Source organism: Peromyscus eremicus, chromosome 1 (genome assembly GCF_949786415.1).
Source record: "Peromyscus eremicus chromosome 1, PerEre_H2_v1, whole genome shotgun sequence".
Classification (NCBI taxonomy): Eukaryota; Metazoa; Chordata; class Mammalia; order Rodentia; family Cricetidae; genus Peromyscus; species Peromyscus eremicus.
This window is the reverse complement of record NC_081416.1, coordinates 58,818,725-58,929,203: the sequence shown is the minus strand read 5'-3', so window position 1 is coordinate 58,929,203 and position 110,479 is coordinate 58,818,725. Positions and strand designations below refer to the sequence as shown.

General features: G+C 51.0%; 5 protein-coding genes across 6 annotated transcripts; 1 reads left to right on the top strand and 4 right to left on the bottom strand.

Moving 5' to 3' along the window:
• Positions 1-17,209: 17,209 nt before the first annotated feature.
• Mrgprg (MAS related GPR family member G) lies at positions 17,210-18,082 on the bottom strand. Its single transcript, XM_059249560.1, has one exon. It carries the CDS (start codon positions 18,080-18,082, stop codon positions 17,210-17,212), a length of 873 nt encoding a protein of 290 aa, XP_059105543.1.
• Positions 18,083-26,958: 8,876 nt separating this feature from the next.
• Positions 26,959-27,360, bottom strand: LOC131898400 (small ribosomal subunit protein uS13-like). The gene has a single exon (XM_059249548.1). It carries the CDS (start codon positions 27,358-27,360, stop codon positions 26,959-26,961), a length of 402 nt encoding a protein of 133 aa, XP_059105531.1.
• A 9,004-nt stretch (positions 27,361-36,364) lies between these two features.
• On the bottom strand, positions 36,365-37,294 carry Mrgpre (MAS related GPR family member E). Its single transcript, XM_059249536.1, has one exon. The coding sequence runs from the start codon at positions 37,292-37,294 to the stop codon at positions 36,365-36,367; it is 930 nt and encodes a 309-aa protein (XP_059105519.1).
• Positions 37,295-51,511: 14,217 nt separating this feature from the next.
• Positions 51,512-81,534, bottom strand: Nadsyn1 (NAD synthetase 1). The gene is made up of 21 exons (XM_059264090.1): positions 81,372-81,534; positions 79,482-79,542; positions 77,638-77,754; positions 75,339-75,392; positions 74,761-74,850; positions 71,081-71,132; positions 70,424-70,512; positions 70,143-70,260; positions 68,785-68,916; positions 67,243-67,317; positions 66,550-66,674; positions 66,002-66,050; positions 65,480-65,582; positions 63,553-63,721; positions 62,014-62,149; positions 61,137-61,243; positions 57,024-57,155; positions 55,627-55,696; positions 55,021-55,149; positions 53,789-53,965; positions 51,512-51,976 (listed from the first exon to the last, which is right to left on the bottom strand). Exons 1-21 carry the CDS (start codon positions 81,454-81,456, stop codon positions 51,878-51,880), a joined length of 2,169 nt encoding a protein of 722 aa, XP_059120073.1. The 5' UTR covers positions 81,457-81,534; the 3' UTR covers positions 51,512-51,877.
• A 6,810-nt stretch (positions 81,535-88,344) lies between these two features.
• Dhcr7 (7-dehydrocholesterol reductase) lies at positions 88,345-107,103 on the top strand. 2 transcript variants are annotated; one of them, XM_059264068.1, is made up of 9 exons: positions 88,345-88,449; positions 92,208-92,368; positions 94,573-94,664; positions 95,742-95,964; positions 98,738-98,828; positions 99,533-99,746; positions 101,481-101,685; positions 103,646-103,777; positions 105,744-107,103. In XM_059264068.1, exons 3-9 carry the CDS (start codon positions 94,579-94,581, stop codon positions 106,206-106,208), a joined length of 1,416 nt encoding a protein of 471 aa, XP_059120051.1. In that variant the 5' UTR covers positions 88,345-88,449; positions 92,208-92,368; positions 94,573-94,578; the 3' UTR covers positions 106,209-107,103. The 2 variants fall into 2 exon arrangements, with proteins under 2 accessions (XP_059120051.1, XP_059120060.1); XM_059264077.1 differs by having other exon boundaries at positions 88,399-88,449; positions 92,240-92,368.
• Positions 107,104-110,479: the final 3,376 nt, after the last annotated feature.

Genomic DNA, 110,479 nt, shown 5'->3' with positions numbered 1-110,479 from the left:
CCAGAGAGGAAGGGACACAAGGTGGCCTGGAGTGATGTGGATGGGACTGTGAGACTCAGAAGTAGGATGGGGAGTGATAAAGGCCCTCTGTGTGCCCATCGCTCTGGGGAAGGACCCACTTCATTCCTGAGGGTAGAGGGGACAAGTGGATACCTGTGAGAAGACCATTTATGAGGCAGAGGACAGAGCAAAAATGGGGTAAGCATTTCCTTCCTGGCTGCAAGCAGGTCTGGATGGGGACCCGATCCTCCAGCTGTTTCCAATGGGATGTTTGTCCCCTTTCTATCCCCTTGTTCCGTGTGTGTGTGTGTGTGTGTGTGTGTGTGTGTGTGTGTGTGTGTCCATCTGAGATCACCCTCAAGTGTTCCTCAGGCATTGTTCACTTTGTTTTTTCAAGTCCCTTTCTGGCCTAGAACTTTCCAATTAGGCTAGGCTAGCCTGGCTCACCCCTGAGTCCCAGGGATCCACTTGTCTCCACCTCGCCAGCACTGGGATGATAAGTGTGGCCCACCATGTGCAGCTTTTCAAAGTTAGGTTCTGGGACTCAAACCCAGGTCCTCATGCTTTCACAGCAAGGACTTTACAAATTGAGCTACCCCGCCCCTCAGCCCAGAACTTGGGGGTTCTTATTATACCTTTGGCCTCCTACAACTCCTACCAAAAAGGTATTATATAACAGATATTTCCAAAATGATGAAAATATTCTATAAGCAAAGTGGCCCGGTGTGGCTGCCACCAGTCACACATGAATACAGACTGAGGGTATAGTAAGCAACCCAGGAATTCACTTCAGTAAATTTTGTTTTTGTTTTTGTTTTTTTGTTTTGGTTTTTCGAGACAGGGTTTCTCTGTGTAGCTTTGTCCCTTTCCTGGATCTCGCTCTGTAGACCAGGCTGGCCTCGAACTCTCAAAGATCTGCCTGCCTCTGCCTCCCGAATGCTGGGATTAAAGGCGTGCACCACCACTGCCTAGCATTTCAGTAAATTTAAATGTCAGTTTAAAGAGCCTCAGGTGGCCTGTGGCTGCCAAGGCACACTTTGCTTTGTGGCTGGGACACTGGGCTCACGCGGGATGTAGGTGGGAATGTTCCAGAGTTGCTCCTGAAGATGTCCCATTTCCCAAAGCTACATGCCAATTTGATGGATCCCTGTTAAGATGCATGAATTTTCCCAGAACTAGAAGAAGCCACCCTAGTACCCGGGTAGAATCTGCTGGCACACAGATGCATGCGACACCAGCCCTGGCCAGCACGGTCAATTGACTTTTGATAATGGTGTCAAAAATGTCTCCAGGAGTGAAGCAATCTCCTCCTAGATAGAGAGGAACAGTGGCTGGCCACATGCTGAGCAGTGGCCCCCACACATAAATAAAAATAAAATAAATCTAAATAAGTTTAAATGAACTGTCCCCGGCGCTGAGTGTGATGGGGTGGGGGTGGCCCACAGCCACCCTGCAGCTGACAGCCCTTCTTGGATTGCTCTGTGGAAAGAGCAATCCAAGAAGCGGCGTCTGTCACTGAGCAGGGCTGCTGACTTCCAGGCCCACTGGGCTTTGAGATCACCAGGAAACACATATGTGGCGTGTTTGTGTGGACTGACTGCGAACATAGTCCTTGGGCTCTGGCCGGGAACTCACAGTGCCTGGTGAGGAGTGAGCGCAGAACATCCCGACACCGGTCACAGGGCTTTGTTACCGGGTTGGGGACTGTCCTGTCGTTGTCCTCCCCTCCCGTCTCCTTACAGCGGTGGGGAGGGCTATAACTTAAGCCAGCTAGACAGGCCCCACCTGTGCTGGAGGCCTGTGTGTCCTTGCTTTTTCCCACACACTTGACAAGGACAGCTGAGGTGAGGTACGGTGCTGAGAGCCACGGGGCGCCAGTATCAAGGACAAGTCCCAGGTCTGGAGAAATGCAGTGTTTACCTGTCAGAACCTTTGGCTCCGAAGCCCAGGGAGGCCAGTTCAGTGCCCAGATGGGCAGTGAACAGCAGCCTCCTCACAGCTGGCTAGCGCCCAGGTGTGACACCTACCCGGCCAGGGCCAGGCACTGTGTGTCCCTGGGGGACCTACCCGGTGGTGAGTGAGGCTGAGTCCCATCTTCCAGACTGCTGCCTTGAGGAGCAGATGGTTAAACACAGAGAGATGGATGGGCAGCCTGCCTAGAGATCCCTCCTTGCAGCCCCTCCCTGGCTATTATCTCTCCAACAGCTGCAGTACCTCTGTGTCCCACCTCTTGTGATACCAGCGAGCCCCAGCCTGAGGTTGTCCTGGACGGTCCCTGGGCCTGGGGACAGAGCCAGAAAAGATGTGGCAGCCGCCCACTCCTAGAGCAGCAGGGTCTGGAGAAAGACACTCGTGTGACAAGGACACATGATGGGCCAGCCAAGACTGCTGTCCTCAAAAGGACAGCTCCTGACTCAGCCAAGATGTGACTCTCACCAGATGGAGGTGAAAGATGGAGACAGAGTCGCAGGTCACCCTGGCACTGGGTGCCCTGCCGGTCTCTCCGGCTGGCAGGCCTTGAGTGTCCTTGTGCCTGCTCCAGCTTCTCCCTGGAGGATGTGAGGATGAGGTGGGCTGGAGTAACCTGTCTTGTCCGACTCATGCAATGGGGGCTCAGAGGCAGTGAGACTTCAAGTGGACTGTGCAGGCTTGGGGTGCATGAGGCCTGGGGGTGGGGCTCTGGCCGAAGAGAAGCAACAGCCCAGTATTGGGAGGTTGGGATTGTCAAGCCCTCCCTGGCCCTCCCCAGCAGCCACCAACCCAACCACACCTCCTATAGTCATCCCTGCTCCTGGCTTCTGTGGCTCATAGATGCTCTCCCCCAACCATGACCATGGCCTCCGGGTTGGCCCTCATCAGCCAGGGGCAGCAGGTATATCTTCTCAATTGAGCACCTGCTGGCCCCACTTCTCACCCTGCTGTTTCTCTCTCCTCCTTGGCTGGAAACACACAAGTTCTAGAGGCTTTTCTCAGCCCAATTGCTATTCTCGTCCTCACCTCTTCCTGCCCGCCAAGGCCAGGAGCTGGCCAGAGACTAAGAGGATGTCGAGGAACTGGGAGCCGAGATCCCTGAGGGACAGTGCACGGAGCCCAGCCTCCCAGGCACCAACAGTTGTCTGGATGGGGCCCAGCCTGGGGTCAGAGGCTCAGACCCAGGCCTAGTATCTACAGAGCACAGAAGGTCCCACCTCCCAGGGACAGCAGCCCCTGAGGCAGAGCCTAGCACACAGGTTCTACAGGTGCCTTCATGCAGCCCTTGTTTGTGAGGTACTTTCTTATAGGGGGATTGGCCCTGCTGGGGCCCAAAGCTAAAGGACATTTTGCTAGTGGGGCCTGTGGGCACTGCACCTGGGGTCTATATGCTGTGTTAAAAGTACCAAAACTGAGTCCTCAGCTGGGGGTGGGGATGCATGCCTGTAGTCCCAGAAACTGGGAGATTGAGGCAAGGGGATCAGGAGTTCAAAGTCAGCCTAGGCTATACACAGGCATTTTGAGACACAAAACACCTATCTCACTCCACACCTAGCAAACAACCTGTAAGCATTCAGTTCTCCGGAACACAGTGGACGCCTGCTGTCACTGGTATAGTTCCCAGACAGGAACAGCAAGCGGAGAAGGCTGCAAGTGCTCACCCCAGTGTAGGAGCATCAAGACTGGCATCTGAGCCTATGGCTTGAGAACAGGACCTCACCCCACACCCTGCCCAGAGTCTGTTGCCACCTGGCTGACCCTGCCTTGGTCCTCCCTGCCACCTACTCTACATTGTTGTTTGATGGGCTTCATGCAGGGTCAATGACAAGGGTCAGAATAGCCTCTATGGAAAACTCGAGACCTCTCATGTCTCAGTCTTCACTTCCCTGGGCTGACCCCTGCTACATCCCAGCTACTGATCTCAGGACAAGCTCAGCTCATAGAATTGAGTGCTTCACTTTGGGGGCCTCTCCCTAGGGCTTCCTTGAGTCCTGGGCTGGTCACCAGGTGTCAAGCCAGCTCAGGGTTGCTAGGACAGAGGGGTCTGCATTGCCCTGACTGGTCAGCAGATGTCTTCGAAGTCCTGGGACACTCTGAAAGCTCACTATCTAATAGATCTGGGAACAGGGTGAAGGCAGGACCTACAAGCCACAAGGGCCCACTGGAGAGGCCATCTGGCAGGTGCACTCACTAGACCACTGGCCACAGTACACATGGAGACCTGGACCTGCCCTCTTGTCACCTGGGAATGTGGCTTGCTACCTGGGGCACCCAATGAGGGGCAAAGAGGCAGGCAGGGAGGGGTAGGGACAGACAAGGGGGGCAAAGCAGCTGTCTCCTCAGCTCCCACTGCCCCGCAATGGCCCTGCAGGGCCTCCTGTCTTGCTTGTGTGTCCTCAGAAGAATGGATAGAGCAGCAGCTAGTGGAGTTGACTTGTTGCTGTCCTATCCGGGGGTTGGGAGGATATAGCAAGGACAGCCTAGCTAGTAGATTCTGCCCCAGGTACAGAGAGGGTCACAGAATTGGGAAACAGTAATGACTCCATCAGCTGGACAGGAGTTACCCAGAGGGGCACTGCAGAGGAAAAGGGGCACTGTGGTATAAGGAGGGCCATAGCACCCCAAATCCTGCTAAGACCTTCAGAGCACTAGACAGCTAGGACTCACAGGACCCCGTGGTCCCAACTTCAGACTCTTGACCATTCCTAACTCACCTAGCCCCAACAGTTCTTCTGTCTTCCTAGGATGAATGGCAGTCCTGGGCCCTGGACTATGTCATGGGAATTGCCCTGCAGGTGACTTGGCGCTGTGAGCTCTGCAAGGCACAGTGCTCAAACCTTTACTGGGAGCCTACTGTCCTGCCTGTGCATGTTCGATGCAGACGCTTTTCTCACTTGCAGATGGGGAGACTGAGGCTCAGAATGGCTTTGTGGTCCTCAAGGCCACAGAGTCAGGACTATCTCTGTGGTTCAGGTTCCCCACCTCAGATGCTCAGCCGCCATATTTGCCTAGAAACGGGGCTGGGGTGGGTTGGGGCTGTTCTGTCACGATGCTCCAAAGACTCCAGAGCACAGCAGTTGCTTATGGATGGGACCCTTGGCTGGAAATGATGATGAGGGTGGAAAGCCGGGTGAGCCTGAAGAGCCTCCAGGAGCCAGGGCTCCCTGGTAGACAGGCAAGCGGTCTGTGGCTGCCTCTTACAAGGGGTGTTACATAAAGGTTGGCAGAGAGCAAGCAGCAGCCATCACCCTCGTTCCTCCTGGGCTTTGGCCATGGAGAGCAGTAACTCCGACTTCACTAGTACCTGGGGAGCATGAGACCCTGAAGGCTCCATCACTGCCTCAATCCTCTTTAACCAGTACCCCCCCCCCAGAGCTCAGAGCCCCCTTGAATCTAGAACTGCAGAGAAGTCCTGTTTCTTTGCAGCTGCAGTGAGGAGCAGGAGTCACAGGCACTCTCATGTGACCCCAGCCTCCCCACGTTGACCGGCGCAGAGGGTCTCGGGCGAGCCTTGCTCTGCACAATGTGCTCTTGGAAACATCTAGAGCCAGGACAGAGCACCTCCTTTGTCAGGACCCATTCCCGTACACTGATGGACACTTAGACATCATATGGGCAATGGGGAGCAGTGTGTCCCTTCATATTAGCCGCAAAGCCAACTTCCCTTTAGGGCAATGGTTCTCAACCTTTCTAATGCTGCGACCTTTTTTATATACAGTTCCTCATGTTGTGGTGACCCCCCCACACACCATAAAATCATTTCATTGCTACTTCATAACTGTAATTTTGCTACTGTTATGAATATCTGATATACAGGACATTTGATATGTGATCCCAAGGGGTTGCACAGGTTGAGAACCTCTGCTCTAGGGAGCCTGCACCAACCAGTGTTCTGAGAGCCCAGCTATGCTCAAAGGCCCCAGCTAGCCTCAGCCAGGGAAAGTCAGCCTGCTGACTCCCAGTTAGCCCCAGGACCCTGTCTCTACCCAGCATGGGTCTAAGCCAAGTTCTTGTCCATTCCTGCCACGGGGAGAGATGTCCAAAGAGCACCTCAATATTGTTCCAAATGTCGCCAATGCAATATTAACCTAGGAATTTATAAACAGCCCCTTTCTTCTTAAAGAGTGAGCTAAGCTGGAAATCTCAGACAGCCTGGGAGAGGGCTCCGCAGAAGGAGGCATAGAGTGTGAGGTCTGCTGGCAAGCGTCTGGCCAGCCTGTTGGGCTTCCCTACCCAGGAAGGGTATGCGATCCCCTCACCACTCTTGGCAGTAGTGCAGGCAGTAGGTGGTGGCAGGAGCCACCCTGACAAGGGAGCAGGGCCCTGTGTGTGGGTGCAATGCAGCATCCCTGCCCAAGGCACCTCAGGGCTGCTGGAACCAGCTGCCTGCTCCCATCACGCCTGCTATCGGCCCGTGAGGCTGACAACTGCTGGGGTACAGCAGACCTGAGCAGAGGTGCCCCTACGACGTCTGGTTCCGCTGACCAGGTGCAACTCCAGGAAACTTTGAAGTCAGCAGAAAACCCTACAGGGTCCCCAGCCTCCTCCCCGTAGAGCTCCAGACCCTCAGATTCCTAGCGCATCTCAGCAGTGTAGCCTCAGAGATGGGACAAGGCTGCGCGGGGTGGGGTGGGGTGGGGTGGGGTGTGTTGCACACTCACCGTGCAGCATGGCATGAGGGCACGGGGCAGATTTCTCTCTCCTCCAGGCTGGTCCTCAGTTCTCCACGCTCAGCTCTGCTATCTCCAGTGGGTTAGGTCCCCAAGTGGGCTAGTCCCGCCTCCAACTAGCCGCTCAGAGCCAATGGCAAGCCGGACCCGACTGCCCCGCCTCCCGTGAAGGCTCTTCCTGGCGGGATGGCAGCAGCTACAGGCAAGTGTGGATCTGTGCAGCAGGCGCGTGAGGCACGCGACCTACGGCTGAGGGGCTCACTGCTGGGATGTACCTCAGAGACTTGCAAATAGTGACCCACAATGGCCTGGTGTGTGATGTTCGGGGACAGCTGTCCCCTCCAGCATGGTCCTCTGCAGCCTTCCTCTGGGCATCCAGCCCGACTTGGATGCAGCAGGAGACGCACTTACCTAACACCAGGGCTGTCTCTTCTGCGGCTGATTTGGGCAGGGGCTGCAGGAGGAGAAATTACTCTAGAACAAACACCTAAGACCCCACTGACAGACTCCCTAACCCTTCTATGGTCTTTCTCTTCCAGGGACAAAGCACAGAGGCGGTATGTGGCACCTCTTCTGTATCTAGAGAGGTGGGCGCCAGCTTCTCCCAGCACCATTGCCCAACCTTTCCCTCCTCTTCCCGGTCCCTCATTCTCCTCCCCTGTCCAGCTGTCCTTCCTCCCTGGTAGCTCCCAGGAGGCCTCTGTGGGGAGAAGCACCATGCCTGCTCCGGAAGGACTCCTCAGGGGTGGTTGTGAGGGTGGGGGGCAATTGTATAGACAGTGTTAGTGTCTCTCTACTGTACTTAGGATGTCAGCAAAACTGTCCCTGGCTCTGCACTTGTGAGTATCTGCCTCTGTGTGTTGGTATGTGGCAAGGACCAGCTTGCTTACACTTAGCTCTGCTCCTGGCATGAACTCCTGGGGTAGTGAACCTCAGCATGCAGGGGAGAGTGGTCAGGGCCACAGGATTTGGGCAGCAGAGGTTGCTCAGAGTGGCAGTCTGGCAGGCCACCCTGCCCTGTACACTTCAAAGAGGAAACAGGAGGTCTTAGAGGCCACCTGCTGGCAGAATCTGGCTCTCTCTGTGCCTCCGTTTACCCACCTCATAAGGGTCAAGCGAAGTGACCTTTGTAAAGAGATGAGTGGAGTTTACGGTACATGAGTGCTCAGCAAACACATGAGGATGGGCTCTTCTCTCACCTGACTCTCAGATGCTCCTCCTGGAAGCTGTCCTGTTGCCCAGAGCATAGATGTGGGCACTGACTCTCTCAGAGGCTCCCTGGCTTGTCCTGGCCACTGTGGGGCGGGGATTCAGGAGATAGGGAGCTTAGTATCCCGTGTCTACTTGGGGGGCACTATGGCAGAAGGAGGCTGCTTTATGGACAGGCAGGACAAGAGGAGTATGTGTGAGATGTTCACTTTGTCCATCCTGGGTGCTCTTAGCTTCCTAGGGCATCCTGAACGGAGCAGCTGGGGCTGGGGTTCCTAGCATTTACCAAGAGGACACTGCAGATCCCCGCCTGTCCTCTGTAAAGGTGTGTTACACTGTTTATGCTGCATCTGTTTAACTATGTACAGATGTGTTGCATTTGTTCTACCCTGCCTGCCTCCTAAGTACCTGATTGGTCAAATAAAAAGCTGAATGGCCAGTAGCTAGGCCGTAGAAGGACAGGCAGGGCTGGAGGGCAGGAGAATAAGTAGGAGGAGGAATCTAGGCTCAGGAGGAGAAAGAAGAGAGAATGAGGGAGAAAGAGAGGGAGACACCCTGGGTCAGACAGACAGACACAGAGGAAACCAGGAGGTAGGACAAACAGAATGAAAAAAGGGTTAAAAGCCCCATGGCAAAACACAGGTGAAGAGAAACAGGTTCAATTAAGTTATAAGAGCTAGCAAGAAACGAGCGTAGGCTAAGGCCGAGCACTCATAACTAAGAATAAGTCTCCGTGTCTTTATTTGGGTGTTGTTTGGCAGCCCAAAGAGAAAGGCTGCTGTAGTCCTCTTTGTCTGACATCTCTCTCTGTTTCCTCTCCCATCCCTTCCCTCCCCTCCATCCCTCTCTGATTTCCCACTTTCATCTCCCCCTACTTCTTCCTTTCCCTCTTCCTTACTTATCTTCTCTACTTCCTTCCTTCCTCTCTTCACTACCTCCCTTCCCTTCCTTCCCTCTCCTCCTCTCCCCTCCCCTCCCCTCTCCTCCCCTCTCCTCTCCTCCATTCAGTATCGACTGGGCACCTAGCAGGCTTGTGTCCAATAGTGACAGCATCAAGTCAGAGACATGGCTCCTGACCCCATGATCACTTGAACCGGCATTTGTCCTTGGCAGACAGTGTGGCTGCCTTAGGGGAGGAGTGGTGATGATGTTGACGAAGGAAGCGATTGTGGTGATGGTAGTGATGTGGATGATGGTAGTGATGATGGCAATGGTGGTGATGAAGAAGGCAATGATGATGGTGATGATGTTGATAGCGGTGATGGTTGATGATGGTGATGTGCTGCTGCTGCTGCTCAGGGTGAGGATAGTGATGATGACCTTGATGTTAGCGGTGATGGTGACAGTGACGAAGGTTGTGTAGTGGCAGTGATGATATGTAGTAAATGGCTGCACCTTGTATGAGGCCACATCCAGTTCCAGAGCTCTCCTGGATGCTCAGGACCTCCACATTTCCCACCACAGTGTCTGGGTGACAGTGTTGCTCTTCTGCCTCTTGCTTGTGGCCAGAGCTAGTCCAGCCCTTATGTGAGAAAAGATCTCCCGTGTCGCTTTCCTTTCCTATTTTGGTGGGTCAGTTTATCTAACTTTACCCCCACTAACGTGTAGCACCAATAGGATTTTGGAGCCTGTGAGAGCAAAGAGTCAATATTTGGGGTGGGGAATAGCTCCCCAACTCTACTCCCGAGTGGCTGTCCTAGGCTGAGAAGTTGGCCCCTTTCCCCGTGCATATTCTCAGCAGCCCCCTTCATATAATAGGCACTAATGAAGACGGCACCCTGCCAGGCCCTGCTGGTTCCCATCTGTCTGCTTGGCTATCCTGCCTTTGGTGAAGCTGGGTCCACCTACCTCCCCACAGGAAGCTGCCAGACATCCTCACTCAGCGTCTCTTAGGCATCCCCTGCAGCCAGCCTCTTCCAGACCATTAACTCTGCCTAGCCACCTGCCACCCTTGCTGGAGGGACTATATGCTTGTTTGGAGGAGCTGGGGCTGTCCCAACCTGAGAGCAGGTTCTCAGCAGGACCAAGGCTCTGAACTTGGCAGAAGCCTTAGCGGAGGCCCTGGCTCCATCACTACTGAGTATCAGTTGCATCAGTTACCCTAGCTGGGCCTCAGACTTTCTTCTCCTGCCCAGCTATGAGGCCAGGATGAGGTAGATTCCTAATTTGGCAGGGAATTCCTTTTGTTATACATTAATCATGAAGGACAAGGGTGTGGTGAGGCATGCCTGTTATCCCACACTTTGGAGGCTGAGACAGGAGGATTGCCACAAGTTAGAGGCTACTCTGATCTACATGGAGAATTCAAGGCTAACTAGGGCTACACGGCAGGACTGTATTTGTTGCTATGCAGTGGCCTGTAAAGCTTTCATCAAGGACAAACCTAAATTCGAGGACAACGTGTGACTAATCTTCTCCTTGGCGTTCACAGGTCTATGGACTACTGCAGGGCAATCTGATAGCCAGGAGGAAATGCCTTGGGGAAATATGTTCACAGGTAGCTCTGAGCCCTAGTGACCTCCTAAGCTCTACATAAGGCCTGATGATCCCAGTAACCTGGTAACCCCATTGAGCTCTTTAATATTCAAACCGTAAAATAATGTTCTCTTTTCCACATAAAGGAACCCAGAGAGTCTGTGTATCTATGCATCATTGCTCTCCCCTCCCAGGAACTCCAAGCTTTAGCATTTGCTGCACTGGCTGCAGCATATATTTTTTACAAAGGCAAATACAGGAGCTGAGTAATTAAGAACACTCGCTGCTCAGTCATGAGGATGAGAATCTGGAACCCAGCACCCATATTGGGTTCACAAACACCTGTAAGGGATCTGATGTCCTCTCCTGTCCCTTTGGGTGCTGTACACTGGTGCGTGTACACACACACACACACATAGAAGCACACACACATATAAATCAAATCAAATCAATCTTCTTTTAAATTATTTTTTTTCAAGACAGGGTCTTACTATGTAGTTCTGACTGTCCTGGAACTTGCTCTGTAGAGCAGGCTGGTCTTTAACTCACAGAGATCCTCCTGCCTCTGCCTCCCCAAGTGCTGGGATTAAAGGCGTGCAACACTACACCCAGCTAAAATGAATTAAAAGAGAAAAAAGAAACAGGAAAAAAAGAAATAGAGGCTGTACTTTAAAGCCCTCTCGTGAGCACTTCCCTGGTGAGAAGAACTGGTTTCCTACAAATTCATGGTGAAGGGAGGAAGAGCAAGGCTGACACGCTAACTTCTCCAAGGACTTTACCAGGAGAGAGCATCCTGGAGCACTGACCTCAGAGAAGGGTCCTGGAGCACTGACCACTGAGAAGGGTCCTGGAGCACTGACCTCAGAGAAGGGTCCTGGAGCACTGACCTCAGAGAAGGGTCCTGGAGCACTGACCACCAAGAAGGGTCCTGGAGCACTGACCACCGAGAAGGGTCTGGAGCACTGACCTCAGAGAAGGGTCCTGGAGCACTGATCTCCAAGAAGGGTCCTGGAGCACTGACCTCAGAGAAGGGTCCTGGAGCACTGACCACCAAGAAGGGTCCTGGAGCACTGATCTCTGAGAAGGGTCCCGAAGCACTGACCACCAAGAAGGGTCCTGGAGCACTGACCTCAGAGAAGGGTCCTGGAGCACTGACCACCAAGAAGGGTCCTGGAGCACTGATCTCTGAGAAGGGTCCTGGAGCATTGATCTCTGGGAAGGGTCCTGGAGCACTGCCCACCAAGAAGGGTCCTGGAGCACTGATCTCTGAGAAGGGTCCCGGAGCACTGACCACCAAGAAGGGTACTGGAGCACTGATCTCCAAGAAGGGTCCTGGAGCACTGACCACCAAGAAGGGTCCTGGAGCACTGTCTTCCAAGAAGGGTCCTGGAGCACTGACCACCAAGAAGGGTCCTGGAGCACTGACCACCGAGAAGGGTCCTGGAGCACTGATCTCCGAGCATGATAGTGTTACATCTTCATCAGAGCAGCTGTGATGACCTACAAGAGACTCAAGATGCAGCCTGCAGACGCTCCCATAGAAGGAGGGGTGAGTAGGGATGGCCACAGACCCTCCCCTGAGATTCCAGCCACTCCTACCAGCACCTCCCTCTTAGCTGTATGAAATTCTGTCCCAGCTGCATGTGGTCTCAGCAGGCATTAGGATACAGAGTAAAAGTTAATGAAGGTGGGAGCCTCCATCTATGTCGCCATGGGGAAGTAATCATCTACGCTGTGGTGGGCCTTTTCAGTGATGCAGCTGTTTTGGGGAGTGATCGTCCACACTCCCGGAAATAACTCCAATAAGCTCATTGGTTCACAAGGCTGGATGTGGTGAAACTATTAGTCTATCAATGCATTATCTGAGGTGAGTAGATGTTTGTTCATGACTCCCCAGGAACAGTTCACACAACAGTGGACAGGTGCCAGCTCTCCTTTGTGAACATACATGCAAACGTCCTGATCAGAACATGAGCAGGATCAACCCATGCATCTGCCAGACAGATAACAGATGACAATCAAGTGAGGGTTACCCAAGAACGTCAAGGCCAGTGTTGGGAGATGAATCAGTGTCATTTGGGCTGTGGTGGGACTCGTTAGAGTGCCTACCTGGCATGAGCAAAGGCCTGGGTTTGATCCTTAGCATTGCAAAAAATTCAGTGCAGGGGCTGGAGAGATGGTTCAGCAGATGAAAGCATGTGCTAGTCATGCAGAAGGTCAGTTTGGTTCCCAGCAGCCACGTCAGGGGATCACAGCTGCTTGTAACACCAGCTCCAGGGGATCTGATTTCCTTTTGGGGCCTCTGTGAGCAGCTGCATTCTCATGTGTACACCTCTGTCCCATACACACAATTAAAAATAACAAAAAGTATTTTTTTTTAAAAAAATCACTGTAGCTGGGTGGTGGTGGCACACACCTTTGATTCCAGCACTTGGGAAGCAGAGGCAGACAGATCTTTGAGTTCGAGGCCAGCCTGGTCTACACAGAGAAACAAAACAAAACTAAACTAAACTAAAGAAAATCAATGTAAATCACCCCCTTCATAGACAAAGTGGAAATACTGTATGATCATTTTGAAGATTTATTTATTTATTATGTATACAATGTTTGCCTGCAGGCCAGAAGAGGGCACCAGATCTCATTATAGATGGTTGTGAGCCACCATGTGGTTGCTGGGAATTGAACTCAGGACCTTTGGAAGAGCAGCCAATGCTCTTAACCCCTGAGCCATCTCTCCAGCCCCTGTGTGATCATTTTAACAGTGGAAGGAAAGCACCAGTTGACAATATCCAATATTCATGTATGTTTGTAATGTTCTTGGAAAACTGGGAGAATGTGGAACTTACCAGCATGGCAGGAATATGCAAATAAGCAATATGCCTGCAGCTGAATCAGTTTTTTAAATATTTATTTTTATTTTATATCTATATATGAGAGTTTGCTTGCAAGTGTGTATAATCACTACGCGCATGCACATACATGCAGTACTCACATATGCCAGAAGAGGGAGCCAGACACTCTGAAACTGGAGCGACAGGTATTTGTGAGCTGCCCTGTGGGTGTGAGGAACCAAATCCTGGTCCTTTGCAAAAGCAGCAAGTGATCTTAATGGCTGATGCCTGAATTGTGTGTAGTGGTGAAGGAAAAGCATTTTCCCTGTAAGACTGGGGATAAGACAGCGATGCCTATCTTTGTGGTTCTGTCCTAAAGACGGCCTTTGTGATGACGCTATAGGATAGAATGAAAGGCAGAGATAGAGAGAACATGATTATTTGCAAATCTCAGATGTTTCCGAAAAGGTCCTGGAAGATGTCAGCAAATGCAGCAGATTGAAAGGATAGCCATTAGACAGAATCAAATCTGTGCTAACAGCTGGAGAGCAAGAATGAAGAGATCGTGTGTACACGGCACGCAGAAACCACAAATACAAGATATGTGCCAAGACACTTGTATGGAAAGCCACAAAGGAGAAGCCATAGAAGCACAGAGCTACGGAGAGGCGGAGGGCTAGATCTCATTCATAGGTCATAAAATACCACTGTTGAAATGTCAGTTTTGGGGCTGCGGAAGTAATTCTGTCAACAGAGAGCTTGTTATGCAGCATAAGGACCTGAGTTTGGATCCTCAGCACCCACATAAGAAGCCGAGTGTGGTGACGCTGTAACCCAGGCACTGGGTAAGTGGACACAGAAGGATCCCTGAAGCTCGTTGGTCAGCTAGTTTAGCCAAACCAGTGAGCTCCAGGGTTAAGAATAAGATGGAGGGTAATGTAGAAAGAAACTCTTCGGGCCAGGAGCCATTGTGACAGGTCCACACCCTCAGCACCACACCCAGGGCCCAGAATAGAGTTGTTGGAATCAGGGAGCCCTGGGAATCTGGCTCTGTACTGAGCAAACCTGAGCCTGAGTCTGGTGTCTGTGATCAGGTTGAGCTGGCTGGGAAGATTCCAGAATTCATAGCCAGCACAGTCAGCGTCCATCAATTGTATCATTTATTCATTTGACCTTATTCTCCACTGAGCACCTACCAGTCCCTCCCTTCATTGGATCCATGTTCCCTGGCTCCTCCTCCCATCCAGGGACAGCGTGACTGCTGCTTGCTGACTCTGAGCCCTGAGGAGCACACCTGCTCGTGAGAGATGCAGAACCAAGCAGGTCAGGTTTGCCGTGGTGGTGTGTATGTGTGGTACCCAGACAGGTAAGAAGCGCTGAGAACAGATTCCTGCTGCCAGGAGCCACAGCACCACAGTCAACAGACAACACCCTGGGCAGGACAAAGGCAAGCAGCAAGGCGGAGGAGGTGTGACGTCATAAGGGCAGGGTGCACAGGGCGTCTCCGTCTGCCATGAGAGGTGATGGCTTTGGCTTTGAAGGTTAGGGCAGAATATCTGCTGCTAAAGCCTGGCTCAGCTGTCCTGGCAAACTTCTGCCTCCTCTGCAGACCTGGTTTGGAGCTGCCAGGTGACCCCCTAGAGGTCATCCAGCTACAGAGGTGCCAGAAGGGAGGAGCCTAGCCACCCTGTGATGGAGTCAGGTCTGTCCTGCATCTGCCTCAATTTAAGCCATCCCAAGAGCAGCCTTGACACTCTATGTGAGCCCCACTAGGCTTAGGATAGACATGGGTGCTGCTGCCTCTGGGCTTAACTAGCATCCTCATACCCAGCAATGGCCTGGGGAGCAAAGGTCCCGTGTCCCCCCCATCTGTCTATATCAACTCATTTATCACATGCTCCAGGGCTGTCAGCTGCTGTGATATTCACCTGTCACCCCTGGCACACAGATGGACACCCTACAGGGCCCTGCATCTGTGTCCTTAGGCAAAGAGGGTACAGCTGACCTCAGATTTATTTCACCTTTATCTCAGTGGCATGCCTTCTGGGAAGGGACCACTCTGTTCCTTGGGGTCTGGTGTGAAATGCATGAAATAGGCAGCTCTTTCCCAATCTGCCTCCCCAAAGTGGCCTCATCCACTGGGTCCTCAACTCATCCTTCCTGAGTCCATGCTGGCCTTCAGTCTAAGGGTCTCACATCTACCAGATTCCCTGTTGGAGCCTCTCCAGTTCTGACGGCTCATGTCCTGGGGAGGAATACACCCTACAGAGGTAGTTCCTTTTGGCTGGGGCTACAAGCAGGGGTTTCTTTCCATTCTAAGAACATTCTCCAAAGTCCCCAGAGTGAGTAGCATATTACCTTTCAAATGGGGGAAACACAGCTTTATCTAGCAGTCAGGTCACCGTACTGGGGCTCACAGAGCATGGAAAAGAGCATCTTTACTTTGAATTAAAATATCAATATAAACAGCTCAGTTGGCAAAGTGTGTGCTGTGTTAGCCTAAGGACCTGAATCGGGTCCCCAGAGCCCATGTAAAGCCCAGGTGTGGTGATGCATGCTTGGAATTCCAGCGCTGAGGAGATGGAGGCAGGTGGATCCTAGGAACTTGCTGACCAACTAACCTAGCTTAGTCAGCAAGCCCCAGGGCCCAGTGAGAGACTCTGTCTAAAAGGTGCAAATGATTACTATAGACAACCCAAGGCTGGCCTCTGGCCTCCATGCACATGCATGTATACCTACACTCACACCCTCATGGGCACATATACATACGCCCTTCCCTTATACACACAAAAGGGAGGAGTTTTCTGAGGGTGTCTGTCCGAAAGATACATGGGTAGAATGTTCTTTTTCATACCAGATGTTTCCATCTGGCTGGAAAGTGTGTTGTTGACTTATTTCCCTGGTGTTCTTGGTAAGGTTTGAATGTTGTTGTTTACATTTTTATGTTATGTGTCTGGGTGTTATGTCTGTGTACTATGTGCGGGTAGTGCCTATAGAGGCCATAAGAGGATGCCAGATCCTCTGGAACAGGTAGTTGTGAGTTACCATGTGGGGCTTGGGAACTGAACCCAGGTCCTTGGGAGGAGCAGCCAGTGCTCTCAACGGTCGAGCCATCTCTCCAGGCCCAGGGCTTGAATGCTTTAAGAATGACAATGAAAGCAGTTTTGTTTGTTTTGTTTTAGTTCTTAAAGAACCATCATAAAACATACAGAAACAGTGTGCACTTGGGAAGCTTGGCTCCCTGCCCCTTTTCTCTAACTGTAGGTGAAGCTGGCTGGCAGGCCAGGGTGGAGCCTGCAGAAACTGCTTGGCTGAGCACAATCTTGGAGAAGCCGAGGGAAAGCGATGGGATCTGGATGGGAGCCAGGGGTGCCCTGCTGGGACTGTGAAGGTTCTTTGGGGGCACCTGAGAGCCAGAAGTAACCAGGATACAACTACTTGGGGTGGCCCTGGAGCCAGGACAGACTGCGTCTGTTTAGTGGTAAAACAGCACCACCTTGTGGCCTTCACGAGTGACACCAGGCTGGAGAATTGGGGAGGCAGCAGCCACCTGGACTGTGAACGTTTTGTGGGGAATGCTGGGATGAGGGAGGGAGAAACAGCAGTTTAGACGAAGCCTTGTAGTGAATGCATCCAACATAAGGCCTCTGTGGACAGAGCTGAAGGGCCAGTGCCCCCCAAGAGCAGCGAATGCCCCCCAGGAGCTGATGCTGAGCCTCCAGTCACCTGGCCCATCTACCGCAGGAGGCAAAGCTCCCGTCGCCAGGCCCACTGGGGCTGAAGGGCAGTTTTCTTGGGTTGGAAGCCACAGGGGCAGAAGGATACAGGACACATGCCCTCACTGTAGCTCTGGGGTCCTCCTTTTGCCCCTGCCCCTCTGTCTGTTCCTGTCCTTACCATGTCCTTTGCATGTGCAACATGCAACCTGGCCTCTTTCCCTTCTCCCCTGCTTATGAGAGGGCAGAGCTGGGACATGGCAAGAGTTTGAGCAAGACTGGGGGTCCCCTGGCAGCTATGAGGGCAGGGCAGGTGGGCATAGGATGGCCGGCCACTCTACACTTGCCTCATAGGCAGGGATAGTCCCCCAAGGCTTGACTGGGACTCCTCCCCTAAAGCCCTGTTTAGGACTACCTGCAGCGGCTCCTTCTTCCTGAGCTGCCGGCCCTTCATGTAGTACAAGAGGGGCTTTGCGCTGCTGTCGATGCAGGCTAAGAGGGTGGCCAATGGCAAGAAGAAGGGGAGCAGGAATGTTATGACCGGCCGCAGGCTCCAGTAGACAACCATGGGCAGGCGGCAGAAGAACAGCAGGATCCCGGAGCACTGGGCCACTTTGCAGAACTTGGGGAGCGGCTGCACAGAGCAGCAGTTCCCACAGATTAAGAGAATCTTGCTCGCCCCACAGGCCATGACCGCCAGCACCACTAGCCAGACAACACTGGCCCAGTGGTACCTGAGGCAGACCAGGAAGCTCATTCCCTTGTACAGCAGTCCACAGGCATTGGCCGGCAGTAGCACAGCCGGCATGGTCAGTGCCCAGATCAGGAGACAGAGCACAGCTGAGGTGTACCTGGGGCGGCAGCTGGGGCCGCAACAGGAGGGGAACACGTAGGTGAGGCAGCAGTCCACCGCGAAGGCAGCCAGCAGCCAGAGCCCCACAGCAAACCACAAGAAGATGATCGGGAAGTGGAGTGTGTCCTCATAGCCCAGGGCGATGTTGGCAATAGAGAAGCCCACCTGGCAGGCGAGGAAGAGGAAATCGGCGGCGGCCAGGTGCAGCAGGTAGATGTTGAAGGGGCCCTTCTTGATGTGCAGACCAAGGTGCCAGAGCAGCAGAGCGTTGCCCCCCAGCCCTGCCAGGCTGACAAGGAGGCTGAGGTAGAAGAGTACATTGTTGAACGTGCCCCAGATGTTGAATATGGAGAACATCCTGGCTGGCTTCCGTGGGTGATCTGGGAGGCCCCTGCAAAGGGTGACAGTGCTCACTACCCAGATGCTGTGCTCTGAGTGTGGAAGGTAAGACATCAGGAGTCTCCAGCTTCTGGAGTTAGTGTGGTCTTGGCCCCTCCCCAACACCTGCTGTGCTCTGAGGCAGCGTTCTCTGCCCTCATCCTGGCTGGCCAACCCTTCCTGTGTGAGGTGCTTCCTTGCGGAGACCTACCAGTTTCAGGCAAAGGGGCCACAGGTGGAGGGACTCCCCTTTCTTTCCCATCACGTACTAGTGTGAGGGCTCCAAGTCACTGACCACACCCACCCAAGGGTCTCTGATGGTGCCTGGTATGACTGCAGGACACTCTTCAGTGCTGGATGAGGCTTTAGGGGACTTGCCCACACAGTCCATCTGGAGCAGGACATTAAACCCTCGGGGTCCCGAAGGACTGTGGCTACTCACTTCAGTGATGGGTTTCAGGGCCCTGAGTCTTCTGGGGGAGTGGTTAGCAGCAGGAGAGTTCCTGGTGCTCTCAGTGTGTGTGTGTGTGTGTGTGTGTGTGTGTGGGTCATCTCAGAGCAGTACCTCTCTTTTTATAAGGCCCATGGTGGTTCTTGTCCTAGCTCAGGGGATGTTCCAGGTATGAGGACCCAGACCCAGGTTCTGGGGACAGGGCCTGCTAGGGAGGAACAGCTATAAGAAAGGATAGATGGGGGGGGGGGTAGAGGGAGTGGGAGAGGGAGGGAGACATAGACAAGGAGACAAGGACGGAGTGGCAGGGGACAAGGTCAGAGATGGAGAGAGAGGTGGGAGACAGAGACAGAGAACACTGTGTGCTTTGTGTTTTACCCTCATTCCCGGCTTGGGATGTGTCCCCTGCCAGGAGACCACCTTAGCTATCTCTCCACTCACAGAGGCTCACATCCATTAGCCCCTGCTTCCTCTCGGGGTCCCAAAACTTCTGCAGTGTCCTGGTAAGTGTCACCTCCCGGCTCATCACCAAGGATCCTTCCTGGCACCTCCTACAAGCCCAGCTGTCAGGGTCAGAGTGCAGGTCCTCAGGACCTTAAAATTAGGGACTTTTCCTAGACGCCTGTGCATCATTGGTAACAGAGGCAGGACCCTTCCCCTCTGTGGGCCTCAGTACACCAAGGGTGTTTAATCCAGACTCCTACTCCTGTGTGGATTCCCGCTGGTGGAGGCAAGGCTAGTTTTGAAAGGGGATGCGGAAGGTGGGTCGGGGCATCTTCCTCATCCTTGTTCTCCAATGGACCCAGAGCTGTGAATTCCAAGCCTGCAGCCTCAGCCTCCAAGGTTCCCTTCCCTTACCCAGGGAAGGTCCCTTTCGGAGGACATCCTCAGAGCCACTAGCGCCCCTCTGAAAGCCAGGCAGGGAGCAGGATGCTGTAGAGGGTAAGAGAAGGGGTGTTCCTTGCTTGGGGGAGCAGGTAGAGGGGCAGACTAACCTTCTCACCTGCTGATCGCCTGCTGACAGTGGCTGTCCCCAGCTCGCTCAGGCCACACTTGTCTTGAGCGCCTCCTGGCCCCTAAATCCCCTCCTGTCCTCTGGGGCTGGCTCCTGCCAGTTCCCTAGAAGTGAGAGGGTGTGCCACCTTTTCAGGGGAACCGAAGGAATGAGCTCAAACAGAGCTGTTTGTGTGGGTGGCGCCTCCCTCTCATTTGGGAGAAGAAACCAGAGAACCTTCACACCACCTCTTCTGGAGTAATCCCTGGCCCTAGGTGCTCAGGACCAAAGGCAGAGACGCCACTGTAGAGACGGCTCAGTCAGGAAATGCTATGCAAGCATGAGGAGCTGAGTCTGGATCCCCAGCCCCTGGGATAAAAGCTGGGCATGATGGGTGCAAGCTTGTAACCCCACTACTCGGAGTTGGAGACCAGAGGACCCCTGGGACTTGATATCCAGCTGGCCATGCCAGCCAGGTTTTTGGTGCAAGATCTTATCTTCGAAAAATAAGGTATTGGGCCAGTGAGAAGTCTCAGTGGGTAAAGGTGCTCGCCACCAAGCCTGATTCAATTCCAGGGATCCACATAGAAGGAGAGGATTTATTTCTAAAAGTGTTCCTCTGATCTGGACACCCGTGGTGGCACATTTGTGCACACACACACATAAACTTTAAATGTATTTAAGCTGGGTGTGGTGCCCCACTCCTTCAATCTGAGCATTTGGGGAGCAGGGGGAGACTCTCGGTGAGTCTACAAAGAGAGTTCCAGGCCAGCCAGGGCAGCATAGTGAGATGTTGTCTCAAAACAGCAGCAAATGTCATTTTAAATGTTTTTTTTTTTTAAGTGGGGAGTAATTGAAGAAGACACCCCATGTGGACCACTAGACTCCGAATGCACCAGCACAGACGGACACATAAACACACACACGACCGTGGGGAGAAGGAGAGGGAGAGAGGCAGACAGAGCTAGGACTGCACAGTGAGATATATTGGCAAACTTACCGGCAGAGGAAGGTTCTGGGGAGCTGGGCGGCTAAGCACTGAGTGGGTCCCTGCGTTTGGGACAGAAGACAGTGTCATTATGGGTTAGGACAAAAGCGTGCTCTCAGGCCAGAATGTCTCTGGTTTATCTTCAGATTCCATCAAGAGTCAGGCACGTCCCTCCGAGTCATGCAGTGCACATGTGCTTTCACAGTTCTGTGTTATGGTTTCCTCGCAAACTCTGTAGGAAAACCCAACTGTGGTGCCTCAGTCACAGCAGCTGTAGCTCAAAATGGCTGCCATCATGTCAAGCCATATCCGTACTGTCTCTCCCCTGTGCGAGATGGACCCTTAGGATGCACCTAAGCACTGTGCAGCCTCAGGTCTCTCCAATATTTCCTTGTTTTGGTGGGGTTTTAGTCAGTATTGCCCTCGAGGATTGACATAATCCACATGGTGTGCTGGTGCTGGGAGGCGAGCTGCCTGGCTCTTTAGAGGAGTCCGCAGCAGCAGGAGAGCCTGTGCACAAACGAAATAGAGAGCAGAGTCGGACCGAGGACTTAGCGCCTCTCCTACGCAAGTGTGGGATGGGAGAGGGCATTGATCTGGGTTTTCACGTGTGACAAGGGATGGTGTCTGGATATGGAATTGATACTCTGTTTTGATGGGGTATGCCCTGTGGGCTGTCACTAACAGCTGCTGTGTGAATGTGACCAAAAGTGTAATGTGTGATTTAACACCTTGAGCCCCAGGCTAGACAGATGGCCCAGAAATTAAAAGCAGCCATTGTTCTTCTGCAGGACCCGAGCCCAATTCCCAGCGCTGAAGTTCAGTGATTGTACCGATCAAAGGGCGAGCAGACTCATCTTGGGTGGTAGTGTGGGGACAGTCTTCCCTTGCATCCGTGTGAACCCCAATGTGTCCTATCCCAAGTATTCTGAAGTCACCAGGCCACCAGTTTATTCCAGGAGACCATTGGATCCTGTTTGGCATGAGTGGCAAACTGCCAAGCCTCTGAGACCATACAGGAGGTCCCTAAGCGCCAATTGGTCCAAAGAAACTAAGGTCAGTGTCCTCATGTGATTAAGCCAGATTCCCCAACTCCCAGCCCTGTCACAGTACTGCCTACTGACAAGGGTACCCATACCCAGAGTCATCCACAGGTCATCCGTCCCAAATCTATTTTTCCTTCTCCCCCCCACCTCAGTTTTAAATTACATTTATTTACTTATATGTGTGCGAATATCGAGGTCAGTTCTCAGCTTCCACCATATGGGTTCCAGGGATTGAACTCAGGTGGTCAGGCTTGGTGGCAAGCTCCTATACCCACTGAGCCATATTATCAGCCCCTGTTGAATAGCAAGCACTATCCTCCCATCCTTTGAGCCAACTGCTGCCATCTTCATGAGCTCCACTGTATCTGCTTGACAAAGATCATCCCAGAGGGACCTGATGACTTTAGAGGCTTGCTCATAGAAAGAGGGGCCGGGGAGGGTCATGGGAATCTTACCTGAATATCCAGCCCCCTCCCCCCAGCCATTTGTATGCATTTCTGCTCAAGCTGCAGTCTTCAGGGTCCAGAGTGGAGTATATAATTGGGGAAGGCTCAGGGGAAGGGTTTCCACCTCCACAGCTATTATCCATGCTGGGTGCAGACCTTCCAGCTTGGCTTCCCTTAGGGTCACCTATGCAGTACATAAGCCAAATAAACTCATTGGTTCCCCGTTGAACTTGGCTGTCATTGAGACATTAGAAGGATGGGAGTCGATGTTTCTTTTTTTTTTTTTAAATTTTATTTATTTTTATTTCATGTGCACTGGTGTTTTTGCCTGCATGTATGTCTGTATGTATGAGGGTGTCAGGTCCTCTGGAACTGAAGTTACAGACAGTTGTGAGCTGTCATGTGGGTGCTGGGAATCGAACCTGGGTCCTCTGGAACAGCAACCAGTGATCTTAACTGCTGAGACATCTCTCCAGCACCCAAGGTAGATGTTTCTTAGTCCCTTCCATGAGCAGAAAAATTTTGATGCTGCCCCAAATCTCTCCAATTTTTCCATTGTCCCAGTCAGTCCTGGTGAGCTTTTCCTTGCTATTGTTGTCATTTTGTTGTTTATTTCAATTCAATGTCATCATGTGGCTTGTTACCCAGGGACTGATGATCTGTGGCTGGCCTTGTCATTGACATTGGGTAATACTGTGGGAAATGTAAACAAAATGTACTGTGTATGTCTATCAAAGGGTTACATGAGACAACATTTCCTTTAAAAAACCATAAAGAAACCACTGGTCAGAACTTCACGTTCTTCTGCCATCAGCGCTTCTTGAACTCAAGGTTGCACTCTGCTCAAAACTTCTTTCTGCTCCTCACCCCGGTTACTCCAGTCCAATCATATAAGAATGACAGGCTGAATGCTGACCAGTGACGATGAGCAACAGGACCCTTTATTAGGAACAAAAATACCGGGGCCCCCAACTGGGTGTGCTAGCCCCCCTCAACAGGAGTAAAGCTTTTGTCTTGCTGAAACGCTTTAGATGGGGTGGTCATTTCCTTGGGACCCCAGACCTAGTGCTAACAATACCGATGTTAGATTTCTGAAGCAACTTAAAGAGTCGGGAGGCAGAAAAGAGACCAGTTTGACCTCAGCAGACAGGAGTGTTTATCTCAAACATCAAGGGGCAGACACAATGGGAGAGGGGTGTCTGCTAAAGGGGAAGCGGGTACTTGGGGTTCATATAGGAGGTTTGGGGAATGCAACGTCTGGGGCTACGTGCAAGCCTGCAGTTTTCCCCTCCTGGAGCTGTTTGTCCAGACAAGGTTGTTATACCTTTAGAAACTGCCTTGTCCTGGCTAGCAGGTTTCGAGTTACAGTCACAGTGGGCAACTGAGTTTGGCAATGACAGTGAGGAGGCAGGAGCTGGAGTTTCAACACAGGGCTTTCCTCGGTCAGGGTCTGGCAGTTTGTTCAAAGTTGATTCTAATGTATTTCAACACTTAAGCAATAAGGAATGGGCCACAGAGGATAGGGGTTCCAGGAATAGGGCTGGAATAGAGTTTTGTGGGGAATCTGTAGGCACGGTCTAGTTCAGAGCCCGTGGTAGAGGGGGGTCCTCTGTCACTTAGCAGGAGGAGGGTTTTAACTTGATCAGCTGTAATAGGTCATGTGGTTGTCGCCATGCCTTCTGGGAGAAACTTTTGAGAAATCAGTAGAGAGCTGAAAACAGATGATTGGGTTATAGAGTAAAACTGACAGATTGCCCAGGGAGGTAGAGGAAGGGGGAGGGGGAGAGGCGGGTAAGCCGGGGAGAGGAAGTGGGTACAGAGTGACTGGGACTTGTCCCACTGCCAGGAGCACTGCTGTGCCAAAGGGAGTGAGCAGAAGCAGTAGGGAGCCACAGAGTAACAAAGGAGGAAATAGGGACTAATGGAAAGGATCATCTGGCCTGGAGTCAAAGGTATGATGGTTCTTTGCAATTAGAGTTTCTTCATAGCATCTAGAAGGTCTTTTTGCAGATATATCAACATCAGAGGGAGCTGGTGTAGGAGAGGCCCATTAAGAGACTTATATGGGACATTCTGTTTGAGTAGAAGGTGACGTTCAGTAAGTAAGCTTTTAAAAGACAGGGTGAAAACGTAAGTATGGGGATAGTAAGGAGCACAGAAGTGACCAACGGGAGGAGCCAGAGAGGGAGGAACCCAAAGCCCGTATGTACATAGTTGGAGGCTTGTGGTTGCATTTTTTGTCTGGTCCCTGTTGAGCAACAGCCTTGGGTCATGAGGAATTGAGTCAGGCCATACTGGGCAATAGCCCCTAGCCATAAGTAATGACTTAGCCTTTAGTCTGACCATTCTGCTCCACCTGCAGAAATAATATGCCGGGTATCAGAAACAACCCACCCTGCTCCCAGCCAAACCACAGAAAAACAGCTGTAACTTCCTGGTAGCTATCCGCATATGTGTGTATGTGCATGTACATGTCCCCTTGCTTCCCCTAAACGCACTCAACCTTCAACTGTTAGGAAGGTCGGGGCCCCTTGCCGTTCCAGTAAAGCAGTCTTAGTCTGTTGAGATCGAGTCTGTGTGCTTCTCTGCCTCAGTTTCCCCACAGTCCCTGTGTCTTTGGGGCCCGTCTCAAACCAGCTAGGGTTTATTGGGACAGACGCAGCATCGTTTATAGAGGAGGGCACAGACCCCATCCCCAGCGGTGGTCCAGTCTAGTCTCAGAGCAGTGCTGTATCTGGAGACTCCAGTTGGTCCTGAAGGAGGTTAAGATGTTCTGAAAATTGTCTGCGGTTTTTGAGAGCTGGTGAGACAGAGAGGTTAATTGATGTAGAAAAAGCTTCAGCCCAGCCATTTTCGTTCTGAGTCCCCAAAACAATCCCTAGAGTGGCAAGAGGGATAGGTTGGATGGTCCATGGCCCACTAGGCCCCCTTTCAGAGGTAGCCGAACTGCTTTCAGGGGTTTGGGGGTGCTGATCTCTCTGTAACTGCTTCCAGCTTACAAAACGGGCTGTGTAGAAGGGGCAGCAGTTAAGAGTGCCTCAGAGGAGGGTCAGTCCAAGAGGCCACAATAAAACTTGGCAGATGGCAAAAATCTGGAACAAGAAACAGCCATTGGGTGATAATGTGTATTCTGGAGTATGCTTTGTGAGGGAAATAGTATGTGTAACACATAAAAAGTGAGATTGGTCGGGCAGCAGTGGTACACGCCTTTAATCCCAGTACTCAGGAGGCAGAGCCAGGTGGATCTTTGTGAGTTCAAGGCCAGCCTGGTCTACAGAGCAAGTTCCAGGACAGGCTCCAAAACTACATGGAGAAACCCTGTGTCAAAAAACCAAAATAAATAAATAAATAAACAGATAGATAAATAGATAAATAAATAAATAATTTTAAAAAAAGAAAAAAGGAAAGAAAAGAAAAAAAGTGAGACTGGCCAGGTAGTGGTGACACACGCCTTTAATCCCAGCACTTGGGAGGCAGAGGCAGACCAGTGAGTTTGAGGTCTACAAGGGTGAGTTCCAGGACAGTCAGGGCTGCACAAAGAAACTTTGTCTCAAAAAATAAAACAAAACAAAACCCAAAAAAAAGTGAGACTGTTAATACTATTATGATTTTTATGGGGGAGGGGTTTGAGATGGTTCAGTGGTAACTGAGTGAAAAAAAGAAATAAAAAAGGACATGAATGCTCCTAGGTATGGTGAAGCAGGTTTATTGTAGATAAAAGGGAGAGCATAGCCAGAGGCAGGGACATCTGAGAGAGTCCAGAGTGAACACAGCCAGACTGAGCTGGGCCATGTGAGGAGATGGGGAGAGGGAAGAGGGGAGAACTGGAGAGGAGCTTCCAACCAAGATGGGTGGCCTGGGCCAAGAGAGTAAAAGGGAGACCCAAAGGGCCAGGGAACCAAAATGGCTAGATTATACAGGGAATATATAATCTCTGGGCTGGAGAACTCCAGGGTAGGGGGCAGGGTATGCTAGCCAGGAGGACCCTGTAACAGGTAAAGACTGAGGAATGCCTGGAGAACCTGGTGGCCAGCATCCACTTTGATATGGTAAATAGACCCCTGTTTGTCCCAGGTTTGAGACCTAACATCCCAGCCTTTCTGTTGATAAAAAGTAAAAGATAAGGGGAGACACAATCCTTTCTATGACTACTTCCTGCTGACACTGAAGCATCAATCATTGTTGGGGGACCCCCAAAAAGCTGGAATGTTGGCCAAGGCTGGGCAAAGTAGGCTGTTTCACTCACGGTTGGAGGCTTTGCAGGACCATCTGGGACTGGGGAAGTGCAGGCCGCTTCAGAGCAGTTTGTGAGGCTGGACCACCTGGGACTAGCTGCTTTGAAGCTATCTGAGATGCAGAGGCCCGGTCTCCTAGGACATTCCCTTAGCAGTGGCTAGTGAGTTTGGAGCAATTTGCAGTCTTTAGTTCATTGGAAATCTGCTGGAACAGATATATATTAGGGGCAGAAGGTAAAGTTAAGGAGTTTAGGGGAAATTTTTTTATTCAGCGTGTACATTTTAAACTTCCAGACCCACAGTCCTGGTAGCTGAGGAAGGGGAGTCTTAAGATCAGGGAAGAGAGAACTCCCACCCTTGGGAATAGGCAGGTTAGTAAACAGGCTGTTGATGGACAGTACTATTTGGAGTCCATTTGACCTGTGAGAGGTAGATCTAAGTTGACTCCCTGAAGCTTACATGGATTTCTTTTTTCTTTTTTCAAGACAAAGTTTCTCTGTGTAGTTTTGGTACCTGTCCTGGATCTCACTCTGTAGACCAGGCTGGCCTCGAACTCACAAAGATCCACCTGCCTCTGCCTCCCTGAGTGCTGAGATCAAAGGCGTATGTCACTGCCACCCAGCTTCCTGATCCTTTTTTAATGTGCTTTTACAAAATATCATAGCACAGCCCCAGCGGCCAGTGGTCTTGGAGTGCTAACCTTGGACATGAAGGCCCCAAGGGTGGTGCGGCCCCCTATGGGCTCTCATCTTCTTCAGTCGCTCCAGGTTCTCATGTAGCTTGTTGTCTAGACTGTTGGCCAGAGCCTGACTGTACTTTCTGTCCTTCACATCCTTCTGTCTGTTCAAGAACCAGTCTGTTATCTTATACTGTTGTGGATTCTGCTTGATGGTGATCACACATTCCACTTCATCCTCCATGAGTTCTCTAGCCCTTTTGGTGAGGTCAATGTCTGCTTTCCTCAACACCACATGAGCATATCTCCACCCCACACCCTTAATGGCTGTGATGGCAAAGACTATTTTCTGCCACCCATCAATATTGGTGTTGAGTACTCTCAAAATGTACTGGAACATCTCGGGGATCACTAGTGACATGGCGGCAGCACAATTGGTGCTGTGGAGGCCTCCTGTGGAAGCGAGTCCTTACATCTTGATCCACAGGCATCAGAAGAAACTGTGTCTCACACTGAGTATAGCTTGAGTAAAGGAGACCTCAAAGCCCACCCCCACAGGGATGCGCTTCCTCCAACAAGGCCACACCTACTCCAACAAGGCCACACCTCCTAATAGCCCTATGGGGGCCATTTTCTTCCAAACCACCACAGAGGCTGCTGAACAAGTGTGGCTGGTCTGAGGTCTCCCAATGGAACTTTTTAAGATTAGCCTGCAAACAGGTGTGTCCTTTGACAAAGACAATTTGGAACTCACGGTGGATGTGGAAACAAGGTAAAAATAGGGACTAGATCCAGCCACTTGGAGCATCCCTCAAGTATTGGATTGCCGAAATGTGCCTGGAAGGCAAGAGGGGCATCCCCAAACTTGTTACCTTCCAGGAGTCAAGGGCCAGTGGAAAGCACTTAGAACTTTTCCCTGAGATGAGCCTTGCTGGCCTGTGCAGAGGTCCCAGGACTCTTGACTGAGCAAGACTCATGGGGGCCACAGAAAGCTCCTGGAACTTTCAACCAAGGGAGTCTCGAGACAAGACGGAAGGAGGCTTCCATGAGCCCCCAAGACCTAACTTAGGTGCCTCTCTGAGTTAGGTTGAGTGGGTTACCTTGTCCCAGTGTTTTGGCTGTGTGTTGGATGTGTGGTCTGGTCAAATGGAGAATTGTCTCTTATCTGGAGGTCAGACTAAGTAAAAATGAAACAGAGACATGGGAGGAGAGAAATGTTTGATTTTTATGAGGAAAGGAGAGATGATGGAGGAGAGAAGTTCTTGAGAGTGATGGACAGGCAGATTTACCTGTCAGGTGGGCTAGAACAGACTCAGCAAAGGTGCCAGATGATCATGGTCACCAGAGCCCGAGCTGCCAGTGGCCTTCAGGAACTCAGGGTCACTAGGAAGAGCCCAAGGTCTCAACAAGATGGAGAAAGGTGGGAGGAGAGAGAAAGGTTAGGTGATAGAATGACTTCTAGGAAGAAGTAGGTGGTCTTGCCAGGTTGACTTGAGGCCCCAAGCTGGCTTTACATAGAACACCAATAGAACCTCCAGTACCAGAGGCCAATCAATGGGACTTACACTGCTCATGGAGGCAGAGGCCACTAAGACCAGAGGTCCCAGGTAGACTGGTGGCTGTTTAGCTTACATAGTGAGTTTGGCAGGCATCTGTGCTCCCAAGAGAACAGTTCCCAGGAGTAGGCAAGGGCAGGAAGAAAGTCAAAAGGTCCTAGAAAGAGGGCTTGGGGGTCCCCAGGTGTTCTCCTGGGCTTCAGCCCCAAATGTTGAATATACGAGGCAGAAGGAAAGAGACCAATTTGACCTCAGCAGACAGGAGTGTTTATCTCAAACATCGAGGGGCAGACACAATGGGAGAGGGGTGTCTGCTAAAGGGGAAGCGGGTACTTGGGGTTCATATAGGAGGCTTGGGGAATGCAACGGCTGGGGCTACGTGCAAGCCTGCAGTTCCTCCCTCCTGGAGCTGTTTGTCCAGACAAGGCTGTTATACCTTTAGAAACTGCCTTGTCCTGGCTATCAGGATGAGGGTCATAGTGAGTGACTGAGTTTGGAATGGCAATAAGAGGGAAGGAGTTGGAGTTTCAACATAGGGCCTTGGTCAGAGTCTGGCAGAGTTTGTTCAAGGTTTATTCCAACAATGACATCAGCCTTAATGCTTGGAGTGTTTTGTTTCTACAGAGCTTTGGACACATATTTATTTATCTCAAATTTTCCAATCTTGTCCTCAGAGAGGAGACATCCAATAAGGTGGTTCAGACTTTTGGAAAGAAGGAGCCATCCGCACACTCAGTGTGCAGAGATGTGAGCACTTCAGGGAATGCAGGTACTATAGACAGCCTTCAGGGAAGGAGATGGCGGGATCAACAGGCATGCCAGACTACAGGTGTTAAGACACATTCAGGACTAGCCAGGGCAAGTCAGCACCCTCTGAAGACGACACTGGTGACAGTGTCCCTGCAGGACAGTAGAGCGACTGCAGGTAGGCCGCCATGATGGAGCATGCTGCATGTGCTAGCCAGTGGAACATGTCTGTGAATGAGTCCTAAGATCAGTGATGAAGTGCATGCCAGGCCAGCAGGCTACTGCAGAATCCTGTCATTGCTGTGTTATGTACGTGCACTGTGCGTGTGTGCCATGTGGGTGTGCGTACACGTGCATAGGAAAGCCAGAGGGCGATGTTGGGTGTCTTCCTCAATCACTCCACCTTACTCTTTTGAGACAGATCACCGACTGAGCTTGGAGTTCACTGCTTTGGCTAGATGGTCTGGCAGAGGCCACGCTCAAGGCCATGATGATCCAGTCGATGAGGGCCCGAATTCTTCAGATCTGATGGGTGGAATGGATCAGATGTGTCCAGCCTTTTGACACTGCAACACGAGGCTGCCACCTACAAAGTTCATGAATCCTTCACCTGAGATACTAAAGAATGCCAATAAATAAATAAAAACAAACAAACAGAGCACAAATCATCAAGGGCCAGCAGTGAGCAGTGACTTTCCACATTCCCTGGTGCTCTGTTTCCCGCTAGAGAGATGCCACTCACGTTACTCCCTGGACCTCACATTCACAGGGCTCGCCCCTTGATTATGGTCTTGAACCACCTGACAGCACTTGGGTCTTGAGCAGCCTCCTTTGTAGAGTGTCCCCCACCCCCACCCCGGAGTCTGCTTCCCATGGTGTAAGCGTGGAGGGAGGAGTGTGGCTCACAGGCTGCTGCCCTTCCACTGTGTCTTCAGTCTCCAGGTTGCCTTTCTACCCTCTTCCCAGGTTTCCAGATCACTGCATCCCTTTCCACCCCCCAAACTAATGGCTGGCACCTGTCTTACCTTCCCATCCTCCGCCTCTAAAGCTGCAAACTCGGGTTGTTAACTTGGAGCTATGGTTCCCCCTTAAGCAGCTTCAAGGACAAGAGGGACATAAAGATGCTTTTCTGTTTCAAGCTTCTATAACTCCTTTAGTTCTTCACCCTCGTCCTTAGACAGCTGGGCATTGATGGCCAACTGAACTGCTGACAGCAATGGCCGCCCCACTTCTGAGACTTCTTGCTTTCCTTACTGCCAGGGGGTGAGTGGCATTCAAATCGCTGCCCACACCTGGTAATTTCAGGGCGTCCACACAGCAGGCTGGAAGCATTTAGCATGGAGCCCAGCTTTCCCTGCTTGGCATTAGATGGCCAGCTGGGGGCTTTGCCCACTCTGCTTCCATCCCCCTGGCTACTTCCTCAGCCTCCTTGCTGGTTCTCTTTTGTGGACCAACCCAATCCTAATGTCTGAGGACCTGCCTGAGATGCTGTGAGACACCAGAAGGAGAGGCAGATAGACCACACTGCACACAGTTTCTTGGGAGAGTTGTTGAAAGTGAGGGCCTGCAAGCGCTGTAGCCAGACCAGTTGGATCCCTATGCTTTGGGTAAACCTGGAGGTGCTCTATATCCAGCAAGGGCTGGACCATACCTCCCAGCTGCTGCATGGGTGTGGGAGGCTCCTGGTGTCCTTGGGAGTGCTAGAGAGATACACATGAGTCTGGAGTTTCCCTGCACAAGCCAGGAAGGGGCTGCTGGTCAGAGCGCCTTCTGGCTGTGTGACCTTGAGAAAGTGACCCAACCTTTCTGCTCAGCTCATTGGACTGACCTCACATGGACAGCTCTGTCCTCAGTGGACTTGGCTTTCTTTTTTAAAAAAATTATTTCGCTGGGCGGCAGTGGCGCACGCCTTTAATCTCAGCACTCAGGAGGCAGAGCCAGGTGGATCTCTGTGAGTTTGGGGCCAGCCTGATCTACAGAGCGAGATCCAGGACAGGCACCACAACTACATAGAGAAAGCCTGTCTTGAAAAACCAAAAAAAAAAAAAATTCATTTTATGTATGTTTTGCTTGCATGTGTGTCTGTATACCATGTGCCTTCATAGCCCAGAAGAAAGTAGATCCCCTGGGACTGGAGTTATAGATGGTTGTAAGCTATCATGTGGGTATCTAGAAGAGCAATCAGTACTCTTTAACCACTGAGACTTGTACTTGACTTTCAAATGCAAAGTGTGTGTGGCTTGGATCTCAGGCAGCCCTGTGACACCCTAGTCCACTCCAGTGGCCTACCATTGTCCTGGTGGCTATACCTAGCGCGAGCAGATGCCTCTAGACTTTATCCCATCAGCCTGTGTGTGATGCCCTCTCTGGGCCACTTATCCTGTCTCTGGCCAGTGGGGTGTCTGATGCCTCCAGGCTATCTCAGGACCTTAGAAACTGCAGCTTCAGCTCTAACCTTAGTTAGCACTCCAGAGCGAGTCAGGGAGCAGAAGATGTAAGTGGAAAGTGTGGATGAGAGACGAATTTTGATCTTCCTGGGAAAGAATGGGCCTAGCTGAGCAATGTCAGGGCCCTGGATATGAGGGCTGTCTCTGATTGGTTGGCTCCTGCCCTGGGGGCTGAGGGAAGAGGTGGTCACAGGAGAATACGAACCCTATAAAGAAGGAGGGGTGTGGGCTCTGCATCCAGCCCTGCACTTGGAACCATGAACCAGTACGTGATAGTCTCTAGAAGTTAGCTTGCTCTGGGAGGAGTGTCTTTCAGCATCAGAGAAACCCCAGATACCAGGGCAGCATGAAAACAGAACAGGACCAGGGACACAGGGACACGAGGTGGCTGGGGCAGAGGTCTCCCTGTTCTTCCTTCTTTCCCTGAGCTGGGACCCCGCATGGCATGCTGAGAGGGGCCCCCTACTTCTCACCACCAGGTGCACAGTCCCCTGTGATAGATTCACAACACGCCCTCACGGTTGGGCAATCCCGGCGCACCTAGACACTTCCGCCTAGCCAGTTCCGGGTCAAAATAGCCAGTTCCAGATCAAAATAGCCATTTCTGGGTCAAAACATCTCACGTGACCAGGACCCCATGGCTTTGCATGGTTGCGTAAAGCGCACAATGCAACCATGTGATCTACACGCATGCGTGGAGTAGCCACATGAACCTGTGTACGCATGCGTGACCCAGCCTTTATAAGCCGGCGCCATATTCCCGGCTTCCTTCTTTATGCACATGTCCTTTCAACAGGCCTAAGCACACCTGTCTCTCTCTCTTATCTTAATAAAACTCTCGTTAGTGGATTCTGTCGTGTTTCATGACGTTTCCTCGCAGGGTAAGAGCGCCACCAAATAACTAACACCCTGTGGCTCCTATTTGGTCCTCTCCACCTCTGGAATCCCATGAAGGTTATGTGACATCACACCTGTCCCCATGTGATCCCTAGTCCCACGTAGACTCCACACCTGAGGATGTCACTAATGGACCCCAAATTTTAACACTAACTCTTTAATAGAGCCAGGCCTGATGTGTCTTAGTGACCACGCCTTAAGTGATAATGGGAGCATGAAGGCAAGTGGGACCCCACCATCTCAGGTGCTCACGTGGCCTCTCTGGAGCTGGCCTTACAGGCACCAGAGGGGCTGGACACTAGAACCCAGGATCAGAGCAGTAAGGAGCTTTGAAATACACAACCCTGGAAACAACAGGAGACAAGAGGCCAGGGCAAGCCTGGGGTTTCATGGCACTTTCTGACCTCTGAGATGAAGAGGTAAGTGAGACGTGGGCTATCAAGGCCCTCACAGGTCTTGGGAGAAACACTGTTTTTTATCAGCATGCAGCAGAGTGGAGTGGGCAATAGGGTGTTATCTGAGGCCGTTGACTCAGATGGTACTACTGGGCTGCTGTTCCTGCTCAATCTATGCTCTTGATATATAGGCTGGGCTCCTCCATGCTCCCTGGGGGCCATGGGAGGGGCCAGGCTTACAATGACTCCCAAGAATGTCTGGCTGACCTGGTGGTGACATCACAGTGACATTCTGTTCCTGAGAAATCTGTATTTCCAAGCAGCTCCTGTGTTCCCAGGTCCTGAGATGGATAGGCCATGGTGGATGCTCGCTTGGGCCCCCCGGCCAGTTCTCCTAGAAACTGGGCCTCTCAAGGTCTGACTTTGCCTAGAGACCCAGGGAAGGGGAACTTGGAGAACCTGGCTTCAGGGTCAAACTAGGTGGGGGTGGTATTAAAGATGGCTGGGGGTCCTTTGTGAGGCCTTTGTTCCTCTGAGGGCAAAAGGAGAGATTTGGTCAGGATGAGGGCTGGCTGCTAAGACAGGATGGTCTTTTGGAAGAAGACTGAACAGGCAGACCTGAACCCAGGGAACAACCAATCAGTCCAGGCCATTGGGACACACACACACACACACACACACACACACAGACACACACACGCACACACACACACACACACACACAAACACACACACACACACACACACACACACACACACACACACACACACACACACACACCCCAGGAGTGGTAGAGTGGACTATTTCCATGGTGACCTCAGAGAGGATGCATATGCATTTGGGGATCTTTGGGAAGAGAGTCCTCTACTCATGAAATCTAGTGGAGAAGAATTTTGAGGAGTCCCAAACCCATCTAGGAGGAAGGGTGTATGCTGAGGGCCCCTGATCTGTCTTTACCCTAGGGTGGCTAAGGGGTCTGAATAAGAAGTGTGGGCCCCTAGAGTGGGCTATGACACTTCAGCCAGCCCTGGCCCAGCAAGGCAGAAGATATATGTACTAGTTGGCTTTCTATTGCTGTGATAAACACCATGACCAAAAACCATTTGGGGAGGAAAAGGTTTATTCAGCTTATACATCCAGGTCACGGTCCATCGGTGAGGGCAGTCAGAGCAGGAACTCAAGCAGGAGCAGAGGCAGGAATCATGAAGCTTAATAAACTGACTTGCCCCTAGCCTCATGCTTAGCTAGCTTTTTATATAGCCCAGGCCCACTTGCCTAGGGGAGGTACTGCTCACAGTGGGCTGAGCCCTCCCACATCTATTAGCAATCAAGAAAATGCCCACAGGCCAACCTGATCAAAACATTTCCCTGAGACAACCTCGGATAACTCTGGACTGCGTCGTGCTGATAGCTGAAGCTAGCTCAGAGAGTAGTGGAGGGTCTGGGCCATGTTCAGGGTTGTCTCAAACAGACACAGACCACTCTGAGCCTCAGGGTCTTACTGTACTGTGGAAGGGCCTTCCAGCATCACTGACAGGGCTCTGAGCTAATGCACAGTTGGATGGATACCTGCAAGGCTGGCTTGGACGTTCCCCCTGGGGAGAAGTGGGTGTCCAGAGGCCGAAAGTTGGACTTTTGGACAGGCTACTTCCCTTCATGCTCTCGGTTCCTCAGCATGAAGTTGAGAATCCTGTCCTGGAGGCAGACAGACAACCACATTGCTCCTAAGCTCCAATGTGGAGGAGGGAAGGCCCTCATGGGGGATGGAAGGGACTCCTCTAGAAGAGGAGGACCAGCCTCCCCCCACCCCCAAGCTCCTAGACTCCTGGGGTCCCTGCATCTAGACTTGCCAGAGAATCAGAAGTGGAGGCATCATGCCACAGGATGCATCCCAACGCAACCTGCGTGGGGTGGGGCAGGAGAGTTGTCAATTCCAGGATGCCAGGCCGTGATCTGCTGTCCTTGTCCAGACTCAGGTACAAGTTTAATCATGACAGAGACCAAATATCCTTTGATCTGTGGGCCTGGTCCAAATCAGAATTACACCCACACAGATCTCAAAGGAGGCCAGCACATCTTGGATGTGGACCTGGAATGCTGATGATAGAATAAAACCCTTTGGGACTTGCTGGACACAACTCCACTGTGTATGTGTAAGTCAACTGACTGTATTCCATGAGGGAGTAGAAACGTAAGGGTAGAATTAGTGCAGGGACACGTGGGTGGTGGCAAGCCCTGGTTCTTAACCACCTGTGCCTGGATAGGTGGGCTCCAGGCAGGAGCTCAGCCACCTGCTGTGGGGTGCAGCCAGACGACTTCTTCAGAGGAACCCTGCTAGATAGATCCTGCCCAGGACAGACAGGGAGGCAGGAGCTGTGCGGATGCTGAAGCTCTGGGCTCCATCCTGCTAGGTAGGGGTGCTATGGGTGTGGGCGGAGCTGAGAGGGGCCTTGCTGCCCATGCGGAGATTGAGACGCAGGAGTCACCAGCTTTTCTGCAATGTTGGGTGAGGTTTGCATCATCCAGTGCTCTCTCTTCTGCACACCACCCCCCTGCTTTGTTTTCTGCAATGGGTCCCCTATAGCTTAAACTGACCTTGAACTCTGTATTCATTGTGCGCACACTCCTGTGTGTGTGTGTGTGTGTGTGTGTGTGTGTGTGCGCGTGCGTGCGTGCGTGCGTGCGTGCGTGTGTGTGTGTGTGTGTGTGTGTGTGTGTGTGTGTGTACCACATGCATGCTTTGACTGCAAAAGCCAAAAGAGGGAGACAGATACCCTGAAACTAGAGTTACAGATGTAGCTCAGGCAGGACTTGGTTTACAACCCACCTGCCATAGCTTGCCAGGCAACGGTGCCAGCTCTGCTCTTGGTCCCTGACAGAAGCCAGGCAGGCTTTGCTCTCTGGCTGTGTTATGGGGTCAGGAGGATACCTCCGGCTATAGTGCAGCCACTGAGGACTCCCAAGCCACTTATTCTCCCATACCTAACTGAGTGTCCAATTTCAGTGTCATTTATTCCACACTAAAGGGAGGAACGTGGAGCACAGATAAAAAAATCACCCCACTCTCTATAGCTAGGAGGGTGCTGATAGTGGGGGGACCGTTGCCTGCCCCCTCTCCTTGCTATAGCTGTTGGGGAAGGGTAGCTGTGGAAACAGCTGTCATGAGGTGGTCCTGGAGCTCTTGCCTAATATGCACAATCCTAGGCCCTCTGCAGAAACATCACTCTGTCTGCCCCTCCCAGGGGACACACGACACACGACCCTGGAGGACAAAGATGTTCCTCCAGGGTCTTTCTGGTAGAGCTCTGATCCTGGCTTTTAGCTCTATCAGGCAGTTCCCCTGGCCCCCATGGGCTGGAGCTACAGTTGTGGCCCACTGGGTTTAGACAGTCATGTCCACAAGTCCCCCTTGGGAAGCCTCCCTCACAGCCCCCAGCTCAGCCTCATCCCCAAGAGCCCGCTGGAGCACCAGCCGGAGGGGTTCCTGCAGCCTCTGGCCAGGTGTGCTGCCCAAGAAAAAGTAGATGGCAGGCTTGGCTGCACTGTGCACACTGGCCATGAAGAAGCTGAAATGGTAGAAGTAGAGGGGGGTGTGCCAGGACAGGTTCTTGGACAGCCAGAAAATGCCGAAGGGCAGGCCACAGAAGAGGAAAAGGAGGATGACCAGCAAGACCAGGGTGGGGAAGCCCCGGGGCTGGTGCCTCTCTGGACCACGCTCCACCCGCAGCAACAGGAGCAGGCTGGTCACACACATGGCACAACACAAGGCAGCTAGGAGCACTGCCACCACCAGCCACAGCATCCCACACAGGTGGTAGCTGGGTGATCCAAAGAACTGGGTGCAGGCCCCGCTCAGCAGCAAGTCCAACAGCAGGCAGAGCACCCAGATGAGCGCACACACACAGGTGGTCAGGTATCGTGGGCGGCGGCACAGGTACCAGGCGGGGAAGAGAGTGGCCAGGCACTGCTCCGTGCTGATGGCCGCCAGGAGGCTCAGCCCCACAATGTAGCAGAAGAATCGCAGCATGAGCAGGCTGATATGTACGAATCCTGGGAAGCTCAGCTGGTCCGGCAGCAGCTCAGGGATGATGGCCACCATGTGGCAGCAGAGGAAGATGAGGTCAGCACAGGCCACATCCAAGAGATAGATGGAGAAGGGGTTCCGGTAGACGTTCTGGTTGAGCAGCCAGAGGGCCACCCCATTGCCCAGCAGCCCACCCAGGCTTAGGAGCTCGGTGAGGGACAGGATGGTCAGGTTGAATGCCATGTCTTCCTGGGTTCTGGGATACTGCGGGTACAATCTCAGCGACATTGTGGGGTGAAGGCGATGGCAGCAGAGGCTGCAGAAGTCTGTGTTGCGTTTTCTCTCTCCAGACGCCCCTGCAACCATAATGACACCAGCTCAGGCACCTGAGCCTGCCCCTGCCAGTAGGTGACAGAAATGGTGACAGCCACTGGGGGAGGGGCCCACCTCCCATTTCCTTCTCATCATGGGGCCTAACCCTCCCTCTCTGTCTGAGGCACAAGGTGGGAATGTGTCTGTCAGTCTTTCAAAGAGCCTCATCCCAGAAGCCTACTAACACTGCCCGCTCTGTACTTTCCTTGGAGAGGCTGGATGGTCTGGAACACAGGGAGAGGAAGAGAGGCCCAGACCTGATGGCTCCCTTTGTACGGAGAGACGGGGACCTGGAGGCCCCCTTGTGTTTGTCATCAGTATAAAAAGCTCTCAAGTCTTCTAGACCTTTCTGGAGCATTCCATGAGGGTGTGTTGCCAACAGGCTCTGGACCCTCTAGCTGACCGCCATACCTTGTAGGTAAAGTAGACCCAGCAACTGTCCCTCTCTCCTTAGCCATGTGCCCACAGCCTGTGACAGTACCCCAGCCCCTTAGGGACTAGGGAGGCCCCTCCTTTTCACATGCCACTCACTCGTCCCTCTCCTTCCCTGTTTGAAGGTGATGCTAGGCAGGGTCCTCACCTGCCTTCCTTGCCTGAGACAGTGGTTCACTGAATGCCGGAGGGCGGGGCCGGAGAGGCAGCACAACCCTGACCCTGTGTCATAGCTGGGGCTGTGACACAGAGGCAACTAAACTCCAGACCTCAGCAAAACCCCCACATCCTACCAGCATGGTTTCCAGGCCCCCCATCCCCTACATCCTACCAGCATGGTTCCCAGGCCCCCCCATCCCCCACATCCTACCAGCATGGTTCCCAGGCCCCCCCATCCCCCACGTCCTACCAGCATGGTTCCCAGCACCCCCCCCCAACACCTCCAGTTTCCTGTCTTATCCCAGCACCTGTGGTCATCTGTCCCATCCTTCCACCTGCAGTCATCTGTCCCCATCACTATCTTCAACTTTTCCTTGTGCTTTGGAGAGATAGGGCAGGGCCTTGCCTCTCCCCCAGAGACTGGCTGGAGTCTTCCTCCTGCCTTGGTGTGGCTGGCCCTCTGTTCTCCTTTGGGGAGGGGGTGTCAATCCTGGGTGGAGATTTAGGGCTCCATTTCTGGCTATGTGTTCCATCTTAGCTCCCAAGACATTGGGATGACTGAGGGGCAATGGGCAGGAATATGGGGGGTCCTGTGGGGTGGGTGGAGTCTAGGTGGTGAAGCTGGATGGCCCCTGAGCCCACACTCCACAGGGAAAAACACTGTGCAAGGTCCTGGGCATCCCTGCTCTTACTGATGGGGTGAGCCAGTGTTTCCACACCTAGGAAGCCTGGACAGGTTGCCATGGTCAAGGGGAAACACTCAGAGGTGAGACCCCTGACACACAAGACCCCTCTCAACTACATGAGACCCACACAGTCATGCACGGAGGGAACCTCCAGGACCCCAGGGAGGCTCTGGATTTGAAGGAGCAAGGTGGTCTTCTTCAGCCTTGAGCTTCTCACATATGGCTTTGCAGCCTCCCTCCTCTCTTTCTCTGGGCTGCCTTCCTTCCTTACTTCTGGACCTGAAGGGGCCTGTCTGTACCAAGGACCTCAGTGCCAGCTACAGACAGGGGCTAGGGAAGACACAGCCCTGCAGACCCCAGGGAAAGCCTGGAAAGGAGGGAAGAGGAGAGAGCACATGGTAAGTGAGGTGGTAGGGAGGGGAGGGGGAGAGGTAAACTGAGAATAAAAGCTATAGCCACAGCAGGAGAATGATAACGACAGCGATGATTCAGGGGTGATAGACAGGGCAAGGCTTAGCCAGCCTGGCCAGTGTCCCTCTCCCACTAGAACCCCGTGTGGGGGCTTTGTGTGGGGTCACCTGCCCAACTGGAGGTTGGGGCAGGGGGCCGGCTCAGGATTGGGTAGCAGGAAGAACTAGATTGCATGCTATGGGTGGAAAGGAGGAGATGGAGGGGGAGGACAATGGAGGAGAAATGGGGAGGTTCCCCTTGGAAACACAGAAGGCTGGGATAGGACATAGGCGTGGCTCTGCCTTCTATAGCTTGGCATCGGGCACTCCCCGCCCTGGCTCTGCTCTTGCTGGGGAAGTCAGGATTGAGGAACAGTACCCACGTGACTGTCCCCTAAATCTCCTGTACTCTCCATGGAGTAAGACCCATCTTCCTCTCCCTCAAGGGACACAATAGCACACACGAGGGACCTGATGGGACAGGAGCCTCACCACAGGTGGGGGAAGTGCTGCCCTTCTGGAGTGGCCCAGGGCTGCCTGCAAGCCAGATGGCTCAGCCCAAGACAGAGGATGGAGGACAGGCCAGCCAGTCTCATGTAGCCGCCCCTCCCCCACCCGCCCAGCCACCGCCCCCCACCGCCCAGAAGACACCCAGCTACTAGACTGCCCCAGAGCTCCTCCTTGACCAGTGTCCCCTGGGTGCTCACCGTTCTGGTCCTCCCTGCTCCACCCTGGCCTTGGAGGGAACTGTCTTGGCCAGACCAAGCCTCTAGCGGCTGCCGGCTGCCGGAGCTACCAAGCTGCAGGCAGACTGGCGCTCAGACTCAGCGTCAGCCGGCTGGCTCTTCAGTGTCACATGGTAATGGAGGGGATAGGGCCAGTCAGGAAAGAGCCTCTCTGGGGACCTTGTTCCTAAGCTAGACTCAGTTATTGCCCAGGTATGGACAGCAAGAGAAAGCCAGCTCCTCCTTGCAGCCTTCCTGGCAAGCCTGGCACTTAAGAGGAAATCAGGACAGCTCAGGGAAGCCTGCTGAGCATCGATACGCTCAGCAATGACCTCATAGGCTCTCCAGTCTAGACTCAGACACCCAGGGGCCTTTTAGAGACCACTTCTCCCTACTGACGACACAGAGGGGCCGCCATGTGTCAGGCAAGGTCTAATAAGCTGTCTCTAGCAAGCAGAGTATGGAGGCTGCTGGCCCTGGCAACTTTAGGCATCAGGGCTGTGGGAGCCCAGGTTGTGGCAGAGGCAGAGGTGCTGAGCTAGGGTACAGTCTCCAGCAGAGAGGAAACCAGAGACAGCCTCCTAAGGGCGGACCTTACTAATTCAGGGTTCTTGATTATCTTAAAACCACAGGTCACTGATCACAGCTGGTGTTCAATGCAGAAGGGCAAGTGCATGTTTTAGTTCCAGGACCTCCGAGTGACTCTCTTCCTCACCTTAGTATTGGGGGAAAGCCTTAGACTTACGGGAGAGGCTCAAGAGGAACCCCAAATTCACCAAGTGTAAACGGTTCCCGTGGCATTGGCACCTGTGGTCCTATCCTTTGTGGAGCCAAGCTGGAACAAGTTTCTGTCTGTGACAGCGTCCTTTCAGAAACCTGGGCTGCATACCTGAGCATCATCCTTCATGACCACCCTTCATGACTACAGGGTGACAGTCACATTTAGGAAATCATGGTGTCTAATGACTGCTGGAGTCTGAGTCCCAAGGGCACCACCTGTTGGGATGTCTCCAGGCTCCATTCCCACCTGCTTATCTGGTGCTGGGATGTTTTACCACATCTCTGCAAGCTCCCTCTGGCTGTGCTGGACAGTCGCTGGGAGGCCGTGCCAGCAGGGTGTGCTAGAGAGGTCCAGGGCAGGACAGAAGGGTCCTACTCAGTTTCGTGAGCACGGATCTTTTGTGTGTTTGAAAGTCTCAGGCCAACTTGGCCTTGAACTCTTTATGTGGCCAAGGATGACCTGGAACCTCTGATCCTTGTGACTCCATCTGCTAAGTGCTGAAATTACAAACCAAGGTTAGAGGTATATGCTACCACACCCTGCTTATATGGTTCTGGGGATGGAACCAGGGCTTTGGTCATGCCAGGCTAATATGCTGCCACCTGAGCTCCATCCCAGCCCCACCTCACGTTCTGAACCCTCTCTTGCTTTTGCTTCTGGTTTCAGTCCACACTGCTCACCAATTTTCCCAGCCTGTAGCAGCAGTTGATTTCAGTTTATGGTCTTTGTACAACTTGAAAAACCCACTCCTTGAGAGACACCAGCCACTAGCTGGCTGGCTGTCCTCCTCAAAAGTCTGAGGAGGCTTTGAATGGATGTTAGCAATGGCACCTCCTTTGAGTTCCCAGGCCTGGGTGTGGAAGGTTCTAGCAGCTGCTGTCTCCCACAGTAACTTCCTGCAGTTCCTACTCCTGCAGTTCCTACTTCTTAGGGCTCCCTCTTCATGGTTGTGTTCTTTAGTGACATGCAGCTCTTGCCTCCTGACTGTCCTTGCTTGTGTTGGTATTGTTCCAGGAGTCCCCCACAAACGTGCCATTTGGCTGGATCAGGCAGTGTTGTTGGAGGTGGTTAAGAGGAACATTAGCAGTCGAGGGTATGTATGGCCTCAGGGTTAATCAGAGGAGTACTTGTGATGGGCTGTGGATAAAGCAATGGGCACTGGGTGTGGCAGTGCCCTATGGCAGCCATGAGTACTGCAAAGACCACAGCCTGGGGTGACATCTTCTGAGGGCCTGGAACCAGTGCTGGCTTCCATTCCCAGTTATAAGGGAAGAATACCTGCTGGAATCGCTACCCCATCATAGAACCAGAAACTCGGTAGTGCTGTTGAAGGACTTGGGCACCAGGCAGTGCAGGGCAGGGCTCCCCAAGAGAATGCCGCATCTGGATGAGGCATGCCCTTTGCTCACTGTGACTGTCTGGAAGAGGTCTCCAGCTGTGGCCTGGGAGGAGGCACCACAGGGGCTCACCAGGGGAACCCCAGTAAGGAAACTTCAGAAAATTGTGAAGACAGAAAGTCAACTTAAAAACCCCAGAAAATGGACCGGAAATTTAAAAAAAAATCAGTAAAATAAAAACAGTATGAAAGATTGATAGATTTCTAGCTAGGCATGGTGGTACACACCTTTAATCCCAGCACTCAGGAAGCAGAGGCAGGCAGATCTCTGTGAGTTCAAGGCTAGCCCGGTCTACAAAGCGAGTTCCAGGACAGCCAGGGCTGTTTGTTACACAGAGAAATCCTGTCTTCAAAAACAAAACAAAAGATTGATAGAATTGAAGAATTTTATGTAGACTAACTTAGAAAACAAATAATACAAATTATTAAGATGGGGTGCCTCTCCAGTTTCTCTTTGAAACAGACTTGTAATCCAGTCATGGCACTTGCTATGTAGTTAAAGCTGGCACTGAAGACAAAGTGATCCTCCTTCCTCAGCCTCCCAGTCAGCCCTGTCCAGCTCCAACAGTGTTGGGGCTGGACCCTGGGCCTTGTACTTCTCTACCACGCAACTATATGCCCCGCCCTTCCCCATCACATGTGATGGCCGAGAGGCAGCTCCCACAAAGCCCAGATACTCAGAGGTTGTGGGGTACACCTAACACAAGTTGTGTGCAGATACATGTGACAGGGTTGAGGACATGGTATGACTCCTTCAAAGATGCAAATGAAAACAAGAGCTCTGGAACTCAGAGATGTGCCTTACTCTGATTCCCGGGTGCTGGAATTAAAGGTGTGTGCTACCACCATCCAGCTAGAAATTAAGATTCTAATTGAACACTTCTTCCTCAAATAATTCTCCATCCCAGTGGTACAGCTGCTAAGTCCATGGGTCCTTAAGGCTGTTAGGAAATGAGTCATTTTGGGTTGGGGAGACATCTCCATCTGCAAGTGCTGCTGTGCAGGTCTGAGACCCTGAATTTGTTGTCCGTAACCCCAATTGCTGGGGGGGAAGGGCACTCAGAGGCAGGTCCTGGGGCTGGCTGGCTGGCCAGTCCAGACCATTGTTGAGCTCTATCTCAAAAAATAAGATGGAAAGCAACCATGGAAGACATTTAACGTTAGACTTCTGTCCTCCACACACTTGTACCTACACGGACATGTGTACACACAGGAACTTGCACATACGCGCGCGCGCGCGCGCGCGCGCGCACACACACACACACACACACACACACACACACACAGAAAGATAAGGAGGGGACCATTTAAACCTTACAAAACTCTTTAGAAAATAGTTGAAGGAAACATTTCTATCCATTTTTAGAGGCAATAGTGTTCTGATATCCAAGCTGGTAACATACATTATGAACACAGAAAACTTGGGACCCACATCCTCTTTGTATACACCCCGACCACTGCTGCCCACTGGCCTCTCTGAGGCTGGCCCTGTGGTACTGGCGGTTTGGACACTGAGACCACGGTCAGATTGGGGGGGAGTTAGGCTATAAAAGATACAACCCTGGAAACAAGGGCTGGGGTTTGGCTATACTTTTCCAGCCAGTGAGGTAAGGGAGCATTTGAGGAATAAGCAAGGCCTCCCCAGGACAGGTCTCAGGAGAGGCACAGTTTTTACACAGGCATGGAGCCAGGTGGAATAGGCAGTGGGGGTGCCAATCCAGCCAGCACAGGATGGGCTGGCTCTACAGTGCTGCCCGTAGGCCCTGGGCGGCACCAGGATTACAGCATCCCCGGAATGCTGGTTGCTCCAGCTGTGATGTTCTGGTGTGATGTTCCTGTTCCTGAGAATTCTGTGTTGCCAGAACAGCCCCATGATCTCAGGTCGTAAGTGGGCAGACCAGGGTGGATACATCCTCCTGGGATCTGAGTTTCCACAGGTCTGGCTTTGCCTGAAGGACTGAGAAGGGGCAGCTGGCCTCAGGGACACATAGGGAAGGGCTGCCACCAAGGCTGGCTGGTGGGGATAGGGGGTCTCTTTGTGGGGGTCCAGTGGCTCTGGAGTCAGAAGATAAGGTCCAGCTGGGCTAGTCGGAGAGGAGATGTGGCTGGTGTGGGGTAGACTGGGGAGTCACGGCCAGGCCTGGAAGCTCAGCTCCCTACTCAACCTGAGGCTCTAGCTTGAAGGAGTGTCCTCCCTGGTTCCAGAGTCCTCTGGAAATAAAAACCAGTAAACACGAGCTTCTGTGTAGGACCCAGCAGCCTGAGCCCCAATTTAGAGGTTATTATAAGATTTGAGCTTAGCCTGAATGACAGGGATTTGGAGTATGGCCGGGGGAGGCGCAGGCAAGGGAATGGGGGCCGGACATGGAGAGCACCATAGACACACAACATGGACATGGCTCACAAGCCTAGATGGGACCAGAGATCGGAGTGGAGGTCCTTGCAGACTTTTCAGGGGCCCCAGGAAACAGGATGAGATTGTTTAAGGAAGATGGAGGGAGAGCACAGCCCACCACGCTCAGGAGGGGACGTGGTAGAGAGGACAAGAGCGGAAGGCTGGAGGTCTGTGTGCAGTGGAGGAGCGCTCTGCTGTGGAGAGCCTCTGCTCTCAAGCCCTGGATACTGAAGAGACTTTGTGGGAGTGAGTGTTCCAAGGCACTGTGGAGGGGTCAGTGCACCTTTGGGCCCTAAAGAATGGGTGACTGGAGCCCATGAATACAGATTTCTAATTATCCTCTGGTGGATGGTTCAGAGGCTCCTCAGAAGGTTCTGAATAGACTCAGGTTCAATTTCCCACTGCAGAGGCTGACTTCTTGTGTGGTCAACTTGGTTTGATCCTCCTGGTCCTTCAGTTCTGCATCCTGGGATGGGCTTCTAGGCAACCATTACCTCTCAAATCCTTGTTACAGTCTGCTTCCAGGAGATGCTTGGGCTGAGACAACATCCCACCACATGGTTGGTTCTGGGGTGGGTAGTGGGGACCCCTAAGAGGCTCAACATGGCAGGTTTCTTGGTCTAGAGGGCCCTTGTCCCCCTCTGGATGCAGGGATACAGCATCCATGGAATTCTGGGTATGGCTTGCTTTGGTTTCCCCTCATCTCTCAGCCCTATCTTGTTTCAGCATGCCAAAGAAAATGGGAGGTACAGCTTGGCTCGTGGCTGTGACCTAAGATGGCATGTGCCTCTGGTCTGCCATAAACAAGAGGTGAGAGCTTGCTGCAGATAGCTTCATGAGGAATGTTTGGGAATGCTGGGGTGGCCTTGTTTGTACTTCTGGATGATAGTGTACTGCATATGTTGGGACAGATCTACCTCTAAGATATCAGAAAATTCTTGGTACAAACATCACGTGTCTTTTGACTTGGCTATGTTCCCTGCAACATGGGGGAAATCCCAAGGAATCCGTGGCCCCAGGGGTGGTTGCTCCAACAGCACTGGATGTGAGCACAGAACCTCAGCATGAAGCTGGGACTGTGGCTGGCTTCCCAAAGTGAAGAGCCTTTGTGTGTCGGTGCAGGGAGTGGCACTGAGATGCCTCTTCTCCAGGGTGCTCAATCACACGGCATTGTCACACAGAAGACTGAGTTTTAATTTTTTTTTTAAATGTGTATAGGTGTTGCATCTGCATGTATATATGTGTATCACCTGCCTTCATGCAATGCCCTTGGAGGCTAGAAGAGGACATTGGATCTCCTGGGACTAAAGTTACAGATGGTTGTGACCCATTATGTAGGTGCTGGGAATTGAACAATGATCCTCTGGGAGAGCAGTCAGTACATTTAACCACTGAACCATCTCTCAAGCCCCTGATTTTGCTGGTGGCCTTGTCAGAGGAGCAGCAGGTGGCAATTGAAGTTCAAGGTGTCAGCCTACTTTGGAGGCCCCCTGATGGGTGAATCTCAGATAGGCAAGGCCCCGAGACCCAAGACCCCAGACTGTCATTTGCTTCTGCTGCACCTTCACATGTTTGCTGCTGCATCTTTCTCTGGGATCTGGCATGGTGTGAATGGGTCTGGGGAGATCCCCATTGCCTGTAATGAAGTGTGTGTATCTCATGGAAACATCCCGTTCTACTGGGCATTTTTACCTGTGGATTAGTATGAAGAGGATTCCTCCCTAAGCTGTACTATCTAATTGATAATAATAATGTTAGCTTATACAGAGTTTTGATGAATAAAAATAAATACAAGGAAATGTTACACAGCTAGAACACATGAGTTTCTACTAAGGAGCCATATAGACTGTGGCTTAGGTTAATGATTAAGAAAAACAATTGAGTCTCAGTAGCCTAGCTAGCTTAAATTCTTTTAAGCTTGATGTTGGGAGATGTGTTCATAGGTTTTGGAGTGCATGATAGCTGAAGCAAAGCTTTGAAAATAAAGTCGGACTAAGATATTTTCATCAAATAGCTTTGAGGTTAAAAAACCCAAGAAGACAATGTAAAGTTTTAGAAAGCCACATAGTTGAATGAGGAACTCGTTAAGGTCAGGGAACAAGAACAAAGCAGCCCAATTATCATTAGTTGATGTGCTTTTCTTGCTAGGATTGGTTGATGACCAAAGGTGATGATTAATTCCTTATACCCATTTTTGCCCTCAATGTCTCTCTCTCTGTCTCTCTTTTGGTTTTTTCAAGACAGGGTTTCTCTGTGTAACACTCCTGGCTGTCCTAGAACTTGCTTTGTAGACCAGGCTGGCCTCAAACTCACAGAGAGCCGGCTGCCTCTGCCTCCCAAGTGCTGGGATAAAAAAAGGCGTGCATCACTACCACCTGGCTAATCTCTTGATATAAAAAAACTCTGATGAGTGGGTACGTACCCTAAAGATTTAAAGTAGAGCTGACTGATTCTTTTTCATGTATAAAAGTTTAGGTTTGTGATTCCTTTAAAATTCCTCATAAGATTACCTTTCAAGACAAGTAATAAAGTAATTGGCCCTTTCTTTGTAACTGCAAAATGCAGCCTGCCAGTAAAAGACCTGACTGAGAAGAATATCTTGCCTGCCTACATGGTTAATCTGTAACAAGCTGCTTGGGTATGAATGTACATGGGTTCTTGGGATAATTTGTTTTTCACCTGTAATACATAGTGTTTAATTGTGCAAGGGATATGGAAAACAAGTTTTTTACTTGTATTCATTGTAATCATTCACTTGAAAACTAGAATGTAACCACATTGTAATTTTTATATTGCCTGAAAGACTTTGCTGGGGAACATAAGCTGTAAGGGAAAGAATAGAGTTAAAATGAGTTAGAAGGAAAACATGAAGAATGAGAGAATTAAGAGATCATCAAGAGAGCTTGAAGAAGGAGAACATCAAGAGAGACAGAAGGAACATTTCTGGAGAGAGATAAGAAAAGAAAATATAGAACACAGAAGAGTAAAGAAGGAAAACATCAAGAGACAGTGTGTCTTTTTCCCTATGCCCGAGATAAAAAAAAGTCCTAGTACGTGCCGAGTCTGTGGATTCGCTTTGAGCCCTGTGTTGCTGGGGGTTGAACCTGCAGGCAGCAAAATGATCTCAGTTTTTTTACATTTATTTCTTTGTTTTTTTGTGTGGGCAGGCTTGTGCCATGGTGTGCACCTGGAGATCAGGGGACAATTCTTGACAGTTAGTTCTCTTTTTCCACCATATGGAATCCAAATATGGAACTCAGGTGGCAATGTTTGATGGCAAGCACTTTTACCAGATTTTTTAAAATATAAAAATACAAAAATATTTTTTAAAAAATTACATGTAAGCCAGATGGTGGTGGCGCACACCTTTAATCCTGGCATCTGGGAGGCAAAGGCAAGTGGATCTCTGAGTTTGAGGCCAGCCTGGTCTACAGAATGAGTTCCAGGAAAGCCTGGGCTACACAGACAAACCCTGCCTTTAAAAACCAAAATAAATAAATAAATTACATGTATGCCTGTGTATTTGTGTTGAGTTGTACATGCACATGAGTGCAGCTGCCCACGGAGGCCTGAAGAGGGCGCTGGATTACATAGAGTTGGACTTGGCAGGTGACTGTGAGCTGCTTGACATAGGTAATAAGGAGCTGAATGTAGGTTCTCTGCAAGAGTAGTACATGCTCTTAATCACTGAACCAATTCTCCTGTCCCAAAATATTTTATTTTTAAATTGCTTGGCATGGTGATACACCTTTAATCCCAGACTTGAGAGGCAGAAACAGGTGGATCTTTGTGAGTTCGAGGTTAGCCTGGTCTACATACTGAGTTAGTTCCAGGTCAGCCAGAGCTACATAGTAAGACCCTGTCTCAAAAAAAAAGCTATTAATTATGTGCATACACATGTGTCTGTGTATGTAGTATAGGTACCCTTGAAGGCCAGAAGAGGATGTTGGATCTCCTGGAGTTACAGGTGGTTGTGAGCCACCTTACAAGGGGGCTGGGAACTGAACTGAGGTCTTCTGCAAGGCAGTATGCACTCTGAAACACTATGAACTGCTGAGCCTTCTCTCCAGCCCACAGGGCTTGGTTTTTAACTCTCAAATGTCCCAAGACACCTCTGTAGCCGAGCCTTGGGGCAACTCTATTCCCCATAGTGCTGGTCTTCTCCCTCCGTCCCTGGCCAGAGAAAACACTTTTGACAGTGTTCAATATGGATATCCACACTGGCTCCACTCCAGGTCTCCAGCTTTTCAATTTGTCTTTATGACAAGTGACCCTCTCCCTGCAGGACCCCACTGCACTCAGGCTGCTTCCCTGGGTATCATGAAGATAGCAGTTGGGTTTATCACTCACATGGCCCCATGTTTTACCTCACCTGGCCCAGCATGCATCACTGCCTAGACATCTAGATGCTGCTGGGAATAACCCCTGGCTCTAACCCTGTACCTCTGACCTTCCATCTCCTCCCCTAATGTCCTTTAAGAAGCATGTGAGACTCAAGGTGAGGGGTAGGATTCAGGCCCCTGGCTGGTGCACACATCAAACATCTGAAAAAGTATAAACAAATCAAAAAATTAGAGGAAAACCTAGCCTGCCATACAAGTCTCTGTAAAAGTCCACTCACTATAAATGGAAATCACCTGGCGGGAGTGGGGGGCGAACATGAGAAATGATCCATGGGCCTCAGAAGAGGTTGCAGGACCCCAAGCAGAGTGGACACAGCTGGACTGACTCAACCTTCTACATGGGATCCCATGTGCGGGTCCCCCCCCAAGACCTGCCACAAGAGGGCGCTGCTTCCACACAGCAGCTCAGGACAGCTCAGGGACTAGTGGCTGCAGGTGGCTGACAATGAATATCTGTCTGATGAAGGATCTAGAAGTGGGGCTGGGCCCCATGCCCAAGAGGAGCAGAGCACATGTCACACATACGGAGTCAAAGTGTCAGAGCACGACTCTCTTAGCCTCTGCACTGGAAGTCGGACTCCGAGTGGACAAAGCTGGGTGGAGTCTCACCCTCAGCTTCCCATCTCACTCCATATCCCTCCCCTAAAGACCTCCAAGCCTCACTTGCCGTCTCCTGCTTCCCCCAGAGGGACAGTGTCTAACTGTCCAGGCTGAGCATTTAAGTCTCCATCCTAGCAGGAAATCTATGCCATATTCCTGTCTGCCTCCTCCATCCTGGTTAGTGAGGTCTGCCTGAGAAATAAAGGCGAGGTCCTGAGTCTAGTAAAGGCCTCAGTTCCTCCCCAGCCTTCTCTTCTGTCCTCCATGTTCCCACAGCTGAGGACCCTAGTGACGAGTCCCCTCTGAAGGAAACTTCTCCCTGTCTGCAAGGAGAGTCTGTGACTCCCCAGGGTTCTTCCATCTGAGTAATCAGAGCACAGCTTCTGGCATGTAGGACTCAGGACACTGGCCACTAGTGATTAAAAAGTCACACTAGGGAGGTGCAGAGATGAATCAGCAATTAAGCATTTACTGTTCTTACAGAGGACCTGAGTTCAATTTCCAACACCCACATCAGGCTGCTCACAACTGCATGCAACCCTGGCTCCAGGAGCTCCTTCACCCTCTTCTGATCTCCATAGACACACACACACACACACACACACACACACACACACACACACACAACCAAAACCACACCCAACCCCTCCCCAAAACAAACCAAAAATATCCTCACAATCCTAAATTAAAAAAAAAAAAGTCACACTAAGGCCTCTGGGGTGCTTCCACTGCAGGTGATCGCTCTCAAGCCAGTCCTCCAGCCCTGTACCCCGCCCTCCTGGCTCTGGGGTACTTTCCTCTCCAACTGTGGAACCTGGAGAGAAGCCCATTAAAGTTGTCTCCACCAGCCTCCAAAAATCCAGCTGCTGTAATGGTGACAGTCCGTACTGACCTGTCACCTGATCACCCAGCGTGTGCCCATCAGGGACAGACAGGCAGATAACCCTGACTCTCCCAGGGGCCTCCGCTTGGCTTGTTCCCACCGCATGCAGCCTCCTTGAATTGCCGTCCATCTGTGACTCACTCTCGTGGGGACCTGCTGCCCACCTGCTGGTCCCTCTGCCTAGACCCAAGGCTGCCCTTTCATCTGTAGTGGCTGCCACAGCGTCCCAGCTTCTGGTGTGTTACCTTATCAATAGAGGCTCCAGCGCTGTCTACTGTTTTTCCAGTCTTGACTCCTCACGCCTCTTTGGAACGCCTTGTCAACGCTATGGGGTTACTCACTGTATGATGTGGTATGTGTATTCTGATAGCATTCGTCATTCAGATTAGAATGAAAGAGACTGTGTTTGCTTGGCCAGGCTATCGAGGAAAGCGGGACTATTTGGCACATTGTTGCCACTGAAAAGCTGTATCTTGTGAATTTGTTATTCAATGAATTCTGACATCGTGGAAAGACAAATGTGTTCATCTTTATGCTTCTGACATATCGAGCGGCCACTACTATACACTTGGACAGCCAGCCAGAGCACTGCCTGGCAGGAAGGAGGCAAGCCCACGAGCCAGGCAGAAGACACAGCTGCCCTTGGGCAGAGGTATACACACAGGGGAGGGGGTGCCCTGAAGGGCCCTCTAGTCAGAGAACCTGCTCCCAGACCATGCAGGTCCCCACAGGACAAGGTATGGAAGGCTGGCTCTCAGACTCCATATAAGCAAATGTGGCAGAACCATCCATGATCCCACTAGAACCCAGGACAGGGGGGCAGGTGTGGGGGGTAGGGGGAGGGCTTCTCATGTGTTTCCTGCTCTAGATGCCCCTCCTTGGTCAGAAGCCACGTCAGAGTTCCGCCTAGACAGGCCCATCCCCACATGGGGGCATCCTCTAACCCACGATGGCCATATCCACAGTGGAGAGCACTATGACTGAGCATGTCCGAGCACACTTGATGCTCAGTGCGTACGGTGCTTGTTACCTTCAGAGGACTGGAGTTCAGATCCCAAGTACCCACACCAGGTGGCTCACAACGGCCTGTAATTGCAGCTCCAGATTATCTGATGCCTTCTTTTGGCCTCTGTGGGCACCCATGCACACACACATAGACACATGTTTGTACACATAAATAAATCTTTTTATCTTTAGAATTTTACTCATTTTATTTTATGTGTATGACTTTTTCTGTTGGCATGCATGTCTGTGAACCACATTGGCTGCTCTCGGAGAGGACCCAGGTCAAATTCCCAGCTAGCACCCCACGGTGGCTCACAATCATTTGTAACTCGAATCCCAATGGACCTGATGCTCTTTCTGGCCTCTATGAGCATTAGGCATGCATGTGATATACAGACATACATGTAGGCAAGAGGCCATATACATATAAAATAAAATACATTTTTAAAAAGAGCATTTTTGTTTATTTCTTATGGCATTAAAATGAACATCTCTCTCTTCCTTGAAAGGTAAACAAAACCTGGCTCCAGGAGGGCAGTGGTGGGCGGGGCCTCTAGTCCTGATCACTGGTGATTTGAAATCATGCTAGGGATCCCCAGGGAGGAGATGCTTCCATACAGGTGACGGCTCTTCCAACATCCAGTCTTCTAGGCTCTGCTGTTTCTTCCTCTCGAGCTGTAGAACCTGGAGAGAAGCCCATTAGAACTGTCTCCATCACCCTTCAAAGAACCAGCTGCCAAAACTACCAGCCATGGAAGTTATGGGTCACCCAGTGATAGAGTGCAGAGGGTGCTGGGGAAAGGCTTGGCCCGGGAGTCCCTGGTGGCCACTGTGGATGGTGAGATTCTGGGTGATTCTATTTCTGCCCACCGTGAGGCCACACAGCTTCAAAATCCCTTGCTGATCTGTAGGAACTGCTGCCAAGTGGGTCTTGGTGGGAGGTAGAGTGTCCAAACCCTTGTCACCACTAAAGAAGCCAGAGCTTGGTGTTGGAGAGATAACTTAGTGGGTGAGAGCACTTGCTGCTCTTCCAGGGGACCTGAGTTTAGTTCCCCAGGCAGATGTCAAGTGGATCACAACTTTTCGTAACTCCAGCTCCAGGGGGTTCAATGTCTCTAGCCTCCACGGGTACTTTACTCACATAAACATATTCATACAGGTAGATTCATACATAGTTATGAAGAACAACAATAAATTAAACATCAGAGCTGATGTAGCTCCTACCCTCTCCCCTGGGTGGCTAGACTGTTCCATTCCTGTGACTCAGGGACAGCAGAACTCAGGAACAAAGCATGTGGGTATCAGCTACATAGCATGCAGGCTCTGTGTAGACAGTGAGAACATAGGACAATAGTATCCTGACCCACGTGTCAGCTTCCTAGTGGCCACCACCTGCTTCCCAGCGGCAACTCTACCTCCCATTGTCCCACTGACTTCCATTGAATCTTCTGAGTTACTGGGGGTGGGGTGGGGGTGGTTCCCAAAGTCAGCTGCATACAGAGTCACTTCCTTGCAAGGGGAAGCCCACAGGGTTTTCCAGTCCCACACCAGCTTTCTTTGGCCCCAGCATTACTACTGACCAAAGGGACCAGATGACTCTCAGGGGCAGGGTACCACCTGGCAGCATCCCTGCCTTCCTTCTGTATTTCAGAAGCTCTGACTCCAGCATCAGGATGACCCAGTTGGGCACCTAACGACGTGGAGGTAGCAAGTACGCCTTGCACCCTCCAAGTGCACGCTAGCTGCTCAGGGTCCTTGCATAGCCAAGGTTCCTGACAGTTCTTCTGGTCCCTTGGGTTCTGCAGCTCAGCAGAGCACTGTCCGTGGTTTGCCAGCTTTAATTGTTGTCCCTGTGCTGAGCAGCTGTCCCTCTCTTCAGCGGAGCAGAGCCTCACTGAGAAGGAGCTGTGACTAACTTGCCATCTGAGAGTGTCTCCACTGTGGTCTTCAGAAAAGGACAGAGGTGGGGGTAGGGGAGCTAAGTTTGCTTTAGTTGAAGATGAGGTGCCTTCAACCCCAGCACTCCAGGGGCAGAGGCGGGAGGGTCTCTGTGAGTTTGAGGCCAGCCTGGTCTACTCTGCAAGTTCTACAGGGCTACAGAGAGAACCTGTCTCAAAAATATATATAAAAAAATAAGCCTGTGCACACCTTTAATCCCAGCACTCAGGAGGCAGACAGATACAGGCCGATGTCTGTGAGTTCAAGGCTTTCCTGGTCTACATAGCAAGTTCCAGGACAGCTATGGCTGTTTATACAGAGAAACCTTGTCTTGAAAAACCAAACCAAATATATATGTGTGTGTGTGTGTGTGTGTGTGTGTGTGTGTGTGTGTGTGTAACATATTATATATAATATATATAATAAAACAGTCCCATTGCTGAAGCAAGGACAGTAGCATGCCATGCTATTTTCCATATGAAAAAGTTTTTCTTCTCAAGGGAAGCCCCTCGTATGTCCTCCCAGGCACGACACACCAAGCTCTCCGGTAGGGCTCACCTGGTTATCAATGCAGTGGAACTGCCAGGGCCACATCGTGTTGTACAGAAAGGGCCTCAGGTCAAACCTGTTGTCATCAGGACTGTAGCTTTCAGCATGATATGCTGGCGTGAGGGTTGTCATCTTGTGCCTGTTCATGGAGTACTTCGAGAAAAACCGCTTCACCTTCTCAGCTACCTGGTGGGCGAGAGACACGTGGGCTTCATGTCAGGAAGGCAGGAAAGACTCAAGGCTAAGAGGCCTGCTTTTGGGAGACATAAACGGCCATCAGGTGCCAGCACTGTCCCTGCCTTTTCCTGACAGCAACATGGAGACATAATAGCTTGGCTGACACTGGCTGAGCTGCAAAACTGTAGAGTCCTGGTTCTGACAGCCCAGTGCTGTGCTCCTGGAGGCCTCCAGGTGGGTCCATGGACCCAGTGATATTATAGAATATTAGTTTAAGGTGTATTACATTTGTTTATGCTGTGGAACATTTGTTTAATGATGCAAAGATGAGTTGCACTGTTTTATGTTGCATGTGTTTAACTCTGTGAAGCTGTGATACTTTGCCTGTCTAAAACACCTGATTGGTCTAATAAAGAGCTAAATGGCCAATAGCGAGATAGAAAAGAGAAATATGTGGGGCTGGTAGGCAGAGAGAATAAATAGAAGGAGAAGAACCTTAAAAAAGAGGATCAAGGAGCAAGAGAACAGGAGAGGAGGACGCTAGGGGCCAGCCACACAGCCACACAGCCACACAGCCAGCCTTGGAGTAAGAGTGAAAGTAAGATATACAGAAGTAAGAAAAGGAAAAAGCAAAGAGGCAAAAGTAGATGGGATAATTTAAGTTAAAGAAAGCTGGCTAGAAATAAGCCAAGCTAAGGTCGGGCATTTATAAATGATAATAAGCCTCTGGGTGTGATTAATTTGGGAGCTGGGTGGTGGGCCCCCAAAAAGAGCAAAAGAGTAAAAACAACCAGGTACACAGTAAGTCCTCTGGCCAGCGGAGTTTTGAGGCATTCTGAAGCCTCTGTACCACACCAGGACACTATCAGGCAGTGATAGTGCATGCCTTTAATACCACACCAGCACACCCGCATGGCTGGCCCATACTTGGCAAGTTAACTTTGGGCAGCCAGGAATCCCAAGCTGGTGAAGATGACAGCGTAAAATGTTACTGTGTATAAAATGAGTTTATCTGTTTGGGGTCACCCATAGGTGGTTCAGCCTGATGTCACACATGGCTTTACCTGTCTTGGCGTCCAGCTGTCCTTCCACATGTTGAGCAGTTTGCAGAACATGCTGTAGGGCCCTGCCTTGGCAACCTTCCGAAGCCTGCCGAAGACGGAGAGTTCTGAGTATGTCATCCCCATGTCTTCCTGTGGGGACAGAAGTGTGTTTAAAGAGCAGTGGGGTGCTGCTGGGAGGGGCCTCAGGGCCTCTTGCAGTTGGGGACTAAATGTCCAGGGAGATGAGGCTCAACAAGGGTTGGGAGTGGGTGCCCAGCTGGGGTTCTCAGAACTCACTGGGTGCCAGGAGATGTAGGTTTGGAAAAATGACCAAGACTCTGCCTGCATGGGAGGTGAATGACTCTACTCCAAGGCTGCTCTGAGGGAAGGAACCTGCTGTTTCCTAGCTCGTCATCCTCACTCTGCCTCTGACCCACCCTGTCATCCCCTTCCTCAGCCCTAACCACAATGAGAAAGTTAAGTCAGGGTGTCTGAGGTCAGCGATTCCATTGGCCCGAGTGAACCAGGGTCCCGTGGCAGAAAGGTTTCCTTTGGGCAGAAGGAGGCTGTGAAGGGACCCAGTGAGAAGGGGAGACACATCCACCATGACAAAGCCACCATCGTTACCTCATCTGTCTGAGACACCTGCCCGTTGGCTAAGGGCTCCAGCTCTGCAGTGGCCGGTGCTGACAGGATGCTGCAGTTAAGACACACTGAGTCAGTCACTAGGGCTGCTGATGTGCTCGTGAGCTCTGGCAGGACGTCCCTAGACAGACTGCAGTCGGGCTGGCCATGACTGGCAGGGTCATGCCTGGGCTCATGATCCTGAGGCTTCAGGACCCAAAGGACAGTGGATCCAAATGGGTAAGGAGGTGAAGAGCGCAGGGCAGGGGCCCTCCACTGCAGGAATATTAGTAGCTGTGGTCAGGAGACTGGACCGAGAGGGTAAGGTGGGGTAGCTCGATATACCGCAGGCCACTTGGGAGGACCCCCAGCCTGTGCCTATGAGCTGCCAGGAACTCTTTGTGACAACCAAAGGGACCTCTACATATTGTCAGAGGTGCCCTGTGGACATGACTGATTGCAAGGACAGCAAGGACACAGGTTTCCTTGTGGTGGTATTGTGTTCCCCAAAATGGGCTAGCTCAGTTGGTAGAGCATGAGACTCTTAATCTCAGGGTCATGGGTTCGTGCCCCACGTTGGGTGCCAGATGTAGCATGAATCTTAAAAGTTCTCATTAATAAAATCAAATCTGAGGCCAGTTATTGGGGTGAACACTGGAAGATCAGAGAGACAGAATAAGCCACAGCTAACCTCACCTGGCCAACTTCTCAGCTGATCTTGTTTCCTCAGACTGGAAGCCTCTGTGTCCTCATATCCGAATGGCTCTCAGCTGAACTGCTGCTCGAAAGCCTGAAAGCTTAACCAGCCAAAATGCTTAACGAGGCCAAATGCTGCTAGTCTCTGGTCTTCACGCCTTATATATCTTTCTGTTTTGCCATCACTCCCTGGGATTAAAGGCTCACTTCTTGTTAAAGGTTAAAGGCATGTGTCACCATGCTTGGCTGTATCCCTGTGGCCTTGAACTCACAGAGATCCAGACAAATTTCTGCCTCTGGAATGCTAGGATTAAAGGTGTGAGTGCCACCATTTTCTAGCCTTTGTATCTAGTAGCTGTTCTGTCTCTGACCCCAGATAAGTTTATTAGGGTACACAATATTTTGGGGAACACAATACCACCACATTTCCTGGCACCAGTAATAATGCTGTAGTGTCCCGATAGGCTGTGGGTGTCTTCAGCAGGTGCCACCACCAGTCCCTCTGCCCTGAGATGGCAGCAGGAGAAAAGCCAGTCTAGGAGGAATTGTCACTTAAGACACTTAAAACTATGGGTGCAGGAACAGGAGTGGGTGGGGTTATGACTTCATGCTCCCAGCTGGAGGGTGGGGCATAGGAAGCTAAGGAGGATGGCCGAGTGGGGCAAGGGTGGCCTTGGTGGCCCAGGAGCCACAGGAGCACTCACATCTGCAGAGCAGGAAGCTGGAAACGCTCGGCGCAGAACTGGACAAAAGCTCTCAGGTCTGTCTTGCTGATGCCGCCTATGGGGTTGATGTCCGCACTGGAGCAGTCATACTTGGTCAAGTAGCCGAGGAGACTGCCAGGGAGAAAGGATAGTGTCCTCATGGTTTCTGGGGTCTTGCTGGCTATGGGGTCCACCAGTGCTGGCCAAGGGCTCCCTTCTTCCAGGGGCCCAGAAGTCAGAAGCCCAGCATAACCCAGGCCCTGGAGGAGGCCAGCAGGTTGACATTGGGCACACTGTGTAGACATCTCTCTTGGCTCAGAATGCTTGGGTACCGCCATCTGCTGACTGGGAACAGCTTGTCTAGAAGGCCAGAGACTGCTGGGTGGAGCTGAGGGACAGAGGCCTCAGAAGGGGAGACAGGACCTTGACAAGTGCACACTCAGCCTGATATAAAGCTCTGATCTGGAGCTCTGACTCTGTGACCTCACATAGTAAAAAGGGCCCTGAAGATGTATTGAGGACTCCAGACAGAGATGGACCAGGATTACAGGGTGGGTTTGAGAAACAGCTCCAGGTCTCCTCAAAGGGAACAAGAATTAGAGTCATGGCCAAAGGGGCCATCAAGATGCTGAAGGTGTGAGGATACAGGGAGGGTTGGGTTGGTGGTGGGTGTAGGGCGAGCCTCCAGAGGCCTGGGGGAGGACCAACGACCCCAGCACTTTGACAGCCTGGAGCAGCTGCCCTGCAGTGACCTACCGTGAGAACAAACAACTCAGAGCTCACACACCTCCTAAACCCGCCCACTTGCCATAGCTCTGCCACAGGCCACTGTGTTCCCTGGTGACACCACCCACTCCTGGCCACACAGGAGTTTCTGCTGACCCAGTGGCTCCAAGCTAAACTGGCACATAGTGTCTTCAGGTAGAACAGAGGGATGGTGAAACGGCAGTGGAACTCAGATTGACACCAGCAGAGACATGGCCCCGGAGAGGTGCTCACAACACATCCTGCTCTCCTTCTGCTTCCATGGGACAGACCACTCTCCATGGCCTCGTGGACCCTGGCAGGACTCTGGCCTTCCTTCCTCTACCTCCTGCTAGCTGACATCAACCGTCAGCCATGGTTGCCTCAAGTGTGCTCCTCCATTGTTCTGGCCTTACTTTGATCTTCTGTTAGCAAGAACACTCCCCACCCCAACGCACCCTCACTCACCTGTGTGTCACCCGCAGGCCTGGGACAACAGCCCTCCTTCAGAAGGCATCCACCAAGTAGCTTGCCTAATGTCGGGAACCCAGGCTTGTAGGGCTCCCCTGTCCCTCCTTAACAGAGGTCCCTCGGCCTAAGCTATGTGTACAAATGAGATGATTGGTGCTGAAGTCCTGCATTCCTCCTGGGAGGTGGGGTTTCCGGCAGGTATCAACAGAAGGTGCCTGCCAGCCTGGGGTTACCTGTACCCCAAATACTGAATGACCAGCTGCCCAGGAGGTGGCTCTTTACACCAGCTGTCAGCAGGATGTGGAACTGGATGTATCCCTTGTACCATCATTGGGAGCAGGCTTGGCAAACTGTGCCAGGGTGCTCTTCCTTACCCAACCTCACTGCCAATCTGTGTACAACTCTACACCAAGTCCCAAGTCCTCCCGGCCAGTCATCAAAAACTCTCATGTAACTCACTGGGCCTAAGATGCCACAGGCCCCCACCTATCGTCCTTACGGCTGTGTCTCATCATCTCTCCCAAGCTCTTCACTCACTGCTTCTCGTGGCACCAGCTGCTTTACCCAGCACTTCCCAACTGCATGAGCAGCAGCAGCTAGGTGCTGCGGCAGAGGGATGGCAATCCCATTGTGCTCCTGTCATCCTCTCAACCCCACCCCCACTGGTGATTCCTCTCCCTCCTTCACCAAGGAGAAAAAGAACAGCCCAGGCACAAGGGGATGGCTCTGTGGGTAAAGCATTTCCTCCACAAGGACGAGTGTTGTGGGATATTTGTACACTGTGTGAAGACACACTGCTGTGATTGGTTTAATAAAGAGCTCAGTAGCCAATAGCTAGGCAGGAGGTATAGGCAGGACTTCAGGGCAGAGAGAGGAAGCAGGAGGAGATAATCCAGGCAACAGGGAGATGCCAAGGAGACATGGAGGGAGTTGGACATACTGAATTAAAGAAAGATAAAAAGCCACATGGTAAAACGAAGATGAGTAGAAGCAGGTTAATTTAAGTTATAAGAGATAGTGGGACAAGCCTAAGCTAAGGGCCAAGCTTTCATAATTAATAAGAAGTCTCATGTTATCATTTAGGAGCTGGCTGGCAGGACAGAAAAGACTCGTTATGGACAAGAGTCTGAGTTCAGATCCCAGCACCCACATAAATCTGGACACAGCAGTACCATCTGTGATCCTGGCACTCCTATGGAGAGATGGAGACAGAATCCCAGAACCTTGCAGGACAGCTAGCCTGGAGTCTACAGTAGTGAACAATGACAGCCTGCTTCAGACAAGGTAAAAGACAGCACTGACACTGAAGTTGTCCTCTGACCTCCACACACATGCCATGGCACATGCTGGCTGCACCCATGTGCACACACATGCACAAATAAAAATAAAAAACCCTGCTATCTATGGCGACACAATCCTATAATCCTAGTCTCAGACGGGAGAGGCAGGATTGCTTCCAGTCTTAGGGCAGCCTGGGTTACATAGTAAGTTTGAAGTTACCCTGTGTTTCATAGTAAGGAGCTGTCTCAAAATCAAACCAAATGAAACTACGGAATAGGGGGTGTATGTATATGTGGGTGTACATGTGGGTAGTTGGGTAGATGGATAAGTGGGTGGATGTACATATGTATGGGTGGGTGGATGGATGGGTGGTAGTGTATGTATGTATGTATGTTGGGTGGATGAATGGATGGGTGGGGGTGAATATATGTATGTTTGGGTGGGTGGATGGATGGATGGGTGGTAGTATATGTATGTATGTTGGGTGGATGAATGGATGGGTGGGGGTGAATATATGTATGTTTGGGTGGGTGGATGGATGGATGGGTGGTAGTATATGTATGTATGTTGGGTGGATGAATGGATGGGTGAGGGTGAATGTATGTATGTTTGGGTGGGTGGATGGATAGATAGATGGTTGGGGGGTGTACATATGTACAGTTGGGTAGGTGGATGGATGGATGGATGGATGAATATATTGGTGGATATACAGATGTGTGGGTGGGGTAAAGATGTGTGGGTGGATGGATAGGTGGGTGGATGTATGTATGGGTGGGTGAATGGATGGATGGATTGGCAAGTGGATGGGTAGATGGTTGGGTGGTCAGAGTAATGGATAGACAGATGGGTGACTCAACTTATACACAGACTGGTGAAATGACAACTGATGAATACATGATGTTTTTAAATTCCTCAGCTAATGAGGAGCACGTGAGAAAAGTTAGGAGGTAAAGTCGCTCACCTAAGGGAAGCAGGGAAACCGAGCCTGGGAAGGGGATCTACCAGTCTCCACTACTAGGTCTTAGGTCGGGTGGATTTTACCTGGAAACAAGGGGGCTACTGGATGTTTGGTTTTTGTTTTTGTTGTTTTTAAGATTTATTTATTATTATGGACACAGTGTTCTGCGGGCATATATGCCTACACACCAGAAGAGGGCACCAGATCTCGTTATAGATGGTTATGAGCCACCATGTGTTTGCTGGGAATTGAACTCGGAACCTCTGGAAGAGCAGCCAGTACTCTTAACCTCTGAGCCATCTCTCTAGCCCCTACTGGATGTTTTTTAAGCAAGAGAAAAAGGCATTTGTCTTCAATTCACACAGAAAAGCAGCTGTCTTGTTTGGAGTGGAAAACTGTTTGCAATTAAATGACCTATGATGCATGGGACAGGAAAGGAGGAGGTGATGGGAGCCTGTGGGGCTGACAGGAGAGGAGGCAAGTCACAAATGGAAGCAGCCTGCGCTGGATGAGAATGGGTTGGGCTCGGAGCAGATAGAGGTTTCTTGGTCTGCAGCCTCTGGATATCCAGATATTACAGGGAGACTGTGTCTTGAAAGGACCAAACTTCCACCAGAGACTTAGGGTGTCATCAAGGCAAGTTCCCCAGCCACACCCACCTCTCATCCACATTGGCAGATCCAAGCACAAGAAGGCCCCCTCGAGCACCCCGGGACCAGAGGCTCAGCTGAGCAAACAGGTAGGCGAGGACCATCCTTATCCGAGCCTGGATGAGGGAAGAAGGCAGTTACCCTGTGTCAGGATCCAGGAAGCAGCTGGACTGTGATGCAATCCTAGCGCGGGAGCAACCAAGTCAGAACACAACACAGGATGAATCAATCTGTCCTGCGTTGGGGGCGGGGGCGGTAGTGGTGGGGAGCCTCCCACACTCCTCCTGCACAAGTCCACAGCAGGGTCATAGCACAGCAGGGTCATAGCACAGCAGGGTCACAGCACAGCAGGGTCATAGCACAGCAAGGTCACAGCACAGCAGGGTCACAGCAGGAGCCAGGCTCTGAGGAGTGGTAGCCAGGAAGATGCTCAGCAGTGCCCTCCACACTATTTACCATTTGAGAGGTGGCCATGCACACATAGGACAAACAGAGATGGCCATTACCCAACAGGCAAGCCCTGGGACCTTTCCTCTCCCTGTTGACACACGGCATGTAGGCTAATCAAGGTAGCCCAGGGGTGGGGCAGGGCCAGCCAGGCCAGGGCTGGATGAAATGCTCAGGTAGGTCCCCACATACACCTGTGTGTGGTCATGCTCCAGCGCACAGCCTCACCAAGACTCAGGTGGGCACACACTCGGCACACACTTTCCCATGCACTCACACTCACAGACCTGCAACCAAAGCATGGCTGTGTGGCCAGGGTCTCTAGTGAGGCTTACAGGCGGTTAACCCAGCACTGCCCATCACATCCCCAGGCTCCCTGTCTCTTACTGACTTCCCCTCCACACCTTTGTGAGGATCAGGGACAGGCTCAAACACCTACCTGCACATTCTGCAAGGCCAGGTTCTCCCTGCTGCTCCCTCCATGTGCTGAAAACCGAGGGAACTTCCGGGTCACTAGGCTGAAAATGCCCAAGACGGCCTTCACGGCAGAGTCAATGCTCAGACTGATGTGGTAGCTGGAAGGGCAGGGGTGAGAGCGGTCAGCACAGGTGTGCTAAGACATGCTCTTAACTACCTTTGAAAAACATTTCTTTGGCCTGGGTATAGTGGTGTACGCCTAAAATCGCAGCACTTGGGAGACAAAGGCAGATGGATTTCTATGAGCTCCAGGTCAGCCAGAGCTACAGAGTGAGACCTATCTCAGAAAGAAAAAAAAAAAAAAATTCACTTGGGTCTGGAAAGATGGCTCAGCAACCTCACGGCGGCTCACAACCACCTGTAACTCCAGTGCCAGAGGATTCGACGCACTCTTCTGGCACTCATGTGCACATGCCCACACTACATAAATAATTAAAAATAAAACTTTTCTTATCACATGTATGGGGGCGGGGCACATATTCCATGGCAGGTGTGTGGCTACCAGAGAATAACTTCTCTCCTTCCAGCATGTGGGTGCAAGGGGCTGAATTCAGGTCATCAGACTTGGCGGCAAACACCTTTACCTACTGAGTCCTCTTGCTGGCCCTCAATTATCATCCCAGAGCATGTGACTCAACTGTGGTCGGCCCAGTCATGACACTCTCCATCTAGTTCCAGAACTCACCATGCCAGAAAGAAATCCTGCCTAGCAACCATCACTCCCTGCTCCCATCCGCCCCAGCTTGACAATCGCCAGTCCACTGTCTGGACTGATAAATCTACTATGGATATGTCGGGCTGGGCAACTCACAGCAACAGAGTTGTGCACGTCATGACCTTTGATACCTGGCATTTGTCACTCAGCATGACAATTCCAAGGGTCATGTATGCTTCGGAGGTACTCCACACGTTTTCACATCGGATTAGTACTCCAGTGTGGACAGATGACATTTTGTTTAGCTATTCATCAGCCAATGGACGTTTGGGCGGCCATTTCCTCCTCTCACTACTGTGACAAAGCTGACAACCAGGAGCGTCCTGTAGAGGTAACTGTTTGGGCCTGTAACTCCTTTGGGCATAAGCCCAGGTACGGAACTGCTGGTAGGGAGGCTTTTGGCTGTACCCAGCAATGTGACAGGCAGTTTCTTGGTTTTCTGAAGAACCAGAATAAAAGAATATTCTAGATGAGGTAGAGTCACACCTCCTGGAAAAGTCTCCTTGATCCTCCCCACACAGCCTGTGAGCTGCATCCAAAGACTGCTGGACCAGCTCTATGGTAACAAGCTGACAGGAATAGGTGACCTGCAACTGCACCCAGGGGCAGGGCTGGGTGACGGATGTTTATGTGTGTACACGTGAACTGTACAGTCTGGGCTCAAACCCACAGCAGCATTTCACTCAGCTGCCAGGTGCACACAAAGACACTGCAGCCACAGGCTTGTCACCAGCTCTGACCTTTGCCACGGTGGCAGCCTGAGCTCGGCACAGGATGGACTCCTACCTTCCAATCTGCTGAGCCAGTTCTGTGGCCCTGCTGTGGGTCTCCTCGGAGGAGTTCTCACTGGCCATGTAGCAAGTGGTGAGCAGGCGTCCGCAGAGCTCCTGGGGATCTTGTGGGGTGTAGCTGTTCTCGTCCACCAGGCTTTGGATGTCTCTCAGCACTTGTTGATCTGGAACCACCATGGCAGGATGAGAACCACTGTCTGTGCACAAAGTCCTGGCCTCCCTCCCAAGTGCCCATGCAGCCAGCCCACATCTTCCAAGTGTCAGCCTCCGCCCACCTCCCTGGGGCCCACGTAGGTACCAGGTACCCCTGGTCTGATCTTGAGCTCCCACACACTAGCCCCAGTCCATCCCTGGAGCCTACCTAGTTATCCCCCAGTCTGTTCAGTTCCCACAGTCCATCTCCCATGTTCCCTTGCATCTAACTCCCATTGATCACCCCAGAGACCACCAATCTAGCCTGGTCCATTGCCCAGAGTCCTAAAAAAAAAAAAAAATGAGCAATTCCCTCACTGAGGTGCTTGCACACTGGTCCATTTGCTCACAGGGCTAGCTGTGCTAACACACCGATCTGTGCGTTAACACACACTAGACCAACCTATGGTCTGTGCTGGGCTAACTCTCTGCCCCTGCACGGCACTAACCCACTGCTCTGTGCTGTACTAACCCACTGCTCTGTGCTGTACTAATCCAATCCACAGCTCTGCACTGCACTAACCCACTGCTCTGTGCTGTACTAACCCAATCCACGGTTCTGCACTGCACTAACCCACTGCTCTGCACTGCACTAACCCACTGCTCTGAGCTGTACTAACCCAATCCACGGTTCTGCATTGCACTAACCCACTGCTCTGAGCTGTACTAACCCAATCCACGGTTCTGCACTGCACTAACCCACTGCTCCGTGCTATACTAACCCAATCCACTGCTCTGCACTGCACTAACCCACTGCTCTGTGCTGTACTAACCCAATCCACGGCTTTGCACTGCACTAACCCACTGCTCCATGCTATACTAACCCAATCCACGGTTCTGCACTGCACTAACCCACTGCTCTGCACTGCACTAACCCACTGCTCTGTGCTGTACTAACCCAATCCACGGTTCTGCATTGCACTAACCCACTGCTCTGAGCTGTACTAACCCAATCCACGGTTCTGCACTGCACTAACCCACTGCTCCGTGCTATACCAACCCAATCCACTGCTCTGCACTGCACTAACCCACTGCTCTGTGCTGTACTAACCCAATCCACGGCTTTGCACTGCACTAACCCACTGCTCCATGCTATACTAACCCAATCCATGGCTCTGCACTGCACTAACCCACTGCTCTGCACTGCACTAACCCACTGCTCTGTGCTGTACTAACCCAATCCACGGCTCTGCACTGCACTAACCCACTGTTCTGCATTAACTGAGGTCTGTGTTGGACTAGCCTGTGTTCTGCCCTGGGCTAACCCTCTGCTCTGTGCTAACCCACTGTTCTGCATTAACTGAGGTCTGTGTTGGGCTAGCCTGTGGTCTGTCCTGGGCTAACCCTCTGCTCTTGCACTGCAAGGCTATTCTTAGTGCCACTGCACCCATGGTGAGATACGGACTTTGACCTAGGTTGCCAGACCCCAAAGCCTATGTGTGTCGTGTGTGTGTGTGTGTGTGTGTGTGTGTGTGTGTGTGTGTGTGTCCCCAACCCCCAGGGCTGCACTGCTGACAGACAGTGGCAGGCAGACAAGGCCACATCTGCTAACTGCCCAGGAAAGGTTGTTACCGGCCTGAGTTCTGGGACTTGAACAGGACAGACAACATCTATCCCAGCCATGAAGCCTTCCTCACCCACAGTACCCATGACCTGGGTTTGTCCCTCGCTCCCTGACTGGTTCCCAACCTGAACTCTCTCCTCAGATCAATGGACATCATGTCACCTACTTCCGCTCTGCACAGCCTCGCAGACCAGGCAGCACATGGAGTAGACGACGCAGGCGCTGGCCGCACTATCCACACCGCCACTCAGGGGCAGGAAAAACCCAGCCTGGAAGGGGCCGACCAAGTACAGCGTGAACCGAGCTGCGGATAGGCTGTGCCCCACCCAATCTCCAGCCTAGCACCACCCTGTGAGCCCCAGACTCCTACAGGAGCACAGGGCTCAGCATCATCCCCGGGGTGGACAAACGACCCACTGGTATGACAGGTTTTCCTAAAGGGCAGGAGATGCCACTCTGGGTCCCAGGCTGTCTTTCTGACCCTAGAAGTGCACACGTTGGGAGACGTGGGAGTTCCTCTGCCTTTCAACAGCTCCACAGACCACCACATAGCTTCAAAGTGGGCTTCAGCCATCGGGCCTCTGGCCAGTTCAGATACACACCCCCAAAGAAAAACATCACTAACCCGCCCTAGACTCACACACCAACCAGGAGAGCCCCTGGGGTGGGTAGGAACTAGACACCCTACCTGTTTGCTCCGTCGAAGGAAGTCCCAGAGCCAGCAGGCAGGTCCGAGGCTGCAGGAGATAAGAGTGTTGAGTCTGGAGGCACAAGCCTGGCTCATTGCACCTGTACAGTGGTCCTGCATGGGGCCCCCAAAGGCAGCGCAGAGACACAGCCCTGAGCCTGGGCTCCTGCTGGGCCATCTGCTATCATAAGCACTTCAGGTCAATCTGGGCATTTTGGTTCTAACAAGTCTGGGGGAAACCCCAGAGATATCCCACATGAAATGGGCACACTGAGGCCTGGCTTAAGGACACAGTACAGGGAGACCACCCTAGGCAAAACCTCATCAGCCACAGTGAAGCTTTTTTTGGACAGGGTCTCACTATGTAGCTCTAGCTGTCTTAGAGCTCATTATGTAGCAGCCACTGCATCTTAACTCCAGTGAAGCATAGGGTCCACCCTAGGCAGATTTTTGGGAATCCTTGCAGCCCTCACACCTGGCAAACGTTGGCAGCCACTGGGACGGTGGTGGCCACAAAGCAACAGGATCCAGACCCAGGAGGCACCTACCTTATCTCCTCCTCAGGACTGTGGTATGTCCACTCCACAGGTTCTGACACCAGTTCCAACACGTCTTCACTGTCTGAGAGGGCAAAATCCACATTCACCCGGGGGTATGGGCTCACCCTGCTTGCCTGTTGGGGGAGGACACGAGGACACAGTGACAGCTGCAGTTTGGAGCCTTCACGGGTGAGGAACAGGGCTCTAGCAGCCACGGGAGACACAGACAAGCCCATGGGGAAACAGGATGGTCTGATCGAAGTTGACAGGTGCTGACAAGGGCTTGCAAGGGCAGAGAAGTTACAGACTTTTCCCAGTACTGCGGGAACGGGAGGGGGGACAGCCACTCAGGCAAGCAGTCTGATAACTCTTCAGCAGCCTGGACATGAGGGCCCCATGCGAGCTGGAGGACTTATTCCTGGACAGATACACCCAGGAGAAAGGAACCCATGCCCACTCAAAACTCTGGAGGCGGGGTGGGCACCCAGTGGTATGGCCACTGGGTGGAGTATTACTGTACCCTGAAAAAGAGCAGAATCCCATTATGCTTCCACATGGTGGACCCCAAGGATGCCGGGCACACAATGGCAGCCACAGTTCAACACCATCTCTGGCCCCATAGCCTTGGTCAAGCCCACAGCATACTGGGCTACTAGCAGGGCCTGGCTGAGCACTCAGGCTGGTGTTTCCCAGGGCACTTACCTCCAGGTTCCGAGATGAGATCTCTGCCCTGTAGCTCCGGACGTCCTCCAGGTCCAGGGTGGCAGTGAGGACCTCCTGGATGGGGAAAACGGAGAGAATGCACAGGACTGCTGTCCCACGTGGATGGATTGGATGTTTCACAGCAGGGTGAATGGCACCACTATCCTCTTGAACATTTTCTCCTCTTAAAAAAAGTACTCTTAAATTATGAGTGTGTGTGTGTGTCCTGAGTGTTATGTGCAGGTGAGTGCAGTTCCTGTAGAGGCCAGAAGAGGGCACTGTTGTTCTAGTGCTGGAATGAAAGGCGGCGGGGAGCTGCCCGACATGAATGCTGTAACCTGAACTATCTCTCCTGCTGCATCTCTGTCTGGTTGACACCGGAACCGCAGCTACATTTAGACATTCCCCAGGGACATACCAGTTACAGCAGGGGACATAACTCTGTCAGTAACAGGGACAGGGGAAGTTTCAGGAAATATTCTTTTTTACCTAAAAGACACACGGAAAACAACGACTCCTTCTCCAGTTCTGAACATAGTGACTTATAGATGGGACTGAGCATGCAGCTCACCGGGTGGATCAGTACATCTGTGCGGGGCTGTCCTCTGCCTTCCTGTCTCTTCTCCGTGTCCTCACACCCCTCTGCCAAAGGATTGTGATGACACTTCCACCCTGTCCCTTGCCTGGCTGGCCTCATAAAGCCCCTCCCCATGAGAAGTAAGGGGTTTTCTCTGTGCTTCCCATCACTCAGAGCCCAAGCGGGATGTGATGGTTAACACTGATTGTCAGCTCGATACAATCTAGAATTATCAGGGAAACAAATCTCTGGGTATGTTTGTGAGGGAGTGTCTGAATGTGGGTGGCACCAGCCTGTGGACTGGGGTCCCAGATTGAATAAAAAGTAGAAAGTGCTGAGCAACAGCCTTCGTCTCTATGCTTCCGACTGTGGATGTGATGTGACCGGCTGGCTCATACTCCGGCTGCCGCACCTTCCCACCATGATGGCCTGCTAGCCTCAAACTGAGCCAAAGTAAACCCTTCCTCCCTAAAGAACTCCTGTCAGGTATTGACACATTAGAGAGAAAAGTTACTAATGCAGGTATGCCCCGCCACCCCCCCCCCCCCCTTAACGTGCGGTCCAAACCACGGGGGAACTGACAGATCTTGGACAGGCCAGATGCCCCTGAGGATAATGTCCCCAGTTAAGCCTGATGGTCACCACCCCTTATGACAGGACCAGGCCTAGTGTCTGCTAACCCCTGATTGGGGGGTTTCATCCTGTCAGCCTCCAAAATGAGTCAAACATGCTCAATAGCCCTGTGTCCCAGACACTATGGTATCTGCCCCAACGTGCTCACTTTAGCCTGGGGTCCTCCTTCACAGCTCATGCCCAGCAGGGACATTTTCCTCTGCTCTGTTCAGTCAGAACCTGCCCTAAGGGGATCCCTCCTCACAGCTAGCGGAGGGGGAACTATACAGATGAGCAGTCAACTGACTGGGCAGTGTGAAGGCCGCTCCCCATCCCCATGCTTGGCTCATTACCACATCATCCAATGAGAACTGAGTGCCCTGGGCAAAGATGCTCCCATTCATGGCAATCATGGCACAGCCATCATAGTAGAGACGGTCACCGTCGCAGCCCTTCTGGTTGGCTAGCAGGTAGATGCCACCATTCTAGAAGAAGCAGAGGTGACAGCAGAGCTATCAGTGCTTTATATAACCTGTGACTGCCACTAGTGCTGAACAGGACACCTAGATGCCCCAGTCTGCCATTCTCCACCCGTGTGGTCCCATGTTGCCATCGGCATCCGGACTCTGACAGATACAGTAGGTGCAGGTGGGGACACAAAGCCCCACGGCTCCAGCTCATGGGGCTTTGCCAGGTGTTGTCCTGCAATTCCCTCGAAATTGAAACATCAGGAAGTCCATAATGTACACGTCTCAGGAAGTTCCTGAAACTTAGCAGATGCACAAGGCCCCTCCTCTCCAAGGCCCCATAAGCAGTAAGGACTGCTGAGAGGCCCTCAGACCAGCCAAGCTGCCTGGAAGAGACTCTCTGATCTGTCAAACTGCCTGTAAATTGTGAAGAGCGCTCCAGGGTTCCAGCTTTTATGAGCTGTCCGTGGGACTTTGGTGATGCAGCTGCCTCTGATTCATCCCTACTCCTGTCTGTAACCCCTCACCTATTGCTGAGTAATTCCAATAAACTCACTGGTTTACCATGTTGAACTTTGATGGTATTGTTACTTTGGTCTATCATTGGTTCCCTATCTGGGGTGAGTAGACCTGTTGAGTCTTCTTGAAATAATGTCACATGACACTAGGTGTCGGGCACCCTATAGAACATCCACTTTTACTTTCCCCCAGCTCACAGTGCAGTACTGCTGTCCCTATATGACAGGGCCACTGCAGCTAGGGCAGTGTGATGGGGCAGCATTGAGCTTCAGGGCCACCAGAAGCACTGGTGACCGTGAGTGACCTCTGTGGGGGATAGATGTTATCTCCTATCTGTGCCCATCTTCAACCTGGGGCAACTCTATCTGCACCAAGGACTAACAGTACTGCTCCACTGCGTCCAAGGTCAGTGGCAGGTGCATGCAAGTTGGTACGTGTCTCCATGACAATCATGGACAGGAACACATCCTGGTTCTCTGTCACAGCTGTGTCAACAGAATCTGCTTTGAATGATGGCCGTTAGGGCCTGGTGATACCAGGAAGAGAAACCTGGGAGGGACCAAGCATGTATGGAATGCAGCCTCAAACCACAGCCTTAAGTATGCACCGGAGGTGTGGTATGCACCAGGTGGCTGAGCCCTGCCCCAGGTGCTGTTGCTCTTGGGGGTTCCTCTGATGAAGCCTTAACTTGTGACACTGCTCTATCCACCCTGCCCAATGCCCACCTTGGAAGTGGCCATGGTTACCAGATCCACCCTGGTATGGGCTTTGCGTAGCACGTGGTGGCTGCCTGAGGCATTGGTGATGATCTCCACACCATCCAGGCCCATGTCGATGTGGGGGCTGTTGAAAGAGGCAGGTAGAATGACTGCTGGGCTCCTGTGACCCCTCAGCTCTCTAGGGGGACCTCCATGGTTAAGGCCACGACCTCAAGAGGCTGCAAAGCCTGGGTCTTCCCACTGGCCAGCCCACAATGGGGAGTGGATGGCATAGAGAGCTGGCTGACCTGCGTGGTGTCCAGAGCTCCTCACAGACCTCGCTCCCAACACAGGTGTCCCGGGTGGCCAGTACCACATCTCCGAAGGGCACAGTTTCCTGCAGTGGAAAAAAAAGACCACTTTTGATCCCGGGACTGCTTACTGGGCTACACACTGGCCTCCGACATCTTGAAGGCTACCATCCTGTTCCAGGTCCTCGCTAAGGCTTTCTTCACCTTGGGTGTGCCAGCCCCAGCATATTCGACTTCTGCTGACCCCAGGCTCTCCCATTTCCCTACTCAATGACCACGAGACACACAGCTCTACTATGGCTGCAGCAGGCCCTTTCCTCCACTCCATCTCCTGTCACCAACAATGTCACCATTTACCAAGGAGGCAAGCAGAGTGAGGACTCCAGGTCCACAGCACAATGAGAGGGATGAAGCTCAGAGATGTACCCATTACCGGCTGGCTATGGTCTCCTAGAACTGTCCCGGAATCACAGTCTACCTCTGCCGAGGGCTGGCTGGCTCCTGTAGCCTGGCTTGTAGTCAGCCCTCTTGTATTCACCACGGAAGTTCTGCTCTGTGCTTCCCATCTACCCAGCTACGCTTTTACTCCACCCAGGAGCTCCTCCTGTGCCCACCCTCAGCCCGCACTGGCAGGAAACCCTGGGAAGGATGCACCTGCTTTGTCAGGTCCTGTAACATCCGAGGGAGGACATATTCCTCAGTTTGCCTGAAAGGAAAGAATCAAAGCATGGCAGAGCTGAGGTGATGTCCTGGGAAACAGGAAGTATGGCTCAGGCATGGGCCCTCAGTCTAACCACGCCATGCTCCTGAGAGTGCTGTGTCCTCAGAGGCAACGCCACCCCCTCATGCAGAGACCTATGACAGACACTGTAGAACTCATGCATACTGGAGTGTCTCTGCCTCTCAGTGTTTTCTGCGAGACTGGGGGAGGGGGGACTAGAATCAGGTCGCCATTCCAAGGGAGAAATCAGGGTTTCTCCTCACCCTGAAAAACTTCTGTGATGTTCACCCACAGACACAACCACACCTACCTTACCAATGAGACAATAGGGTTACAGTATACAGCCTTTGACAGGCAAAGTATACACACACAGCTTTGGTCTAGGGAGTCTCATCTACTCCAGTGGACTTAATTATATATATATAAAAAAACCTATATAAAAAGCTAACATTTCTGACTTCAAACAAGCCACTGTAAGGCACACTGCTCAGACACCAAACACAGACTGTTCTATTCACTTTAGAGTTCGTGGTGTGTGGGCACAATGCCAGTGGTTCTTCTACTGAAGCACAATGCCAGAAGTCGTGGAGCTGAGTGGACAGGCCTCTCCCGCCCCTCCCTCATCAACAGAGGGAACAGAAACAAGATGCCCACAGACCCCCTCATGGCCACACCATCCTAGAGGGGTCCTCTGACCCCATCTGTAGATCAGGAAGCAGCAATGTCCCTAAACCAAAATGTTGGTGAGCCATCAGTACATTCATCCTCACCTTTACCAACTCATGCAGAGATCCACTGAGTACTGACCTGTGACCCTAGCACTGGACTATAGTATAAGATCCCATGTCAACAAACCACAAAACAAAACAATAACAAAATACTCTTATTATTATATAAAGTAAAACGTTACTGGGTGAATGGCCTCTCTGCACTCTGCCCCATTTACGGGTCATCTAAGGATGGACCAAACAAGTCCCAGGAAAGGCAGGAAGATGCTAGGAAGGCCATTTCTTTTTATTTTATTTTTATATTAATTTATTCATTGTGTGTATAAGTATATGGGTGTGCACATGCCATGGTGCCTGTGTAGAGGTTAGAGGACAACTTTCAGGAGCCAGCTTCTTCTGGAAAGGCCATTACTTTAGATACTTTTAAAATTTGTATTTATGTGTGCACATGTGTGTCTGTCTGTGTGTAGGCCAGAAGAGGGCATCAAATCTCCTGGAACTGAAGTTACAGACAGTTGGGAGCTGCTTGTGGGTGCTGGAAACTGAACCCAGGTCCTCTGGAAGAGCAACCAGTAAGTGCTCTTAACTCCTAAGCCATCTCTCCAGCCCCTCATTCTTAACTTGATTATTAGTTTTTAGATAGAGTCTCACTGTGTAGCCCTGGCTGGCCTGGAACTATGCAGACCAGGTTGGCCTTGAATACACAGAGCTCAGCCTGTCACTGCCTTCTGTATGTTGGGATTAAAGGTGTGTCACCTATTTTTGTGTGGAGGGACATTTTAATACATTGTAATTGGATAATATAGCACTCTCATAACACATCCAGAACACAGAAAAAGAAAACAACTTCATAATATTAAGACCAAAACACAACACAAGAGATGCACCACTCCCCAACAAAAGAAAACAAAACAAAAAACCTCTAACAGAGCGCTGGCATACAATTCTAGAAAGTAAGCCAATTTCTGAACAAACTCAATCCAAGTCTTTTGCTTGTTTTATTGTTGGGTTTTGTTTTTTTGTTTTTTTTGAAACAAGGTTTCACAGTATAGCCCTGGGTGTCCTAGAACTCTCTCTGTAGACTAAGCTGACTTCAAACTCAGAGATCCACTTGCCTCTGCCTCCTGAATGCTGGGATTAAAGATACCGCCTGGCTGAATCCAAGTTTAATGTCCCACATTCACTTGGAATTTAAGCAAGTGCACAAAGGTTTACTCTCTCTGTTCACCTGACTTATTTGGACTCCAAACTGGACTTCAACATTCATTCTCTGTTTTAAAAAGGCAGAGCTGTAGAGATGACTCAGGAGTCAAGAACTGAGTTCCGTCCCAGCAGCTGTGAATGGCAGTTAACAACTGGCTGTAACTCCAGCTCCAGAGGATCCATTGCCTTCTTCCGGCCTCTGTAGGCTCTGCATTTATGTGCACATACCCCCACACAGACACAAACACATAAACAAAAATAAAATGTTTTTTAAAATTTATAGTGAAAACAAAGGGTGGTGGAGACATAAGTCTGAAGCCAAATGGAGAAACTCAAGGAGATTTCTAGTTAGTTAGAAGGAAGGCAGAAATCCAAGCCTTCTGTTCTAGCAATAATCTAAAACGTTGTAGAAACGCTAGCTGGCAAAAGTGAAGAAGATGGACTGAGAAACGTAAATATGGAAAGAAATCACATCAGTGCACCTTATGCAAGAGTTCCACTTGATGGAAAAGCAAAGGAAGTCAACACAATTACAAGACAGGGCCAGAATTCACAAGCCCCTCAAATACACAGCAACCCTCAGAATCCAATCCTTTTCCTAGGTCAGCTGTCAGCCACTTAAAGTATAATGCTAAAGACCCTGTTCACAGGGGCAATAGCCAATTATAAATGCAGGTAACTGTGGTGGTCTGAATAAAAATGACCCCCATAGGTTCATATATTTGGATGCTAAGGGAGTGGCACTATTTGAAAGGATTAGGAGGTGTGGCCTTGTGGAGGAAGCACGTCATAGAAGGTGGGCTTTGGGATTACAAAAGCCCAAGTGAGGCCCAGTGGCTCTCCTCTCTTCTTGATGCCTGTGGATCCAGATGTAGAACTCTCAACTACTTCTCCAGCACCGTGTCTGCCTGCATGGCACCATGCTCCCTGCCATGATGATAACGGACTAAACCTCTGAAACTATAAGCAAGCCCCAATGGAATGTTTTCTTTTATATGAATTACCACGGTTATGGTGTCTCCTCATAGCCACAGAACACCGACTAAGACAGTAACCTAAAACACAGAGCAGGACTTCCCACCTCGGGGCATTTTGCCCCCTAGGAGATATTTTTTAAAGTCTGGGACAATCAGCTTTTGCTCTGTGGCAGGATCTTGAGTTCCCCAGGCTGACCTGGAGCTCACTATGTAGCCAAAGGTGTCTTTGAAGTCCTGATTTTTCAGCCTTCACCTCCAAGTGCCAGGATGATGGGTGTATACCATCATGCCTACCTAGCTTAGGGGTAATTTTGGTTAATAAACTCTACTCAGAGGTTGGGATGCCTCTGACCACCATATACTGCACAGGACAGGCCCTCTACCCTCAAAGAACAAACTGTTCCTAAAGGTCAAATGGGCTACGCTGGAAGTCCTTGCTATAAAGGACAATTTGAGACACAGTGTCCCTCCACTTAAGAGTGACCAGGACCACTGACTGACAGCTGAGGTCTTATGATGCCTACTGGCTCAGACTTGAACTGACAACATGGAATTGGCCATGTCTGAATGGCAGGAAAAGTCCTCCCAACCTCCACAGCATTCTGTGGCTCACCTCCCAACCGAGGCCGCATGTGCTGAGGACATTTAGTGAACACTTGGTGTGTGTGGTCCCAACATACTGCAACCGAAGCACCTGCCACTCACCGGCTCCTGGACCAGGGGGTGAACCAGCGCAGTTCCCGGTAGTTGCCTTCATTGGCCAAGGCCATCTTGGGCCTGATGAGCAGGATCTTCCTACAGGAGGTAAAGGACTGCTCACACCAACCTCTTGGGACAAGCAGGCCTCTGCCATGAAACGTGCCCCATAGGATAAGGTAAGGCCGCTGAGCTGGTTCAAGACCAGGGCCTTGAGCAAATCTGTTTTGTTTTGTTTTGTTTCTCTCTAGGCTTGAGCTTTCTGCTTGGGGAAAAAAAGGTCTCCATGACTCCATTAGCCAACAAGTGCACTTTGCTGGAAGCTTGTGTGTGTGTGTGTGTGTGTGTATTGGGGGAGGGGTGGCCAGAAGACTTTCCTCACCTTTATTGTCCAGGTGACAAGGATAAAAAGCCTAAAAAACCCAACCTTGGGTCTCCTCCTCTAGCCTAAGTGAGATGGCTGAGGCCCAGAGAAGGAGATTCACAGGAGTTGCTGGGATGCTGCACTCACTAAGGGCACCCCTCAAGCTAGCCCCCACCAGAGCCAGGCACAGGCATGCCAGCCCCGCTCTTCCCACCTCACTTACCGGTTGAGGAAGACGACCCTGCAGTTGTAGCGAACATTCCGGTGCATCACAGGCCTGCAAGAGGAGGGAGGACGCGTCACGGGAGCACCCTGAGCAGAGGTGGTGGCTCTAACTAGAGTCATGTGTTCCTTTGTTGTGTACAGACAGGCCCACTCCCAGGCATGCACAGCTGGACACCAGAGGTCAACATCAGAAGTCCTCCTCAGCCAGCCCCACCTTACGTTTTTTAGGATTAACCTTTACTTTTGATTTTGTGTATGTACGTTCATGCATGCATGTGTGTATATGCACACGTAGTTGGGAATGCGTATGTATTTGTACACATATCTACATACACGCATCTGTGCATGTATACACACATGCGCTTGTGCATGTATGTACACACGAGTGAGGTAAGAGGTGTCAGATCTCCTGGAGCTGAAGTTACAGTTGGGACATAAGTACTCGGAACTGAACTCAGAGGTATGCAGCATTTGCTCTTAACCATTAAGGCATCTCTTAAGCCTCTCTACTTATTTCTTGAGACAGGGTTTCTCATTTAACTTGGGGCTCACAGGTCCAGCCCCAGGGACCCTTTTATCCTACCTCCCAGCACTGGGGTTTCAAGGGCATCCTGATGTATATGGCTTTGTACATGGGTCCTGGAGATCCAACTCGGGTGAGCAGTCCCCCAGCCCCTGGATGCTTTGCGTTGGTGTGTGGTTTCCTCAGATCTTTAGAGAGACTCTCAACACCCTTCTGAGGCTTTCAGATTAAACTCAAAAGTCTTCTGAAACAAGTCTCCCTCTTCTAAAACGTCCTGGAGCTCAGGGTGATTGCTCCCATCACTGCTTGCTTCCGCTGCCTCCTCCCCTAGTCAGAGGCTGACCTGCCCTAATCCTTCCTCCCAAACAGGTAGGATACATGCAGGGGCACCCTGCCCTTCATCTGTCAACACCCCCTAGCCCTAACCACGGCCATGCACTGCCACTGTGAGCAAAACTTATGACATCCTGGTTCCCAGGCCTCTCTTAAGCCAAGTAAAGCATGTTAAGGATGGTGCCATTTGTGCAAAGGGTGTGCAGAGTACTGGATATACAGATGACTTGTGCAAAGCAGGGGCCTCAGACAGCACGCTCATCCCAGTACTCTGGAAGTAGAGACAGGAGGATTAGATGTTTGATATCATACTCAGCTACACAGAGTTCAAGGCTAACCTGGGTTATATAAGACCCTGTCTCAAAGAAACCAAACTGGTTGGTGCTGAAATGGCTCCGAGGGGTGAGGAACTTGCCGCCAAGGCAGACTACCTGTGTTCCAACCCTGGGACCCACACGGTGAAAGAGGAAATTGACTCCATCAGGTTATTTTCTGACTCCCATACGCATGCGGTGGCATACAAGCACATACAAAATAAGTAAATGCAATTAAAAGAATTAGAAAAAAAAACAATACAAAAATCCTGAACCAAACCACCCAACAAAAACAAACAATCAAAACAAACAAACAAAAAACAAAAACAAAAACAAAAGAACAGGGTCTTCTAGCTAGAGGAAGCATTGAAACAAAAACAGACACCACAAGATAATGATCAGAGCTGTCATCACATAGACATTTTCAAGTTTAACCGGGAAGCAAAATTAAACAGTAGGCAGCACACAAGGAAACATTTTCTTCATGTGGGAGCATATTGTGGCTTTTCATATACAAAGAACTCTCCAAACAAATAAGACATAGTTGTATATAGAGCTCCCAAACTAGACAACTCCCCAACAGTACACAGACGACCACCAAACAGGAAAATACTGAACTCCTTGGGTAATAGAGCCAATCAGGGCTGGGGAAAAGGCTCCATGGTGCACAGCACTTGCTGCTCTTGCAGTGGCCATCAACAGGGGACCACTATGCCAAGCATGGTCAGACACACACTAGAAGGTTCCAGTGTGCTGGGTGGAGTCATACTTGAGGAATCCATGTCATTCAAGGCTCATGGATGGCATGTCCCCAGGAGAAGCTCCCCCAAATTCACCATGAAGAAAACTGTGTCAGGATGAACATTTAGCTTGCATTTGTGCAGAATGTGCTCATGGGTGCCCAGAAACTCCTTGAAGAACTCAAAAACTGCTTCAAAGAGTTGCTGCCTTGGGAAGGATAAGTGGCTGGCTATAGAGTTGAACAAAATCTACATTCAACCTAACTAAGGGTTTTAGTGTCCCACTTGGACTCCATGGCCCTGAATGAAGGAGTGCTGGGTACAGAACTCCCTTGAACTTGCCTTTCCTCCAAGTTTCCCCTTCCTCACCCTCATGCTGGCACTTACATGCCCACGTCACAGATGATGTCCTGAGTGATGGGAGAGTCCAGAAGGGCGGCCAGGACTTGGAGCGAATGCAGGAGGGTGTCTGACTCGTGATAATGATCCCAACATCCATAGCCACTGAAGAGAGAGGGAGCAGACCAGTGAGGGGCCAGGAGCAACCAGGAGGGACCCAGGGCATCCATGACAGGTTGGGTCAGGGGCCAGGTTTCCCAGGGCCTTCCAGGTAAGTGAGTTGTTAAGAACAAATTCAATGAGAGGCACAGACACTCTTGGATGGCATGGGGGACAGAGTCAGGGTTCTATGGAGAGACATTAGACTAGTGATGAAGAGGAGGATGCCTTGGGACTAACATAAAAGTTCGGGAGAGAAGTACATGTCTGCTTCCCTTATGTCCAGACATCAGAACAGTGGTTCTCAACCTTCCTAATACTACAACCCTTTAATACAGTTCCTCATGTTGTGGTGACCCCCAACCATACAATTATTTCCTTGCTACTTCATAACTGTAATTTTGTCATGTTACGAATTGAATTGTACGCTATGTTATGAATTGGAATGTAAATATCTGTGTGCGACCCCCCCCGGGGGTCTCGACCCACACGTTGAGAACTGCTGCACCAGAGCAAAGTAGGGAGGGGGACAAAGAGGAGGTCAGGAACCTCAAAGACAGACAGGTACCCCAAGCCAGAAAGGAGCTGTAGCTGGAGAGGGTCACACAAGGGGTTGGCCTAGCAAGAGAACAGAAGAAATCAAGTCATCGGTTTCACGAAAAGGGCACCAGGAAGGGACCATTAAAAGATGCTGAGATGATGGATGAAATCTCTTTATGGCCAAATAGGAAAATGAAAACATAGGGTTAGCAAGATGGCTCAGTGGGCCAAGGCACTTCCCACCAAGACTGATGGCCTGGGTTTGATGCCCCAGACTCCCACACCCCTACACATACACAAAATGTTCATGTTCCTAAATAAATGCAGTCTTTTTTTTTTTTTTCTTTTAAAGAGATTGGAGAGAGAGCCTACTTGCTCATGCAGAGGACCTGGATTCAATTCCTGCACCCACATGGTGGCTCACAACTACCAATTTCAGGGGATCCAACCATGCTCTTGCGGCCTCTGTGGGCACCAGTCATGAAAGTGCTGCAAAGAGAGATGTGCAAGCAAAACACCCATATGCATAAAATAAATAAATCTAAAAAAATTTTAATTAAAAAAAAAGAAAGAAAATGAAAATCTAGGGAGATGTCTCAGTGCACTGACCTGCCATCTAAGATACCACGGGAGCCCACTGCACCCAGCTCTGGGGCTGCAGCTGCAAAGTCAAGGCGTCTGTAGAACTCGTGTCTGCTACAGACTGCTCCCTGCTTCAAATATGGCACCTTCATCGCTCCTCAGCATTTTGGCCCTGAGCAGTTGCAAAGAGGGCACCTTGCAGGTGGCCTCATATGGGGGAGGCAAACAGGCTTTCTGGGGCCTTTATATAAGATTCCACTAATGGTGATTTAATCCCCTCTCCCAAGCCCCGCCTCTCAGCACCATCAACCTGGGGCCAGCTATCTACAGAAGAATGTTGGAAGGACATTAAAACCACAGCCTCAGGGAAGGTGACGCAGCCTGGCTTTGAATTCAGCCCCAGCCTGGCCCAACCTTGCCCCTCTATTTGCCCACCAGAAGCCTGGAGTTATCCAGCCTCCCTGCCCTGCCCTGACCCAGGCGCACTTTCAAGTTGCTGACATCCTAAATGGTTTACATTTCTTCTGCTCTCAGTACTGCCCCTTCTTCTTCCCATCTTTTGATTCCACTATCTGCCCTCCCAAGGGGGGATGCCATTTGCTTAGCCATACCATATTTCCAGTTCTGGTCCAAGCCTATATCTTGCACCTTTGTTTTTGGCAATTTGAATACCTATATGGAGAGAGAGGGAGAGAGAAAGATTTCAGCAGCTAGGACACATTCAGAGGCAGAAAAAGCAGGGTGCTACAGTAGATACGGCCAAAGCCAAGCTCTGTCGTGTCCACAGCCCACTGCAGCCAGTTCTGCTAACAGCAGAGGACAGCAGGCACCTGTACACACCTGTATACACTTGCAGGAAATCAGAAACAGGGAGGGTAGTGTACTAGTACTTTCTCGTTGGACTTTCTTGGACTGCCAGCCCACAAATAATGACACAGACACTTATTATTAATTATGAAAGCTTGGCCTTTTGCTTAGGCTTTTCCCTAACTAGCTCTTATAATCCAAATTAATCTGCTTCTATTAATCTACCTTCTGCCAAGTGGCTCGGTTACCTCTCCTCCATACAGTATATGTGACTTGTTCTGTATCTAGCTGGCGTCTGCCTGCCTCTCTTCATATCAGAGTTCTCTCTCTTCCTGGAAATCCCGCCTATCTTCTCCTGCCTAGCTATTGGCCATTCAGCTCTTTATTAAACCAATCACAGTGACACATCTTCACACGGTATAAACAAGTATTCTGCATCAGGGTATAGTGACCTTAGCACTGGGGATGGGTAAGTCATACCGTTGTAGGTAATCAATAAGCAGACACCCAGATCAGCTATAGGAAAAAGCTGTAGACAGGATGTGAAGGCTTCCAACTCTAGGAGGGAGCCATCATCCAGCACCCACCCCATGTTGACAGCTGCTGCCAACATGCAGGCAAGGCAGACCATCTTCACCCCAAAGACGTACACTCTGACAACAGAAGCAGGTCAATATACTTTAAAAAATAAAACCACCCGGGCTGGCCAGATGGCTCAGTAGGTAAAGGCGTTGGCTGCAAAGCCTGACAACCTGAGTTTACTGCTATGCTTTAATACAGTTCCTCATGTGCTGACCCCCAGCCATAAAATTATTTTCATTGCTACTTCGTAAGTGAAATTTTGCTACTGTTATGAATCATAATGCAAATATCTGTTATGCAGGATATCTGGTATGTGACCCCTGTGAAAGGGTCGGGTCGTTCAGCCCCAAAGAGCTTGCAACCGACAGGTTGAGAACTGCTGACTTCAACCCACACGGTGTTAGGAGACAATGATTCCTGCAAGCTCTCCTCTGACCTCCACATGCACACCATGACAAGCAAGCATGTGTACATGCAATAAACAATGATAAATGTGGGGTTTTGTTGGTTTTAAAAGCTGACCGGCTACCTCTTGTTCCTGTTTAGTTTTGTTACAGAGGCAGATCAGCATGGACAACCTGAAGTGGGAAATCTGCAGCTCTACCCAGTGGCCCCAGTTTGGACGTGGTAGAAACAGTTCTATCTTTTTGGTGAGCTGACATGAATGTCAACAATACATGGATATTCAATGGCAACGACACTCCTTTGAGCTGAGAGCTCACCCTTTACCTGCTTTCTCGGTTCGGTATGCATTTTCCCAATGCCCATCTACCAGGAATGTCCTCAGGGACCCTAGAACACAGATCCCACACAACCAGCTCCTAGGACGGGCAGCTCTTCTCCAAGGGACACTAGAGACCCATCAGATCCTAGAAGATGGCTGAGGGCTGTGTCTGCCAGCCAGGCAGGACATGCCCATTTCCATTCCCGCCTTGCTACTCCACGTGTCCCCCGATGGGAAGTCCCCCTGAAAGCTCAACAGGGCCAGGCCATTACCCTTTTATCTGTTCCCATGTCCAGCTCTATGAATCTCTCCTGGGCTGGTCTTGAGTGCCATACCCTGATCACTGGGGACTTTGGCTTCTTCCTGTCCCCCGCCACCCCAGACTCACTCTTTAAAATCCTCTGGAAATTGCCCTCAAAATCCAAGGCCCACTGGTTGAGTGCACAGGTGGCCACGGTCACCTTCCGGCCCATCCTGGTTTGCTGGTTCCTGGATACAACACGGGACAGTGCACAGCAGCCTATAACGCGGCTGCTCGGCCTACGCCTGCGCAGCCTGTCCTTCCTAGAAGCCCCGCCCCTCTGCCCGCCATAGCTCCTCCCCTCTGCTCGTGTAGCCCAGCTTCTGCCCCCTCCTCGAGAGGTGCGCCGGCGCAGAGCGTTTTACCAGGAAGCCTCGCCCCTGTGCCCTTCATAGCCACACACACCCGGCCTCTTTCTTCCGCAGCGCGTCAGAGCAAAGCATCCTCTGGGGTGGCCCCGCCCGTCTGACTCCAAGTAGAGCCCGAGAAGCGCGCCTGCGCAGCGAGGCTGTCTCGGAGCCCCGCCTATGCCAGAAGTCAGAGCGCAGGGCCACGCCCCCAAAGGTTTGTCCTGGACCGTCTCCATGGCCGCCTTAGCCATGTTTGATGTTGGTATCTCATGAAAGGCTGGTTCCTGCCACCAAAGGTTCCTGCCACCTGTCTGGTTTGCTTTCTGTCGCTGTGATAAACACGTGACCAAAAGCAGCTGGGGAGGAAAGAATTCACTTCACCTTACAGCCTTATAGTCTCTTATGTAGGGAAGTCGAGGCAGAAACTGAAGCAGAGCCGAAAGACGACCACTGCTTACTGACTTGCTTCAAGGCTTGCTCAGACTGCTTTTTTTTTTTTTACACCACTCAGGACCACCAGTCCAGGGGTAGCACTGCCCACATCAATAATCAGTTAAGAAAATGCCTCACAAACTTCTGCACAGACCCATCTGATGCAGGCAATTCCTAAAGTGAAGTTCCCTCTTCCCAGGAGTTTTTTAGTTTGTGTCAAGCGGACAAAAAAATAGGCAGCACAGTATCCACACGTGCTTCGCCCTGAGCCCCTCCTCATTTCTATCTCTCTGGCCAGCGTCTACCTTACCCCAAGCAAGGTAGATGCAACGGTGCTTCTCCAGGTCAGATCCCTCCTCCTCAGCCCTTTTCCCTCGGACAAAAGCCAATCCAAACCCTTCAGACTGTGCTAAGAAATGTCTTAGATCGGAGCCTTGATGGATGGGCTACAGACTATGCTGGATCCCTGCCAAAGGGAGGTCCTGTGTGCTAAGAGTTACAGCTCTGAGGGGAAAGGTATCCCCAGTACAAGTGTTGCCCCTCTGAAGGGAAAAGTATCCTGGCAGTTGGGAGCTAAGGAATACCACAAAGTCACACTGTACAACAAGCCTCACATAAGAGATTTCTTGGGAAGACATAAGAGAGTGGATCCTTTGCTTGGACAAGCAGCAGCAGAGAACTGAGTGGGGAGGCGGGCTTTATATAGTGTTTCTTGGGGGCAGCGTTTTCCAGAGTGGAGATTTACAGGGTGGGAATTGGTGGGATTTCAAGTCCTGAGCCTGGGGCAAGGCCAGGGATTGGTGGGTTTTCAAAACCCGGAAGTGAACTTGGACCTTTTTACCCTACACTGTGACTGCACACGTCAATCTTTCACAGTTCAGAAGCAACTCTCAGGAGCCTGGGAACCATTCTCAGGGAAGATCTGTCTCTATGGAAGGACAGCCCTCTACTCTGGAAACCACCAGAAAACAAACTCCCCTGGTCTGGACTGCGGCAAACTGAACCTGCAGGGTAAAAGGTTTAAGACCACTTCCAGGTTTGAAAAACTACCAAACCCCACCAATCCCTGAGCGTTAAATCCCACCAATTCCTGGCTTGGCTTGAAATCTCACCAATCCCCACCTTGGAAATCCCCACCCTGGAAAACTCCTCCCCAAAGAAACCTTATGTAGGCTTGTCTCCTGCTCAGTCCCTGCTGCTTCTCACTCAAGGAGAGACAGCCGCGCTCTTGTGTCTCTTCCAATAAATCTCTTGCATTAGGTTATTGTGCAGTGTGACTTTGTGATATTCTGTGGCTCCCAACTGCCAGGATACCTTTCCCTGTAGGGCTGTAACATCTACATTAGGGAAACTTTCCCCCTCAGAGCAGAACTGTAACACTTCCATTGGAGAAAGTTTCCCCCTTAGAGACGCAACACCTCTGTGGTGGTTTGAAAGAAAATGCTCTCCCACAAAGGGAGTGACATTATTAGGAGGTGTGGCCTTGGTGGAGTTGTAGCTAGAGCTTTCCTGCCTGGCCCACGGTCAGGACAAATCTCTCTCACCTGCCAGTCCCACAGCCGCTCAGACCTGACCAAGTAAACACAGAGACTTATATTGGTTACAAACTGTATGGCCGTGGCAGGCTTCTTGCTAACTGTTCTTACAGCTTAAATTAATCCATTTCTATAAATCTATACCTTGCCACGTAGCTCGTGGCTTACCGGCATCTTCACATGCTGTTTCTCATGGTGGCGGCTGGCAGTGTCTCTCTCACTCAGCCTTCCACTTCCCAGCTTTATTCTCCTCCTTGTCCCGCCTATACTTCCTGCTTAGCCAATGGCCAATCAGTGTTTTATTTATTGACCAATCAGCAACACATTTGCCATACAGAACCTCCCACAGCACTGAGTAGGTATGGTCTTGTTGGAGGAAGTATGTCACTTGTCACTGTGGGAGTGGGCTTGGGGTCTCTTTTCTCAAGCTTCACCCAGTGTGACAGTCAGTTGACTTCCTGTTACCTGCAAGATGGAGGATTGTCAGCTGTTCCTCCAGCACCGTGTCTGCCTGCATGCCACCATGTTCCCTGCCATGATGGTAATGGACTGAACCTCTGAAACCATAAGGGAGCCCCCCCCCAATTAAATGTTTTGTTTATAAGAGTTGCTGTGGTCATGGTGTCTCTTCACAGCAATAAAAACTCTAAGACAACTTCCACTGCGGAAGCCTTTCCCTTCAGCTGTAATACTTCCATTAGGGAAGTGTTCTGAGAACCTTTGTTCTTTCTGCTTCTCTAACCTGGGGATAGGGGGAGAGTCAGAGAGCACAGATCTCTGGTGTCTCCCAGCCTGCCAGCCTAGTCTACTTGGCATAAGGTCCATGCTGGTAAGATCTCATCACAAAACAAAACAAAAACTCACAGATGCTGGGGAATGACACCTGTAAGTAAATTTGTTACAACTCTGTGGGTTTGTTCCCAGGTTTTGGCACCAAAACGTGAGTTTTGCAACTCTGGGGAAAGGTGTCCTGACTATCTGGGGAGTTAGGCAACACCTTGAGCTGCTTAGGACAGTTCTGGTGGCTGGAGCTGCAAAGAGACAGCCCAACCCTGGAGGGGAAGTTTTTCTGACTTCTTGGGAAAGTCAAGCCTGGAACTGCTTCAGCAGGCAAGGGTATCCTGACTGTTCAGGAAAGTCAGGGTATCCTAACTATTCAGGAAAGTCAGGTTATACCTGGTGTGGTGGGGGATGGTCTCCCCGCAGGATATAGCAATCCTGCTCCTCTCTTGGAGAGCCGCTACAGCTGAATTTTGCTCAGCCCCCACTTAAGGGGGCTTCCTAGCAGAGCTCTGCTTCTGCGGCCTAAGATGCTTCTTTTACTTCACTCTGCAAAAGGCGAAACCCCTGCAGAAATGTAGCAATCTCTGGCTCCGGAGAGAAGTGGTACTTTTTCAGTTCCCCCTTGCTCTATCCACTGAGGGACGTCTCAGCAAGGGTCTTCTGTTCAGCTCCTCCTTGCTCTGTCCACTGAGGGATATCTCAGCAAGGGTCTTCTCTACATGGGTGAATGAAGATCTTCACACCCAAAACTCTTTTGAGAAAGAGATTTATTTGAGAAAGAGGAGTCCAGGAGAGTAGCTGCTTCTACCAGGGTGGAGAGAACAACCAACAACTGACCAGGCAGGGCAGTTTATATAGGATGTCTTGGGGGCAGAATCAACCAGTGATTAGTCAGTTTTTTTCTGCCCAGGGATTGGCCAGTTTTGTGGGTTAGGGACAGAGATGGCCCCGATTTTAGGGCCAAACTGTGTTTCTTTCACTGGCCTTTCTTGGCTTTTTGACACTACCTCTAAGGCCAGGGTACATTTCTTTCACTGACTCTGATTCTAGGGACCAGGAGTGTTTCCTTGGCACTAGTTTCAGAGTCAGGGCATGTTTCCTTGGTTCTGGGTTTGGGGATAAACTTGTCATTTCTCTGGCTCAGGTCCCAAACCCAGGCTGTGTTTCTTTCCCTAGTCCTGGGCCCCGGGGCCAGGATTCTACTGTCCTGCTCTGTGATTGGTTGGTTTCACAAGTCAGTTGGCCAGGGCAGAGATGGCTCTGATCTGAGCCAACTGTGTTTCTTTCACTGGCCTTATCTGAGCCATCTTTCCTTAGTTCTGGGCTCCAGGGTCAGGGTGGGTTTCTTTAGCCAGCCCCTTTTCCCTACAACACCCAAGTTGCCTTCCGGCCTACATGAACAGGTGTGCACACATACACACACGCCACCTCTTGGCATGGGCACACCTGTGTGACCAATGGGTGACCTTTTGCAATTAAAAGGCTGAAAATTCCAACCTCAGATCAAGCTACAGCCATTCTGAGCATATGCCCTCATTAAAACCATGCTTTTACAATGCTCACGCAGACCACAAGGCATTTCACCTCCCTCCTTTCCCCCATGCCTTTCATTGCCCTGTTCTCTACTCCATGAATCTCTAAATCCTACCTACCCTCCAGGAGTGGATGGAAGTTCAGTTGCCCATCTCCACCCCCAGCTGCCTTGCAAAATTCCTTTCAGTGATTGGCACATTGCGTGGCAGACAATTAGGACCTAGCTTGGTACTGCTCTCAAGGAAGGTTAAGACATATCATTTAAAAATAGCTACACTGGCTAGTTAGCCTAGCCAGTCAGTGAGCTCCAAGTTCAGTGAGACACCCTATCTCAAAGAACAAGATGAAGAGAGATAGGGGAATATCCCTGATGTAGGCCTCTGTTCTCTACATGTGAGCATGCACAGGCATAGAGTGCACACACACACACACACACACACACACACACACACACACACACCCCTGCAAGATCCAACTTGAAAGGGCTGCACTGGTCAAATATGAGATCATACAACACAGGGTCAGTAAAGAAAAAGAAAGAAACCCATTGGTCCATCCGGATAAAAGTAAATTAAATGGCTTGGGTTGTCAAGATGGGGCAGCAGGAAAAGTCCTTGCAGTGCAAGCCTGGCTACCTGGGTTCAAGCCCTGAAACTCACACAAAGGTCAAGAGAACTAACTCCACAGAGTTGTTCTCTGACCTCCACACATAGGTCACAGCATGTGCCCTACCCCACAAATGGAGACACACATTGTGTTTCTCAACCAGATATCCTGCATATCAGATATTTAAATTATGATTCATAACAGTAGCAACATTACAGTTATGAAGTAGCAACGAAATAATTTTATGGTTGGGGTCACCACAACATGAGGAGCTGTATTAAAGGGTTGAAACATTAGGAAGGTTGAGAACCACGGCACTGTAGTAATAAGAAATATATTTTTCTGTTTTTTCGAGACAGGGTTTCTCTGTGTTACCCTGGCTCTCCTAGAACTCGCTCGGTAGACCAGGATGGCCTCAAACTCACAGAGATCCACCTGCCTCTGCCTCCCGAGTGCTGGGATTAAAGGCATGTGTCACCACTGCCAGGCAGAAATTCTTAAAAATTTTCAAAGTTAAAGAGCTGACCTCTTGATAATTATCAAATAATAAATAATAGTTTAATACTAAGGTTGAAGGAATGATGAAATCAAGTCAGCTCTTTGTACCAAGAAGTAACTGATGCCCCAAGTGTCCTCAACGAATGCTCAGTCACTAGGGTCAAAGGTTGCTAGGGAACACTATATTTACCAGTCTCAAAATATCACTCCACTCATTTACTTATTAATCAAGAGAAAGGTGGGGGTGAGAGAGATGGCTCAGAGATTAAGAGTACTGGTTGTTCTTGCAGAAGACCCAGGTTCGATTCCCACCCTCCACAGGTTGGCTCACAACTCCAGTTCCTGGAGTGACCATGTGTGTATGTATATATGTATGTATGTATGTATGTATGTATGTATGTAGTATGTATGTATGTATGTATGTATGTATGTATGTATGTATGTATGTATGTATGTCAAGGGCGCCAGATGCCCTGGAACTGGAATTACTAATGGTTGAGCTACCATGTGAGTGCTGGGGTTGCAACCCTGGTCCTCTGGAAGAGCAGTTATGTCCTCTAACTGCTGAACCATCTCTACAGCCTCGACCCCAGATTCTGCATAACCTATTATTCTATTGAAATGTGTACCCTGACTGGAACCTGGGGTTTGAAAAAAGATCAATAAAGGATACTGTTGGGCAGCTGGGGCACCAGCGCGCAGACAGTGGCTAATAGTGCTAAAGTCACTTTCGTTTTCCGTTTGTTTTGTTGTGGCAGCAGAGGAGACTGTCCCTGGGAGGGGGTGCGGAGGGGAGGGGGCCGACTACAGCTAACTAATAGGTGTCGTGGAGGAAAGAGAGGAAAAGAGAGAATCAAACCTGTGCAAATTGCAGGCTGGGCTTTACCCAAACACCTCCCTAGGAACGGAGGTGTGACTGAGTTCTGCCCACCAGGGGGCCTGTTGGTCTGTCAGGCTAGGGCCTCAGCCGCCTGCACCCTTCGGCTAGCTGACCCCTTCTTGAGGGGCTGGTCTGATCTCCTGATCCCACCGCCATGGCAGCATCTGTTATTCTGTGCACCAGATGCGCCTTTAGGTGGGAGCTTTGCAGCAGGGTAAACTGAGGCATTGGAGGGGCGGGCTAGGAGCCTGCGCGGTGGAATCCACATTGGCATCCTTTCTTTCACTAAGCGGGGTAGAACCAGACACCCCCGGGGGCGTGGGAGGGGCGGGGCCGGCCCTGCTGTCAATCTCAAGCCCGCCGCGGCCGACTGGCGGTCCCGGTGGGCTCCGAGTCAGCTCACCGCCTTCACCAATTGCAGGGCGCGGCTCTCGAAATCCACTCCCAGTTGGTCGCCCATGATATCACGTCACCTGGGGCGGGGCTTCAGACAGACACTTGGGGCTCGGCTGGAGAACGCGGGTCAACCGACTGAACCCGGCAAGCAGGTGAGGTTTTGTGTGCACTGACCAGGACAGAGTGCGAGAATGGGACCTTGCGCACAGACAGAGGGTGGGGGGCTTCGAGAGTGCAGGAGAGGGGGCCGTATGTACAGATTGCGGGGTGGGGGTGGGGGTGGGGGTGGAGGGTGAGTATTCAGGAAAAGAGGCGGTGTGTGAGATGGGAGGATGTGCGTGTGATCCAAATGTGTATGTCGACTGGGGCATGCACGTTTGCACAGGTTTTGGGGAGATTGGGGAACAAATGTGCAGATTTGGGGGCGTTTGCTCAGACGAGGGACCAGTGTGCAGATCAGGGGCATGTACACAGGACAGGGGGCTGTGTGCTTGAGTTTAGAGAGATGTGTACTAGGGGAAGGGGACTGTGGGCCCAGTGGTTGGGGGTCGGGGGACGTAGGGGATGCTTGCTCAGATGGGCAGGTGAACCTGTAAGTATGGCGGTGGACCTTGCTCTGCTTAGCTGGGGCCTGTGGCTAGGAGAGGCAGCCATCTCCTGTGGGATGAGGACCCAGTTCCCTGGGGGACCTGCGAATGCTCAGATGTAGAGGGGCAAGTGTAGACACACACCCTTTGGCCCATGTTCCTACCCCAGGGTACATACAGCTTGGTGAATCTTTTCAGGAGGATTTGAATGATTCTAATTATTCTCCCAGGAGATAGATGGATTACCTGCTGGCATGAGGGTCCTGGGAAGTTCTAGGCATACCTGGCTTCTCCAGGTTGTGGAGAGTCCCCCACCCCACTAAAGATCAAGATGGTTTTCAGAGGACGAATTCAAACAACAGAACATCCTTAATTTTTGAGCTACTTTTGATAGAATCTTCCTGAAACTGCTCCTTAAAACAAAACAAAGAGCCAAAGTAGCCGATGGGCGTAGTAGGTCTGCATGCCAGGAAGAGGTAGACCGAGCAGGTAGAGTAAGGCTGTGCTACCAAAGAATTGGTAAAACAACCAACCAAACAACCAAACAACAAAAAAGCTTTTGGACAGAAAGGTTGAACAGTGGATATGTGTAAATAATAAATCTGTGAACAACCTGGGAGGGTAATAAGGCCTGGGATGGACTTGAGGGAGGAGAAAACACTCGGTTTCACATCTGATGGATATTTTGGAACTTCTGAAAAGCAGAGAACCTATAGCTTTGGGTAGAACCAGAAATTATTCCAAAGAATCAGGGATCAGGGTGTCAGGTCATTTCCTTCCTCGTTGGGCTCATGCTTATTTCTGGGGCCTCCAGGAACTGCAGTTCCTCCACAGGGACCCCAAACTTTCAAGACAAGTCAGACCAGAGTTCTGCAGCCTTGGGTCACTCCAGAAGCCAGCCTCACTTGACCTGGGGAAAGTGGTGGGGCACAGTAGACTAACAGATGCCATTTAGCTACAGAAGCTTGTCTGTTAGAAAAAGGGAGCAAAACCCAGTGTGTCCCGACTTGTAATGCTCTCAGAGGACCCAAATGGAACCTCTCATCTTCTGGTTCCTTTCATGATATGGGAGGTGCTGGCCCCGCTGACACCTGCAGAGCCAGCTCTTTGTGGCACTGGGTGCCAGAGCATCTGATTTCTCTGGTGATTGTCAGTGGGTGTGACATAACTTTTCATGTCTGTACGAGGCACTACAAAAAGTAATTGCATCTGCCCACTGCCACCACCCAGAGTATTTCCCAGGATAAATTCCTGTCGGTCCATGCAGGTGGACATGTTTCTCACCACCCATCCATTTCCAGGATTTCCTACCTTTTTATCTTAAAATCCAACACCACACCTGGGGCTAACAAATCTCCAGATTGGACACCCTATTGCTTCTGGAAAATTCCAGCAACGTAGATGCCTCCCTACATGGAAGGTCCCTGGAATCTGGTATGCAGTTAGCCATGTCATTACTTCACAGACTCCCAGTGTGCCAAAGTAGAGTAACAGACCCAGCCTTGTCTCCTAGGCTGGTATTGCCCTGCCTTCCTCTTCCCCGGAGTTTCGTCTGTGTAGGTGGGTGTAACATTGCTCATTCTTCAGGTAGGCTGGGCACCTGGCTCTTGGCAGATGCTGGATGGCTGGTAGTTGCTGGTGACAGGCTGTGTCATCCCATGACAGCCCCAGCAGCATCTCCTCTAGCCGTACCTTCCTGTTGCCCCTTCAGGATGTGAAATGACTGAGCTGTGGCTACTAGGGTCTCCAGGGCGAGATCTGAAAGGCTCCCCTTCCCCCAGCAACTGCCCTTGTGAGTGTTCTCACTGGCTCAAGGCCACCCATGAGCTAGGCCAAGTCAGCCCACATGGGCCTGTGGGAGGAGAATCTGGGCATCTAAAACTTAATGTACAGCTGGCTACTCCTATAACACACCCCTGCAGCCCATCCCTCCCCTAATTTCTGACCTGCAGAAACCATGAGAGATGCTGAAAGATTTGTTTTGGTTTGCCATGCCCCAGTAACCGGAAGGTTAGTCTAGATGGCTCGACGCCATAGGTTTGTGCTTTCTGCTGATTTAGTAACTGTCTGCTGACCTCTACACGTGCTCCCCTCCACAGGATAAATAAATAATAGTAATTAAAAACTGTGGTGGCATACACCTACAACTCTAGTACTGAAGGCTGAAGAGTCAGGAATTCAAGGTCATTCTTGGCTACACATCAAGTTCAAGGCTACATGGCCATCCAGAAAGACAGGCCTGCTACCTTCCTCTGTGCTGGGTGCCACCTCTCAAGGCCACAGGTGTTCTGCTTTCACAACCAACCATCCTGGTAGCAGTAGTTTCCTTTACAGGTTGGCACCACTCACGGCCCCTCCCCTCAGCTCTACAGCGTGAGCACTTTTTGCTTTTCTCTTCCTGAAGTGTCATTGAAATCATCCCATCGCCTTAGTTTGGTGGATGTTTTTCCAGTTGCTGTGTGGCCAGGCTACCTTGACCTGAGTCATTTTCTTTCTTTCTTTCTTTCTTTCTTTCTTTCTTTCTTTCTTTCTTTCTTTCTTTCTTTCTTTCTTTCTTTTTCTTTCTCCTTTCTTTCTTTCTTTCTTTCTTTCTTTCTTTCTTTCTTTCTTTCTTTCTTTCTTTCTTTCTTTCTTTCTTTCTTTTCTGTTGTTGTTGTTGCTCTGCTGTTCTGGAATTCACTGTGTATTCCAGGCTGGCCTCAAACTCACAGAGCTTTGTCTGCTTCTGCCTCCTAAGTGCTGGGGTTAAAGACATGCATCACTGTGCCTGGTCCATTGGTTTCATATAACAAGTGGGACACCAGTGAACCTTCTTCATCTATCTTTTGTAACGATGACCAACACAAATCCTTGGGGACATAGACTTATGTGCTATGGGACACTCAATAGGTCCCCAATTCTCTTGCATTCCCATAGAGACTGGTTCCCAGTACAGGTTGTTTTCTGAGCTCCTCTGTGTTTTTGGCATCAGTGGCTTTCTAGTGTGTTCCATGGGAATGTGCCAGCTCCAGGGTAAGGGATGGTACCAGGGAGTGTCAGAATGGTTTTGCACGTGCAGGTAGAGCTGTCAGCATCCTAGGAGAATCTCTTAACATCTGTGGCTTGCCTGTGCTGGGTCCAGCACTTCTGAGCCTCTATGAAACTTTCCATCCACCCACTGCAGCACAGACCTCCATGCTCTCTGCTGACATGGCTCAGTCACCCTAGATAGACTCTGTTGAGCGTTGAGTGACAAGCCCTGAGCTTGTCCCCTGCTTGATATCAGCAGTGGCCTTGATACATGCAGTGTGGATCCTTATCTGCCTTTGACCTTGACATTTCAGCTCCTTGGGTAACTTTGGGGCCTCTCTGACAGAGTGTTGCTCAGTATATGGACAAGGATTGAGCAGACCTTGGGGGACTTCTGAGCCTGGACATTTTGAAAGCCAACTTCTAAGAAAGACAACTCCATTCTGTTGTGAAACCTCTGGCCCAGAGGTCAAAGGTGAGTGTGTTGCTCACAATGCTTGTGAGCGTGGGCAGCGTTTAAAAACTGAAGAAGGGGCTGGAGAGGTTGCCCTGTGGCAGAGAGTGCTGGCTGCTCTCCCAGAAGACCTGGGGTTGATGCCCAGCACCCACATGGTGGCTCACAACCATCTCCAACTCCCTACAGTTCCAGGAGACCTGGCATTCTCTTCTGGGAGTAACGTATACAAATGGTGTACAGACATAAATGCAGGCAAAATCTCCATACACATAAGATAAAAGTAAAATCTCAAAAAAGTCACCCCCAAATGAAGAAATCAGTGCACCAGTCACATGCCCGTTGTTCTGTGAGGCTCGAGAGTGGAAAAGGATCCCCTCTACCCTTGGTCCCCTCTACCCAGCTGCCCTGCACAGGCTGTACTTTTTTCCACAGGATTTGTTGCCTGTGACAGAAGTATGGCCAGATACATGACCTCCAGATAAATTTAAAATATTTACTATTAAAAAAAAATATTTACTATTGTATTTTTTCCAGAGTCTCATGTAAACCAAGCTGGCCTTGAACTTTCTGTGTAGTTTAGGACGGCCTTGAACTCCTAATCCTCCTGCCTCCATCTCCTGTGTGCCGGGATTGCAGGTGTGCAGGACCACACCCAGTTTATGTGGTATTGGGGATTGAACTCGGGGCTTTGTGCCTGCTAGGCTCTACCAACTGAGCCACAGCACTAGACACATGCTCTCTGCTGACCTGGCTCATCACTAGCATGCACAAATCACATTTTATTTCCTTTTTTTTTTGGAGCGAGGGGGTATGCCATAGTGCACAGAGGTCAGAGGACAACCTTAAGAGTTGATTCTCTCCCTCTCCCACCTGGGTCAGGGATTGAACTCAGGCTGTCCACCTCAGCAAGAGGCACCTTTATCCACTGCACCATCTCGTCAGCCCTTGCTTTTTGTTAGTTTTTGTTTTTTTGTTTTTTTTTTTTTTTTTTTTCATCCTAGAAGATGCATGTAATTGCTGGGTGTGGTGGATCACAGCAACTTTGAGGCTGAGACAGAGGGATTGCTGTGAGTTCCGGGCTAGTCTAGGCTACAGACTAGTAAGACCCTGTCTCCAAAAGACAGAAAGATGTGCATTCTGTGGGCAGCCTTCTTTAGTGTCTTCGGTGTTTAGGTCTGAAGTTCTTTCTTCACTGGCTTTTTCAATTTTTCAACCTGTTAAATTACCAGAAAGTAATGTTGGTGCCAAGCTTTATATCCTTGGGTCTTATCTGTGAGTCAGGGCTAGAAGAATGCCAGTGCCCTCTGTTGAGCCTCCTGGAAGGCATGTGGGCACGTGGCCCTGGATTTACTGTCATAAGTGTAGGCACCAGAGATGGAGGAGATAGGGGCCCCATTGCATGGGACTGCAAATATGCCACGTGCATTGTGTGCTGCTGGGCGAGAAGCAATGTGACAGCGTCTGGGGGTGGGCTGTCAGAAGCAGGCTGGCATATCCAGGCAGCACAGGTTCTGAGGCCAGAATCGCCAGAGAGCAAAGACTTCTTAGAGGTAGATCTCTCCCTTGTCCCCTTTTCTTTTTGTGTGTGTACTTTGTGTGTGTGTGTGCACACGCGTCCTTGTGGAGTTTCTCAGTGGCTCTCTGTTTTCCTTGAGGCAGGTGGCAATCTTTTCTAAAGACTAAACCTAAACCTGGAGCTCTCTCATACGGCGAGTGTTGCTCTGGGGACCCTGTCTCTGCTTCCTGAGGCTAGAATTACAGATGAGCTGCCATGCTTACCTGGGATTTGTGTGGGTCATGGAGATCCAAACTCTGGTCCTTAGGCTTGTGAGCAGGCCAAAGCTCTCCCCAGCCAGAGGCAATTGTCTTTCTCTGTATCGATTCTACAGATGTAAGCAGGGAGTGCCCAGAGAGCCTGGAGCCAGACTTGGGGTGAACAGAGGGGCCCGTCTCTTTCTGCTCCACTGTTTCTGCAGAAGTTTCCCTGTTGGATTGACTTGCTGCCGCAGCTCTCACGTTATGTGACAAAATACCTCTCACCATGGAAAGTTTTGACAGGAGTGTGCCTGAAGCACCTTCTCCCCCTAGCTTCCCACCCCAGAATCTGGTGTGGGTGATGAGGTGCTGAGAAGCTGTAAAAATCGTCGTCTGTTCTGGTCACCGCTCAAGTCCTGGTGGGGTCTGGCTTTCTGGGAGAATCTAAAGCCCTCTTCTTCCCTCAGGACCTGATGGCTTCAAAATCCCAGCACAACGCCCCCAAAACCAAGAGTCCGAATGGCAAGGCCGAATCTCAAGGACAGTGGGGCCGGGCCTGGTAAGGGGCTCATGTGTTTTACTAGCTGGAGGGTGACCTGGGATCTCCAGGGTTTCAGCCTCAGGGATGTTATGGACCTAGAAAAAATTCATTATTTTCTTTAAAGACAAATGAAAGCTAAGCTGTTTCCTGTTCTACAAAATAAAGAACTGGAAAGAAGACCTTGAAACCATTTTGGGTAGACTATTCCTTGTCTGAAGTGCTTGGGGCTGGAAACAGTCTCATGTCTGACTCCCCCCCGCCCTTGTATATTGAGATATCTGTGTGTATATATCCTGAGATATCTCAGGGAAAGGATCCATAAGTGCCCCATGCTCACTGCCTAAAGGTAATTTGCCAAGCTATTTTCACCATGACTATGTTTTGAATGCAACTTATCACCTATCACATGAGGGCAGGTGTGTGACTTTCCTCTGCCCTACCCTGCCAGGATTCCAGGTATTTCAGATGGCATAAGGACCATCTGGAGCCCTGCCATCAACCTAGGGGCCCTGTGTTGGTGTCATGGTGCTCTGCCATTGAGCACTTGAGTACCTTGTGTGTTCAGTATCCTCCCTGCCTAAGGACTGGGGAAGCTCCTGGCCTTTAGGGTCCTGAAGAGTTCCCTGTGCTCATGCCTGGGCTTTTTGTTGGTGACCACAGATAGGACACCTTCTGGTAATGACACAGGAGCAGCCTGAGAGACTTGCCTTGGCTGGAGGGTTTGCTGAGCTGATACTCTTTCCCACCAGGTTCTGAGTGGTGTGAAGGAGAGTCCCACACATATGAGGACACCTTGGAGATCCCCATGTGGCCCAAGGGGATCGGAGGGCTCAAGGGACAGGAGAGTCTCAGAGGGATGGAAGGGTGTCTTAGGTACCCCACCATGGGGTCTGAGGGGCAAAAGGGAATCTCAGAGTCCCCTATAGGGCCCAAGGGATGAGAGAGACATTTCAGAGACCCCTGTGAGGTTCAAGGGCTGGGAAGGTGTCTTAGAAAGCCCCGTCATGGGCTCCAAAGGACAGAAGGAAGTCTGTAAGTCTCCTTGGGCTTGAGAACAGGAGGCCTCATGCTGACTGCCCTTTGTCCTTCTCTCAGGGAAGTGGACTGGTTCTCCCTGGCCAGCGTCATTTTCTTGCTGCTCTTTGCGCCATTCATTGTGTACTACTTCATCATGGCATGTGACCAGTACAGCTGCTCGTTGACCACCCCCATAGTGGACATAGCCACTGGCCGTGCTAATCTGGCAGACATCTGGGCCAAGACGCCACCTGTGACAGCTAAAGCTGTCCAACTCTACACCTTGTGGGTCAGCTTCCAGGTCAGTCCTTGCTTAGGGCTGGGGTGCAGTGGACGGGGACCATGTTCTGCTGCCAGGGTCTTGTCTGAGATGCAGACTTCTGACTCAGAGTGATGCTCATATTCTCGGGATGTAGCAGTTACCTCCAAAGCAGATACACAGAGCAGGAAGCATACATGTGTCATACTGTATCCTTCATGGTTTCTAGCACCTGGCTGTAGCTCAGCAGCATGCCCTACCAGGCAGTGAACGAAACTGCCTGGGAGGGCGTAGGCTGGCTTAGGGAGACCCTACACGCAGCTGGAATCTTTCTCACAGTAGCTCCTGGCAGGGGGTGTTCTAGGTAGACTCTTGGTAAACCCAAGGCTACTGCTCCCATCTACAGGTTTTCAGATGATCCTGGTCAAGTGTGTTTTTGTCTGTGATGCAGCCACTCTGACGTGAACTGGGCAGAAGCAGCCTTCATAGGTTGGATGTTGGACAGGGTGTGTTGTTAAGTGTACACCCAGGACAGAGTTGTTAGGGAACCACATGGAATGCAGATCAACTTGCATTTCCCCAGGCAGAACTTTGCATTGAGACTTATTTCTCCCAGGGTCCAAGCTTTTGTGCTCCAGGGTCCCCCTCCTTTTCATTCCCCTGGTCCTTTGGGTGAGAAGGATAGCGTGAGTCATGACAGCCAAAGCAAAGAAACAGTGTAAGTAAACTGGTTCATGTTTTGCAACTCTGTGGGTTTGGTGTCCTGACTACCTAGGGAGTCAGGCAGCACCTTGAGCTGCTTAGGACAGCCCTGATGGCTGAACTGCAAGGAGACAGTTCAACCCTGGAGGGCGAGGTCTCCCGGACACCTTGAGCTGCTCAGAACAACAGCTCTGCCCTGAAGGTGTCCCGGACACCTGGAGCTGTTTAGCACAGCTCTGAGGGCTGGAACTGCGAAGAAGCAGCCCAAGTCTGGAAGGGAAATTTTTCTGACTTCTCAGGAGAGTCAGGCCTGGAACTGCTTCAGCAGGGAAGGGTATCCTGACTATTCGGGAAAGTCAGGCTATACCTGGTGTGATGGGGGATGATCTCCCTGAAGGATATAGCAATCCTGCTCCTCTCTGGAGAGCTGCAATCTCCTCTGCCTCAGTGCTACCAGCTCTCTCTTGCTCCATCCACTGAGCGACGTATCAACAAGGATCTTCTGTTCAGCTCCCCCGTTGCTCAATCCACTATGAGATGTCTCAGCAAGGTTCTTCTGTTCAGCTCCCCCTTGCTCAATCCACTATGGGATGTCTCAGCAAGGTTGTTCTGTTCAGCTCCCCCTTGCTCAATCCACTATGGGATGTCTTAGCAAGGTTATTCTGTTCAGCTCCCCCTTGCTCAATCCACTATGCGATGTCCCAGCAAGGTTCTTCTGTGCACCAGTGAATGAAGGTCTTCATACCCAAAACTCTTGAGAAAGAGATTTATTTGGGAAGGAGGAGTCCAGGAGAATAGCTGCCTCTACCAGGGTGGAGAGAACAGCTTTTTTTTCTTACTTACTAGGCAGGGTGGTTTACACAGGAAGTCTTAGGGGTGGAGTCAACCCTGGGCCCAGGGTTCTACTATCCTGCTCTGTGATTGGTTGGTTTCACAAGTCAGTTGGCCAGGCTCAAAGATGGCTCTGATCTGACTGAGCCAAACTGTGTTTCTTTCTACCCTGATCTGGGCCATCTTTCCCTAGTTCTGGGCTCCAGGGTCAGGGTGAGTTTCTTTAGCCAGCCCCTTTTCCCTACAAACAGCCCCGCCGTCCAGTTGAGGACAGGATAAATAACATGTGGTCTGTCCATGAGTGGAATACTCTTAAACTGTAGGAAGGAATGAGCTCTGGTACAGGCTGCTCTTTGGACCAGTGTTGGAAACAGGTGCCAAGCAGAAGATGCCAAGGCCCGTTCGAGTGATTGCATTCATGTGAAATGTCCAGACCCTATCCACAGGCTGGAAGATTGGTGGTTACCAGGGAGAGTGGAAGAAGGATGAGAAGCACTTGACAATGGAAACAGGGCTTCCTTTTTTAAAATTAAAAAAAAAACATTTTTTTAAAGATTTATTTATTTTCCTGGGTGGTCGTGGCAAATGCCTTTAATCCCAGCACTCGGGAAGAAGAGACAGGTAGATCTCTGAGTTTGAGGCCAGCCTGGTCTACAGAATGAGTTGCAGGAGAACCAGGGCTACCCAGAGAAAATCTGTCTCAAAAAACAAACAAAAGATTTATTGATTTTATGTGTGGGTGTTTTTCCTACAGGTATGTATGTCACTGTGTTTACAGTGCCCGGTGAAGAGTACAGCGTAGGATCTCCTGGAACTGAGATTATAGACTGTTGTGAGCCGCCACGTGGGTGCTGGTGCTGGGAATTGAATCCATGCCCTCTGGACGAGCAGCCAGTGCTCTTACCAGTGAAGTTGTTTCTCCCCACTCCTAGGGTTCTCTTTGGTAGTGTTTTAAAATCAGACTGTAGTGATGGTTGCCTGGTCTTGTAAACCTATTACATAACTTTGAACGGTAATGTTGAAAGGGTGGGCTTCATAGGGTGTGGATGGAACCTCAGTGTCTATAAATGGCCTTGAAAAGGGGTTGGGAGGACCCATGTGTTTGACTTGGGAGGTTACAAGGCCAGGAGTAGGTTTTTACACATTCGTTGGGAAGCCTGACCAGCCCCTGGAGCACTATAACTCAGTGTCTTGTGTTCATATTTGTCCAAATCAGGCCAGGTCAAATCATACAATTATCCCTTGCAGGCTGCCAATCTTTCTGACTAAAATTCCATTTCAGGTGCTTCTTTATTCCTGGCTTCCTGACTTCTGCCACAGATTTCTGCCGGGCTATGTGGGAGGTGTCCAAGAAGGTGCCGTAACTCCAGCAGGTAACCTTTCCCCTCAGTTGGTAGGTGTCTTTCCTTGGCCACCTCATGTCCCTGGCTCCCAGAGCTGCTCTTCCACACCGAGTCCCAGGTAAGAACTAATTTAGTTTGGATGTCGTCCACTAGGCTGCAAGGTTCCGGAAACATCCGTGCCATCATAGACACAGCTCTTCCTCACTCAGGAATGCACTCCTTGATTCTGCTGGCCTCTAGTCCCACTGCTTCACAGTGGTGTGGCAAGCCCAGCCCTACCACTAACCCATGGGTCATCTCTAAGAACCCTCAGGGAGCCCAGCTTCATACCACTAATGGCATGGGTTGGAATCCCGCCTATTTCTCTAGCAGAGAGCTCTCAGAGAGACACTGCACCAGACACAAGTGGAGCATGGGAGAACATAGGGTTGGCCTTGCCTTACCTGCCACTGGATTGACCTTGCTAACACCTCGCAGACCTAAAGAGCATGAAAAGCAACTTATAGAAGTCTCCCGCTCTGGCTTTGGTAGGAGTAGACACTTTCTCACTGTGTGAGGGGTGCCACTGGCTTGAAAGCCTGGGTATGCAACAGAAGATGCCCCCCTTCTGGAATGGTACCCGGGGGCTCCAGCCAGGGGTCTAAAGCAACAGAGGCCAAGGAGCAGGTAGGGCATGAGACAGGTACACAGCCAGGCCATGTGATCCAACGAGAGTGCTCTGTTTGATCCTGCAGGGGTTGTAAACAAGTATGAGGTGAACGGACTGCAAGCCTGGCTCATTACTCACTTCCTCTGGTTTTTGAATGCTTACCTCCTATCCTGGTTCTCCCCCACCATCATCTTTGACAACTGGATCCCACTGCTATGGTGTGCCAACATTCTGGGCTATGCTGTGTCCACATTCGCAATGATCAAGGGCTACCTGTTCCCCACCAGTGTGGAAGACTGGTAAGTTCCTTAGTGACTGGCCAAGCCTAGAATGGATGGTAGGTACCTCCACCCAGCGTTGTGTGCTCCCATGCAGACAAGTTGAGAAGCCTTGAGAAGTGGGATCTGGGATCAGCCTTTTGGAAGTCTGGGTTTTCTCGCTTGAGAGGCAGCCAAGGCTGCCATGGGAGCAGCTAAACCAGAAGGACAGCTGGTGAGGCAGAGGTAGATCATTGTCTCTGTCTTGGGTTATCTCTTGTGAAACAGCCTTAGCCTTGGAAAAGAATCTTGTTATTTTTATCATCACTGCTTCCCAGGAGATCCCTGCTTGCTTGAAGCATTCTCATGGAAACTTTGGGTTAGAGGCCAACCATCAGTTCCATCCCATCTGCCTACCCATCCATTTACTCATCTGTCCATCTATCCATCTACCCACTTACCATCTATTTACTCATCCATCTACCCTCACAACCACTTGTCTAACCTTCTATACACCTACCCACCCATACATTCATCTATCTCTCCATCCATATATCCATTCATCAACCTACTCACCAACCCATCCATTCATCTATCCATCCACCCACTGTACACTCACTCATATATCTATTTATCCATCTACCTACCCACTTATATACCCATACACCCTTCCATCTACCTATCCACTCATTCATCCATCCACTTACCCATCCACCCATCCATCTACTCAATCATCTATATATTTACCCATCTATCCACCCACCCACCCATCCATCCACCCATCTGTCCCTCCATCCACTCATGTACCAATCAGCAGATATTTGGTGAGGTCTTCTGGAATTCTTAATTTTGTCTGGGGATCCAGATGAAAACAGAACATTTCATCCTTAGCTGTTGGTTTTGGCTTGGGGAACCGTACTCAGATGAGGATGCTGTGTGGCTTGTGTTACCCTGCCCTGCAGGTTACTGCCGTGCTGCCCTTTGTGGCTTCCAGGGCTGTTGCTGCTTTTGCAGATGTGATTGATGTTTTAGTTCTTTCTGCTTAGCCTGACGGTGGGAAGTAGACATGAGAACCTGCTGTCGTAGCTAGCAGTAATCCCTGTGCGTACACAGTAGGCTATACCTAGGAAGGGTCTCCACCCAGGTTATCTCAGCTAATTCTCTGCCCTAGTCTGGAATAAGGAGTCTGCTGTGGGCCCAGGTGACCAAGACCATGAGTAGTCACTGAAGTTGTGGAGCAGGGAGAAACGTGGGCCCTGGAGCTTAGGCTGTGAGCATGGGACACTTGCCACTTAATCCTTATTCTGTGTCTTTGCTGCGCACTGGCACTGTGCACTCTAAGCGAGAACAAATGTGGATGTGGGGCTGAGGGAAGGACTGCCATGTTCTCCCCTCTGTGGACACTTCGTGGTTATGGCTGCACCCTTGCTGCCTCCTTTACTTGCCAGCACCTGAACACTGGTGTCCACAAAGCTGGATGAGCCACATGTAGCAAGATGTGATAGTTGATTAAATGTGACTTTGGAGGGTGGGGAATATGGCTCAGTGGTTAAGAGCATTGGCTGCTCTTGTAGAGGACCTGGGTTTGATTCCCAGCACTCACATGGCAGCTCACAACTGTCTGTAACTCCAGTTCCAGGGGATCCCATGCCCTCTTCTGGCTTCTGAGGACACTGTATACATATGATGCACAGACAAGCATTAGGGTAAAACACTCATATACATAAAATAAATCTAAAACAAATTTTTAATGTATCTTTTGTTGATGTTTTTAAGCAAATTCACAGGCAATTTCTTCTACAACTATATGATGGGCATTGAGTTCAACCCTCGCATTGGAAAGTGGTTTGACTTCAAGCTATTCTTCAATGGACGTCCAGGAATCGTGGCCTGGACCCTTATCAACCTGTCCTTTGCTGCCAAGCAGCAGGAGCTTCATGGCCATGTGACCAACTCTATGATTTTGGTCAATGTCCTGCAGGTAACTTAGTGTGCTTACAGCTAGGGAGGGTAGGCATCATACCTGCTGGGCTCTGGGAGATTTCTCAGCATGCCATCCATTCAGAGCTGGCCCCTCCAGGCCACAGTGAGCACATGTTGAGAATCTACCCTTATATGGATGCCACTGCTACTGTGCTAGCCCCAGGAGGGACGAGGTGGACACCATGCCGCCTGGCCCTTAGGGACTGCACGCAGATGGGATCTGAGAGTACATGGGCTTTTGTTAACCAGCTAGAGAAGGGACACCACAGGCATACTCCAGGCACAAGTAGTGGCCTGTGCAGTCCACGTGGTGGGAGAGGCTGAGACGCTGAGGAAGGGCCTCTGTCTGGAGCATTGAAAACTAGGCTGCTTGTGGCCAGGTGGGACCAACATGGGCCCTTTTGGGGATTTCCATCAACTCCTGAGCAGTTATCACTCAGGAGGCTGCAGCAGGAGGATTCTTGTGAGTTCAAGGCTGCCTGGGGGCTACATATTGAGTTTGAGAGCTGCCTGGACCAGGGTGTGAGACCCTATTTCAAGAACAACAAGACTGGAGAGATGGCTCTGTGGTTAAAGTACTTCCCCTAAAAGCATGAAGGCCAGGGTTCGGATCCCCAGAATCCATGTAAATGCTGGGTGGATGTGGTAGCCCACCCATAATTCCAGCCTCAGAAGGCAGAGGTAGGGGATTTCCAGAGTAAGCCGACTAGTGAGATTAGCCATCATTGAGCTCTGGGTTTGACTAAGAGGCCTTGACTCAATGAATAAAGTGGAAGACTTCAACCTCTGGCCTACACACATACACACACACACACACACACACACACACACACACACACACACGAGGCACATGCACCCACATATATATGTGTCCCCACACATGTACTGCATACACATATGTGCAAAAGAAAAGGAAAAAAAAAAACAGTAATAACAAAAGAAGTAGTGAGAAAAAATGCCCAGTGGTGTTGGGATGTGGCCTGGAGCTTGTGTCCAGCAGGGCTGCAGGGTGCCAGGTGAGAATGATTGCAGAGGAGGAGGAGGCCAGCAGGAGGCCTTGGGCACAGCTCAGGCAGGCTAACTGTGCTGGGGTAGGACCAGACTGGATGAGGTAAGTCCCTGCCTTCCACCGGCTCTGGTCGTTCGCACCTGTGGACCTGAGGAGTAGGTAATATGGCCAGGATCATGGCCTCTGGGAGGAGTCCTCTCTGTGGTCCTCCGTGAAGCTCCTTCTGTGCTGGGGCCTAGAGATGGATGCAGAAGAGACCCACTCTTCCTGAGAGCACCGGGTCTGGGCTCCTCGGGCCAGCTTCCCGTCACAGCCAAGGGACTGTGTGTGGGTATTGTAGGCAAATCCCAGCATGCCTGTGTGAGGTGCCACTCCCCGCTTATAAGGGACATGCTAGGGCAGGGTGCTCTGATACTGTTGCTTATGTAACTGTGGCTAACACACCTTAGTGATGAGTCTGGAGTCTCTGGAAGGCTCCCTCTGTGTCCCAGCCATAGTCATAGCTTATGGCCTCATGTTCCCTTGAGATGAGAAGTGACAAAGCAAAGCAGGGTCTTTGCTTCTTGCCCATCTCTGTGAATGGACCTCAGTCTTCTTGGACACCTTATGTGTGTCATGGTTCTGAGGGGCAGCTGACAGGGGCCAAAGCTGGGGCACTCACCCTGTGGATGTCTTTGTTGGTGTCTATCACTCAGGGCCAGCATCCCAGGGACAGTCCCTGAGCCCTTCCATCCTGCGTCACCTCTGCTCTGAGCTCCACATCTCATGTCACCGGTGGGAGCCATAGCTGGGAGCTCCTCCTGCTGATGGACAGTGGCCCCTCCATCCCGATGATTGTTCCCAGCCCCACAGTGACTTAGTCAAGTTACTTCACAACATCCCAGTTGCCCATCCCCCATCCCTCCCTTGCATGGGGCTGTGGTGGTAACAGTGTGGCTCTGTCTTGCAGGCCATCTATGTGTTAGATTTCTTCTGGAATGAAACCTGGTACCTGAAGACCATTGACATCTGCCATGACCACTTTGGGTGGTACCTGGGCTGGGGTGACTGCGTGTGGCTGCCCTACCTCTACACACTGCAGGTGAGGAGCCAGGGTGCTGGGACAGGATGACCAGCCTCGTGGGCATTGACTGTGTGGTCTTCAGCTGCTCCTGAGCAGATACGTATGTTGAGCTTGCCAAGGTGTTAGCCCCTGGGGCTCACTGGACCAGTGTCTTCTCCCATGGGGGGAAAGTTCCTTGTATCACAGATATCCTTGACCCATCATGGGATTTGGTTCCCACTCCACCCACTCTGCACTGAAAGTATCCAAAGTGCATATAACTCACCTGGCCTACCAACGGAAGCTCAGCCTTGCCCTCGTGGCCATGGCTGGGCAAAGTTATCCCACATAAGGCCTGGAGAGCTGCTGAGAACTGTACAGAAATTGAGCAGCAGATGGTGTGGAATAGCTTTTGAACCATGTTAGGCTGATCCACTGTAACCACCTGTAGTTGGTCTGGGAAGCCCTGGGATTGCACCCATATGAGCATGTCAGGGCAGAACCCCCAGCTCAACCAGGCAGGGTAGAGCCATCAGGGTGGCCAGCAGTGACTCAAGCTGGGCTGTATGTCCTAATCCCCACCTCTCGGCTATGTCCGCACCATGGTAGAAGTGTGCCTGCTCATCAGAGGCTGGGAGGAGTTCAGAGCAGCACAGAAGGGCTCTTGTTGGCCTCTCCAGGTGGGAGTCGGTGAGGTGGGCCTCTGGCAGCTGCTTGCGTAGCTGATGGTGACATGGGCTGTGGAAGTGATCTGGCTACCTATGCAAGGGTGCTGGGAAAGCGGTAGTTCCCAGCAAGGAGGAGGAGGGTGGAGAGTAAGGACTTGGATGGTGTCAGCCCCCGACTTTCACTAACTGTAGGTCCTCACCAGCCATGAGCAGCTCACATGGTCCGGTGTTTGCATTGATTGGGCACCTGCCATGAGGGGGGTGTTCATCTGCTTTACTCGGTGCTTATTTAAATGTTAATCTCAGCTGGAGAGATAACCTCAAGGGTTAAGAGTGTGTGCTGCATCATCAGGAGGACCAGAGTTCAGATCCCAGCACCCAGAGAACAAACTGGGAGTCCCATGCATGCCTGTAACCCTAGGGCAGAAACAGAAGGATGACTGAGCCTTCTTAGCTCCTAGCCTAGCCAAGAAAACTTGAGCCCCAGGTTCAGGGAGAGATCCAGCCTCAAAGGAGAAGGTGGAGCGTGACAGAGGAGGACAGCAGACACTTTCTTCTGATTGTTTCATGTGTACTCAGGTGCATACACATGCACACACACACAAAAATAAATAAATGTTAGTCTCATCCTCACAACTTGTGGTTGACCAAATATGAGTACAGTGGTCTACCCAAGTTGATAAATAAAATCAGCTGTCATCACGATATTCACATTGTCTTATGTGTTGTATAGTTTACTTTTGTACAGTAGAATGATTTACCAGTTCCAACCAATGGTGATCCAATGACAGTTTTTAGCCCTTGCGATGATGTAAACATGGTTGTCTTCATTGGCACACAGAATGCAGCAGCTGCCGAACCCAGTCAGTCGAGTGATCAGAAAGCAGTAGACCCTGTAACCAGGGAGGGTGTTGAGGGGCTGAGTGTATTCAACCTGTTTTCTTCCTCCCCTCCCTTGCCCTCCCTCTCTCTCCCTCTGCTTGCCAGTCCTTGGAGTGGCACCTGGACCCTGGGCATGCTAAGCAACTGTTCTATCACTGCGCCACATCTTCTGCCCTCTCCTCTTACTTATTTTGAAACGAGGTCTGATGAGGTTTTAATAAACTGTCCAAGCAGGTCTTGAACTTGCAGCCCTCCTGCCTCATCCCCCTGAGTCCTGGGACTACAGATGTGTGCCATTATGCCTGGCCCTATGTATCTTACTTAACGGAAAAGGAAACTGGTGTGATGTGTCTGGGGCAGGGTCAGGGTCTGCCCTCCTCAGCCCACACTGCTGCCCACTGCGCTCCATGATGGGCCACCCTTCATCTCTCTCCTCCTCCCCTCTCTCCCTACAGGGCCTGTACTTGGTGTACCACCCTGTGGAGCTCTCCACTCCCAATGCTGTGGGCATCCTGCTGCTCGGCCTGGTGGGTTACTATATCTTCCGAATAACCAACCATCAGAAGGACCTGTTCCGTAGGACCGATGGACGCTGCCTCATCTGGGGCAAGAAGCCCAAGGCCATTGAGTGCTCCTACACATCAGCCGATGGGCAGAAACACCACAGCAAGCTGTTGGTGTCGGGCTTCTGGGGTGTGGCCCGCCACTTCAATTATACTGGGGATCTGATGGGCAGCCTAGCCTACTGCCTGGCTTGTGGTGGCGGCCACCTCCTCCCCTACTTCTACATCATCTACATGACTATCCTGCTCACCCACCGCTGCCTCCGTGACGAACACCGCTGTGCCAACAAGTATGGCCGTGACTGGGAGCGCTACACGGCCGCAGTGCCCTACCGCCTGCTGCCTGGAATCTTCTGAGGACCATCCTGGGAAGCATAGGGAGGCTTTATCGAATGCGTGGAGTTGGATGCATGGGGGCTAGCATCCCGGCTTCCTCCTGCAGGGGTGTCAGTTTGCTCATCTGGAAAGTGGAGAGCCTGGTGCCCAACAGTGTCTGTCTGGTGGCAGCTGGACTGACCCTCCAGCAGACTGGCAGTTTTCTTGGTTGAGCATCCTGAGGGCAGACGACCCCTTTCATGTCTGTCTATGTTGGGAGCCCTTGATCTGTGTTGCCCGGATGACTTAGGCTTACCATGTGTCTCCCAGGACTGGGCCGTCCTGTTAAAATTGGAGACAATGTGGGATCTAAGGATTTTGACACTGCCCCCTTCCCCTCCTGTTCTGCCATGGTGGACTGGACCCCTGGGCCATTTTTGTCTGAAGAAGTATGCAGTGTTGATCAGCAGAGGGCTCAGAGGCCATTGCAGGAAGAAGGCTTTGTCTTTAGGTTCTCGTTTCTTGTTCTTACCCCAGGAGTGCCAGGCAGTGGACTGGGAAGTCACAATGGTAGGGACTTCACAGTCCCTGGCTAATCTGCTAAAGTCTTTGTGACATGAGACCGTTTCCAGGACAAGACGCCCTGAGGACTCACCCACCTAGCAGCTTAGCCATCTGCCCTCTTCTGGAAGGTGCTTATTGTTCACCCCAAGACACTTGGTTCGAGGGTAAACAGATTTGGCTTAGACAACCCAGAATGTATCACCAGCCAAGGGCCTCAGCCACACCTTCCCCAATAGGAGTTCCAGTGGTGCGGAGGGGACCCATTCTCGTTAGGGACACTGGCCCTCAAAACTCAGGGTATTCTGTAAAACTAGATAGGATCCTCTTAGTCTTGCTGATGATTCTTTCTATTAAATCTGCCTTTTTAAATGTGCCACACTGTGCTGTCTCTTGAATGGGCCTGACCAGTTCCAGAGGTGGGGATGGGGGGTGTTATACAGTATAGGATGGAACCCCAGGAAGTATCAGAAGCAGTGCACAGGGCACTATCAAAGCTTCATATGCTATTGGGTATGGGGTGAACTGTGCCCCAACCCTCTGTAATCCCCCATCAGTCCAGACTTTGCTGGGCCATTTGCTTGCTGGAAGCGGGGAGTCCATTCCATTTGCCGGTGACAGGAAGCCAGCATGCTTAGCTGCCTCAAACAAATGCAGAAGCTACACAGCTGAGCCTGGACTTTAGTTTCTGGAGAAGTGGAGGTGAATGAGAGGTGAGTGGTGTCCACAGCCCGGGCACAGCTGGTCTGCTTCCGGTTAGAGCTGGTTGAACATTGACAGCTGCTCCTGGAGAGAGTCGTGGATCCCACCAGCCTAACTTGGTGATCTCCTGGCCTGTCTGAGAATGTGGACACAGGGGTTTCAGGCATCTTTATTGGCCACACATTGGCACTTTCATTTCTCCCTTGATCAAAGTCCTAAGGAGGCTGGGATGTGGTGGCTGTAAACTTAGATTCCAGGTCCCACTGTGTACTTGTGAACTCTGGCTCTGCCTTCTGAAGGTTATAAAACCTTGAGGAGGTGACCCACCCTCTAGTGGCCTCAGCATCCTCCTTTGTGTGTGCTGCAGGTCAGAGTTCGGTCTTCCTGTGTTGCTGGAGAAAGACATTTAAGCTCCTGTGGTAGGAGGCCTGGATTCAAATGTCTGTAGTGCCTGTCAATGGCTTATATGGTTCTAGTTTGTTTTAGCCTGGGAGCTCAGCTTGTATGGCTTAGGGCTTTGGTGTGTGGTGCCTAAAGCGGGGAACTAACAAGGCAACTCCACATAGTTAATCTGGTAGTTAAAAGAGGTTTATTTTGGGATAACTTACAACCAGTAAAGTGGTTGGTTACAAGATCCAGAGAGGTGAGATGTAGTCCAGCATGGTTCTCTAGAGAACTCTGACTTGGTCTGCCATCCAGTATCCAGGATCATGAGGAGCCAAGAGAGCTGGCATGTACACATCTCAGGTCTTCAGGGCTCCCATCTTGGCCATGACCCAGGGGCAGGTCATAGGCTTGTGTGGCAGTTACCTGCTGCCTTACTAGGGGCAGTGCTTCAAGGTCAAAGCTGGAACAGCTACCCACTAGAGGTGGCCTTTGCTCTGGTGCTCAGTGACTGCTGGGCTGTGGGCTGCTCTCCTAGAGCTCTGCCTGCTGTGGGCCTGTCTGTCCTGCCTACCCTGCTACAATAGATGATGAAGCCCACTCCCTCTGGAGTGAAGACAGTAAGCCACAGAGCCCAGGACCATAGACTGTGTCAGTCTCTGCCACTCACCAGCTACAGTTCTCAGTACAGCCTCACACCAGGCTTTTCGTGGTACTTCCAAGGTGGGGCTAGCTGAACTGTGCTCTGGCCAGAGGTACCCTGACAGTTTCCTCACACCCCATCAAGGCATCAGACAGACCCAGAGAGATTGAGTGTTGGAAACCATGAGCACAATCAGAGTGACTGGAGGGATCATTTGTCCTTTGTCCCTTGAGATAAAAACTGGATCTCCAGCAACAGGGCCAAGACACCTCCAAACTTGTTTTCCAACCAACCCTCAGAACACAGCTTCACAGCAGTGTAACACATCTGTGTTTCTGGAGAGCCCTTGGTTACACGGACCTTTTGTGACAACATTGGGTGACTCAAATGGGATGAGGGGATTGAAGCAATCTGCCCTGAAAAATGTGCCTGGCAAGTAGCTGAGACCAGGTTTAAAAGTAGGTGTCTTCGCCGGGTGGTGGTGGCGCACGCCTTTAATACCAGCACTCGGGAGGCAGAGCCAGGCGGATCTCTGTGAGTTCGAGGCCAGCCTGGACTACCAAGTGAGTTCCAGGAAAGGCGCAAAGCTACACAGAGAAACCCTGTCTCGAAAAACAAAACAAAACAAAAAAAAAAAAAAAAAGTAGGTGTCTTCATTCCAGCCCTACTACAAGGGACAGGCCAGGAGACCTGGGGCAGAGTGCATGAAGTGCTCACACACAGGACCATTATTTTGAGATCTGTTCCACAGCACAGGAGCCATTGTTAATATACACTGTTTTAACTCTTTAGTTTTTTTTCCTAAAACAGTAAAGTCTCCCATGTAGCCCAGGTTGACCCAGAACCTGTAGCAAACCTTTTGCCTCAGCCCCCAAGTCCTGGGTTATAGATGTGTATTCCCATGCTTGTCTGGCTTCTGGATTGAAAATGTTTTAAAAAGTTTTTTTAGATGTATTTATTATTTTATGTGTATGAGTGTCCTGCCAGTATGGATGTGTCTGGGGGTTTTTATTACTGTGAAGAGACCATAATAACACAGTAACTCTTATAAAGAAAACATTTAATTGTGGTGGAGCTGAGAGTGCTACATCTTACAGAAAACAGGAAGTCAACTGAGACACTGAGTGGTATCCTGAGCCTAGGAAACCTCAAAGCTTGCCCCTACAGTGACACACTTCCTCCAAGAAGGCCATACCTACTCCACCAAAGCCACACCTCCTAATAGTGCCACTCCCTATGAGATTATGGGGGCCAATTACATTCAATTCCCACAGTATGTAAGAGCACTGAATGAAGGTCTGGTGCCCAGAGACCAGAAGAAGGAACTGGATCCCCTGAAACTGGAGTTACAGATGGTTGTAAGCTGCCATGTGGGTGCTGGGAACTGAACTCCAGCCCTTGCTTCAAAATATTTTAAAAAGAATTGCCTTTGAGGGCTGGGGAGTTGGCTCAGTTGGTAAAGTGTTTGCTATGAAACCATGAGGACTGAGTTTGATTCTCAGAACCCACATGAGAAATCTGGGTGTGGTAGTGTGAGCTGGTAATCCACTGAGGAGACTGACCCGTCCAGCAGGCCAGGTTATTGGGTGAGACCCCAGGAGGCACCTCCTGAAAGATCAGTGGGAGCGAGAGAGAAAGGAGACCAGGCGCATAAAGAAAGACAAAGTCAGTCTGAGTCACGTCAAGGTCTCGTTTATTGCAAGGGGAGTCAGGCTTATATATGCTGGGAGCTAGGAGAAGTAGATAGGGGTATGGAAAAAGGAGGAAGTTAGGGTAGGGTAGGGCTCAAGGAAAGGTCTCTTTGTTCCAGGGCTTGATCAACAGACCATGCAGCAAACCATCATGTTTCAGGAAGTTAATCTAAAAGTACGTATTGTGGTTTTGTTGAAAAATGGTTGCTATTGAAACTGTTAACGGAAGGTTAGGTACACAGCTTTTTCCCATGAGAATCAGTTAGGCTACTTGGTTCCTGACAATTCCCCCTTCTTTCTATAAAATGGCCAAAGCAGGCTTTGGTCATTAA

Bases quoted from the DNA above. Each gene is read 5' to 3' on its own strand.
- Mrgprg (XM_059249560.1), bottom strand. From the start codon at position 18,082: ATGTTCTCCATATTCAACATCTGGGGCACGTTCAACAATGTACTCTTC.
- LOC131898400 (XM_059249548.1), bottom strand. From the start codon at position 27,360: ATGTCACTAGTGATCCCCGAGATGTTCCAGTACATTTTGAGAGTACTC.
- Mrgpre (XM_059249536.1), bottom strand. From the start codon at position 37,294: ATGTCGCTGAGATTGTACCCGCAGTATCCCAGAACCCAGGAAGACATG.
- Nadsyn1 (XM_059264090.1), bottom strand. From the start codon at position 81,456: ATGGGCCGGAAGGTGACCGTGGCCACCTGTGCACTCAACCAGTGGGCC. The intron at 65,583-66,001 runs GTAGGGTGTCTA...GGCCCCTTCCAG, and splicing joins TCCTTCGACGGAGCAAACAG to GCTGGGTTTTTCCTGCCCCT. The intron at 57,156-61,136 runs GTGGGTGTGGCT...TCTCCCTGGCAG, and splicing joins TCTGCCAATGTGGATGAGAG to TCTCCTCGGCTACTTGACCA.
- Dhcr7 (XM_059264068.1), top strand. From the start codon at position 94,579: ATGGCTTCAAAATCCCAGCACAACGCCCCCAAAACCAAGAGTCCGAAT. The intron at 94,665-95,741 runs GTAAGGGGCTCA...TCCTTCTCTCAG, and splicing joins GGACAGTGGGGCCGGGCCTG to GGAAGTGGACTGGTTCTCCC. The intron at 95,965-98,737 runs GTCAGTCCTTGC...ATTCCATTTCAG, and splicing joins CCTTGTGGGTCAGCTTCCAG to GTGCTTCTTTATTCCTGGCT.